The sequence below is a fragment of the Dama dama genome, chromosome 23 (assembly GCF_033118175.1).
Source record: "Dama dama isolate Ldn47 chromosome 23, ASM3311817v1, whole genome shotgun sequence".
NCBI classification, from domain to species: Eukaryota; Metazoa; Chordata; class Mammalia; order Artiodactyla; family Cervidae; genus Dama; species Dama dama.
Window position 1 is genome coordinate 74,479,572 of NC_083703.1, and position 130,596 is coordinate 74,610,167.

The 130,596-nt window shown below is 50.5% G+C and overlaps 12 protein-coding genes and 1 pseudogene across 20 annotated transcripts; 7 read left to right on the forward strand and 6 right to left on the reverse strand.

The window, feature by feature from the left end:
* Window positions 1-4,168: 4,168 nt before the first annotated feature.
* WFDC3 (WAP four-disulfide core domain 3) lies at window positions 4,169-15,850 on the reverse strand. Its single transcript, XM_061127375.1, has 6 exons — window positions 15,736-15,850; window positions 15,297-15,379; window positions 13,600-13,834; window positions 5,887-6,018; window positions 4,973-5,159; window positions 4,169-4,374 (listed from the first exon to the last, which is right to left on the reverse strand). The coding sequence occupies exons 2-5, from the start codon at window positions 15,351-15,353 to the stop codon at window positions 4,990-4,992; spliced, it is 594 nt and encodes a 197-aa protein (XP_060983358.1). The 5' UTR covers window positions 15,354-15,379; window positions 15,736-15,850; the 3' UTR covers window positions 4,169-4,374; window positions 4,973-4,989.
* Window positions 15,851-15,881: 31 nt separating this feature from the next.
* On the forward strand, window positions 15,882-37,225 carry DNTTIP1 (deoxynucleotidyltransferase terminal interacting protein 1). 2 transcript variants are annotated; one of them, XM_061127373.1, is made up of 13 exons: window positions 15,882-16,061; window positions 16,613-16,683; window positions 17,723-17,819; window positions 23,712-23,810; window positions 25,443-25,511; window positions 25,778-25,834; window positions 26,096-26,154; window positions 27,395-27,443; window positions 30,260-30,318; window positions 30,419-30,479; window positions 34,567-34,638; window positions 36,698-36,753; window positions 36,850-37,225. In XM_061127373.1, the coding sequence occupies exons 1-13, from the start codon at window positions 15,957-15,959 to the stop codon at window positions 36,986-36,988; spliced, it is 993 nt and encodes a 330-aa protein (XP_060983356.1). In that variant the 5' UTR covers window positions 15,882-15,956; the 3' UTR covers window positions 36,989-37,225. The 2 variants fall into 2 exon arrangements, with proteins under 2 accessions (XP_060983356.1, XP_060983357.1); XM_061127374.1 differs by having other exon boundaries at window positions 27,398-27,443.
* On the forward strand, window positions 33,842-33,946 carry LOC133045384 (U5 spliceosomal RNA; annotated as a pseudogene).
* A 1,047-nt stretch (window positions 37,226-38,272) lies between the features above and the next one.
* Window positions 38,273-41,626, forward strand: UBE2C (ubiquitin conjugating enzyme E2 C). Its single transcript, XM_061127376.1, has 6 exons — window positions 38,273-38,453; window positions 38,998-39,025; window positions 39,973-40,059; window positions 40,479-40,683; window positions 40,789-40,848; window positions 41,368-41,626. Exons 1-6 carry the CDS (start codon window positions 38,353-38,355, stop codon window positions 41,424-41,426), a joined length of 540 nt encoding a protein of 179 aa, XP_060983359.1. The 5' UTR covers window positions 38,273-38,352; the 3' UTR covers window positions 41,427-41,626.
* Window positions 41,627-46,989: 5,363 nt separating this feature from the next.
* Window positions 46,990-49,748, reverse strand: TNNC2 (troponin C2, fast skeletal type). 2 transcript variants are annotated; one of them, XM_061125879.1, is made up of 6 exons: window positions 49,685-49,748; window positions 48,250-48,301; window positions 47,960-48,103; window positions 47,753-47,867; window positions 47,442-47,578; window positions 46,990-47,167 (listed from the first exon to the last, which is right to left on the reverse strand). In XM_061125879.1, the coding sequence occupies exons 1-6, from the start codon at window positions 49,685-49,687 to the stop codon at window positions 47,136-47,138; spliced, it is 483 nt and encodes a 160-aa protein (XP_060981862.1). In that variant the 5' UTR covers window positions 49,688-49,748; the 3' UTR covers window positions 46,990-47,135. The 2 variants fall into 2 exon arrangements, with proteins under 2 accessions (XP_060981862.1, XP_060981861.1); XM_061125878.1 differs by lacking the exon at window positions 49,685-49,748 and having other exon boundaries at window positions 48,250-48,600.
* Window positions 49,749-50,036: 288 nt separating this feature from the next.
* Window positions 50,037-58,768, forward strand: SNX21 (sorting nexin family member 21). Its single transcript, XM_061125716.1, has 5 exons — window positions 50,037-50,040; window positions 52,959-53,144; window positions 53,273-53,596; window positions 54,031-54,209; window positions 57,697-58,768. Exons 1-5 carry the CDS (start codon window positions 50,037-50,039, stop codon window positions 58,369-58,371), a joined length of 1,368 nt encoding a protein of 455 aa, XP_060981699.1. The 3' UTR covers window positions 58,372-58,768.
* On the reverse strand, window positions 58,769-72,607 carry ACOT8 (acyl-CoA thioesterase 8). The gene is made up of 6 exons (XM_061127377.1): window positions 72,362-72,607; window positions 70,245-70,381; window positions 64,850-65,075; window positions 61,206-61,363; window positions 60,496-60,690; window positions 58,769-59,010 (listed from the first exon to the last, which is right to left on the reverse strand). Exons 1-6 carry the CDS (start codon window positions 72,478-72,480, stop codon window positions 58,892-58,894), a joined length of 954 nt encoding a protein of 317 aa, XP_060983360.1. The 5' UTR covers window positions 72,481-72,607; the 3' UTR covers window positions 58,769-58,891.
* Window positions 72,608-72,735: 128 nt separating this feature from the next.
* ZSWIM3 (zinc finger SWIM-type containing 3) lies at window positions 72,736-87,992 on the forward strand. 4 transcript variants are annotated; one of them, XM_061125881.1, is made up of 3 exons: window positions 72,736-72,924; window positions 73,078-73,140; window positions 85,653-87,992. In XM_061125881.1, exon 3 carries the CDS (start codon window positions 85,720-85,722, stop codon window positions 87,574-87,576), a length of 1,857 nt encoding a protein of 618 aa, XP_060981864.1. In that variant the 5' UTR covers window positions 72,736-72,924; window positions 73,078-73,140; window positions 85,653-85,719; the 3' UTR covers window positions 87,577-87,992. The 4 variants fall into 4 exon arrangements, with proteins under 4 accessions (XP_060981864.1, XP_060981863.1, XP_060981867.1 ...); XM_061125880.1 differs by having other exon boundaries at window positions 72,736-73,140; XM_061125884.1 differs by lacking the exons at window positions 72,736-72,924; window positions 73,078-73,140 and adding an exon at window positions 83,790-83,874.
* Window positions 87,993-89,147: 1,155 nt separating this feature from the next.
* Window positions 89,148-94,364, forward strand: ZSWIM1 (zinc finger SWIM-type containing 1). Of its 3 annotated transcripts, none has more exons than XM_061127382.1 (3): window positions 89,148-89,189; window positions 90,132-91,537; window positions 94,106-94,364. In XM_061127382.1, exons 2-3 carry the CDS (start codon window positions 90,278-90,280, stop codon window positions 94,268-94,270), a joined length of 1,425 nt encoding a protein of 474 aa, XP_060983365.1. In that variant the 5' UTR covers window positions 89,148-89,189; window positions 90,132-90,277; the 3' UTR covers window positions 94,271-94,364. The 3 variants fall into 3 exon arrangements, with proteins under 3 accessions (XP_060983365.1, XP_060983366.1, XP_060983367.1); XM_061127383.1 differs by having other exon boundaries at window positions 89,160-89,453; XM_061127384.1 differs by lacking the exon at window positions 94,106-94,364 and having other exon boundaries at window positions 89,160-89,453; window positions 90,132-92,190.
* Window positions 92,927-94,097, reverse strand: SPATA25 (spermatogenesis associated 25). The gene is made up of 2 exons (XM_061127387.1): window positions 93,910-94,097; window positions 92,927-93,528 (listed from the first exon to the last, which is right to left on the reverse strand). The coding sequence occupies exons 1-2, from the start codon at window positions 93,962-93,964 to the stop codon at window positions 92,927-92,929; spliced, it is 657 nt and encodes a 218-aa protein (XP_060983370.1). The 5' UTR covers window positions 93,965-94,097.
* A 278-nt stretch (window positions 94,365-94,642) lies between the features above and the next one.
* Window positions 94,643-97,405, reverse strand: NEURL2 (neuralized E3 ubiquitin protein ligase 2). The gene is made up of 2 exons (XM_061127385.1): window positions 96,336-97,405; window positions 94,643-95,148 (listed from the first exon to the last, which is right to left on the reverse strand). Exons 1-2 carry the CDS (start codon window positions 97,075-97,077, stop codon window positions 95,033-95,035), a joined length of 858 nt encoding a protein of 285 aa, XP_060983368.1. The 5' UTR covers window positions 97,078-97,405; the 3' UTR covers window positions 94,643-95,032.
* Window positions 97,406-97,423: 18 nt separating this feature from the next.
* Window positions 97,424-104,079, forward strand: CTSA (cathepsin A). Its single transcript, XM_061127381.1, has 15 exons — window positions 97,424-97,529; window positions 97,736-97,926; window positions 98,272-98,383; window positions 98,678-98,728; window positions 98,822-98,908; window positions 99,139-99,294; window positions 99,731-99,822; window positions 100,219-100,303; window positions 101,100-101,191; window positions 101,274-101,352; window positions 101,445-101,584; window positions 102,241-102,316; window positions 103,017-103,106; window positions 103,278-103,382; window positions 103,628-104,079. Exons 2-15 carry the CDS (start codon window positions 97,736-97,738, stop codon window positions 103,709-103,711), a joined length of 1,440 nt encoding a protein of 479 aa, XP_060983364.1. The 5' UTR covers window positions 97,424-97,529; the 3' UTR covers window positions 103,712-104,079.
* Window positions 104,013-114,696, reverse strand: PLTP (phospholipid transfer protein). Of its 2 annotated transcripts, XM_061127380.1 has the most exons (16): window positions 114,539-114,696; window positions 113,803-113,913; window positions 113,600-113,699; window positions 112,793-112,921; window positions 112,361-112,516; window positions 111,292-111,355; window positions 111,129-111,192; window positions 109,962-110,053; window positions 108,625-108,801; window positions 108,493-108,552; window positions 106,702-106,866; window positions 106,539-106,606; window positions 105,139-105,181; window positions 104,968-105,031; window positions 104,803-104,879; window positions 104,013-104,329 (listed from the first exon to the last, which is right to left on the reverse strand). In XM_061127380.1, the coding sequence occupies exons 2-16, from the start codon at window positions 113,900-113,902 to the stop codon at window positions 104,198-104,200; spliced, it is 1,491 nt and encodes a 496-aa protein (XP_060983363.1). In that variant the 5' UTR covers window positions 113,903-113,913; window positions 114,539-114,696; the 3' UTR covers window positions 104,013-104,197. The 2 variants fall into 2 exon arrangements, with proteins under 2 accessions (XP_060983363.1, XP_060983362.1); XM_061127379.1 differs by lacking the exon at window positions 114,539-114,696 and having other exon boundaries at window positions 113,803-113,932.
* Window positions 114,697-130,596: the final 15,900 nt, after the last annotated feature.

Sequence of the window (130,596 nt, forward strand, 5' to 3'; positions counted from 1 at the left end):
TGGAGCTTCAGTTTCAGCAACAGCGCTTCCAATGAATACTCAGGATTGATTTCCTTTAGAATTGACTGGTTTGATCTCCTTGCAGTCCAAGGGATTTTCAAGAGTCTTCTCCAGCACCATAATTTGAAAGCATCAATTTTTCAGCGCTCAGCCTTCTTGATGGCCCAACTCTTACAACTGTACATGACCACTGGAAAAACCATAGCTTTGATTAGACGGACCTTTGTCAGCAAAATCAGGTCTCTGCTTCTTAATATGCTGTCTAGGTTTGTCATAGCTTTTCTTCCAAGAAGCAAACATCTTTTAATTTTGTGGCTGCAGTCATCACCACCCAGAGTGATTTTGGAGCCCAATAAAATAAAATTTTATTAAAAACCCCCCAAAATAAAACTTTCACTGCTTCCACTTTTTCCCCTTCTATTTGCCATGAAGTGATGGGACCAGATGCCATGATCTTAGTTTTTTTAATGCTGAGTTTCAAGCCAGCTTTTTCACTCTCCTCTTTCACCTTCATCAAGCAGCTCTTCAGTTGTTGGAAGAAAAAATTCAAGAGCTGTTACCTGAGAGTCTGATGGTCAGTGCATAAGAATGTGATGATAGAGCACAAATGAGGATGTATGAGAGGGAGAGTATGACGCAGTTACCCTTGCCTGTCCCTCTTTTTCTTACTTCCCAGACTATCACACTGGATCCCAAGCCACTAGCCTTTCTCTAGTTTATAATGAGAGAAATCAGAATACCAAAATTAGAAGAATTTTGAGGTCAAACAGACCGAGGTTTGAACTAGCCCTCCGACTTACTCTGGGACCTCTGGGCAAGTTGTCTAAACTTTCTGACCCTCCAGGAAGAGAAAAACATATACCAGATGATATCATGTATTTGGAATCTAAAAAATGACACAAATGAACACATCTATGAAACACAAACAGATTCACAGACAGAGGGAACAAACGTGTGGTTGCCAGCGGGTAAAAGGATGGAGGCGGGATGGATTGGGAGTTTGGGGTTAGCAGATGCAAACTATTACGTAGAGAATGGATAAACAGCAAGGTCCTACTGTAGAACCCAGAGAACTATATTCAATATCCTGTGATAAAACATAATGAAAAAGAGTTCAAAAAAGAAAGTATACATATGTGTACCTGAGTCACTTTGCTGTACAATAGAAACTAACACACTGTAAATCAATAGAACAAATTTTTTAAAAATTTAAAAAATTAACTTTCTGTTTCCTCATCTGAAAATCACAGGACTTCTCAGGCCACTGTGAGGATTCAGTGAGATGGTGCATGGGAAGTTCTTAGCTCAGCACCTGAATGGGATGAAGTCAGCACTCAAAGTGTTACCTGTTAACTCCTATGGTGGAGGCAGGTGGGTGGGGGGGCTCCTTCATTCTTCATTGATGCCAGTGAATCTAGATGAGGCTGTCCTCTGCACTGATCCACTTGTCAGAAGGGCCCCTTGCCCACGGGCATGGGTTCAGCCTCCTGCCCCTCTCATCCCATGTACCCCACTCACTGAAGACATTGCACCTTACAGGACAGCAGTGAAATCCAGAAGGATGACCAGGAGAGGATGCAGAGGTCCACGTGCTCTCGGGTCACCTGTGGAGCCACAGATTTCTAACACCTGATGGTCAGGAAACAGATGGAGAAGGAAGACTCACAGGACGCACTGGGTCTGGTCAAAGAACGGGTATTGCTTGATCCACACTGGAGGATTGGCAAGTGCCGAAGCCTCAGGAAATCCTGCTCAGCACGAGTTTTTAGGGGAGGTCACCGAAAGGATGTGACTGCTGATTGACACGTGCGTTGAACCCAGGCAATCGGAGGCTCCTCCAGCCCTCCCCTGTCTTTGGAATGGACCAGGTGCCCACTGTCCCCACAGCGGGAGTTCTAAAGATACAGCCTTAAGAGAGGGATGCTGTTAGGTGCATCTGCACTGTATATGCGGCTGAACCCAGCTATGACCTCCTGATAAACCTTTTCAGTTTCTGAAGGCTGGTGCAGAGATCTGCTGGCCTTGGGGCCACCCCAGACAAACATGTAAGTTGCCTTACATGTTAGAACTCCCACCTACCAATCCAAGTGGTCGCCTCTTTCTTTTCTCTCCCTCCCTCTGAGTGCCCTCCACGAGGGGTTGGTTTCAGATTTCACCTAGCAAGCACTCAAGGTGAACCAGGTGGAAGTTTGAGGGTTAGGGAGTGGGAGGTGTGTGTCTTTTCTACCTGGTCAGAAGCTAATTTCAGAATACAAGGTTACGGAATGGGACCAGGGTCCACAGAGGCCTTCAGCCCTCAGAAAGGAATGGTTCTGTTGACTTCTTTGGTTTTATAACATGGGAAATAAAGCCCACCGGCCCAAACCCAAGGAATGAACTTGGAGACACGAGGAGCAGTGAGAAGTGCAATATCTGGCGTCTGGTGGGCAGGCACACCCAGGTTCATCATAATGGGGTTTTTATTCTCTCTGCTCCCAAGTCCCTCCCCCAGTTCCTCCTTGGCTGAGTACTACGGGGTTAACAATCTTCCCGAGGAAGTCACCTGGGTTTATTACTCTCCCTTTGCCTGGATTTTCCCATAAGCATCCTAAGGGCTATTACACATTAGCAGGCTGTCACTAGGCTAGTTGTCCTTGAAAATGGACCAGTTTTAGTTTTTATTTCTTCCAACAATAGAAAAAGCTGCCTAGAAAGGTCTTGGGGGCAGGGACAGGCAGCTAGGGTGCAAGATGTGAAATTTGGCCTCAATTTCAAAAATGAAATTTGGTCTCAGTTGTTGACCACCAATGGTTGAGCCCCAACACAACCCCAGTTCAAATTCAGCCCTTCAGCCCTTTCCCCCTCTTCTCTCCCCTTCCTGTCTGCCTCTGCTTCCCCTTTCCCCCACCCCTTCCCCCGCCATTCCAGGCAGACAGGATGGGCTGGCCCAGATAAAGAGGACGGGAGGTCTGGAAGGACTCCTCTCCCAGTGCTCAGCCTGAGCTGCACCTGGAGCTCACACCTCCCTCTCCAGTCCTGCTCCCCACCTGGCAGAAAACCATCCTACAGTATTTTAAGATCCTCTTTTTTTTGACCACACTGAGCAGCATGCAGGATCTTTGCTTCCTAACCAGGGATCTAACCTGTGCCCCCTTAAGTGAAAGCATGGAGCCCTAACCACTGAACTACCAAGGAATTCTCTGCAAATATATTAACGTCCAACAAGGGATAACTGGTTAGTTATTTTTATGGAGCTCTATTAAAAGAATGTATTTGATGGCATAAAAAATCTCCAAGATACAGAATCTGATCCACAAAAAATAGAATTTTTTAAAAATTATCTTGGTCCGAAGAACCTAAAGAATGTCCAACAAGAGGTAATTGGTTAGTTATTTTAATGTGTGTGTGTGAGTCGCTCAGTCGTGTCCAACTCTTTGTGACCCCATGAACTGTAGCTAGCCAGGCTCCTCTGCCCATGGAATTCTCCAGGCAAGAATACTAAAGTGGGTGGCCATTCCTTTCTCCTGGGGATCTTTCTGACCCAGGGATTGAACCTGGGTCTCCAGGTACTGCGGGCAGATTCTTTACCATCTGAGCCACCAGGGAACCCCAGTTATTTTTATGGAGCTCTATTAGAAGAATGCATGTGATGGCATAAAAGATCTCCAAGATATAGAATCTGATCCATAAAATATATATATATATATATATAATTTTTTTTTTTTTTTTAATTATCTTGGTCCAAAGAGCCTAAAGACATCCCGTCCTATAGCAAAGTTTCCTGGAGGGGACAAAACACTTGTCTTGAAGCCAAGGGCTGGCACCCAAGCAAGGTGGACCATGGTGGCATCATCCAAGTGACTCAAAAAACTAGCCACTCACCCCAGTTCCACCCCAACCCTCATTCTCCAGCCAAAGAAAAGTCAGCAAGTCCAAAAAGAGGCCTGACTGTCCCTCTCCTGGAGCTGAGACACATGTCTATGGCAAGTCACCCTGGGTTTGGCATCCACCCATCTCCCCTTTGGCCGCACGCAAGCAGCATCCATTTTTTGGTGTTCTCAGAATAGATCGCTTATCCCTCCTAAAGAAGTCAATCCCAGAATCCCACAGGCACACTCAGACCCCTTTGCTCTCTTTCCTCAACTTAGCCCTCAAAAAGCACAGACAAGAAGGTCAGCACCAGCCTTTACTGGGGAAAAGAAGTGCCACACACCCACTGCCCAGGCCCAGGGTCGGGTTTCCCACAGTCAAGGCAGCCATCGGAACAGAAACAGTGGCGAGGGCTGTGACAGTGCCCAGGGGTGTCACAAGCCCCAGGACAAGAGCCTCTCCTGGCTGCCAGGACAAGCCCCCTTGATGTTCAGGACACATCAGATCAACGAGGGCACCGGGCCTCTGCAAGAAGAAACATCAGGTCATAATTGCACCCTCCTGGCTCCAGCTCCCCAGCATGTTTGTTTCCCCTTCTACACTGGAGAAGTTAGGCAAAGATTGCTCTCACAGGCCTTAAATGGCTACGTGCTTTTCAGGCAATCCGGGCTAAGCTGGCATGGAAGAGTCTTTATCACGCAGTGACCAACCTTATATCTCCCTTTGAAAAGACAGCCTGTCTGGTCCCTTACCCACTCTTGTATCACCCCCATCCCAGTTTCCCAAACGTGTCATATGCAATCCACCCTCTGTGTCTGTGGTCACCAGGCCACCCGCCCAGCTTGTTCTCTGTGCTCTCCTCGCTGCGTCACATCTAGCCTAGCCTTCAGGGCTCAGATCAAATCCTACTTCTAGAAGGACCCTCCCAAGGAACCACACTTACTCTGATCACCTGTATGCCCATACGGCCCATACAGGGTCCTGACCTGTGAAACAGAATCTAACTAGACTCTCCAGGGTGAATACTGCCTTGCCCTTCTGGAGTTCCCACCCAGCATCTAAGTCAGCGTTTTGTACATAGCAGGGAATACCGTTATTATTGACAACGAGGGACTGTACTCACCTAATTCAGAGTCAGACCTAATGGTCCAGGCGGGGTTCGGGGCCCGCTGGGGTGATGGGACTGGGTGGGACACAGAAGCGGCCACAGCCTGACTTGCAGCACTTTTCCCCAGGTTGGCAGTTCTCATCGACCATGCAGTTGACAATGCACAGGCCCACTAAGACTTTTGGACAGTCACCGCCCCACCCTGGGGGATAAACAGGCAAAGGTATACAGCCAGGACGGTTAAGTTCCAGTGACCCCACGTGGGATCCCATCTGGGACTTAGACACAGAGGCTCAGATGAATCCATCCCTGATTCTGACTAGATCTTAATCAAACATCTGGCTGGGACACCTTGAAGCTAGAGGATCTGAGCCCCCGCAGGGCCCTAAGAGAGCATCTGGATTAATGATTTCCAAATAGTGTCCCTATTTGTTGGGTTGGGAAAGCTCCCCTGGAGAAGGGAATGGATACCCACTCCAGCACTCTTGCCTAGAGATTTTCATGGATGGAGGAGCCTGATGGATGGAGGATACAGTCTGGGGTCGCAGAGTCAAATACGACTGAGCAACAAACACTCACTTTTTTCTTTTTTCACTTCAGGACTTGGTATCACTGTGGGTTTGGGGTGGGCCTGGGTGGGGTGCAGAAGCAGGGCTCCCACACCACTACCCTCTCCCCCAGTGCTTGGGCTTCCTACTCTCCACCCCCTGCCATGGCCTTCCTCTAGTTCCTTCAATGCCAACATGGGCCCCTTGATCCAGGAGAAGGGTTGCCTTGGCTTGGAGGGGGGCGGGGTATGAGGACTGGAAGGATAAGGATTCTGACTTCCTCCCACAAACAGAAAGAGAAGACCACAGATGGCTCCCTCCCTAACCAGCTCTGGGAGCCCAGGAGCACTCAAGGATTTCTTCCCCAAAGAGCTGACATACCTCCCTTAATGTCTCCGAAGCAGGCATGGCCACAACCGGTGCTGCAGCACTTATGTCCCTGGGGACAGGATGTGTCCCCGTCACACAGCTCTTCACACGGAAGGGGGTCAGCCGGACATTCACCGCCAGACTCTGCCACAGAAACAGAACACTGGGGCTCAGAGGTACCCCAGCCCAGTGTTGCCAGTTATTTTCATCGGGACTCCAGCACAAAATGTACAAACAAAAATGTAATGGAAAGCGACATATTTTCCATTGTGTCCTGTGTGTATTTCATAAATATTCATGCTTAAAGTGTGTATATTTATGTGCATTCATGTATATTCAATGCTGATACTTCTCATTCTATTTCTTCTTTTTTTTAATGCTGGCCACAAAATACGAAGCTGATACCCAGATTCAGTTTGAAAAGCACGGCTGAGGTCTAACACATTGTGACAAACTCACCAGTTGCCACCCCCATATTCGTCCTCCCTCCGTGCTTACTGTGGTTGACACCAGCACTGCTGGCTGCTGAACTCATGCCCACGGGTAGCCCCCTTCCCATTGTCTCTGGGCTTGGCTGGGTGACGCTTTGACCGACAAGACACCAGCAAGTAGGACGCAAGCAGCGCGTGTGCATGCATGCATGCTCAGCTGCTTCAGTCATGTCTGACTCTTTGGGACCCCATGGACTGCAGCCCGCTGGGCTCCTCTGTCCATGGGATTCTCTAGGCAAGAATACTGGAGTGGTTGCCATGCCCTTCAAGGGACATGTTCATAGCCCCTAGACAGACAATGAAACTCCAAGAAGAGAAGCTGTTGGCCCAGAACCGCAGAGTGAGTCAGCAGCAAAGCAGGACGAAACTCAGCCTCTCAGTCTGTAGTGAAGCACTCTTTCTACTACACCATCCCTAAGACAGGTGGGCAACGGGCCAGGTCCACAGGGCAGGCACACCCAAGAAGTCACATCCAAACCACACCCACTTACCGTGACTCACTCCTCTCGGTGTTCAAGTTTTTTAAATGGAGGGGAAATACAGGCCATTCAAGGCTTTGTAGAAAACCAAGACAGGACTGGCCCAGTGCCTCTGAGAAAGAACATATACATACGATTGGACACAGCTGGCTCCGGGAAGCCTGACATGATGGAAAAAGCACATGCTGGACTCCGAGAGAATGCGTGCAGCTAAACATGTGCACAGGCTCAGTCGCTCAGTCGTGTCTGACTCTTTGCAACCCTATGGACCGCAGCCCTCCAGGCTTCTCTGTCCATGATATTCTCCAGGCAAGAATACTGGAGCAGGTTGCCATTTCCTCCTCCAGGGGATCTTCCCCAGCCAGAGATCAAACTCCAGTCTGCTGCATCTCCTGCATTAGCAGGCAGATTCTTTGCCACTGAGCCATCTGGGAAACCTCGTACAGCTGAACAATCCAAGGTATAGTAACCTAATATCCTTAGATGTTCTAAATAGCCCCTACTTCATGCCATTTCAGTCCGTATTACAACTATGTGTCTTGATTTTTTTATTCAGAAAATATGATCACTGTTCATCACCACATGTCTCTCCCCACACCTCCCCACCTGTTTGACAAACACCAAAATCCTTCTGACAAGGAACAAAGCCTTTTATCCCCAAGGCTGAGAAGACTGAGCATAAAAACAATCTCCCCAAAAGAGAAAAAAAACAGCAACATAAACGTCTCACCAAATTATACCTTGTACCCTAGAGAGTGGAAGCCTAGAGTCTCAAATTTCCCAGATTTCACCATTTTGCTGGGCCTGACTCTGAAGTAGCTTCCCAGGTGGCCCAGGGGTAAAGAACCTGCCTGCCAATGCAGGAGACAGAGGAGATGCGGGTTCGATCCCTGGGCCAGGAAGATCCCTGGAGGAGGAAATGGCAACCCACTCCAGTATTCTTGCCTGGAGAATCCCACGGACAGAGGAGCCTGGGAGGCTACAGTCCATGGGGTCACAAATAGTCGGACATGACTTAGCAACTGAGCGCACACTCATGACTCTGAAGTAACCAACGCCAGGAGCACCGGGCTACCACTGCTTTCGTCCGCAGGACCAGGCATAGACACCAAAGCTCTACTGTCTCCCAGGCCAGACTTCCTTGAGTTCCCTGGGGATTTATCAACTATCAGAAGCAACAAAGGGACGCTTAGAGGATAGGCTGAAGCCCTGAGGCTCAGAATATATCCCTTCGGACCAGTGCCCAGTAGGGCCACCCAGTCCAACACCCTATCTGATGCCTGAATCCCTGCCAAACAATCCCCCATCCTCAGCTTGAAGAGCTGGAATTAAGGGAGCCTTACTACCTCCAAGCCCGACTACAGCCAGCCATCTTTATATTTAAGCTAGACAGCCTTAAAGATAAGAAAGTCTTTCTTTACACTCAACTGAAGTCTGTTTCTCTCCATTGGCCCTTTACCTATCCCCAGACACCTGGTAAGGTCACAGCTTGTGTCACCTCTGTAGACATCCTCTGCCTTTCACTGTCTCAGCTTTGCCAGGCTAGCTGAGCTCAGTTCCTCCTATCACACGGTTTCCAGTCACCTCAGTTATCTTAGCAGGAATCAGGGTGAGAAATACAAATGACAGCCAGAACAGGGATGGTCAATCTAGCTTCTGGATACGCCCAATCCCAAGATCCCAAGCTATCACCAGAAAGGCAGAATAGAAAGCTGAAGCCCAGAAACACTCACTCACTGAATCTCCACTGCTGCCCTAGCTCCAACCTTCCACTAGGGAAAGATGCCAGCTGCTGGCAGGAAAGTGACATGTCAAAACTTCTTAAGCCAAAAAGGGCCCTGAGTCCTCAAACCTACTCCTTTCTTCTCATGTAAATAGACAGACAGACTTCCAGAAGGGGGAGAGACCGGCCTTAAGTCAATGGTCCCAGAACTGGGCCCCAAACCCCCAGCTTTGACACTCGGTCCAGTGCCCTTTAACCCACATCATTACAATCCCCTACACTCCGCAAGGATCACCTAAAAACAAATCAACGAGCACTAGGACTCAGCTCAGTTCTGCCAAAAGACCAAGCAGTAGACAGCTTTAGGGGTTAGGAAAACTTACAAATAAACTAGCGTGTGCCTGGAGCCCCCGAGACCAGTCCTAGTTTTGGTGATTCACCGGGACTCAGCATACAGGTGTACACACGGCCATGATTTACAACAGCACAAAAATACAAAGCAAAACCACCAACGGGAAGAGGCGCACGACGCAAAGTCCAGAGCAAGCCGGGGCAAGCTTCCAGGAGCCTCTCCAGGAGAGTCGCACAGGATGGGCTTCATTCCTCTGGCATGAAGCTGTGACAACGCCTGTGAAGTGGCGTTCTCCCAGGGAACCCACTGCAGACTCAAGTTTTCCTGGGGGCTGGTCACACGGCACTCTCTGCCGAGCCCATACCTCTCTTAACAGTTAGGGTGGCACGAACTCTCTCAAAAATCTAAATTCCCAGAAGTCAGCCAAGGCCAATCTTGTGAGCAGGCCTTTCTGGGAATGTTAACCTTGGACCTGCTGTGTTCTCTCTCTCAGCTGTACAAACAGCGTGGAGGTTTCAGGAAAGGGGGACCCAAACACCCATGGAGCCCACGCCCCTGATCCACACAAAAGGACGTGATGCATATATCCTAATAAGCAAAACAGGCTCAGGGGGGATCAGGAGGGGCCAACCTTCACGCAGTGGGAGGGGGGCAATAAGGGACCCAAAACAGACAGACAGACTGGCTCAGTCGTGTCCAAATCTTGGTGACCCCACATACTATAGTCCACCAGGCTCCTCTGTCCATGGAATTCTCCAGGCAAGAATATTGGAAAGGTCTGCCATTCTCTTTTCCAGGGGGTCTTCCCAACCCAGGCATTGAACCTGGGTCTCCCACATTGCAGGCAGATTCTTTACCCTCTGAGCTACCAGGGAAGCCTCTGGGACAACATTAAGGGAGCCAAAAAGGACAACATTAAGGCCATTATCTGGATCTTCACTCTAAAACCTTCTCCTCCCAAAGTTGTCCCCTTCTCAGTAAAGAGTACGGCCATCACCCCAAGGCACCAGCCAGACACTCAGCATCCTTCTTGACACTTCCTCTTCCTCATCACCCACATCTGCTAACCAGGCCTGTCAGCTCCATCTTCAGGAGTATTTCAAGGACCTCCCTGGTGGTCCAGGGGAATCTGCCTGCCAATACAGTGGACCCGGGTTCAATCCCTGGTCCAGGAAGATCTCACATGCCCTGGGGCAACTAAGCCCATGAGCCGCAACTGCTGGGCCCCTCTGCTGCAACTACTGAAGCCTGCTTGCCATGAGCTGGTGCTCCACAACAAAAGAAGCCCGAGCGCCAAAACTAGAGAGTGGTTCCCCCTTGCCGCAGCTAGAGAAAGCCCATACGCAGCAACGAAGACCCAGCACAGCCAAAAAGAGTAAATAAAATTTTTTCCCCCAAAAAAGTACTTCGAGTCTGCCACTTTTCCAGGTCTGCACTGTCACTTTTCCATGGTCTGAGCCATGGTCACCCCCTGCCCAGCCTGCCACAGTGGCCTCTCAACTGGCCTACCACCTTCTACATTTTCCTCAGCCATTCTTCACACACCAGCAGAAAGGTCTTTTTAAAATGAAAACCCAACCAGGTCTCTCCTGCTTTAAAGGCCTCCTGTTGCACTTACAATAAAGCCTTAGACAGAGGCCCTGGAGGTTCCCGGAAAGCCTAGACCCGAACTGGAACCACCCTCCTTCCCCATCCCTCCTCTCCAACCACACTGACCTTTCACCTCCTGAAAAAAGCAAGCCCAGCCCCACCCCACAGGCCTTGCCCCGGCAGTTCCCTCTTCCTAGCATTGCACCCAACAGCCAGCTGCTGCTTCTCGTTCTCCAACTTAAAATGATACCTCCTCTTCCCCTCGCTTTTCTTTCCTTTCATAGCACTCACCGTGACTGGTGCTTATTATTGTCCACTTATAACTATTTCCTGTGTCTCACATCAGGGGCTGAGCTCCACAAGACCAAGGGCCGTGAATGCCCTGCTCACCCCTGGATGCCCAAATGCCAGATAGTATAGACCGACTCAATGTGTACTGAATCTATTTATAAGCAAACAAGTGACATCTGCCAGACATCAGAGAGGTGGGAGGGAATCTGATCACCAAGGTGCTGGGCATAACACTATAAGCTGCTGGGCATTATTTGGCAGGTTTTGTACAAGCTTTTTATATACATTTCTTCTCAACTACATGATTGGAGAAGGCAATGGCAACCCACTCCAGTACTCTTGCCTGGAAAATCCCATGGATGGAAGAGCCTGGTAGGCTGCAGTCCATGGGGTCACGAAGAGTCAGACACGACTGAGCAACTTCACTTTCACTTTTCACTTTCATGCATTAGAGAAGAAAATGGCAACCTCCTCCACTGTTCTTGCCTGAAGAATCCCAGGGACGGGGGAGCCTGGTGGGCTGCCGTCTACAGGGTCGCACAGAGTTGGACACGACTGAAGCAACTTGGCATCAGCATCAACTACATGGGATAGACTGAATACTTGTACTCTCCGAAAATTCTTATGTTGAAACCAAATACCCAAAGTGAGAGTATTTGGAAGTGGGGTCTTTGGGAAGTGATTAGGTCAAGAGACTGGAGCCCTCATAAGGGCAAGTAGCCCTTGTTGGCCTTCTGTCACATACGGTCACAGCAAAAAGAGAGCAGTCTACAAACCAGGAAGCAAGCCCTCACCAGACACTCAGTCTTCTGGCACCTTGATCTCGGATGTCCCCATTTCCAGAATTGTGAGAAATAAACGTCTGTAGTTTATAAGCCACCCAGTCTGCGGTATTCTGTTACAGCAGTGAGAAAGGACACTGCCTTATCACTCTATGAAATAAATGTCCTTGCATGCATGTGTTTAGTCGATGGTTCATTTCCGAGTCGTTGCAACTCTTTGGAGCCCCCCAGGCCCCTCTTTCTATGGGTTTCTCCAGAGAAGAATACTGCAGCAGGTTGCCATTTCCTTCTCCATGGGATCTTCCTGACCCAAGGATCAAACCCAGGGATCTCCTGTGTCTCCTGCTTTGCAGACAGATTCTTACCTGCTGAGCCATCAGGGAAGCCCTGATAAGAGATAAATACGCTTACCTCCATTTTAAGGATGATAAAAAGAGGCCACAGAGGAGCCAGGCTTCTTACCCATGTTCAAACCCTAACTGCCTCAGGAGAGCAGGTCCAGGGTTCAGCCTGGACCCTCAGGCACCCTGATGTGCCCCTACCTTACCAAACAGATAGCCCAGGAAGCCTCTGGCGAATCAGGACTTAATGAAAGCAGAAGTTGTTCACAGCCCAGAAAGAGCTCCCAGTGCCGGTCATTGGGTGTAGCAACGAGTCCCACTGGGTGAGTGGGCCAGCCCTGCTCCAGGACTAGAACTGTAGAAAAGCAGTTAACTAATAACCCCGAGGCCAATATCACTTCCCACCAGACGAGGAACCCCACACAGCCAGTGGGCTCCGGGAGATCCGCAGAGAGATCACTGTTCTCCTGAGCTCCCAGGAGAAAAGCAGCCCCAACTGGGCTGGCCAGGGCCCAGAGCAGCTCACAGAGGTGCCCGGCTGGACTGCCAGCCTCACCCTCAGCTCCTACAATTCAGTCATCACCTTCAAACATGGGCAAGACTGTACCAGGCCCGACAAGCTGCCAGGGAGTGACCCGTGGGAGACAGACGCCCAGCCCTGGTTCCAGACAGGGGCCTCAAGAGTCCTGGCAAGGAGTACAACCCTCTATTCTCTTTTATGGGCACGCTGCCCAAGGGAGCTGCCAAAGCCAGGTGCAGACGATCCCACGGGGCACAGGGAAAGGGCCTGCTACATGGGGAGATTTGGCTGGCAGGTCAGCCTTCACAAGAACCCTAAGTTCAAAGTAAAAGAAGCACAAATAATCAACGGTCTATTCTTTCCTGACAGAAAGCAAAGAACTGGGGCCTCTAGTGATTAAAGGAGAAGAGACAGCTCCCCCACCAAAAAAAAAGGGGTGACGGCAGGGAAGAGGTGCTCTAGGTAAGCTAGATTCCAAGAGCCAACCTTGAAGACAGGAAGCTGGTTGGGTCTATGTAGCCCAGAGGCAAGATCAGAAAGGAGACATGGATTTTGCCTCTCGAGACATCCTTAGGGATGCCTCCTCAGGGGAGCCAACCACAGCATGCACCGCGGCGCATCTGCCCAGCCAGACAGAATTCATTCCCCTGGCATGGCTCTTGGCACAGGTTCTTATCGGAAGGCTATTTTCCTTCTTTCACTGCAAAAGGTATCACCTGAGTTGGGGGTAACTGATAAGGCCTCAATAAATGGGGAATGGAAGCCAAATGCACTTCAGGGACTTTTAGCCTTTCCCAAATTCTTATCTAAAATATTTCTACAGCCACTTTCCCTTCCTCCCACACCCCCACCATCCACTAACATGCACCCAGCACCACTCAAGGACCAGCCATTCTGCAGAGAGAGAGAAAGGTTGGGCAAACCCAGAACCTCTAGTAAGCCAGACTGGAAGTACTATCTCCTTGTCCAGAGAGGACAGAGAAAGCCAGGAAGACCTATCCTGGCTGCTGCCAGAATCAATCCATCCAGGTCCGTTGTACAGAGGAGACCATCATCTCCCCAAATGAGGACCCTCACTCTTGGGGGAGGCCAGGGGTGATTTCTCCTCTAGTCATTTTCAGTTACTCTTAGTCAGGGGTCCCAAAGGGTAACTCACCGCGCTCTCCTACAGTCACCCTGGATGCCTCGGACCCAAGAGCCACTACTGTCTTCAGGAGGAAGAGGCAGCCCAACATGACAATGATGCTGAGAGCTGAGATGAAAACTCCAATCCGGCCAGACATGTACATCTTGCCCAGAACATCAACCGAGGGAAGGGCAAGGCAAGGGGACTGGCCTAAGCCCAGCCCCAGATCCTTCCTTTTCGCAATAATTCCCAAGGATGTCTTCTCCTGACAAGAAGAAAAGTGATTGGTTGCTTGTGTGTGGGAACATTCCTGGAGCTACCAAAAGACACATGTGATCAGAATGATCAAACTCTGTACAATGGACAATGATGAGGAATCTAGGGGGAGCTGGGAAAACAGAGGGATAGTCACTGGATCAAAGAGAGCCCTAGAGGGTTTTTCAGGGACATGGCTACAGCTGAAATGAGAGAGGAAAGGACTAAAGACACTACTAAAGAAAAGAACCAAAGCTAATAAAATGCACTGTGGCTCCTGTCCATCATTGCAACCTAGAAAGCAGAGACTAGAACCAACTGCGTACAAACATTAAAAAACTATAGAAAAGCAGTGTTTGAATTTCTTCAGAACTAACATAAATGCACCAAAAACCTACATCTTGGTCCATCTGGCCTATATAGGACATTTTTGGACTATATGAAGGCTGGTTGACAAAACCCAAAAGAACAGTTGCTGACTCAAGTAATAACGTAGGTCATATAGATTCCCTTTATCTCTTCTTCCTATATTTCTTTTTATTTTTCTTTATCTGTCCCTTTGATCAACCATGATACCTAATAGTGTCCACTGGCATTGCTTAGTCTAATAAGGTTAAAGGGCAGGAGACATTCACGGTGCAAGGTAAAAAACCTCAATAGGGCCTAGGAGTTTGTTGCCAGAAAGTCACCTTATTATTTTAAGGCTGATAAATGAACATTTGTTGATCTAACATGTGCTTTACATATTTTATTTCTCACAATTGACTTGCAAAAGTAAGAAAACTAATTCTTTTTTTAAAGGGAAAACTGCCCAAGGTCATTAAGCTAGTAAGTGGTGGCTGCTGGAATTTAACAACAGTAATGACAGATAGCATTGTTTGAAGGTTTACTGCTGCCAAGGGTCTAAGTACTTTACATAAGTTAACTCACTTAATTCTCTCTGCAACCCTATGAGTTAAGTACTATTATCCCCATTCTACAGATGGGGAAACTGAATCACAGAAAGAAATGTGGGTCACAGCTAATAAGTGGTAGAATAAAGGTGCACGCGTGCATGCTTAGTTGCTCCAGTCAAGTCTGACTTTTTGCAGTGTCCGAGTCCTTGCAACTCTATGGACTGTAGCCCACCAGGCTCCTCTTTCCATGGGATTCGCCAGGCAAGAATACCAGGAGTAGGTTGCCATTCCCTTCTCCAGGGAATCTTCCGACACAGGGATCGAACGGATGTCTCCTGCATCTCCTGTGTTGCAGGAGGATTCTTAACCACTGAGCCACTTGGGAAGCCCAGAACAAAGGTAAGCAGTCCAATTCCATAGTCAGTGTTCTTTTATCATCATATCATAATGAATCTGAACTCAGATCTTTCTAATTGCAAAACTCATGCACCTTCTACTACCCCGTATTATGACCTCGTAAAAGTAACTTTTGCTACTACATATAAGTAGATCCAATTCTATTCAGGGATGTCTTACCTCTAATGCAGAGCAAAAGGGGATCTGGGGAACGCTACAGCTGTGAAACCCCTGCATCCTCAACCTATCCCAGAATCAACCATCTGGGGAGAGAAGCCCAGGATCTTCATTAGATGCCTTCCGACGCCAAGAGGCAACCCCTGGGGTAAAGGCCTGGAGGGACCGCTGAGTGAGTGTTTACAATGCCAAGGGCCAGACCCCCTCCCCCTCTTGTTGGGTTTTGGGGTCCTCGCATGAGGCCCATCCAATTTTGGCAGCTGAGTGCCGAGCATATTAAAATCTAGTTTTTCAAAGAACCGCAGACGCCCCTGTACCAAACGCTCCCCTCCGCTCGCCAGCTCCAGCCCCGGGAAATCTGCTCCCTTCCTCCCGCCCCACACTTCTCCACGGGCCCTGGCCCGGCCAGAGAACGACCCTGACTGAATACCCCCAGTCACACCCGAAGCGAGACCGCCCCCGAAAGGGAGCCTGGCCACCCGACACGCAACGCCTCTACGCAGCAGCAACCGGACGGGAACCAGCGGTTCGGTTTCCCTGGCAACCCCGCCGCTCGCCTCGTCGCGCTTCCGGAGCCTGCGGGCGGCGCGCTCCAATGACGTCACGGGGCCACTTTCCGGCCGGTGGCAGAGTCGGGCTGAAGTTGTGGGGGCCCGGGGCGCCATGGGGGCCACTGGCGACGTTGAGCAGCCGCGGGGACCCGGCGGGGCAGAGCGGGGTGGCCCCGAGCTAGGAGACGCGGGCGCAGCGGGGCAGCTGGTTCTCACGGTGAGGGCGCCCCCGGGGAGGCCCCGGCCGGGCCTGGGCTCGGGCCGGGCAGGGCCTCGGGCTCCCGGGACCCTGGCCCGCGGGGGAGAGAACGCCGCGGCTGATCTACCGAGGGGGTTGGCGTTGTCGCAGTCCGACGATCTGGCTTCAAATTCTGTGCCGCCCTCCTCGCTAGGTGACGTGGGCCGGCCCTGTCAAGCCCCTGAGCCCCAGTTTTATCTTCGGGAAGATGAAGATGCTTAGCCCCTGCCTCGTAAAGTTGTCGGGGGGAGGGATAATAAATGCGGGTAAAGCGCCCAGCGCATCATCTGGCAGAGTAGACCCTCGGTAAACACTGGTCCCCTTCCTCCACCCTGTCCTGAAAAGTAGGGTTGGGACTTTGGAGGCAGGAAACTTTCCCTCGGTTCCTCTTCCCCCGCCCCACCCTACCCCAGGGTGGCAGATTCGGTGAAAGCACCCGAGAAGCAGGGATGTCTGAGGTGTAACTTAACGCTCCACCTCCACGCCAGTGTCACGGACCTCGGTGACATCTGCTCCCTTGGTCCCCACAGAACCCTTGGAACATAATGATCAAGCACCGGCAGGTGCAGCGGAGGGGCCGCCGCTCACAGATGACCACAAGGTAAGGCTAGCCCTGGATGGGACGTCTCTCCCAGGCACTGGCGTGGAAGGCAGCTTTGCGGTCCCCACTGCACAGGGCTAAGAAAGAGTTCATCAGCCAGTAGAAAGAGGAGATTCAGATTCTGTAACTCTCTGTGTGACCTTGAGCAAGTCATTTCCCCTCTGAACTCAAAACGAGGGGGAGGCGTGTTGATTAGACAATGCCCAAGGTCCCTAACATTCATTGGCTCTTGTGTTTGAAGCTGCCAAAGAGGCAGAACCACATGGAGGTTATGAGAAACATGGGCCTGATAGTCTCCATCTCAGGGGAGGGAAGGAGCACAAGATGTGTCTTGGGATGCTGGCTGTATATGTTTCTTGACCTGTATGTGTGTATGTATATGCTAATTCACCTCAGTGGTGTCCAGGTCTTTGCAACCCTATGGACTGTAGCCCACCATGGGATTCTCCAGCCAAGAATACTGGAGTGGGTAGCCATGCCCTCCTCCAGGGGGATCTTCAGACCCAGGGATCAAACCCTCATCTCCTGCATCTTAGGCGCATTCTTTACATCTAGCACTACCTGGGAAGTCTTGACCTGAGTAGTGACTAAATGGGTGTTCACTAAAACTGTTACAGTGTATATATACTTTTACTGTATTAAGTATTATACTTCTAAAACACTTTAAAAAATAATGCCCACTTCATAGAGTTATGAGTATGAAATAAAGTCCTACGTCTGTGGGTTTGCACAGAACTTGGACACATAGCTAGTTTTCAGTAAAAGTCATCTGATTGTTTGTTCGGGGGTGGTTTGTTTTTTTCTTTTTCTAGCCACACTACATGGCATGCAGGATCTTAGTTCCCTGACCGGGGATCAAACCCGTGCTTCCTATAGTGGAAGCATAGAGTTTTAACCACTGGACTGCCAGGGAAGTCCCAAAGCCATCTGTTATTGTTGTTAAAGGATCTTATGTCAGTAATTGGCTGGGCAGACTGGGAAAGAAAATGTTTGGGACATGCCTCCTGACTGTGGCTTCTTCCCCTCCCTCCCTCTGCAGTTTCACAGATCCTGCCATCTCCATGGACCTCCTCCGAGCTGTCCTGCAGCCCAGCATCAACGAGGAGATCCAGACAGTCTTCAACAAGTACATGAAGGTGAGAAGGATGCAAAGACAAAAAAAAAAAAAATAGGAATTAAGACTCATGGGTGATCCTTCCCTGCATCACAGTCTCCCTAGCTCTTTCTAGTACCTACACATGCCTAAAGTTTTCCAATTTGGAATCCCCACTCCAAGAATGTTTTTTCTCTTTGGGGGTAATTTGAATACCTCTTACTGTTACCAAAGCAAGTTTGGGTCTGCTCACACATGTGTGTGCTAAGTCGCTTCAGTCGTGTCCAACTCTTTGTGACCCTATGGATTGTAGCCCGCCAGGCTCCTCTGTCCATGGGATTCTCCAGGCAAGAAGACTGGAGTGGGTTGCCATGTCCTTCTCCAAAGGATCTTCCTAACCCAAGGATCAAACCTGCATCTCTTAAGTCTCCTGCATTGGCAAGTGGGTTCTTTACCTCTAGCGCCACCTGGGAAGCCCAAGCAAGTTTGGGTCTGCTCGCCCACATGCAGTAAAACCAATCTACTGACACAGATAGTGGTGAAGGAAAGTGTGCATTTACTGCTGGGCAGCACCAAGCAAGAAGGCTGGGGGCTAGTTTGTTTCTGTTATTGTTATTTAGTCACTAAGTCATGTCCAACTCTTTGCAACCCCATGGACTGTAGCCCACCAGGCTCCTGTGTCCATGGAATTTCCCAAGCAAGACTACTGGAGTGGGTTGCTATTTCCTTCTCTACGGGATCTTCAAACCCTCATCTCCTGTATTGGCAGGTGGGTTCTTTACCACTGAGCCACCAGGGAAGCCCTCTGGGGACTAGACTAGTGCTTGAAACACCCAAACTCCCTAATGAGTTTCAGCAAAGCATTTTTAAAGACAGAGTGAGCGAGGGGCATCCCAGGGTATGTGCTCAGCTCGTGCACAGTTCTCTGGTTGGTTGGTGGTGAGGTGGCCATGTAGTATCACAGGGATTAACATTATTAACCCTTAGGCTCTGCTCATGTTCATCAAGTAGTTCATTTCTTCCACTTGGTGGTGGTTTTAACGTCTATTAGACAACTCAGGAAATGTGCATCGGATGCTGTTATTGAGGAGCTTTAAAGCAGAGGATATGGGAGAGGAGTCTGCTCCCTGTCCTCCAAGGCCCCGTAGGGTCAGCTCCATTAGTTTTGCCAAGCTGTTGTGAGGATGAAATGACTTAAGTGTAATGTACTCAGTCTGTGCTTGGAATGCAAGTGTTTTTATTACTTGTTTAATAGATAACCATTGTTACTGTTTAAAATTCATTTCAATATCTATTAATAATCTTCTACACGGCTCTACCTGAATTCCCCACAGATGCCTCAGTCCCAGCATATTAAGGACTGACCTCTTTTGTTTTTCTTCCTAAATCTCCTCTTGTATTTATTCTTTCACTCGAGAAATATTTACTAAGCACTTACCATAATTCAGGCACTGTTCTAGGCACTTAAGGATGTAACAGGGAACAGAATGGGCAGCGTCCTTGCCCTCTTTAAATAAATGTGTCCTTTGTCAGGGAGTGCCAGAGAGAAGGGGAAAGACAGTGGCCTGTAGGGACCAGAGGTGCTCTTTCATAGATTGTGTCTAGACAAGACATTTGAGCAGAGACCCAAAAGAGTGAGGAAGGAACAAGTCATGCATATACCTGGAGGGAAAGCAATCCAGGCACAGGGAACAAGGGCAAAGGCCCTGAGCCAGGAGCATGCTTGGCACGTTCAAAGCACCAGAGTGGCCAATGTGGTAGGAGCCAACCAAACCAGGAAAGAAGTAGGAGAGATGACCAGACAGGTAACAGACTCAGCTCAGGCAGAACTGTGAAGCCGGGGTGAGAACTGTGAATGAAAAATATTACCTGCCACATCAGAAAACAAAGGATGGTGCAGCCATCAAGCCATCTCTTTAGAGCCACCCTGCCTGGAGCCCCTAGGGAACTCAGGATAGAAACAGGATGCCCGCCATCTAGCGGTCAACTGCTGCAACCACCACCGACAGTGCACCCCGAGGGGACTCAGGACTGAGAATAACACAGGATTCTGGCCCCAGGAAGCTAAGGCGCACATCAAAAGAATGGTTTCAGTGAGCCCAGACTCCTGCATCTTTCCATACATAGGAAAGCACTAAATTCCTCAACTGGAGATACCTGGTTTTCTTTATTTAACAGTAATCTTTTGATGTTCCAACTACCTGCTCTTTGTTACAAAAACTCCTGTGTCGATATCCTGTCTCCTCACCTTGCCTTCTTGGAGCAGTCTCTCAAAGCTGTCCTAGATGCTGTGTTCCAGACTTAAGTCCTCAGTTTTGTCCACCAAATAGAACATAACTCTCAACTTTTAGGTTGTGCTTTTTTTTTTTTTTCCAGTTGACAGAACTTTGGGTTTTATTACAAGTAAAATAGAGGCTCTTGGAGAGTTTTGAGCAGAGTTCATGATCTGAACATTTTTAAAGAGTCTCTCTGGTGGTCATAGAGTCGACTTCAGGAGGAGCAGTTAGGAGGCCTGAGATGATAGTGGCTTGGGTATTAGCAGTAAGGGTGCCAGGAAAGAGTCGGATTCTATATGTCTTCAAGGTAGCAAACAGGATTTGCCAGTAATTCAGAAGTGCCGGGTAAAAGAAAAAGAGAAGTAAATAACTCCCAAGTTATTTGCCAGAGGCAGCTGTAAAGGTAGAATCACCACTGACTTAGTATGAAGAAGATGGAAACAAGCAGAGGAATCAGGAGCTCAGTTATGAACAAGTTTAAATGAGATCATCATTCACTTAAAAACCAAAGTCCAGTGGGCCCTGCCTTCCTCCACCTTCCATATTCAGTCCTGGGGTCCTGTGCTTTCCACCCCACACTCTGACCGGCCTGCCCTTCTGCCTTGCCTCTGCCTTGGTTCAGGCCTTCATTGTTTCTCCCACTGTAATCCTTAACTGCCTCTGTTCTTTCCCTCTTTCAGCCCACCCTCCATAAGTCCGGTGATCTCTAAAATGTAAATCCCTTAAAATCCCTCCACAACTTTCCATTTTTTCTGGGTGAAATCCGAATTCCTTCACGTGGCATATATGGCCCCCTGAGATCAGACCACAGCCACCCCGTGCTGTATACCTAGTTATTCCTGCCCCTGACTTCTGCACTTCCCAGGATGCCCCAAGTATTCTTATACCTCTGCACCTTTACATATGTAGAAATAAAGAGGTTAAGCCACTAGGAAAAGGCTAGACCAGGGTTGTCTACCTCTAAAGCACTTTACTGTTGCTTGTTCTAATGGTGGATACCATGATTCAGGAACTTTCTTTCCTGGACAAATGCTGAATAAACACAATTTGTGGCTTCACATTGTCTGCAAAGATACCTCCTTGCCACGCTTGTTTTTAGAACAAGGTACAAATGACTTGATTACATCACAGCTTCGGATTAAGTCCAGACTCTTGATCAGCCTCATCAGATCACTTTGTTTAATGGTGTTCCCAAATCTCAGCTACCCATTTTCTTAAGAATGTTTAGAATAATAACTTCTATAAATGGCTGATCTTGTCCAAGAAATGTTTAATTTTATCAGTTTATTCTTGTTATTACTAAATGCACACCCCTTGAAAAAATATTCTAATAAAAAAAAATTCTAACAATATAGCTTAGAAAATGGAGAGATGGATGGATAAATGGGATGGGTAGATGGCTTTGTGATAGCAAATATAGCAAAAGGTTAGTTGTAGACTAGGTGGAAGGTATTAGTATTCACTGATTGAATAAAATTAACAACCAAAAGTCACTAAAACTTACCTTATAGAATACCAGACTGTTAATAATGACGATGTAGTCTCCTGTATTTATTTGTGTGTGTGCGTGTGTATGTATGTTTAAAAAATACAGGATCATTTTACACAGTTCTGCGATTTGTTTTTTTCATTTAACAATATATTTTGGTCATGTTTCTAGGTCAGTACGTAATAGCTCACACTGATTGTTTTGTAATAGTTGCAGAGTAATCTAGTGTGTGGATGTACTGCAGTTTAGCTAGCTAGTTCCTAGAACACTTGGATTATTTACATTTTTCTCTATTACAAACATTTCTACATTGAACACTTTGAATGTATATCTTTGTTCACCTGTGAGAGTATTTCTGAAGGATAAAGTTGTAACAATGGAATTGGTGGGTAAAGGAGGAAACATTTTTCCCTCAAGAAGATTTCTCTCCAGAAATGTTGTGCCATTTTGCATTTCTACCAACAGTGCTTGAGAATTCCTTATTTATTCTCATCCAAAGATGGCTTACATTTAGCCTACTTATTCCTTCTACTGCCCGCCTCACAGGGTAGTTGTAAAGTATCCACGTCATTTCATTTAGCTTTCACTTAGTCATTAGTCCGCATTGAACGCCAGTATTCATCTCCAGGTTTTAGTTTTTTGTTGTGAAGTCAAACTCATCTGATCATTTCACTTAATTTTGCCTGCAGAATTTTCCTCCTGAGCTCTTGAGCTCTCTAATCCAGTGCTTTCACACTCTTCTCTTTGGTTTGATGTAAACAACAAAGACATATATATATAAAATGCTAAATATAGGAGACCTCCCTGGTAGTCTAGTGGCTAAAACTCTGAGCTCCCAATGTAGGGGGCCACGGTTCGACCCCTGGACAGGGAACTAGATCCCACATGCCACAACTAAAACCCGGCACAGCCAAATAAATAATTTTTTTTTTTAATGCTCAATATAAAGTGATTGTACTTCCTCATGGTTGTCTCCCTCGGGAGGTGCATGGGTTTTAAGTTTCAGAATTGTTCTATTTACTGAAGAGAACCGATACTTGATTCTAGAGACATGGACTCTCTTTTTGATGTATTCCCAGTGTCTCAGTTTGGACCTCACATCACCTTGTCCCTTGATGTTTTCAAGCTCAAGCTCTCCCTCGTACCTGGTGGAGGAACCTTCTGCCTTTCCTTTCCCCAGCCAGCTGGGGCTGTTGATATCCGGGGACCTGGCCAAGTCTTACCCCTCCCAGCCTACAGATGTTTCTTTCAGATTGGGTAAAGTCAGGATTCAAGTAGGCTTTTCTGCCCACTGGGTCTTTTCTGGCTTCCCTGACCTGTTCATCTCAGGCACTGGCCTTTTTTTTTTTTTTTTCTTCTATGGAAGTAAAACATGTACATTATAGAAATAGAGAAGATTTATAGTTAAACAAAAAAAAAAAAGAAAACAATCATGATATCACCACTTTAATATAGTGTATTCTCACAGTTCTTTTGTCTGTGTTTGCTTTTTGCTATTTTAGGCTCACGCTATCCCAAACTGTTTAATAACTTCCTTTCTTCACTCTTCACTTGACTATATATCATGAATACCTTTTTGTGTCAAAAATATATTCTCCTGTACCTTCCTTACTGTGATTTTTGATACTTGTCTATTTCTTCATGGTATAGATAGTCCATAGTTTACTTCAGTTGTACTTGGACATTTAGGTTATCCTTTGATTTTGTACTGTCTACACGTTACTGCTGTGAAGACCCTCCTTTGAGTACCTCCATGATGGTTCTCCTCTGTAAGAGAGGATAAAGAGGGGAAGTACAGGCAGGGACCTGAATCTAAGTCTGGCTGATCCCAAGGCATGGTCATGATTGCATTTCCCTTCTTTATGCATGCGTGTGTACTTAGTCACTCAGTTACGTCTGACTCTTTGCAACTCCATGGACACCAGGCTCCTCTGTCCATGGAATTTTCCAGGCAAGAATACTTGAATGGGTTGCCATTTCCTACTGCAGAGGGTCTTCCTTGAACCTGTGTCTTGTGTGGCTCCTGCGTTGGCAGGCAGATTCTTTACCACTGCGCCACCTGGGAAGCCCCTTCTCTTCTTTATAAGGGTGGATTTTATGTACCATTCCCTTCACGTTGATGCAAATCAGCAGGACTACTGGCCCTGTCTTCTACTGTACTTCTCCCTAGTTCTTCCAGAAGGCAGCACTGAACGTACGAGACAACGTTGGGGAAGAAGTGGATGCTGAGCAGCTGATCCAGGAGGCCTGTCGGAGCTGCCTGGAGCAGGTGAGATCAAAGGGGAAGAGAGATGTAGGCACAGGGGTTAGCCCTCTGGGCTCGGCAAAGACATACGGTCTCATCATCAGTGGTATATGGAAGGAAACCCGGTGAGCTTAGACAGGGCTTGGAGCTTTGCAGACAGAGGGAAGGGAGGTAGCTACTAGATCCAAGTACTATGGTAGACGCTTTCATCTGCATGAGTTCATTTCCATCTCAGAAGAAACCTGTACAGAAGGCACATTTCAATTCCTAGTTTACAGATGAAGAAATTGTGGCTTAGAACAAGCAGGAGGTGGAAGAGCTAAGATCTGGCTCACCTCTGTAAGTGCGTGGTGACTTGCCCCTTCGTGTAGTCACAGCCCCTTTTGGTGTCACGAGCACTCCCACCCTTTCTGCCTCCTTGCCTCCCAAGGTGTGGTCAGGAGGCATGACGTCATGCCTAGAAATGGCTGTGTGCTCAAGATAGTCGTGAACCTGTTTGCATGTGTCAGCTGCTGTTATTAATAGGAACTGTCAACATCACCCAGATTCTGTGCTTGACTGTGAAACCATTAGCTGTCAGAGATGGAATTTGCTTCATGATGATAGCCACAAGGGCAGGCTGGAGTTCAGTCCTTTGGGGTTGATTATCATGTTGTTCAGTCGCTAAGTCGTGTCTGACTTGGTGACCCCACGGACTACAGCACGCCAGGCTTCCCCTGTCCCTCACCATCATGAGTTGAGAGAATAATGTCTTCTGGGAGGTTGGCTGGCAAGCTGCTCAGGCCCAGCCTCAGAAAAGAGCAAGACCAGGGCCTCAAATCTGAGGTTGTTGCCATTCCCCCTGAGATACACATCTCATCTGTCTGAGGACCTGTTTATCCAGAGCACAGAGTGCCTCTTTTTCGTCTAGAGTTCCTCTCGGGGTGCAGTCTGCTTGCAGTGGGTTACAGCTTAACCCTCGTAGAGCTGAGCAATGCTCTTTGTTTTGTTTTGTTCACAAATCCCATCTCATCTCGGGCTCCCTGTCCTTCCAGGTGATTTTATCTACTCCTATGGCTTTGAAGCCAGTGTAGCTGTTGATGATTCTAAACATAAAGCTCAGCCCTGAGCTACTTCCCCATTTGCCTTCCTCCACTCTGTCCTCACAGCAGCCAGCCCCAGGTTTTTAAAGATGAATCGGATTGTGTCTGATCATGGTCCCAAATCCTCTTTTCTATGTGTTTGTTTATTTGCTTACCATCCAGATCCAGCACTTACATACTAGGCACTCAATATTTATTTAAAAAAAAAAACAGCAGCTTACTGAGGAACATGTTTAACATCAGTGCATTTACTTAGAGAAAAATATTTAGCATATGTTTACATGGAAAAAGTGAGGAAGAGTCTTACATTGAAATGCTAATAGTATTCTGTGGGAATTGAGGTTTCAGATTTTTTTTTTTAATTTTGCTTATTTACATTTTTGTAATTTTTTAGTAATGATCCTTCATTATTCAGGGTTTTCAAAAAAGGTGTTTATTTGTATGACTATTTCAGGATCCCTTTGTACTGACCGTGAAAAAGTTTTAACAGAGTTTGAAGCTGTATCTAATGGAGGTAGATAGGTTTACTCACCAAAAGAGTGACTGATAAACTTTTTTTGTCTTTTCCCTTCAGGCTAAACTACTGTTTTCAGATGGAGAAAAAGTTATACCCAGATTGACTCATGAGCTTCCAGGGATAAAGGTCAGAGTCCCTGTGTGCTGGTGTTTTGCAGGCAGGACTGATCAGCCTGGGAGGCTGGAGAGCTCTGTGGCCCTGAGGAGGCCGCACGGACGACCCCCTGCTTGTGGGACCAGGTCTGAATGGCATCGTGCCAGGAGGGCTGCTGAGTCCTGCCTCAGGGAGGTGCCAGAGGCTGTGGTCCAGGGCTTCTGTCTTCTGCTGCCCTGGGGACCTGCAGCTCCCGGGCAGCGGCCTCCCTCTGACTCCCTTCCCTTCCCCACCCCCAGCGTGGCCGGCAGGCAGAAGAGGAGTTTGCCCTCCGAGGAAGCCCCATTCCCAAAAAGGTGAACCATCTCCTCATTTTCTGGCTGGGTAAAGGCCCTGCAGCTCCAGAAGAGGGTGGGCTTCCTCAGCGCCCCTTTGGGTCTTTGTAGCATGAGAGGCAGGCGTCGAGGCACAGGGTGGGCTTCCCCGTGCGCCCCCGAGCGTCATCTGGCCTCGCAGGGAAACCACCTCCTTCAAGCAGGATCTCCCTGGTCCTGCCAGCGGGCTGGGGGCTCCCCCCAGGGCCAGGCCTCTGACGGCCGTTCTGTTCTCTATGGCAGCGGAAGGGGCGGCCTCCGGGACACATCCTGTCAAACGACCGGGCCACCGCGGGCATGGTGTGAGTAGAGGCCCGCAGAGCCGCGGGGAGGAGCGGGCGGGGGGCGGGCCTGGAGGACAGGAAGCTGGAGTTCGCCGCCAGCAGCCTGGCAGACGCAGACTCATCTGTGCAAGAACCCAGGGAGGAGAGTTCTCTAGTCTGAGGGCTGGGGGAAGAAGGCAGCGAGGAGGAGGGTGTCGTATCCTGCTTTTACCCCAGAACAGTTCAGCCCAGCTTCATTGAACACCAGAGTTTTTCTTTAAATACCAGAATTTTGTTTTATTAGTATGTACTGAATGTTTCTGGGGCTTCCCCAGTGGCTCTGCGGCAAAGAAACCTCCTGCAATGCAAGAGGCACAGGAGATGCAGGTTTGATGCATGGGTCAAGAAGATCCCCTGGAGGAGGGCGTGGCAACCCACTCCAGTCTTCTTGCCTGGAGAATTCCATGGACAGAGGAGCCTGGCATGGGCTACACAGAGTCAGGCACGACTGAAGTGACTTAGCACACACACATGAATGCTTGTAGTGTGCCATCACTGGTCTAAACACCTAATACATACTTTTCCTTTTAATCCTTCCAACCACCCTCTGACAAAGGTATAATTAATTCTACAAATAAGGAAACAGACTCACAATTACTTGCCCAAAGTCAGACAGCTAATAAAAGGCAAAACTGTACCACATTGCCTCCAGGATGGTCATTTTCAAAGACTATTGAAGGAACAGAATCTTTTTCAAACAGCTTTACGTGGAAGCCTAATACTGATATGTAAAAAAGATAAAGCCTCCCTGGTCAGGGAACTGAGATCCTGCAAGCTGCAGGGCATGGCTGAGGTTTGGGGGTAGGGTGAGGAGGAGGCACACTGATCTGGTTAAGAGAGATGAGATAGTTTGAAACCACCAGCTTAGGAGATGGATTAGTGTAATCCTCACACCTTAGACTTGTCTCCTGCCTTAAGCAAATTCATTCCTCACTTACACAAGACTGGAAGTTGCTACTGTTATCTCTTCTGACAGATGAGAAACTGCAGCCCAGAGAGGTTCCCGGATTTGCCCACGTGGCTAGATAGTGTCAGATCGAGTCCTAGAGTGGACTAGGACCCATTCTTTTTCCCTTTGCACCCCCTCTCATGGGCACCAGGCAGCAGTCCCCTTGAGGGTGGAGTGAGCGTGTTTGAGGAGCTCCCACCAGTAGCAGAAAGCTTTCTTGCAGTCCTAGGCCCTGTCTCGGAGAATTCACCTTTCCTCTTTCCCTCCAAGCAGATGGAAACCAAAATCCTGTGAACCAATTCGCCGGGAAGGCCCTAAGGTATGATGCTGTGAGCATGGCAGTGACCGCTGTCCCAGGGAGACCCCCGTCCAAGCTCTGGGCTCCCCCTTGAGGGAAAGGGGCTGGGGTTGGTGAAGGATGTGTGCACCAGAGCCATTTTACGCGCCCACCTACATCCCAACTCTGGCTTCCAGAAGGATCCCAAGTAAGGATTGAAATTAGGGGCAAAACAAAGAGTGGACTTGGTCTTTGCCGCACCCTTCTCCCTGTAAAAGCTTGATGTCACCAAGACTTATCCAGTACTTATATGTCATAGGTATGGATTGCCTCATTTAATCTTTATCACAACCTGTTGAGAGAGATTCTGTTACCTTTCTGTGGTTCATGAGCTTCCTTTCCTACCTCATAGCAGAAATTATTTTATCTGTTATCCTACACATTTGATACGCTTGAGGATACTAAGGACTACAGAGTTGCCCAAAGTCACATACCGAGTAAGTGGCAGAGCTGTGTCAAACCCAAGGTCCAGGGACATCAGTCCAGGTTCTTAAAACTGTTAGGTTCTGTTGCCTCCAGAACAGTTGTTTGCAGACTTTTTTTTTTTTAACTTTAATATTTTTAACACCAAAAACATTTTGTTTTGGGGTATGCCAATTAGCAATGTTGTGATAGTTTTAGGTGAACAGTGAAGGAACGCAGCCACACACATGCATGTATCCATTCTCCCCCAAACCCCCCTCCCATCCAGGCTGCCGCATAACACTGAGCAGACTTCCATATGCTGTACATTAGGTGTTTGTTTGTTCTCCATTTTAAATAGAGCAGAGTGTGCATGATATTCCCAAAGTCCTTAACTGTCCCTTCCCTTCTCTTCCCACCTCCACCCCCCACCACTCCACTGGCAACCATGAGTTCATTTTCTAAGTCTGGGAGTCTCTGTTTTGTAAGTTCATTTGTATCTTTCTTTTTAGATTCCACATAAAAGCGATGTCATATGATATTTCTCCTTCTCTCTGACTTACTTCTCTCAGTGTGACACTCTCTAGGTCTATCCATGTTGCTGCAGATGACCTTATTTCATTCTTATTAATGGCTGAATAATATTCCATTGTGTATATGCACCACAGATTCTTTATCCACGCCTCTGTTGATGGACACTTAGGTTGTTTCTATGTCTTGGCCATTGTAAGCAGTGCTGCAGTGAACACTGAGATGCATGTATCTTTTGGGATCAATTTTTTTCTCTGGATATATGCCCAGGAGTGGGATTGCGGGATCATATGGTAGCTCTGTTTTTAAAGGAGCCTCCATACTGTTCTCCGTAGTGGCTGTTGCAGTTTATGTTGTCACCAACAATTCAGGAAGGTTCCTTTCTCTCCACACCCTCTCCAGCATTTGTTGTTTATGGATTTTTTGATGATGGCCATTCTGACGGATGTAAGAATAGAATCTTTTCTTCAACTGAAATCATACATGCAAGGTCACCATCCAGTCATACATGATAGGTGAAAGCTCCACCATCCAGATTGAGGCTGTGTCCAGTGGAAATGGTCCCCCCGTTGTTGTACTGGCCCGCTGCCTCCACCAGGGCCCACGCCTGCCTTCTTCACCTCTGCTCCCCTCGAGCGGGTGATCCCACAGCCTCCTAGAGCTCTGTCTTCTTTTCCAAACACCTCTTCTCTCTCTCCAGTGAGTCCTTCCTCCGCAGTGGCCTGTATAAGTGGGCATTCCCCAGAATTCTCTCCATTGCCCACTTCTCCACCTCAGCTTTCTCTCCGGATGACCTAAAGCATCTACGCTTATTAGATCTTGGGGACTAGTACTTGCTGAAGTTGCCTTACGTCTTTGTTTGTACCCCACCTTTCCCTCTAGTTTAAAACCTGTATATCCTACTGTCTGCTGGAGCTCTCAGCCTGGAATCTCCGTAGAATTTCAAACTCAGCGTATCCAGAGTTAAAATCAGAATCTTTCTCCCACCCACTTCGACCTTCTCTACTTGAGTCATCTTTGCCTCTTCCTTCCCTTTCCCTCCCTACATCCAGTCCCGGCTGATTCTGCCTCCCAAATACATTCCCTAAAGAGGTCCCTATTCCCTCTGCTTCCTTCATCCTATTACTGCGGCCCTCATCTTCCCTTTTTTTGGCCAAACTGGCATGCAGGATCTTAAGTTCCCCAACCGGGATCGAACCCATCCCCCCTGCAGTGGAAGCACAGAGTCCTAACCACTGGACCGCCAGGAAATTCCCCTTCATTTTCCAAACTGCTCTGTTACAACTGCCTCTAAACCATCCACCCCTCCTTTAGTCGAGCCACTTCACGCCCGTTAGCCGAGTTACAGAAGAGCAAGCGATCGTGAGCGCAGATCCAGCTCTCCCTGGCTAGAGGCCTTCAGTGGCTCTCCATCACCCCCAGGATAAACATAAAAAGCCGTCCACATAGTGAACGGGCACCCCCAGCCCCGCCCGCTGCCACTCTCCGAATGTTCACTCTTTGAGCCGCGCAGGGCTGCTGTGGTTTCTGCAACGAGCCCCCCACCTGTCACCTGCCTGTTTGCGCCACCCCTCCTGCCTCGCCTCTCGCCGGTGTCACCGCCCCCCTTGTAATCATTATCCACACGTGTCTGTGACCCTGTAGAGAGCAGAGACTGTCCCTGATTCATCCCCTTACCCCCCAGCCCCCCAGGCCCCCCACGGCAGTTTATAGCACAGTGCCCAGTATATTAAAAGTATTCAGTTTCTTAAATCAGCTGTTGTTCAGTAATGGCCAAGGATGAGGGTAGGAGAGGGAGAGAGAGAGTTTCTGTCCTGCCCACCAGATAAACCTCCACCTCACCAGCCTCTCTGTCTTTTGCACAGTGGGACCCAGCTCGGCTGAACGAATCTACCACCTTCGTGCTGGGATCTCGAGCCAACAAGTAAGTCTGTAAGGAGTTGGTGCAGAGGGAGTGGGCCCTGAGGGGTCCCCCTGAGCACCACGCCTGCTGGGATCCTCACCACTCGTCTGTTGCCTTGCAGGGCCCTGGGCATGGGGGGCACCCGAGGGAGAATCTACATCAAGCACCCACACCTCTTTAAGGTAGGTGAGTGCCAGGAGTCGGGCTGAACCTAGCTGTGGAGTAGGCAGCACTGGGAACTCTCCATGGCCCAGAGGAACCTGGAGTAAACCCTGACCCAGGAGCCGGGGCAGCGGGGTTCTAGTGGCCCCTCTGCCCTTAACCGCTGTGTCTCATAACCTGGCTCCAGTCCTCGTCTATTTGCTGTGTGTCAAACGTGGTTTTAAGTGCTACACTTAACACTACCTCTTGGACGTGAGTCAGGATTCTGTCTTCTGCAAATCCTGAGCTCTTAACCACTGCTGTATTCAATTGTCTGCGAAATAAAGAGATTGCAGCGGAGCAGCAGTTCTGACATTTTCCAAAGAGGGGACTCCTCACCTGAGCTATGCTTTGATCTCCACTATTCAAGAAAATAATGAAGTGGGGAGGGCATGAATTCACGCTCTTAAATAAGTTTGCATTTTATCAGTCACAGAAGCATCCAAATATATTAGAAAAAAGGTAACACGCATGGGTTCAGGTTAATGGTTTTTGCACCTATGTGCAAGACTCGGTGCCCCTTGTCAGAACAGCTCCTTGGGGTCTCAGAATCATGGGCTCTGGCCTCTACATTCGGTGCAAGTTCAAGTTCTTTAAAGGGCAAACCTACTTGTATCTTATCAGTCTTAAGTTTTGGGATTTTCAACCTATGTTTTGGCCCACGTGCTACTACTTCATTTTCTTCCCTTAGTGTCTTCAATCCTGCTGTTCCCTTTGATGACCTTCCCCCGCCCCACCCCCCGACCCTTTTGTCTGCCTGACTGTTCTGTGGGATCCACCTTATCCAAGACCCTTGCTGGCATCATTGCCAAATGGATATGCTCTTGGACCTACTTCCAGTTCCTTTTGTGCAACGGTTAAGAGTATCATCTCAGTCCCGATTCCGCTAGCATGTGACCTTGGGCAAGTGGCTCCACATTTCTGAGCCTGTTTTGTCCTCTGTAAAACGAGAAGGATGCAAACTAGCCTTTTGTGGTTGGTAGAATTAAGAGAGAATGCAGTAAAATACAGCCTTTTTTTGTAGTAACTTTTCTTTTTAGTACTTATTTGGCTGCATTGGGTCTTAGTTGCGACTCAGGCTTAGTTCCCGGACCAGGGATCAAACCTGCATCCCCTGCATTGGAAGGCAGATTCTTAACCATTGGACCACCAGGGAAGTCAGTAGTAATAACTTTAAAAGGAGTATAGTCTATAAAAACACTGAATCATTGTGTTGTACACCTGAACTTAATATAATATCATGAATCAGCTATACTTCAAAAAAAACAGACCTCCTCTATTAAAAGACAGAGAGAGAGAGAGAGAAAGCACAGTAAAACCCCAGACGATACCAGCATAGCAAGGGCTCGGTAAATCGTCAGCGTTACCAGCATACTTCCTCAGTTCTTAGACCCATCATTGGTAACAAACTCGTGGCCAGTGGATACTCTCTCTTACTTTAATCTTTTCAGAATAATAAATGGAGGGGAAAAAGTTTTTGGTTTTTTTTACTTTTAATTCTTTACTAGTGATGATAAGCATCTTTCCATCCATTTAGAGTTTTTGTGTTTCTTCTGTAAACTGCCCATTATACCTTTTGCCCATTCTTCTGTCCCTCTAAAGGCATTTTGCAAATTTCCTTTTTGTTTTTAACTTTTTTAAATTATAGAAATAATATATAAACCCATTCTTGTAAAAAGATTCAAACAATACACTGAAGCTAACAGGGAGCAAGGCACCAAACTCCGCTTCACCCTCGACTCTGACTCTTCTCTGCTAGAGGTTACCCCCAGCAACACGGTAGCATTTTTCAGTCCTGTGTGTGTGTGTGTGTCCTTGTCCTTTAATGATGTTTTGTTTATGTTATTAGTCTTGTACTATATATATTGCTCTGATTTTTTTCACCCCAAAATTCATTCATTCATTCAAATATCTATTGAGTACTGAGCAGTCTCAGACTGCAGAGATACAGCAGTGGGCAAAAGAGACACACACAACTCCTTGCCCTCACAGAGCTTACAGTCTAATGTAGAGCAAGCTGTATAGCCTGGAGCCAAATCCAACCTGTAGCCTGTTTTTGTCCAATGCAGAGTGATGACATTTTAAAGGGTAATTTAAAAAGAAAGAAAAAATAAAGATTATGTGACCAGCAAAGCCTAAAGTATTTACAGAAAAAGTATGCTGACCACTATAAATCTAGGGAATAATACCTTAAGAGATTTGCCCATGTTATTAAGTCCCCCTCATTTTACTTTTTTTTTTTTTTTAAGATTTATTTTTGACTGTGCTGGGTCTTTGTTGCTGCACAGGCTTTTCTCTTTTTTCGGAGAGCAGGGTCTACTCTCTAGTTGCGATGCGCTAACTTCTCATTCCATTGGCTTCTCTTGTTGCAGAGCTCAGGCTCTAGGACACACGGCTTCAGTAGTTGAGGCTCCCAGGCTTTAGAACACAAGCTCAATAGTTGTGGTGCATGGGCCTAGTCGCTCCTCGGCATGTGAGGTCTCCCCAGATCAGGGACGGAACCTGAATCCCTTGCATTGACAGGCAGACTCTTCACCACAGAGCCACCAGGGAAGCCCTTCTTTTTTTTTTTTTTTTTATTTGTTTATTTTAGGCTCCGCTGGGTCTGTGTCCACCCTTCTCTAGTTGCGGCAAGCAGGGTCTTCTCTAGCTGTGGTGCACGGGTTGCTCATCACAGTGGCCCCCTTGTTGCGGGGCACAGGCTCTAGGTGCCCGGTCTTCAGTAGTTGCTGAATGTGGGCTCAGTAGTTGTGGCACACAGGTTTAGTTTCTCCCCGGCATGTAGGATCTTCACCGACCAGGACTGAAGCCACATCCTCTGCACTGGCAGGCAGATTCTGATCCACTGGACCACTAGGGATGTGCTGACTCCTTTAATTTTAACAACAATCCTATAAGTGTTAATGCTCTCTGTTTTACAAATGAAGAAACTGAGTCTCAAAGAAATCATTGCCTCAATTTACACCACCTAATAAGTAGAAGAAACCAAGATTTATGAACCAAGTTTTTTTCTTTTCTTTCTTGTTGTTTTAACCTGCCGCCCCCTGGAAGCCCACCAGGCCAAACTAGCCACCTCATATGCTCATCTCCAGCTCTCCCCGCCACATGCGCTCCCTGTGGGCTGAGCTCTGAACCCCACAGTTAACTTCTTACCCATGATGCTCTTCTGCCTCCAGGGCATGAAGTGTCCTGACTTTTGTTTTAGAAAATTTGGTCACTTTAATAGCCACATATGTTGTAAGCCATCTCCAATCACTTCTTCAAAGAGGAGTACAGCTCTCAGACATAGTTATCAGTCTGACCAGTTGCCAGAGGTGCTGTGTTTTAAGGAAGGAAAGGGAGGATACTCTGGTTTCTCTTGAAATCGAATAAATCTTTTGCCATTTACTAAAGATTTCCGTAGAGAGAAACAACTCTGAGTGTTAAACTCTGTGCCCTGGGCAGGGCTCATCTTTAATGTTATGGTGGTGGTTTAGTCGCTAAATCATGTCCAACTCTTGGCAAACCCCCACTGTAGCCTGCCAGGCTCCTCTGTCCATGGGATTTCCCAGACAAGAATATGGGAGTAGGTTGCCATTTCCTTCTCCAGGGGATCTTTCCCACTCAAGGATTAAACCTGGGTCTCCTGCATTGCAGGCGGATTCTTTACCAGGGAAGCCCCTTGATGTTATAATAAAAGATAAAAAAGTAAAAGAAAGCAAAGGGGGGAGTTCCTTGGTGGTCTAGTGGTTAGGACTCCATTCTTTCACTGCCATGCCCCAGGTTCAGTCCCTAGCTGGGGAACTGAGATCCCACAAGCCTCGAGTCTTGGCCAAAAAAAAAAAAAGGAAAAAAAAATTTTTTTAAGGGAAAGGAACTAGAAGTATATTAAATCTATGGGAATTGGGCCCCCTTCCCTGGCCTCCTGGGCTCAGCCCTGTTTGCTCTGAAGAGGTCAGTGAGCCCTCTCCAGCCACCAGAGGTCTTGTTGGTAAGAAGGCCTCAAAGGCTAAGTGTATGTTCTGAACCAAATGAAAAATGCCCATCACACCAGGCTAATGTCTCCCCCTGTGGCTTCATCCCTCACAGTATGCAGCTGACCCCCAGGACAAGCACTGGCTGGCCGAGCAGCATCATATGCGGGCAACAGGGGGAAAGATGGTAAGCACTGTTCACACGTGCCACTGCCAGGGACCCACCCAGCCCAGAGACCAGGGCTGTTGGTGACAGCTTACCTCCAAACCTAAGAGACTCCACGCCCAACAAATGAGAAAGGAGACTTGTAGGAGTAGAGAGGGCCCATTCCTTCATGCTGAAGACCTGCCTGTAAACGCTGCCTTTGCTCTCCTGTGCCCGGGTCTCCCACACACTGCCCCCCCACTCCGTGGCCCCCTCATATGTAGTTCATAGTAGCTGATGTAAGAGTGGCAAGTACAAGACACACCTAACACTCTGCCATCAGAACTGCCTATTGATAAATCTCACCCTCCGTCACAACTCTGCCACCAGACACAGCTACGGGATCTCTTCTCAGCACTGCCCCAGGCAGCACCCCTTGTCAGAGAAAATTAGCACATGCAGTGAAACTTGCTTGCCACACCTGGCAGCCCCTCCCAGAATCTCTTCTACTTGAAGAGTTCTCAGCACAAATCAAGCAACATCCTTAAGGAAAATCATCGTCACGTGTATTCTAAAACTGTCATGGAGGGATGTGTCCATCACATGCACTGTCTCTCACCTGAAGATGCACTTAGTCCCACTGCTGGGACTGCTACCGTTAGGATTTAGTGGCCTTGCAAGCCACTACACCATCCCCTACCTGGCTACCTTTTGTTTTCTACTATATTTATGCTACACTCGCTTTCAAAAAGGATTTTAGGAAGCTTACTGTGAACACATAACATAAATAAGAAATAGAGAGGAAGAAAGGAAAGGCAGAATCGAAAATTAAGGCAGGAGCAAGACTAGTTATAAAAAAGGATTGTTGTGTGTTTTTTTGTGTGTGTGTGTTTTTTTAAAAAAAGGGCAGGGGAATTTTAAGTTACCAGCCTGGGAGACCAGTGCATGTCTATAGGTTTTCACAAATTCAGTTCCTGTGCCCCTAAGATGAAGACAGTCAAATGACTCAAGGGACACACAGTTATTTCTGACCCTAAGACTGGAAAGAAATGCCTCCCACAGAAGACTCTCATGTGATGAACATCATCACCCACGTGGTAAGTTCACAAGAGGGCTCTCCCAAGGCAGATCGTGGCATTGTGCCAAAGCAGTTCTACAGGCCCCGGACCACACAGCCCAGCTCCTGGACAGCAGTGCAGTTTATCGTGTTTGCCCTTTTGCCTCAGAGCTCAAAACCAGCTTATCTTAGTTCTGGGGTTCACACATGGCTTCCTTCTGATTTCCTGTTTCCATGTGTACTTTGCTGGCTCTCTGGCTCTTTCATTTTTTTATATTTATTTTTGATTGAAGGATAATTACAGTATTGTGTTGGTTTCTGCCATATATCAGCATGGATCACCCATGGGTACATGTGTCCCCTCCCTCTTGAGCCTCCTTCCCACTTCCTACCCCGTCCTATCCCACTAGGTTGTCCCAGAGCCCCAGTTTGAGTTCTGTGAGTCATACAGTAAATTCTCATATCTGTTTTACATGTTAATGTATATGTTTCCGTGCCTCTCTCTTCATTTGTCCCACCATCTCCTCCTTACCCTGCCCCCTCCATGTCAATAAGTCTGTTCTCTATGTCTGCACCTCCATTACTGCCCAGCAAATAGGATCATTAGTACCATCTTTCTAGATTCCATATATATGGGTTAATATACAGTGTTTATTTATCTCTTTCCAACTGACTTCACTCTGTATGATAGGCTCTAGGTTCATCCACCTCATTAGCACTGACTCAGGTGTGTTCCTTTTTATTGGCCCTTTCATTTTAAAACACCTCAGGGTCCCTTTTTACAAGAGATGGCAGCTATAGATAAATTAGTCACCACTGCCCACTCTCCGACCCAGAAAGTTTCAACTTAAGTGAAAGATGTCTCAAGGAACTGTTCCCCAGACAGACAGTCTCTCCCTACTCTCTCCATTGCTAAATTATAAACTGTGACTACTGGCCCCTCCCTTCCAGCCCTTACTTTAAGCAGACATTTAATAAAGTGTTAATCGAGTTGGACTGAAATGAACCAGAGGCAATGATGACTCTCCTTTGCTCCTACCCTAGGCCTACCTCCTCATTGAGGAGGACATCCGGGACCTCGCTGCCAGCGATGACTACAGGTAAAACCATTAGTCTCTGCTCTCCACTCCCCACTGGGATGAGCTTGGACCTACATCCTCCCTTGCTTCAACCCTCCTCCTCAATGTCTGTTCTAGAGGATGCCTGGACCTGAAGTTAGAGGAGCTGAAATCCTTTGTCCTGCCCTCCTGGATGGTTGAGAAGATGCGGAAGTACATGGAGACACTCCGGACAGAGAATGAGCATCGTGCTGCCGAAGCGCCGCCACAGACCTGAAACCGGGTCCCCTGGTTACACTTGGCAGCCCTCCTCCAAGGCCCTTGTACCCACATGGCTGAGGCCACTGCTGGGACTGCTCCTAGATGGATCTCAGCGGCATTAAGCTATGCCTGGGCTAGTTTGTAGTGACTCACTGCAGAGCACCCCCAGACTGGCATGTGGTTCTATATTTGTAAAGTTATTGGGATAAGAAGCAATTAAACAGTTTGTAATAAACACAGATGGTGAGCCTGCTGTGAGGTCTGCCAGTGGGGGCTGACAAAATATCAAGGGCTCTAGAAGAAGTGGGTGTAGGAAAAAAGGACCAGGCACCCTCACCACAGCAAGCCCAGTGCCCTCCTCGAGTATCTGCTTTGTGAGATGAAGCTGGGGACACCAAGGATTTCGCCAGTCTTCCTGTCCCTCTGTTTCTGTTTCCTCACCCAGCTAAAGCGTGGAATAGCAGAATGTGATGGCTGGCACCATGGGAGTTGATGACAAATCAGAAGAAAAATATAAGGTGGCTTTTATTACCCCCATTTTATAGGTTAAAACTCTAAATTTTGTGCCCAGGGTAACGCAGCAAACTGTTGGAGAGGCAGCCAATGAAGCTGTTTTCCAATAAGGACTCTCTCTAACCATCAGCTTCTAGTTTTTTCCCTCACCTGTGTGTTCAGACACCTAAGGCCCCAACCAAAGTACCTAGGACATTAATAACAGGTGGAGGAGCTGGGGTTTCCGGTTTTAGGGACGAGTGTGGCTTCCCAGGTGGCATTCAGGTAAAGAATCCGCCTGCCAATGCAGTAGACAGCAAGAGACACTGGTTTGATCCCTGAAATGGGAAAATCCCCAGGAGTAGGAAATGGAAACATACTCCAGTATTGCCTGGAAAGTTCCATGGACAGAGGAGCCTGGCAGGCTACAGTCCGTGGGGTCGCAGAGTTAGGACTGAGTGCACACACACACATCACAAGATTGGAAACCCTCGGTAAGGGAGTGCAGGGTGTTGCCGACTGTAGCCAAGTGTTTGACCTAAAAGGATTCATCCCACGTGGACGTCTTCTAGGCCCTTTAATGGTCGGAGTTTTCCAAAGGCGGCCAATCCATTACAGGTTCGTTTTCAATGACAGCCTCTTCTGCCAATCGCCGGTGAGAAGCCCGATTCTGTCGCCCAATAGTAATACGCTGGTAGGTGGGTCTAGCGGTTGCGCGGTGACATAGCACTCTGGAGTGCCCCATTGGCTGGATCAAACCCAAGCGAGTCACTGATTGGTTAGCGCTGCCGGAGGGTTACAATTCAAACGCGGGCGGGCGGGCCCGCAGCCCTGCAGTTGCAACTGTGAGCTCCGCGTACTGCTTATCTCCGTCTCATCGCCGCCCGGATGGCTTCCCAGAATCGCGACCCAGCCGCAGCCAGCGTCGCCGCCGCCCGTAAAGGAGCCGAGCCCAGCGGGGGTGCCGCCCGGGGCCCCGTGGGCAAGAGGTGAGTGGTGTGGAGGTAACACCCGCCGGGCCTGGCACCCCCTGGGCATTTGGGGCCTTGAGGGAAGACTTCCGGGACCCCCCCCTCCTCCTGGAACGGGTAAGATACGGGAGTTAGAGAGACACTCCAGAAGCTCTCCTGCTCTTAAGAGACACTCCCGAAAGAGGACGGAAGGGGTAGGATCGCTGCCAGGATCCTCTGTCAGTGAGCCGAGATGAAGATACTCCGGCGATCCTCGGTGGCTAGGCCGGAGGGCGGCGGGGGAGCGGGGTCGGGGAGGAAGAAGGGGAGAAATTGAGATCCGGAGAGAGACGCCAGAGAAGCAGATGGGGTTAAGAGTAAGCCAGATCCTCGAATTAGAGAGGGTGAGGGCTCACTAGTACCCTCCTATGGAAATGGAGGTGACTGTTCCCCCAGGTGAGTCCGACCTCAGGGTAGAGGAAAGCCTCCGTGACAGCTGCCCCAGAAAGACTGGGATGGGAGGAGATCCCTGGAGTCCTGGCCCATCCAGACTCCCAGGTGACTCCAAGTATTATTTTTGCAGGCTACAACAGGAGCTGATGACTCTCATGGTGAGTGACCGGTGCCCAGATCCCCAACCAACTGGTCTACCCTCCCACCTCCTGGTCACTTATCAGTGGCTTCCTTTCCTACATCAGGCTCTTTGGTAGTCGTGGGGGTAAAAAGATGAGTCCACCTTTCTCCCTTCTGGAAAGAAATTAATCCACCCCACCTACACACCTTTTCTCCCGCAATCTCTACTCCCCAGTACCATCCCCCCCACAGTGAAGTTGTACCTAAAATACAGCTCTTGTACAAGGCCCTCTCCCTGTCCTGCCTGGCCCTACTTCCCTGCCCTAAGGTTTGAAAAAAGTGAAAGTGTCAGTAGCTCAGTGGTGTCCCGCTCTTTGCAACCCCATGAACTGTAGCCTGGTAGTCTCCTCTGTCCAGGGAATTCTCCAGGCAAGAATACTGGAGTGGAGCCATTCCCTTCTCCAGGGGATCTTCCCGCATTGTGGGCAGATTCTTTATCCCCTGAGCCACATTAACCCTAGATACTCAACTCACATCCTTCAATGACCATATTGTTCCTCTTCCCAGTCTGTGAATAGCTTCTGGGCTTCATATATAACCAGCACTCAATAGCATGCTGAGGGAATTCCCTGGTGGCCCAGTGGTTATGACTCAACACTTTCACTGCCTTGGGCCAGGTTCCATCCCTGGTCAGGGAACGAAGATCCCACAAGCCAAAGAACAGCCAAATAAAAGAGCATGTTGAACTGAATTCCCACAGCATTGAAAGGTACAGAGCTGCCTTCTGCTTCCCTACATAACATCTCCTTTCTTAGCCTGGCAATGAAACTACACAATCCCAGTACTCCCCTCAGGAAAGCATATCAGTTTGGCCAGGTTGCTTTTATTTTGGATCAAAATGTGAGGTTAAGAGAAAGGGATTCACTGACTGGCCCCCCCAGGAGCGAACTCTTCCAGCCCAGCATGTGTTGTGTTTGCTCCCCAGATGTCTGGCGATAAAGGAATTTCTGCCTTCCCTGAGTCGGACAACCTCTTCAAATGGGTGGGGACCATCCATGGAGCCGCTGGCACAGTAAGTGCAGGGTTGGGGGAGGTGAGTGTGACTCAGCTGAGTCTGGGGAGAGGTGGGAGGTGAAATCCAAGTGCCAGGTCTGCTTCACCTTTTGCCCGGCAGGACACTCCCCTGTGTCTGCTGGGGTGCCCCAAGCCTGTGGCCCTGGTCTCCAGGACTACAGTGAGAGGCTGGGTGTAAGGCAGCACTCTCCATCTGAGATGCTTACAGAGGACCAGACAGCAAAGACAATTGAGCACTTAGGCTGGTGGGCCTTAGACCAAAGGATCACTGAGGACCCCGCCAGATACCATTTTCATGCTTCGTCTTCTGTCGAGTCTCAGATGAACTCAGGGGTCCCGGCAAGTCCCTTATGTGGGGCTTGGGCTGGGAACTGGGGCTCGGGGCGGGAGGGTTACCCCGCGAATCTCTTTCTCCAGGTATATGAAGACCTGAGGTATAAACTGTCCCTGGAGTTCCCCAGTGGCTACCCTTACAACGCGCCCACGGTGAAGTTCCTCACACCCTGCTACCACCCCAATGTGGACACCCAGGGTAACATCTGCCTGGACATCCTGAAAGACAAGTGGTCCGCCCTGTATGACGTCAGGACCATCCTGCTCTCCATCCAGAGTCTGCTCGGAGGTGACTGCCCGGCCCGGCCCATCCCCCAGAACCTGGGGACCTGTCAGGACTCCCCCCGGGCTGCCTCTCCTAGCCACACCTGACCCTCTTTTCCTCCACCCACAGAGCCCAACATTGATAGCCCTTTGAACACACATGCCGCCGAGCTCTGGAAAAACCCCACAGGTGGGTCCTTCATCCTGAGGGCACCAGACATCCCTCCCCAACCTTCAGAAGCTCCTTCAAACAACAGGAGGATTCCAGTGACTTGAGAATGTGTCCTGATGGCTTAAGGGGGCTGGGCAGGGAGTGGCAGGGTTGGGGGCGGGCTTAAGGGGGCCAGGGAGGGGTTAACCCACTTCCACCTCTTCCTTGACGTGTCTGGTTCTCCTGTTTGCTATAAAATCAGAAAAACCAATCCGTTCCACATAAATGGAGCTTGGGGAGATTTTAAGTAGAAGGCAAAGCTTTGTGCAAATGTCTCTCGGGGCCCCTAGTCGCCTCCCCTGTCCCTGGGAGCAGAGCTACCCCCTAGAAGAAGAGCCCATTCAGGAGACCTGTTGGGTGACCAGCAGAGGGTCAAACTGTTGTGCTGGGAAACCCCTCCCAGCTCCCCAAACTCCTCCCACGTGTATATTCTTGCTGCTGGCTTGCCCACCTTACCCCTGCGCCCATCACTCACGAGACCTGCCTGTTCTCTTCCAGCCTTTAAGAAGTACCTGCAAGAAACCTACTCAAAGCAAGTCTCCAGCCAAGACCCCTGACCTGGGATGTCCAGCTCTCCTTGTGTTGTCTTTTTTTTTCTTTTTTTTCCTTAGGCGGTCTGTCCATGCCTCGATTTCTGTACAGGACTCTGTCTTATCTGTGGTGTCATTTTTGTTTTGTTTCTGTTTTTTAAATTAAGTGTGGTTAAACCCTTGTGATGAATATATTAAATAAATACATTTTGGGGTTTTTATAGCAAGTTGCTGTTTTGTCATTACCCAAGGGTTGGAAGTGCCCAGGGTTAGCAGAGATCAGGTTTAGGGTTTGGGTTCTCTGCTCCACAGCCCAGGGAGTAGAAACAGCTGATAGGCTGTAGGGCTGAGCAAGGGAGTGACAGGATTCCCTCCCTTGCAACCTGAGTTATTTTATGATTCTGCATCTGTTTCCTCATCTATAAAACAGGTGTCACAAAATGCTAGTCTCTGGGAGTTCCCTGGCGGTCTAGTGGTGAGGAGTCAACACTTTCACTGCTGCAGCCTGGGTCCAATGCCTGGGAACAGATCCCAGAGGCCACACAGCGTGGCAATAAATAAATACTAATTTAAAAAAGAAAAGCAAAATGCTGATCCTATGGAGTGGTGACACAGACCAGGAATATAGGTGTTGTCCCAGTTGTGTTGCAGATGAAGCTGAGCCAGATCTTAAGACTGAAACAGAGTGATTACAGTGTGTATGTGTGTGTTGGAGGGGGTTGGAAAGAGGACCAGACACCCACTTTATGACAGTAGATTTTTTTGACCCTGAAGAAGGAGCAAGAGGACATTCAGGCGACCCTATAGCTGACCCAGGCTCTGAGGAGGCAGCCAGGGGAAGTTTTCTGGATCGAGATTGCAAGTCACCCCCTGCCCCAGGTCCTCCATTGATGGCTCCATCTCCACTGGGGCACATTCACCTGCTCCATCTCCCAGCATTTCCTCTGTTTGCTGTACCACTGGTCCAGACTCCCAGGCCCTTAGGCCATCTTTCCACTGACCCACCACAGGCCTTTGGGCCCCTAGGAGGAAACCCCTGTGTTGACCAGCTGGGTCGCAGCAGGCTGAGGTGCTGGGCCCCGCCCAGGTCCTGCAGGAAGATCTCCGTGAGAAGCTCAGGTGCGCTCCAACAAGGCCCGAGTGTTGCCCTACTCACCCAGCCTGGTCAACTGTGTCTGCAGCTGCTTGTGCAGGCCTGGGGTAGGGTAAGAGGAGGAGACAGCAGGAGACAATCAGACCACCTTTTCCTCTTAATCCAGCTAGCCCACATCCCTGTGCCCTGACCAAGCTGTCACATGTGGAAAGAAATGTGGTTGGAACTTAGATGTCCTCTGATCAATTTCTTCATCTCAGATTGTGCTGTTGGCTCTCTCCTTGGAGCTTAAACTCCTGTTGCTCAATCTACCATGCTTGCAAACTTGCCCAGGATTTTATTCAAATACAAATTTTGATTCAGTCGGTCTGGGTGGGGCCTGAGGCTCTGCAGTTCCAATCAGCTCCCAGGGGGTATCATTGCCGTTTAGTTAAAGGTACAGAGCAGTCTTCTCACGGTGTGGTCCTTCCACTTGTCACCTGGATCTGGCTAGAAATGCAAGTTCTTGGCCCCAGTAATCTGTCCAGATGATTCTGACACTCTCAAATTGAAAATCACCAAAAAAATAAAAAGAAAATCGCCAGACCAGGCTTCCCTGGTGGTCCAGTGGTTCAGAATCTGTCTGCCAATGCAGCGGACACAGGTTCGACCCCTGGTCCAGGAAGATCCCATATGCTACAAGGCAACTGAGCTCGTACGCCACAACTACTGAGCCTACATTCTATAGAGTCCGCCAGTCACAACCCCGGAGCCCACGCATGCCCTAGAGGCCATGATCTGCAACAAGAGAAGTCACTGCAATAAGAACTCCACACACTGCAACCAAGAGTAGCCCCGCTTGCTGCAACTAGAGAAAGCCCGTGTGCAGCAACAAAGACCCACTGCAGCCAGAAATAAATTAAAAAAAAAAAAAAAATCACCAGGCCGGGAGACATCTAAGAAGAGCAGAGCTCAGAATCTGACACTGGTTCTTAAGTGCTGGCCAAGGTGGATGCGTCTTTGCCTGCCTCAGGAAGCCTCTTTATGTGCTTTCGTAGATCATGGTGTCTGATCCACCCCCCACCCCAGATGGTCACGTGGCCTACAAGTGTCAGTCACAGAGACCCAACTCTACATTGTCATTCAGAACTAATCCCTCCAAGAAAGTAAAATTGCTTTCTTGAACACTACTAGGGCTGCTAAAAGAGGAGGGAGTCAGTCTGGGCTGCTGGTGGAGACAGCTGCAGATGGAAGAATGCCAAGCGGAGACAAATAGCTGAGCGATGACACTGAAACGCTGGCCTCCACTTCACGCCTTGGCATCCCAGTGTCACAAGTCAACAAATCTCTTTTTGGTGTAAGTCAGTTTGACTTCGGCTTCTGACACTAGTGCAGGAAGTATGAGAAGGTGGTCATGGTTGCTAAGTCGCTAAGTCACGCCTGACTCTTGTGAACCCATGGACTGTAGCCTGCTAGGCTCCTGTGATAATCGTCATTCACATTCATTCAGTACAGCGGTTGAGTGCCTACAAGGTAAAGGCCCCAGGTTGGGGGCTGGGGATAAGGCAGGGAAGAGGGCATAGTGCTATCCTCAAGGAGAATGAAATTTAGGGAGCAGACAGACATATCAATGGGGCTTCCCAGGTGGCTCAGTGGTAAAGCCTCCACCTGCCAATCCCTGGATTGGGAAGATCCCCTGGAGAAGGAAACAGCAACCCACTCTGGTATTCTTGCTGGGAAATCACATGGACAGAGGAGCCTGGCAGGCTACAGTCCATGAGGTCACAAAAAGGCAAACACGACTGAGTGACTGAGCCCGTACACAAGCAAAGGCATGTCAGTAGCAGGAATAAGTGGTGGTTAAAGTAGAACTGTGTTAGAATTCCTGATCCACTCCCATATTACTCGTACACACTTGGGAACTTAGAGCAAACCTCTCTGTAAAATGGAAATATTAGTAGCTACCTCATAGGATAGAACAGTGCCTCAGAATAGTGCCTGACACACAAAAAGCTCTAAATAAAACCTGGATGTGGGAGATCCCTGGCAGTCTAGTGGTTAGGATTCCAGGCTTCCACTGACATGGCTTGGGTTCAGTCCCCAGTTAGGGAACTGAGATAAGCCACGTGGTGTAGCAAAAAACAAAAACTGAGTGCTAGGCTCACATGTTGCTATGAGAACTCAGAGGTGAGTGAGGCACCTAACGAAGACGAGGAGGGTCAAAGAAGGCTCTCTGGAGAAGGAAACTGGGCCTTGCGGGAGGTAATACGCAGTTCATGAAGCCTTGAGCAGGGCAGTGACATTATCTGATTTGGTTTTGGAAAGATCCTTCCGACCACCACCTGTCTAGGGAGTGAATGGCTAGAAGGAAGTTCGCTACCGTTATCATTAGCCTGGTAAGCAATAGTGGTTATGATGCCCTGAGTTATGATGCCCAGTGGGCTTGGAGAGGAGGGACAAAGTGGTAAGGAGACAAAGTGGCAGGGTCCAGTAAGTAAATTAGAGGTGGGAAACGAGCTCCAGAATTTCTGACTTGGGTCTCATCCCTGAGATAGGCACCACAGGGCAAGATGGGGGAGGGAGATTTATCAGTTTACAGCAGAGCCAGTCTGAAGCACTCAGGACGCCCGGGAAGAACTGTCAGCAGGTAGTCTTGCTCCTGTTTCCACCCCACAACCACATCGTCTAGGTCAGCGGTGCCCAGCCTTTGGGCACCAGGGACCAATTTCATGGCAGACAGTTTTCCACCGACCGGAGTGGTGGAGGGGGGGGGATGGTTTCAGGATGATTCAAGCACACTACAGTTCTATTATTATTACACTGTGATATATAATTATATAACTCACCATAAGGCAGAATCAGATCATCAGGCATTAGATTCTTGTGCAACCTAGATCCCTCTCATGCACAGTTCACAGAAGGGTTTGCGTTCCTTTGAGAATCTAATACTGCCACTGATCTTACCAGAGATGAAGCTCAGGCAGTAATGTGAGCAACGGGGAATGGCTATGAATACAGATGAAGCTTCAATCCTCACTCGCTAACTCATCTCTCACCTCCTACTGTGTGGCCCAGTTCCTAATAGGCCACAGACTGGTACCGTACCCGGTACTGGGGATTGGGGACCTCTGATCTAAGTTATCATCTATATGTCTGGGTGAGATGGTTGGATGGCATCACCAACTCGATGGACATGAATCTGAGCAAGCTCTGGGAGTTGGTGATGGACATGGAAGCCTGGCATGCTGCAGTCCATGGGGTCGCAAAGAGTCGGACACGACTGAGCAACTGAACTGAACTGATATGTCTGGGTACGTCATTCCTCAGCTGTAAAATGGAAATAAGGGCATCTGTCCCTGGGATTGTGTGGATAAATGAGACAGTGAGCAGCACACAGTAGGCACTCATAGGGATGATTACTAAACTCCAGCACAGCTCCTGGCTGGAAATACCATCCAGGAAACATGAATGAGTCAGAAAGGGGAAAAGAAAACACGGAGCTGGAGAAAGAGGGCTAGAGTGATGAATAAGAGTTCAATGTTTCAAGATAACAACATTACTAAAAGGATTTACTGTATGCTGACTCTGTGCCAGGCTCTATTCTAAGCACTTGGTACACATTAACTAGTCCTTCCAAACCTGTGCAAGTCACTCAGTCCTGTCTGACTCTTTCGGACCCCATGGACTGTACAATCCATAGAATTCTCCAGGCCAGAATACTGGAGTGGGTAGCCTTCTCCTTCTCCAGGGCATCTTCCCAACCCAGGGATCAAACCCAGATCTCCAACATTGCAGGCGGATTCTTTACCAGCTGAGCCACCAGGTAAGCCCAAAGATAAGTACTGTCATTGTCCCCATTTTACAGATTAGGATAGGGAGCAGAGAGTGGTTTGTCACCAGCAATGAGGATTCAGACTCAGCCTGACCAAAGCCAAACTACCACTGCACTTAGTTAGCTTCGACCAGACTCTCACTATCCTTGAGTTGTTTCCAAAAGAGCTCTGGACGCCAGAGTGCAGCCAGTCACCGCACGGATCAAGGAAGGACGTGATGGTATCTGAGCTGGGTCTTGGTATCTTGGAGATGGCATCTGAGCTGGGTTGAGGATTTGCCAAGGCAGAGGAAGAAGGGCAGTCCAAGGAGAGAGAACAACGTGTGCATAGGCCCGAGGGCTTAAAAGTGCACCCCACCTCCCGAGCAAAAGAGAGAGGCCGGAGCCTCTCGATGGGAGGGGCAACAGTGAGAGGAGGGGATTGAGTCTGGATTTGATTCTAGAAGCAGAGGGGACCCTGGAAGCGCCAGGCGCCGCACAGCCCCTCGGCTAAGCTGTCACGCACGCTCAGTCGCGAAACTTCTGAGGGCACGGAACGCCACCTCGGGTTCCCGAGTCCCGCTGCGCTCGGACCCGAGGACGCTCAGGCGGCTCCAGCCTTGCGGGCGCCCTGGACGGAGGCCCAACCAGGCGGCCCGGGACACTCGATCCGGCCCCGTCCTCCCCTCTACTCAGGCCACGCGCTCTGCAACATTTCCTTTTATTCCTTCCAGACACATCCCCAGACGGGGCCGCGCCTCCCTCCCGGGGCGGGGGGACGCGAGCGGCCCGGGGCGCAGTGCCGCCCACGCCCGAGGGCCGCGCGGTGTCGGTGGCTGCAAGGGCCGACTTCTTACTGCACGCCCTCCATCATCTTCAGGAACTCTGCGGGAAAGGAGACAGAGGAGCGCTCACGAGTCTCCCCGCGGCGGACAAGGCCGGGCCGCTCCGGCCTCTTCGGCCTCTTAGACGCGGCGCCCAGCTATTAGCGGATGCACTGCACAAACTGGCCCGCGGGAGGCGGGGAGGAACCTGGCCCCGCCCCGCCCGGCCCCGCCCGGCCCCGCCCGGCCCCGCCCGGCCCCGCCCTCAAGGCGGAGGACGCCCGCCTGGGCGCGAAGCTCCGGGGGCTCCGGTCCCCGCGCGCCCCAACCCTCACCGTCGAAGTCAATGCGGCCGTCGTTGTTCTTGTCCCCGTCCTTCATCAGGGATTCGAGCTCCTCGTCTGTCACGTGCTCCCCGGAGGCCCGGAAAATCTCCGCCAGCTCCTCGGCGTCGATGTAGCCGTCCGCGTTCCTGCGGGCGCGTAGGGCCGGGGCGGGGGGCGCTCAGGGCCCGCAGGGGCGAGCCGCTCGCGCCACGCCCCCCGCCCCCTCCTGCACCCCTCCCCCGCCCCCCCAGAACCTTCGGGCCCTGCGGGCCAGATTCAGACTGCTCGGCCCTTGGCTGCTCCCAGGGCTCCCGACGCACCTGTCGAAGATGCGGAAACACTCAGCCAACTCCTCCTCGCTCTTGCCCTTGGCGTCCTCTTTCATCTGGCGCACCATCATGACCAAGAACTCCTCGAAGTCGATGGTACCGCTGCCTGAGGGGAGCGGGTGGTGAGCGGGCCAAGCCCTCGCTGCCACCCTCTCCCCGCCGCCCATCCTCCCACCCCCCCAAGGGCCACCCGCTCACCATCCTCATCCACCTCCTCGATGATGGCGTCCAGCTCCTCTTTGGTGGGTGTCTGGCCCAGCATCCTCATCACGGTGCCCAGCTCCTTGACGCTGATGTCCCCGCCGCCATCCGCGTCGAACATGTCGAAGGCGGCCTTGAACTCTGCCAGGGCGAGGAGGGCAGAGGGCCACGGTGAGCCTGGCGAGACTGTCAGCCTCACATCCACACACTCTCTCCCTGCCTGCCCAGACACCCCAGGTTCGCCGGCACCCCGCTTCCCAGCAGCCAGCCCGCCCACCCCCACTCACCAGCGATCATCTCCTCGCTGAGGTAGGACCGGGCCTCAGCCTGCTGGTCCGTCTGCAGAAGACACGGGCCATCAAAGAGCCGAAGGGGCAGCCCGGAGTACATTCCTGCCTTCACCCCGTTCTCCTGCACCCCAATTTCTGTACATGCCCCCTAAGTTCCTGCAGAGCAACAGCTCCCAGTTGCCCCACTCTGGGCATGCCCCCACAGCACCCAGCCCCACTTTTGAAGAACTGGGGATTATGTCTCGCTTGTCAATCAGAGATCAAGTTAGGACCGCCCCGCCCCCCCCTTCCTCGAATCATTAAATGTGGCCTCATCTCTTCTCAGCAGCTTTTCGGGGATCAGCTGGAATCAGCCGAGTGAGAAGGCTTTGTAAAGTGCCAGCACGATTCCAGCATGGTTTTCCAGTTTCCCCTACCTGCTCATCACGCCTGGTACTTTAATAGGTGCTCAATAAATGTTTGTGGTCACACAAATAATAATGTGACGGAAAGTTACTGAGTACTGACCAAGGGTCAGGCCATAGACCTGGTACCACCAAGGAGTCAGACACATTCCCTGCCTCTGAGAACTTGCAGAGACAGAGGGTGTAAGCTTCCTTCTGAAGCCTCAGTCATCGGAGTAAATACCACTCGGTGCTGGGCAGAGTGGGATGTTGGCCTTGCGGGGGTGACAGATGGCTCTGGAGAGTTCCAGTCACATCCAAGTCCAGCCACCCAGCCAGGGCTCTGGACTGAGGCTGGCCGTGAGGGAAGGCTGAAGCATCCTAGGAGTCCTTTAGCTGGCTGGCAGGGCCTGTCCTCCTGTCTCCCTCCTCCCCTCCCCCTCCCCAGTCCTGAGCCAGAAGGGCAGACTATTTTTAGTCAGGCATGGGCAACAGCAGCTGCCCTCCGGGTCTAGTTACTCCTTGAAGAGAAGCGGGGAGGGCTCTGGGAGGAGAAGCACAGCCTCAAATCCCAGCCCCTCTCAGGGAGGCTGACATCTCTCTAATCCTGCTGTATCATCTTTGGCCCCTTGGAGCTCTGGGGTTCTGCTCCTGAGCAGGCCTCCTGTCTTCCAGAGGGGGGCTTTAGCAAGGCTTCCAGCCCATCCCTCTACCACCACTCACTGCCTTGCTGGATTACCCCCTCTCCACCATTAGCGAGACAAGCTGAGGCCCCTCATAATCCTCTGATCCACACTGCTAGAAGCCTCAAAAGATCTCAGGGAACCAGGATGCCTGGAGGATGGACCCCTGGAATGTCCTCCCTAGCCCTCCCCTTCTAAGACAAGTCCAAGGCCGTCTTCCAGCCTTCCTCCCAGACACCGGGGTTCCAGGAGCCTTCAGATTCCATCTTCACACATCCAAGTGACTGCCCCACCAAGCACCCAGATCTGAAAGATGCCCAGAAGAGCTCCAGTGAGGGCAGAAAGGAAGTCCCTTCTGGTCCTTACCATTTTGCGTGCCAACCTGGACTCCACCACTGCAGGTTACCTCCGTACACCAACACCCAAAGATGCCCTGGCCCTCTCTAGCCCCTCGGATTTGTAGGGGCATCCTCTCCTCCCACCTCCCTGCTCCCCAGGACCGATGCCCTGGCCAATCAGATCCTGGGGTCAGCGAGCCACCCCCTCCCAGAGTCCTAGCCCATTACCTAATTTAGCCAAGGGCCCTTGCAGAGAAATTTAAGCCTCCGAGCAGGTGGCAGGCCTTGACGTCCTAGATTCTTGTGAGGAGAACCCGCCCTGCTCTGCCGCTCCTAGTGAGCCCCCCCACCCTGCCCCCAAGAAGCACACTGGCTCCAAGATGGGTGAGGAAGATCAGGGTAGAGGGAAGTGAGGCAGCATAGTAGCATGGAAGAGCACAGGCCTTGACGTTCAAAACCCAAGATCCAAGTCCTGTCCCTACAAGCTGTGCATACGTGGGCAGGTGGCAATGCCACTCTGAGCTTCAGTGTCCTTGTGTGTGAGATAGGGACAGTCATAACCTCCCTCCCAGAGAAACCGTGGTAAACAGGAGCCTGGGTTTAAGTCATCGGGCTTGTGCCAGCTACTTAAAGTCAGTGCTTTGCAAGTGGAGTGTTTTGTCTTTGAATCAGAGACCAGAGGGGGACGGGACAGGAGGAGGGGAAATTGACAGCCTCTGCGACGTGCTGCACATGTGCTAAGCGTTTTAATCATCTGATCTCACCCAATACTCATCCTGTGAGGTAGCAACTATGGTTATTCCCCTTTTTACCGGGGAGCTTTGTAAATCATAAAGCTCTATAGTCACGTTGGGGATTCTTATTCATCCTGACTGAGGGGAAGTTGGGGCAGACGGTCCTCCAGGGACCTGTCTGGAAGGAAAAATGAATAGAGGGGTCCAGGAAATGGGGTATGCACTTGAAAGAGAAAGAAACATTGAAAGTAGAGTCTTACGTCAAGCTTACCTTGTCCAGGAAAGGAGGTTTGGGGACTCACTTTTTTAAGGGGGAAGGGGAACCAGGGGAGGTTTCCCTAAGTAAATGCAGGTATAGCTGGCCCTTTGCTGGAGCTCAGGGAAGAAGTTTGGAGGAGCTCAGCTGGCCTTCTGGAGAGTGAAGGGGTGGGTGGATCAAGTCAAATACGAAGGGAGACCACCCTGAGAATCCACGGGTCCACCAGGGTGTTGGGATGGGCAACATTCATGGACTCTCATCAAGTAACAGAAAGAGCACGATGATGACTAAACACAGGGTCTGGGGCCAGGGAAAGGGGGCTGGACACCAAGGAAGGTAGACGGACAGTGGCAGCTGGGCTCTCTTCTTGCCCTACATAGATATTCCCAAGGAAAGCTCAGTGGAGCCAGGCCAGGCTAAATAAGGCCTCCCCCAGCCAGGCCCAGGGCCAAGGAGCGATACTCTCCAGGGGGTGCCTATTTGGACACAAACATTGGAATCACTTGATCCTTTAGGAACAGAGTATAGAGAGTATAGAACTCCCAGGAGTCCTTTGTTCATTAGTTTGTTCTTTAATTTATTCATGGAAATAGATAAGGTCCAAACTCAGTGTGGCCAAGCAAGGTCCCACTGACCCTTCCATTCTCATTCCCCACCTTGCATGTGGTTCTGCTCTGGTTCAAGCTAAAATGCAGCTCCAAACACCACCCTTTATAGCCCTCCAAGCCCTTGCACATGTAGGTTTGTTGGTTTGGTTTTTTTTTTTTTTTTTAATATTTACTTATTTGGCTGTGCCGGGTCTTAGTTGAGGCATGTGGTATGTTCGATCTTCATTGCGGCATGCAGGATCTTTAGTTGTGGCCTGTGAACTCTTGGTTGCAGCATGTGGGATCCAGTTCCCTGACCAGGGATTGAACTTGGGGCCCCCGCACTGGGAGCGCAGAGTCTTAGCCCCTGGACCAGGAGTGAAGTCCCTCGTTTTCTTCGTCTTAAAAATGGACCATTCTTGTCCACTAACAGCCTGTTCCCCAGGAGGTTGTAAGGGTTAGATATGACCCCTTTTCAAGTGCCTAGAACCAGGTGGAGGATACCGTGGAACATCGGGAAATGAGAGCCCTGCCTCTTCTGCACCAAGGGATGGCAGGGAGTGTGTGTTCCATTCAAAGCCATCCCCCGACCCCTCTCTCCTGCACCATTTAAAAAGGGCAGGAGTGGACTTCCCTGGTGACGTGGAGGATAAGAGTCTGCCTGCCAATGCAGGGAATGTGGGTTCAAAACCTGGTCTGGGAAGATTCCACATGCTGCAGAGCAACTAAGCCCATGCTCCACAACTACTGAGCCCTCGCTCCAGAGCCCGCGAGCTGCAACTTCCAAGCCCAAGTGCTGCAGCTACTGAAGCCCAGGTGCCTGGAGCCTGTGCTCTGCAACAAGAGAAGCCACTGCAATGAAACGAAGAGTAGCCCCTACTCGCCACAACTAGAGAAGGCCAGGCGCAGCCAAAAGTTAAATTAAAAAAATTTTTTTCCATAAATTAAAAAAAAAAATTTAAAGGAGGAGCTACCATCCGAGATTTTATTTGATCATATGATATAACTAGCACTATCTGCCCTGCTAGGGACTGATAGCTAGGCCTTCTGACAGGAAGGGACAATAAATTCTTGACCTACAGCTGCCTTCTGGATAAAAGATAAAAACACAGCTCGTTAGAGGAATTGCTGAGATTGCAACTGACATCGTGAGATAAAAAAACAGGATGTGGAACTCAGGACACCTGGGCTGCAAGGCCCCACTCTCAGAAACCTCTGGCAAGCTGTGTGACTTCAGACAAGTAACTCAGTCTCTCTGGGTCTGTTTCCTCATTTGTCTATGTGCTATGTGTGAGGCAAGCTCAAATGAGATTGTAAGAGCGTGTGAACACTGGAGAAACAATAATCATTGTGTAACTGATGAAACTGATGATCCTCTTAACCCCTGCTCTGAGCTAAGCCCTGGACTAGGGTCCTTTCCGAGAGCTGCAAAATTCGTGCTTCAGGTCTTATTGTTCTTGTTTTACGTATGAGAAAACCTAGGCCACTCGAGGTTAGATTCCATCTCAGATCACATGGCTTCTCTTGGCCTCGGCTTCCTCCCAGGAGAGATGGGTTTCTGACTGCCGCGCAGTGACTTTGGAAAGTTAAAGAGTGCTGGGTGGAAATGAGGGGACAGTCTGCGGCCAGCCTGGGTCTCCGGGGGGGGCGGGTGGCGGATTCAAGGAGGGCGTAGGCCCCTCCGGATTGGGGACGATCCCGGAGGAGGCCTGGCCTACCCAGGATTCCCACAGCCCTCCTGGAGCAAAGGGCCCGGGATTCCCGGGCGGCTCCGGGAGCGGGCGGGGCGGGAGGCGGGCCAGCGGCAGGAAGGGGCCGGAGCGGCGCTCGGAGCGAACTGGGCCGGGTCGGTGGAACCCGGTCGGCCCCGGCCAGCCTCTGGGAGCTGTACCCGGGAGCGGGGCGCCGGTAGTGCGCCGCAAGGGAGCAGGAGGCAGAGCCGCGGGGAGAGCCCCCGGTCCCCGCAACGGGCAGGGGCGGGGCCTCCACAGCGCCCCGCCCTCCCCGGCCCCGGGCCCCGCCCCCTCCCGGCGCAGGGCCGGGGTCCGCCTCCCGCCCCGGCCCGCGACCCGGCGTCGCGCGCTCCCCCCGGGGTGCCATGGCCTCGCGGCTCCTGCACCGGCTGCGGCACGCCCTGACCGGCGACGGCCCCGGGGAGGCGGCGGCCGGCCCCGAGGCTGAGCAGTTCCCGGAGAGCTCGGAACTGGAGGACGACGATGCCGAGGGCCTGTCGTCCCGCCTCAGCGGCACCCTGAGCTTCACCAGCGCCGAGGACGACGACGAGGAGGACGGCGAGGACGACGACGACGCTGACCCCGACCCGCTGTCCGCTGGCGACCGGGTGGCGGGAGAAGACGCAGGCGAGTGCGGGAGGATGGAGGCGGGAACCCTGGGCTCGATTAGGCCTCCACCCCGGCCGCGTTCCCGAGTTGATCCAGCCGAAACTCAAGACACTTCTTTTAAGTGTGTCCAGTTGCCTCTTGGCTGTGTGACCTTGAGAGAGTTACAACACCTCTCTGGGCCACGTTCCCTTGTGTCAAATCACTCCCACCTCAGGGTTGTTTGGGGCATGAAATATACAGTCTGGGATACAAACGGTAGTACTGTGCTAGGGATGTTTTGGGGGTGGAAATGTTTCTTTAACGCCTCCTGTCTGCCCGGCAGGTGTTTGGCTCCGGGTCCTTCTCTGGCCCTCCGTTTCCATTTATGTCAGTTAGGGATAAAGCCTTTGTCATTCATTGGGAGGAGTATGAATGAGGTCAGGGCACCTAATTTACATCATACGTGGCCCCAGGCCCATCCTGTGCTCAAGCAGAACGGAGTCCCCCACCTGATGGGCAGCGGGGCAGTCAGCTCCTGACCCGGCAGTTGCAAGATTTCTGGAAGAAGTCCAGGAACACCCTGGTACCCCAGCGGCTGCTCTTTGAGGTGACCAACGCCACCGTGGTTAAGGATCCGCCCTCCAAGTACGTGGTGAGTGAGGGTCCAGGACCCTGAGCTATGAATCTTAGAAGACCCTGGCTTAGAGAAAGTAGGGGAAACTTCAGCATCCTGGGTGATCTGGCTGTGTAGTTATAAATGGCTGCCCCATTTGACAAATGGGGAAACTGAGGCCAGAAAAGGGCTGTAACTTGAACAGATCCTCAGGCAAATGAACTTATCCTATCCTGGTTTTGAGACTAAGAACTACTGTGCATGTCCTCTGCCCCCTGGACTTTTGCAAACTGTCAGAAGATGCAAGATACATGGGGAAGAATATTATCTGAGTCAGACTTGAGACCAAGTTGGCATTGGTTGGAAAAATGGGTTTGGGATCCAGATCTTGATTCAGATCCCAGTTATTACCAGTTGTTTGACTTCAGGTGAGTTGTGAAACCTTGACTAACCCGTTTTCTCACCTGAACAATGGGAATAATGCAGGAGTTAAATGAGACAGTACACAGAAAGCCCTTAGCATTGTGCCTGGCATCTTGAAGTGCTCGATAAATGATAGTTCTGTTATTACTATTTTACTTTGGGTTGAAAATGTCAGGCATCTAGGGCCTGTTGTGGCCTCTTTGCAACCAAGAAGAGTCAGTTCTCCAGCACCCACGCCTGTACAGAATAAGCTTGTCCGAAGGACTGGATTTAGGGGATTGGTATGTGTGTGTATGTTCAGTCGTGTCCGACTCTTTGCAGCCCCATGGACCGTAGCCCACCAGGCTCCTCTGTCCATAGGATTTTCCAGGCAAGGATACTGGAGTGGGTTGCCATTTCCTTCACCAGGGGATTGGTGGATTGGGGTAAAGATCAATCAGTGTTGGGGGCTGGGGGGGTGCGGGCTGATTTCCTGACTGTGGAAAGGAGAAACACATGGAGGATGCGGTTGGCCTGGTCCTGAAACCCAGCCTAACCTGGCTGGTCGTGGCGGCAGCAGCTCCCTGCCTCTCACTTCCCTCCTCTTCCCCACCCTCCTCCATTTCTGACTCAGCAGGAAGGGGGCCTGGAGCCCTGTCCCACATCTGGACTTCTCCACCCCTCTCTGAGGCTCTCAGTGAAAAACGGGCCACGCCCACGGGGCAGCTGCTCCAGTTTCAGTGGGGATTGACTCTGATGATGGAGTCTTGAGTGGCAGAAGTCCTGGTTGGGGGTCATGCCCAGGAAGGGGGCGCAAGGAGCAGCTGAGAGACAGGGAAGTTGGGGCAGCTCTGGGAAGAGAATGACAAGATAGAGCTAAGCCTGGCCTGGGCCGGGCCTGGGAGAATCCCACAGGAATCAGGAGCCTCTTGGGCTACAGTCCATGGGGTCGCAGAGTCAGACACGACTGAGTGACTAGGCAACAAATCCTGCTTCAACATCTCCTGGAGGTTAAGAGCACAGGCTTTGGAATTGGGTCGGCCTGGGTTTGAGTCCCAGCTGGGTCATTTACCAGCTGCGTGACTTGGAGGAGGTCTTTAAGCCCTTGGCCTTCTCTGGGAGCCTGCCTCCTGAGCTGACAAGAGATACGGACACCTTCCTCGCAGTGAGGTTGTGATGGTGAAATAGTGGCTGTGAAGAACTTGGCAGGGTAGTGCTCAGTTAATGATCCTCATTATTACCTGTCAATAGGACAACAGAAGGATCAGATAATGGATCCAAAATGGATTTTTGTCCAAAAACTACAAATGAAAATAAAAGCTAGATGAGCATAAGGGGTCACTATAGATGAGAGCTTCCTGAAATGTGTTCTGCAGAAAATTGGTTCCCTGGAATATTAATAACTGTCCCTTTAAAGAAAAAACAAAAGCTTTACAGTCAATATTTAATGTTTTGGGAATGCAGTTGAACTAGAGTAAAATAAGTTTCTTTATTGTTAAACTTTCTAATCCTGAATACTAATGTAGACTGAATCTTCCAGAGTGAGCAGGCAAACCTGACTGAGCAGGGGTGGCTACGATATTGGCAATTTCACAGAACAAATTTGAGAGTAAAATCTGGGTTTGGTGTTAGTACACTTTTAACGTGTGTGTGTGTGTGTGTGTGTGTGTGTGTGTGTGTGCGCGCGCGCGCATGCTCAGTTGCGACTGATTCTTTTTAACATCCAATGCTTGCTAATCCCCTTTTTAGACCTGTTAGCTCAGCACTGTTATAGATTAAGCCATATTTGGGTTCTCAGACCTGGTGGGAAGCTTAATGGTCATCTTGTTCAGCGTTTCGCAAACCTCCATCACCCTCACAATTTTTGTCCTATCTAAATGCTACTTTGACCATTTGGTGCTTATCATTTTTCTTCAAATCAACCTATTTTTTAAAAATAACTTTAAAAGACAACTTTACAACACAACTGTATATGGGAAGCCTGACTCACTCACCATAAAGAGAAGATAACTATAAAAATGAAAGCAGTGAAAGTGTCATTAAAGTCTGGCTGGATGCTGCTGCCTGGAGGTGGCACTGACAGATTCTTTCTGGCTCTTTTCTAAAAATGGAGCTGAGAAGGGCTTTTGTGAACCAAACTGAGAGCTTCTCAATTTGTAGTCAGAAAGATTCAGAGAGAATGAGAGGGGGTATCACCTTCTGCCTCTATTCAAGTGTTATCCACTCCAGTGCTTACCACCTAAACATCCCGGGGACCGACGTTTATGCCCGTCCCACACCTGAGTAAACAGTGAGCTGGGCCAGCACTCCATTCACTAGAGTGGAAGTGGACCCAAGAAGGGGACCACCCTGCCTGACTCCCATAGTGAGGGAGCATCTGACCCAAGGGTAGAACTTGGGTCCCAGTCCAGTGTGCTTTTCACACTGGTCCCTACTGGGGCTGTCTGAAGACCTGTGTTGAGGGTCTGGATTGGAATAACCCGGCCATGTGGAGCCATGTGTCCAGAATGGAACAAAGCTACAAGCTGGTCCCAAAGGTTGGCCTGGAGATGGGTCTGGGTTTCAACGCACCGCTGGTTTTCCAGAGGGGCTGTCAGAAGAGCTCACTTTCCAATGGGAGGGGCTTCCCAGGTGGCACTAGTGGTAAAGAACCCTTCCGCCCAGGTAGGAGACATAAGAGACCTGGGTTCGATCCCTGGGTGGGTAAGATCCCTTGGAGGAGGGCATGGCAACCCACTCCAGTATTCTTGCCTGGAGAATCCCATGGACAGTGGAGCCTGGTGGGCTACAGTCCATAGGGTCACACAGAGTCCGACAGGACTGAAGCAACTCAGCATGCACTCCCTGAAAGGGGGTGAGGGGGGCAGCCGTCCAGGCACTGAAGCTCATCTCTGTCTTTTTCTCTCTGTGCTGCCTTGGGCCTGGGTCATTTCAGACGAGCCTCAGGTAAGATGAGACTGGGCACCCCGGCTGCAGCCCCGGCAGCTCCCACCCTCCGGGCTGGCTCGATCTCCAGGGTGAAGGGAAGGGGTGGGGGAAGAGAGTTGAAAGTGGGGGTGGGGGGTAGGAAGAGAAGGGGCCCGGGGACACCATGCCTCTGCCCTGACCCCTGCCCTCCCTGCAGCTCTACACCCTCGCCGTGATGGGCCCGGGGCCACCGGATAGCCCGCCGGCCCAGATCTCCCGCCGCTACTCGGACTTTGAGCGGTTGCACCGAAACCTGCAGCGGCAGTTCCGCGGTCCGATGGCTGGCGTCTCCTTCCCCCGCAAGCGCCTGCGCCGGAACTTTACCGCCGAGACCATCGCCCGCCGCAGCCGGGCCTTCGAGCAGTTTCTGGGCCACCTCCAGGCTGTGCCCGAGCTGCGGCAGGCCGCGGACCTGCAGGACTTCTTCGTGCTGCCCGAGCTGCGGCGGGCGCAGAGCCTCACCTGCACCGGCCTCTACCGCGAGGCCCTGGCGCTCTGGGCCAACGCCTGGCAGCTACAGGCCCAGCTGGGCATCCCCTGTGGCCCAGACCGACGTCTGCTGACCTTGGCGGGGCTGGCCGTGTGCCACCAGGAGCTGGAGGACGCTGGGGAGGCCCGGGCATGCTGTGAGAAGGCCCTGCAGCTGCTGGGGGCCAAGAACCCGCACCCTCTGCTGGCCCCCTTTCTGGAGGCCCACGTGCGGCTCTCCTGGCGCCTGGGCCTGGACAAACGCCATTCTGAGGCCCAGCTCCAGGCCCTGCAGGAGGCAGGCCTGACCCCCACACCACCCCCCAGTCTTAAAGAGTTACTCATCAAGGAGGTGCTGGACTAGCGTCACCTAGACTTAAGGCCACTGTGGGAGAGGCGCTGCCCCTGGATGGGGGGTGCATTGGGGGGTGGATGAGAACACAGACAGCTGCTGAGAAGGCTCCCTGGGGTGCTGGGAACCCCGAGAAGGTCCACAGAGAATTTGCAGCACACCAAGGAAATGCGCTGCTTCTGTTGAGCTGCGCTCAGGACAAGCTGGGATGGTGCAGGGAGAAAGTCTGATGCTGCCTCTCCAGCTTATGAATACCTGGGGGCCGTGACCCAGGTCAGGGTCGATGGTCTGTCTTCCCGCAGGCCGGCCTGGCTGAAGGGCTAGGAATTCTGGCCCTGGAGTCCTGGGGTTGATGGCTGGAGGGAGGGCTGCGATCCTGGCCCAGGGGGATTAAAGGGCAGCAGCTCCAGTGGTTCGAGTCTCTTTATTTGGATGTCCCGGACAGAAGGCCCAGCCCTGGATGGTAATCCTGTCTCAGGAGTAGGGGGAGAACAGAGATCCTTGAAGCCCCAGGCCCAGCTGGCACCTCTGGCTACAGATTGCTCTTTGGGTCCTGGGGCTTAACTCGGATCACGCCCTCCTGGGCACAGGACACAGCCAGGACCCCATCCTGACGCCACAGCCGCCCGTGAACCAGGCCCCGGGAGCCACCTGCAGATGAAGAGAAGAGTCTCAATGGCCTTCTGTCTCCTGCTGCCCAGCCAAATGCGCTCCTTGCAAGAGGTGCAACTCGGGTTGGGCCACCCCATGCCAGAGCCATGCTTGATGGTGTGGTCACTCCCAATCTCCAAGCACCCCTTTTGAAGCCTATTATGGTTGCTCAAGGGTGTAACTCCTCCCAAGGGAGCCCCACTTGATGGTTTAAAAGCACTTTCATGTATCTGCTGACTTCCTCAAGAAAAAAAATCCCAAGGGTAGAAGTTCTGTGAACAGTCTGGTTCAGTAGTTCAGCTAGGCGGATCTGTCCAACCTCTGGCCACTTGTGTAAGGAAACCCATCAGTTCCCTTTCTAATAAACCTGGCCCTCCCGGCCAGTCATTCATGTTAAAAAAAAAAAAAAAAAAATCTTCCACAATCACGGGGACAAAGGTGCTCAGGGGAAAGGATATGAAGCCATGAGGAGCCTAGGCAATCCCCTCCACACGTGGAGATTCTCCCTTGCTACCTAGGGCCGACGTCTAATGTTTAGGAAGGGAACTGCTGGTTTCTTTTAAACACAGTACAGCCCACTTAGTTCTCACGGTAGCCAAGTAAAGCAGGCCTTGTCCTGTGTTCTAGATGATGACACTCAAACCCAGAGAGGCTTGGGAACTTGGCCTTAAGGATCAGGTCAAAGCCGAACCCAAGAGACCTACCATCAAGGTGTCTGTTCTGTGCTGTGATGCTGTTGATTCTTGAGAGTCCCTCTTCCCTGAGTATAAAGAGTCCCTTAAGTTTTGTCCCTGTTTCACAAAACAAGGCTTCTCTTCATTTGAAATGCACTTCCTTGGAAAGGAACCCAGGGCTCTGAGACCAGGTACTGATGAACAAGTCTGGGTTTCTTGCTTCACAATATAAGGAGGGTCCAAGCAGTGGGGCCCCTACATGGCCGAGGGCCCCAACCCCCAGCCAGGCTAACTATCAGAATCAGGGAATCTTCGTAAAAATACTTTCTTGGACCTCATCCAAGCCTTGCAGTCAGAATCTTGGGGATCAAATCTGGGAATGTTTTGAAAAAACTCTCCCGAGAGGTGGAAGAATAGGCCCTCAGCTTTGGATCCGTCTGCTCTGGTGCAACTCTATGTGTGTAGACGAGAAAACAGCCTCAGAGCGGAGGTGGGACGTGCCCAGCATCACACAGAGCATCTGAGGTGGTGGGACTAGCTAGTGGGACGAGCACTGAGCCTCAGATAAAGTGACTCATGTCCCCCGCATGTCACAGAAATGAAGAGCTGAGCAGGTGTCCTGCCCTCAGGCCACACCCTGTCATTTTGAAGACAAGGATGATGCAGCCTGCGGAAGCAGGAAAGGAAGTGATCCGTGCGGCACTCCACAGAAAGAGGGTGGGGCAGCATCACTCAAGAAAGCAGGCTCCCTGCCCTCCCCACCAAAGGCGCCAAGGTCAGCACGCGCGTTCCGCTTGACCCCAATACTCACCGGCCCAGGGGCTCTCACACTCATAGAGCATCCAGTGGTCAGCTCGGAAAGGGGCGTGGAACCACATGGAGTGGTCCACGGAGACCATGAAGTTGACCTTGTACTGCCAGTGGTGGGGCAGCATTGCTGTGCCCAGGAAGGCATAGTCCGAGATATAGGCCGCCACGCAGCAGTGCATCTTCATGTCGCCTTCACCTGCAACAGGTTCCGGTCCCATCAGTCCTGGGCTCCTGGGCTTTACAGCTCAGGACCTGCAGGGACGTAGGGAGAAAGGGGCTGCCGTGCACAGATGTGCAGACTCTTCACAAGGGCACCTGGCCCAAGGGTGTGTGTATGTGATGGAGGCCAAGGGAGACAGAGACTGGAGGAGGGCAGGGGATGGGTGAGGACTGAAATCCTCCCCCCGTCTCCCACCCTGAACCTTCAAAGTGTCTTCTTCCAGCTTTGCACAAAGGCACCTTATGCTTAGCAGGGGACCTGAAGAAGAATCTTGGCCAGATGCCTTGCCTTGCCCAGGAAGGGCCCACGTGAGGATTCCCGTCACCTCCCCATTCTCCCCCTGCAAAAGGCTGAGCTCACTTCTCTGTCACTCAGATAAGGAAACAGGCCCACAGTGTGGGAGGACCATGCCCAAGGCCACCCAGGGCAGAGGAGGTGCAGGTCTAGACCCCCGAAGAGAGTTTCCTTTCAGTCCATGGGGTCCCGCTTACCAATATAGCCCTGGGCTCGCACCCAGAACATCTGTCTGGGTTCCGTTTTCTTCAGCTGGGCTGGAGTGGGTGGGTTTACCACCTTGATCTCAATGGGCACCTCCTGGGCAGCAATTTGGTTCAGCCCCACTCTGTACTTCTCCTGGAGCTTTGGGTCCCTGAAAGTAAAGGGGTGCGGAGACCCCAGAAGATAGGGAGCCTGTCTGAGCTGCCTCTTCTGACCCCACTCATTCCTCCACAGGAACTCCTGACATCCCCAGACCTCCTCTCCCCTCCCCTCCAGCAGACAGGATAGGACAGTATCTGCATCCCTTCTTTGCCACTGAGGAGCCCGTGGCCTGCTGCAAGTTAGTCATCATCAGCCTTTTTTTCCCATCTGCAAAATGTGGATGATGACATTCACCTACCTCACAGTTAACACTGGGGAGGAGACAAGATAATGCATGTAAAGCCAACACATCAAGCCATGGGGCTACCCTGTAATGGGCCCAGCTCCAGGCAATTCACACCCAGGAACTCAGATGCTATCATCCCTGCCCTCTGAGAAGTGGAGTAAACACAGAGGGTGCAGATAGCCAGCTCAGGAAGTTCATGGGGGCGGGAGTTAGACCCAGGCAGTTCTGGCTCCTCCTCGGTTCCCATTCTTAACCGCTTCTCTATTCTAACCCTCAGGAAACAGGCTGCCCTACTTGGACTGACTTACCCAACCTGAGCCACTGGGGACATTGTCTTCGGGGCAAGGAGCCCAGTTCCAGGGAAGCCCCTTTGCCGCAGGGACCACCACCCCTCGTGCCCCTAGCGCTATTCCCCAGTATTTCATTTCCTTCCCTTTCCCCTGGAGTCCTGTCTGATGGTACCTTCTGTGATGATGGAACATTCTGGTCCACTGTGGTGGCCACTAGCCACATGGGGCTGCTGAGGGCTTGACATGTGGCCAGTGCGACCAAGGTACAGATCTGAATTAATTCTGTTTAATGTTAATAAACTCAAAACAGCCCCCTGTGGTTAGTGGTTTCCTTATGGGAGACATGGTTCTAGATTCAGGGACCTTTAAGAACAATGTCCTCCTTTCATTCTCAAAGTTTTTTATTTAATTTATTTTTGTCCACGGCATGTGGGATCTTAATTCCCCTAACAGGGACTGAACCCAAGTCCCCTGTCGTGAAAGTTAACCCCTGAGCCTCCAGGGAGAAAAGAAGAGAAAGTGAAAGTCGCTCAGTCATGTCTAACTCTTTGCGACCCCATGGACTACACAGTCCATGGAATTCTCCAGGCCAGAATACTGGAGTGGGTAGCCGTTCCCTTCTCCAGGGGATCTTCCTGACCCAGGGATTGAACCCAGGTCTCCTTCTCAAATATTTTGGAGCTCTGACCACACACCAGGCTCCATGTTTATACCTCTCTGTCAAGAGTGGCGTAACTACAATTTACTGAGCACTCACTGAGCGCCTTGTTATCACTTATCTCTGTCATCCTCACAGCAGCCTTACGAGGGATTTTATAGGGATTTCGATGGATTTTATAACTGATCACAAGCTCAGAGTGGGAAAGCAACTTGCCAGACTCACACAGCAGGCAGTGACAGAGTCCAGATCTGAGCCCAGGCCTTTCCCAGGTTCGGACGCACACCTGCTCCGTCACACTGGGCTGACTCCCCTGCACGGGGCACTAGGCGGTGGAGGTCTCCTTACTACTCAGCTGTGAAGCAGGCGGGGCAGAAACAACGACCCCCATTTTTCCTATGAAGAAGCGGGCTCTGAGAGGCTGGAGACTTGGGCAAAGCTACACAGCAGGGGGACACCAAGAGAGGTGGAGCCCTGGCAGGAACCTGTAACCGAGCAGGAACCTGTGGGCACCTCTGTCAAGTTTATGATTAACCTCCATATCTGAACCTTTATTCCTTTTCTTGTTCAAAACGTGTTCTCCTCAAGACTGAAGAGTGTCAAAAGAAAGGTGGGAACTGTAATTGAGCAGGACCCTGTGGGGCCTTCCGGGGACAGGTCTTCTTCCACTTCCTTGGCTTTCACTCCTCTCTGAGGTACCCAGGTAACCAGCATTTGATTCACATTTCCTGAGTTGTTTTTACAGCTGTGCAAAGTCCTCAGGAAATGGAAGATGTTAACTACTAATGATTGTGAGCACACAGCCCCAGGAACCTAGGGACTGATGAGGTTCACCCCTGAGACACTGCCCTGTTACATCACCATCAGCCAATCAGAGAACTGCGCAGGAGCTGATCACGTGCCCTGCAGCCTGCCCCCACCACACCAGTCTAGCTTTTTTCTTCTTTTAATATATACCTATTTATTTTTATTTGGCTGTGCTGTGTCTTAGTTGTGATGGGGGGGTTCTTCCATCTTCTTTGCGGTACTCGGGATCTTTTTGTTGTGGTATGGGGGATCTAGTCCCCCAAGCGGGGATTGAACCCAGGCTCCCTGCACTGGCAGCACGAAGTCTTAGCCACTGAACCACCAGGGAAGCCCCGAGCTTTTTTTTTTTTAATTGGAGGATAACTGCTCTACAGTCATGTTAGTTTCTGCCGTACAACAACGTGTGTCTGATAGGGACAGAGTTAAGGGACAAAACAGGTGATTCCATAGTGAATCCCACTAGGGGACTGTGGGCTTCCCTGCTAGCTCAACTGGTAAAGCATCCGCCTGCAATGCAGGAGACCCTGGTTCGATTCCTGGGTCGAGAAGATCCCCTGGAGAAGGGATAGGCCACCCACTCCAGTATTCATGGGCTTCCTTGGTGGCTTAGCTAGTAAAGAATCCACCTGCAATGCAGAAGACTAGGGGTCGATACCTGAGTTGGGAAGATCCCCTGTAGGAGGGCATGGCAACCCACTCCAGTATTCTTGCCTGGAGAATTCCCATGGACAGAGGAGCCTGGCGGGCTACAGTCCATGAGGCTGCAAAGAGTCAGACATGACTGAGCCCCTGCAACTAAGCACTAAGGGATTGTTAAGTAGAATAAGTATGGGAAATCCTGATAAGTTAATGATTACTCAAGAAAGCAGGTTTGCTTAGCAACAAAGCATTGCAACAGAAGCACGAGACCTGCCCCCAAAACAATGAGACCCATACCCTGCCCAGTGAGCTCAGTAAGTTAATGAGCCCTGGGACACACTCTGTGCACACACGAAAAACAATCATTTGTGGATCTAGCTTGACCACGCAGGGACAAGAAAACTTCCCTGCTCAAGCTGGAGGAGGAGCTGATGTTGGAAGCATGACATCTACTCAAGAAAGACAAAGACGTTCTTCTCTTCCTTCCCACTTTTCCTTCGATTATAAAACTGTAGCCCAGTAAGTTCTCAGGGTGCAGCATCTCTCCCGCCCACTTATAAGCCTCACAAGTGTCCTCTTCTAATAAATCACTTATCAATCACTTTGCCTCTTGCTGAATTATTTTCTGTGCTGAGTCATAAAGGACTATGGTACCGAAGCGCTTCAGAGCCCCTGAAATGACACCAAACGGTTTCAAATCAGCTGCAAGTATACCTATATTCCCTCCCTTCCACTCCCCCAAGTCCCAGTCCTGCTTTTTAAAATGCTAGTTGGGATCCACTGAAGGACCCTGTGACCCGCCAATGGGTGGCAACTGCGGTTTGAACACTGTCCTGGGGCCTCCAGGTCTCTCACCTTAAATACTGGTCAATGAGGGCCTCGTGGCTGAGCAGCTCCTCCGGCGGGGGCACAGCAGGCATGGAGAACTGGTGCTGCATGGGGCTGGGCTGGGCCTTCTGGAAGGAAGCCTGGCAGATGAAGATGGGCCTGCCATGCTGCACGGCCTTCACGAAGCGCACAGAGAAGCTCGCCCCTGTCCGCGTCCGCTCCACCTGGTAGAGCACCGGCACCTTCGGGTCCCCTGCAGCGGGCACGAAGCTCACAGTGAGCCCCAGCGGGCCCCGCAGGCCCACCCACCTGATGGCTCTCCATTTCTTTTCTGCTAGAGAGCCACTGGCTGTGGCCCGCTGGGTCCCAGCTACTGGGGATACAGAGAGGAACCCTAGACCCTGTCATCAGGATGCTCCTGGTACAGGCAGAGCTCCTGTCCACCAATAGCACAGGACAGAAGGGACGCTGACAGAGTCCGTACATTCAAAGCCTGGCTCCGCCACTCACCAGCTGCAGCTGTGTGACCTTGGGGAAATCACTTAACCTCTCTGAGCAGTTAACCCATCTGTGAAATAGGAACATCATAGTGTTCATACCTCTCAGGGTTTCAATGAGGGTGAATTAGTTCAGAGTTGTAAGGTGTTCAGAATAATATCTGGCACACAGTAAGTTCTCTGTGTTTACATAAAATACTCTCAGCCTTTGTCTTGTTCCACCTGTGACTGGGATCTTGTCATGAGCACAGTACCATTCTTCTAGATCAGGGGTCAGAAAATCTGGTCTGCTACCTGTTTTCTTTCTTTAAAATAATTTTATTTATTTATTTTTGGCTGCACTGGGTCTTCGTTGCTTTGTGAGGGCTTTCTCTAACTGCCACGAGCAGTGGCTGCTCTCTAGTTATGGTGCTCGGGCTTCTCACTGCGGTGACCTTTCTCGTTACCAAGCATGGGATCTAGGCACTGGGCTTCCTTAGTTGCAGCACTCAGGCTCAGTGGTTGCAGCGTGTGGTCTCAGTTGCTCCTCGGAACGTCGGATCTTCCCAGAGCAGGAACCGAACCCATGCCCCCATGCAATGGCAGGTGGATTATTATCCATTGCACCACCAGGGAAGTCCCTGCTGCCTGTTTTCTTTTTGTTTTTCTTTTCTACCTTCCGTTTTTTTTTTTTTTGAGAACAAGCAAAGGTTATTTATTCAGAATTTAGTATATCAAGGGAATCAGCCACAGTTACTTCTGTTTGGCAGAGACTCAAAGGCAGACAGAGTGGGAAAGCTTTATAGTGGGGGGAAGAAAAAGGCTTCCGGTGTGCCCTGCTTGGACACCGCTGGCAAGGGGAAGCTACAGGTAGGCTAACCAGAGGTGGGATAGCCCATGTAACTGATGCAGGGCGCATGTTTGGCTTTCCCTGGTTAGTCCTAGGTTGGAAACAGGGGTAAAAAGTAGGGAAGCTCTCGGTTATTCACCAACTCCTGGCAATTAGGGGCTGATCCTTACAGGGACTATGGTTTGGCTTCCTAGACTGACTGCTAGACATGGTGGTCTGACTTCCTCAGCCTGACTTGTAGATAGTAGGCTGGCTTCCTGTGCTAGTTGCTACCAGTTGTGGCTCAGAGTAATTTTTTTATATGCAGTTTGGCCATTGTCTGATAGTCATTCTCCCAGGAAAGGCCTGCTGTTAAGTCAGTTCCTTCATTCTTAATGCAAATGGAAGTCACTTGGTCCTTCTTCGCTATCCGCTCTCTCAGTGCAGGAGGGGAAACACTGGCCCCAGAGTAAGGACTACTAACCCTCAACAAACAGGCTGGGAAGGGTTTTTAGAAGGAGAGAGTCTTCCTGGTGTCCCTGAAGTCCTTTGGTCTGAGTCAGATGACCTTGGAGAACCCTAACTTCTAGGTGGAAAAACGCCTTGGGGATGATTTTCAACTTTGAGATGAAAGAAGCAGATCTAGAGAAGTGTTGTTTCCTCCACCTTGTCCAGGTGGGAAGCCTCCGCCAAGCACCAGGGCTCATTCAACAGCCATAAACATGCCTCTAACACCTTGAAGCCCAGCAGGTTTGCTCAGGTCTGCTAGCCGGCAATGCTAAAGGGCATTTTTATCAGAATGGGGGCTCCTCAAGGCCTTAGTGGAGTGAGAAGTGGCAACCCACTCTGGTATTCTTGCCTAGAGAATCCCATGGACAGAGGAGCCTGGTGAGCTACAGTACATGGGGTCACAAAGAGTCAGACACAGTTGAGCAACAGAGCACACACACAAGGCCAAAAGCCTTTGAGAAGGGTTTCCCAAGAGTCCAGAAACTGTAGATAGCTACGTGAGCAGCCTGATTTCAGGGGATGGGAAAGAGGCCTCCCTTCCCTACCAAAAAAACGTTTTTCATCCAGTCCTTGGGCTGCAGCTAAAATGCAGTATTTTCCATTACTAGTGATTTACCTTTCAGTATGAATGAGTTCTAGACCTGTTCTTTAAAATTTGTATTGGAACAGAGCAGGTAGGCTCTGCTGTATATTGAAGGAAGAGAGATAATGAGTTATGGAGTTGAGTGCATTTGTTACATTAACCTGAAACAGATGGCCAGATATTTTGCCAGCGAAGATATGTTTCTTCAGAATCAGCAGAGAATTGCAATTCGAGGTCTGCAGCCATGGCGAGCCAGGTACAAGTTTCCCGCTCAGCAAAGGAAGGAGACCGCTTTTATAGAGGGGGATAGGAGGGGCTACAGTACAGTGTAATTGGGAGGGTCCTAGTAAACAAGGAGCCTGTGGTTTTCCATTGGCTGATGCCTTGCCAGAAAGGAGTCTTTCTTCCTCTTTGGCTCCGTTGTCACAGGGCACGAGAGCACCCTTTTCTCTTCCAACTCTCCTGAATGGAGGTTTCCGTTTAATTTTTTACAGTTAAACTAGGGTATCTTCTCATGTTGGTTTCACATTAACTATGCCAAGTAGGTCTTATCCCGATTGTATAGATGGGGAAATTGATGCCAAAAATAACAGTTTTGGAGAATACAGCCAAGACCATTTGTTTATGTGTTTCGACTATTGTTCTGCCCATAAAATCGAAAATATTTATGATCTGACTTTATAGAATGTTTTTTGACTCCTGCTGTAGAATCTTCAAGCTCTAAAGAGTTGGACACGACTTAGTGACTAAACAACACCCTGGTAGTGGGTCACATCAGAAACTAAGAGCTTCCCCTTCTGCCTTGCTGCCAGGAAGCTTGGAGCTAACTTTTGTATAAAACTGTGATGATATGCCTTAGCCTAGTATTCTGACACAATCGTTCCCCCCCAAATCCCAGTCTCCTGGCCCTTCAATTTATTACTTTTAAAACTTTTGCCCCAAATGTTTTATTTTTTTCCCCACACTTTATTTTCTTGCAGATTATATTCCATTACAGGTTATTAAAAGATACTGAATTCTCTATGCCTCACAGTAAATCCTTGTTGCAGATCTATTTTACGTATTATAGTTTGTATCTGTTAACCCCATACTCCTAATCTGCCTCAACTTTTATTTTATTTTTTAAATTAAAGAATTTATTTTTGGCCACATCACACGGTTTGCAGGATCTTAGTTTCCTGACCAGGGATCAAACCTAGGCCCTCCACAGTGAAACCATGGAGTCTTAACCACTGGGCCATTAGGGAATTCTGACTTTTAACAGCCAATTATTTTAAGCTGTCTTCTTTCAAGAAGTAGAAAGGGGATACAAATAACTGGTGATTATTAGGATATAGCGGTGTTGGCACCATTCATTTCATGCTGCTTCTGGATGGAGAATTTCCAAGGAAGTGGATGCCTCCCGCAGAACCTGAGATGGGCTCTACCATGGTTCTGGAATTATTTCCCAAGAGTGAAAGAGCACAGAAGGAGAACAAAGCACAGAGCCTGGAGTCACCCAGCCTCAGGTTCAAATCCTGGCCTTGCCTCTCTGAGCATTATGGAAGCTGCTTACATAACCTCTTTGGGTCCAAGGTTCCTTACACGCAGAATAAACACCCCTCGGCTTTACTGAAGAGGATCAAACAAGATAATGTAAATAGTTGTGCACTGTAACATGCAAATTGTAACCACTCCCATAAATTCATCATCAAAAAATAGTGGTAAGTACTATTTATGGAAGACTCACAATTTGCCAGGCCCTGCACTATATACTTCACCTACAAAGATTAAGAATTGTTTTCAGAAACTGGATAATGAAAACTGGTTCAAAGGGATCAGGTAATGCCCCCACTTCCACAAAGTGAAACAAAACTGTCTCACTGAGCTAGGAGGATTACAGTTATCAAAAGGCCAGTATTTCTGGAGTTTACAAGCAAGCTGAGGGAACCAAGGGCACACGGGCATGTCTGCTTCCAACCGGCATAAAGGTTAAGGGCAGGGCTCACCCCAAAATAAGCATTCAAATACTTTATAGCAATGACTGTCAGGAAAGGCCAGGAAATAAAGGGGTGGGGAGTGACGGACAGGGGAATATAGTATGAAAAGGTATATTTACTATTAAAATATTCTATATTTGTATATATGCTGGGAAAGACTGAAGGCAAAAGGAGAAGTGGGTGACAGAGGATGAGATGGTTAGATAGCATCACTGACTCAATGGACATGAATTTGAGCAAACTCTGGAAGATAGTGAAGGACAGGGAAGCCTGGCAGGCTGCAGTCCTTGCGGACACGACTTACTGAGTGAACAACAATTCTATGTTTGTAAAATGAAGGGGGGAAACCCACTGTCTTTTTTAAAACAGGTCACATTTCATAAAGTTGCATAAATTCTTCTCAGTTGATGGGACCACGCAGTAGGCAGAGACTCTTAAAATTGGGAGCATCTGCTTAGGAGTGAGATTTTTATGTTTCTCAAAAGAGCATGGGTTTTAAAAGATTATGCTCTTTCTTTGATTTGATCCCAGAGTTGTTAGCTAGAACAATCTTGCTTGGCCCAGGCCCTCCTGCATTTTTCAGCTGGGAAGAAGGAGGGGGTGAGGAAGAGTGCTCGCTCACCCAGCACCCAGCACTCAAGGGCACCCAGCAAATCAGTGACAAAGCTCCACCTAGACTAGAGGTCTCTTGATTCCCAGGCTGGTCTCTTTTCCAAACTCCCAGCAGAGATTCCAGGACTTCTCTGAGGAACCAGCACCAGGACTGGCACCAGACGGTGTGTAAAGGATAAAGGGCAAAAGACCCACTGGGAACCATTAAGCACCAACAAGTACCTAGTATGTCAACAGCTACTGGGTCTAAGGTTCTTCCCCGTCCCTGCCCTTCTTCCTCTAGGTTCCCCTGAGGGTGATCAACTAACCTCACCATGCCTCTCCCCTCCCCTTCTCTCCCCCTTTCTCCTCAGTCACCACCCCCATCCCTCAAGGCCAGAATTCTTCTGCTGGGCCGCCTGGGCTGGGGTGGGGTAGGGAGGAGTTGGTTTACCTTTCCGTACAAAGTAGCAATGCAGGGAATGCACATGGACATCTTCACTCACAGACTTGGCTGCAGCCACCAGGGCCTGGCCCACGATCTGACCCCCAAACAGACGCTGGGTTGAGGGTACCCAGTAATGCCTTCCTCTGTGGGGAGAGGGGGACAAGAGGAAAGACTTGGGGGCTGAGCCAAATCCTACGACCTTTAATGAGCCTCCAGTGCAGGATTTCTTAACCTGATTGGGGTTTGTGATGCTTTGAGAATCCGGCGAAAGCTTTTCCCTAGACAAATATCCTAACATCACTCTACCTACAACTCCAAGGCCTTATCTGTGGACTTCGGTTAAGGGTCATGAACCAATCCTCATATTTTACACTAGGAGAACAGGGATCAGAGAGGGACACTGACTTGAGCAAGGTCACAAAGTTCAAAAATTGCCATCCTGAGCAATATCTGGGTCTTTTGATCCCAAGTCCAATATGTCTTCCATTGCCCATACATGGGTAAGACATAAGCTTGTCTCAAGACCTTGAGTAGACCAAGATGAACCCCACAACCTGCAGGTGGACTGCATTAGGTCTGCCACTTACACTCCTCAACTTTGCTAGACCAGTTCTTAAAAGAAATAAATTTAGAGCTTGGAGGCCCTCAGACCTCACGTCTAACCCATTCAGTGCACAGATGAGGAAACGCAGCCCCTAGAGGTGAAAAGTCTCCCCAGTGAAAGATTAAGAATTAAGATTAAGTCTCAAGCTTCCCACTGCCCGGCCCAGCATTTTTCATATCAGTTCAGTTCAGTTCAGTCACTCAGTCGTGTCTGACTCTTTGCGACCCCAAGAATCGCAGCACGCCAGGCCTCCCTGTCCATCACATACTCCTGGAGTTTACTCAAACTCATGCCCATCGAGTCGGTGATGCCATCCAGCCACCTCATCCTCTGTCGTCCCATTCTCCTCTTGCCCCCAATCCCTCCCAGCATCAGGGTCTTTTCCAGCGAGTCAACTCTTCACATGAGGTGGCCAAAGTATTGGAGTTTCAGCTTCAACATCAGTCCTTCCAATGAACACCCAGGACTGATCTCCTTTAGGAAGGACTGGTTGAATCTCCTTGCAGTCCAAGGGACTCTCAAGAGTCTTCTCCAACACCATAGTTCAAAAGCATCAATTTTTTGGCACTCAGCTTTCTTCACAGTCCAACTTTCACATCCATACATGACTACAGGAAAAACCATAGCCTTGACTAGACGGACCTTTGTTGGCAAAGTAATGTCTCTGCTTTTTAATATGCTATTTAGGTTGGTCATAACTTTCCTTCCAAGGAGTAAGCGTCTTTTAATTTTATGGCTGCAGTCACCATCTGCAGTGATTTTGGAGCCCAAAAAAATAAAGTCAGCCACTGTTTCCACTGTCTCCCCATCTATTTCCCATGAGGTAATGGGACCAGATGCCATGATCTTAGTTTTCTGAATGTTAAGCTTTAAGCCAACTTTTTCACTCTCCTCATATAAGGCACTGCAAAATTCCAGGCAGTTATTTGCAGTTGGTTAAACGAGGGTGCGGGGTGGGGGGGTGGGGGGATTAAGTCAGTGCCTAAAACAGCTTCCAATAAGCCAGGAGGAGCCTTGGAAGCTTGAACTGTTACATCCCCAGTTACAGTCAAGAAATTTAAGTGACATCAGGAAGGAAACTGGCTCAGGACTCAGAAGGAATAAGGAGCTACTAGACCCCACCTAGTGATGGTGGGGATGGAGTATGTAAAAGATAGTGACTATGCAATGAGCTGCGGATAAGTTTGTCCCCTCGGACAAATCACTGCCCTTTCTGAGCTGGCTCTCCCAGGGACCTGACCCTTCCTGGGGAGGCTGCTGAGAAGTATACCTCGGATCACCACTTTATCTGACCAGACTGCCAGGACCTCCCGGGGATGAGGCTGCATAGAGCCCCGCGCCGAGGAGGAAGCCGGGGCAGCTTCTTCAGGCACAAGTTCACTCCCAATTACGGCAGACGCATCGCGCACAGAGCCCTCCCTCCTCCCGAGGGGTACGAGCAGGGGTAGTGGGGTTGCAGCAATCAAGATCAGGAGACTCTGACCCGATGCGGGGGTGCGGGCCAGATGCGGCCGGCTACCTGTAGAGATCCTCATCCAGCGGCTCGAGGTTGAGCACGCTGGTGACCAGGACGCTGCGGAGGTCCCCGGGTGGATCGCCGCCGCCCTGTTCGTCTTCCAGGTCCCGAGGGGGCGACATGTAGTTCACCAGCTGCCGGCCCGGGTCTTTGCGCTGGCGGGGCACACGCGGACACCTGAACAGAACGCGCAGCCTCGAGAGGACTCTTAAGTGACCGGAAGTCTCCCTCAGGCCCTAAGAAAGAAGGAAAGCCTGAATCCTGTTTATGATTGGTCGGTGCTTCGGTCATTCTTCGGATGGAGAGCCCATCTGCTCTCTAGCAATTGGGGGAAATGAGTGCCAGTCCGGTGAACCCATGCGTGATTTGATATGACGGTGAGGGGGCGGAGCCTAGAGACGATAATTAGGGTTCAGTGTCATTTCCCCTCTTGTCAGAGAGCAAACCCACCTAACCAATGGTGACCCCCTCAGGCCGAGGGATTCTCCTGAGCTCCGTAACAAGGCACCCAATAGAGGCCCTCTCTTAAGGCATCCTGGAGACCGCCAGCCTGTAGACCTTCCTAGGTGACCTCTGATCCCCGGTGTTGATCTTAGTGCAGCCCCTGGGTGGGCCGAGGGGGCGGCCATGGAGCTAGGGAGCTGCTTCAAGACCTACGAGGACTTCAAGGAGTGCTTCAGCGCCTACAAAAAGGAGAATAAGTGTTCCTTCATTCTCAGGGACTGCGTCTCCGTCCGGTACCACAACCTCAACCATGGCACCTGTATCCGCGAGGACATCCTGTAAGGGCGTGGCGGGGGCGGGTCAGGACGGTGGGGAGGAGGCCGGACAGTCCCAGAAAGGAGGGCGGCCTGGAGGAGGGAGTGCACCTGGGCGCCCCCCCACCCCGCCCTGTCTCTGAACAAGTCCACATTAAGCACCTGCTAGGTGCCTGGGAAAAGCGCAAAACCTCCACAGGCATCGCCTTTTGACCACCCACGTCACCTCCACTCATTCACTCCTTCATTCCCAGCTTTTCTGGAATTCATGACGACTGCAGTTTATCCCATTTTTTGAGCACCTGCCATATCCCAGACACAAAGTATGGCCTTCACAATGGATAAAAATGCCTTGGCGAGAATTTTAATCATGTCTTCTCTTTACAAAGCAGTAACACTGGTCAGTTATTGGTTGTTAAATTGGTCATTCATTCTTTCATTCTTTCCTTAGTTCTGTAAATCGTTCTCGAGCTCTGGAGATTAACAAACCGGTTTTCAAACACTTCCCATGCCCCAGGAGCGTCCTCTATTCTAGGTACGCTTTCACCCACAGGGGTTTATTGAAAACCACAGGCAAATGTTATTTTTCCCATTTGGCAGGTGAGAAAAGAGGCTTGGAGGCTAAGTTAAGGGTTGAAAAACTCAACTGCCTTCCGGACTCAGGTGAAACAGCCCCGTGTAAGAAAACTGAACTTTTAATTTAACTATATGAAAAGGAATGATGAAATAATCAACACCAGGTCTTTGTGCTAGGGAGAATAGATGTGGAGAATAGTCGTGTGAACTGGGAAAAATGGAGAGCAGGCCAATTAACTCCAGCTGATGGCCTCCATGTGAAAGTGAAGATCCAGTGTTCCCGGATATGGGGCAAATGGAGTTAGCAGTCCAGGCTTTATGTGAATGTGTCCACTTATTAAAAATTGGAAATCAATTCACATGTGAACATGCACTCTATGGGCCAACTCTGAGAGTCAAACTGTATCTGAGTTTGAGACCTCCAGATTGAGACATTTGGCCAAAGCTCACTCTCTGGCCAGGCAGGCGGTGTTTTTTTCCCTGCTCTGAAGTCCAGTGCTGTGCTGGGTACAGATAAATATGAATAAGTAACTAAACTTGCCCTCAAAGAGCTTGAGATGGCATAGTACACGGACTAGTGTGTGGTAAATGCTTTATTAGATATGCGCAGAGGAAGAAGTGACAAGTGTCTGGGAAGACAGGAAGGGCTTCACACTGGAAGTAATGGTTTCTGCTGGGCTGTGAATGAAAGCAGAAGGCTAGTGCAGAAGTACAGTGGTTAACATCAAGTATCACGGAGGGGTTTGACCAAAAGGAGCCGTAGAGTGAAGACACAAATATATGAAAGAATGTGGCGTGTTTGAGAAACAGTATAGGATACCGTACCTGTCAGGCGGTCATGTCAGTCGCAATTCACCCATCAATCAAAGCTTCCCTGGTGGCTTCACTGTAAACAATCCGCCTGCAACGTGGGAGACCTGGGTTCGATCCCTGGGTTGGGAAGATCCCCTGGAGAAGGGAAAGGCTACCCACTCCAGTATTCTGGCCTGGAGAATTCCATGGACTGTATAGTCCTTGTGGTTGCAAAGAGTTGGACACAACCGAGAGACTTTCATCAATAAAAGGTCTTCGAGCTTCCCTGGTGGCTCAGATGGTAAAGAATCTGCCTGCAGTGCAGGAGAGTGGGGTTCGATCCCTGGAGAAGGCCATGGCTACCCAATCCAGTACTTTATGGAGAATCCCATAAAGTATGACTGTGAGGTGTTTGGACTTTGATCTATGCCTGTAGCATCTTTCTAAGCAGTGAAAGAATGCAAAAAAAAAAAAAAAAAAAGGCCCTGCTTCAAACTGCTTAACAGTATATGCCAGATAAAGTGCAGTAGCCTTCCTGTTGCCCTCTTGATTAAGTCCAGGACTATTATTAACCTGGCTCGCCAGACCATCTAACCCTTTTGACCTCCCCATCTTGCACTGCGTGCTCCATCCTCACCGACTCTTACTCCATCCATGATCAGCCCCTGTCCCAAGCCCATAGCTTCCTAGTCCTTGCACTTAACCACTTCTACTGGTTAGAATAACCTTGTCCATCACTTATCTTAGCGCTCTCTTCCTTAAACGTCAATTGTGTTGTATACTATCCTCTCTGTACTGTATATCCTGAACTAAGATACCTAACATTTTTCTTTAAATTGTTCTAATAGTCAAAGAAACTTTAGAACCGATGTAATAGTATATAAGAAGTAACAGTATGGTGGCCAAAAAATAGTGTATCTTTTAAAAGTAGCTACTAAACATTCTTGTGTTATCTGCAGTCATTTTGGACCACTTGTGGAAAACTCTGTCTTAGCTAGTTGTTACTTTTCCTTCAGATACTAGCGTAATTTCCAAAAACCCTTTCTTAACTCCCTGAAGTTAGGTTCAGTGCTCCTACTCTGTGTTCTGACAGCGCTTGTTATAGCTCTTTGCACATCCTTTTGGATTATAGTTTACAGAAGTTTCCCTGGTTTGCTGAGCTCTTTGAGGGAGGGACTCTGGTTTACTATTTTTTGCATTCTCACTGATTAACACCATGCTGCTTGCTTAGAATCAAGTCCAAACATCTCATAAATGCACCTAGACACCCTTCAGGTGGATCACCTCCAGGGTCTAGCACCGGGATTGTCTCACAGAAGGCCTTAAGTAACCATTGAATGAATGAGTCATCGAGTGTTAAATGTATAACTCGTCGAAACTGGTGCTGCAGGGGCTCAGAGAAAAGTCACAGTGGGCTAGGGAAGTAAGAGAGAAGGAGGCTTGAGCTAGGCCCTCAGAGACAGGGAGGTGTCAGGAGGTGTATTTTCTGTCTGCTGCTGTAACGAATTACCACAAACAGTGATGAAAGCAACATAAATTTAGAAGCTTACCGTTCTGTAGGTTAGAAGTCAGGCACAGATCTGACTGGGCTAAAACCAAGGCATCAGCAGAGTTGTATTTCTTTCTGGAGTCCCTGTGCATGCGTGCTAAGTCACTTCAGTTGTGTCTGACTCTTCACAACTCAATGGACTGTAGCCCTCCAGGCAAGAATACTGGAGTGGGTTGTCATGTCCTACAGGGGATCTTCCTGACCCTGGGATCTAACCCAAGTCTCCTGAGGCTCCCGTGTTGCAATTAGCTTCTTTACCTCTGAGCCACTGGGGGAGCCCCTGGAGTCCCTGTAAGAGAGTCCATTTTCAACTCTTCCAGCTTCTAGAAGCTATCCACATTCCTTGACTCATGGTCCCCTTCCTCCATCTTCAAACCAGTAATGGCTGATGTAGTCCTTGCATCATATCACTCTGACCCTGCTTTGTTCCATCTCCTTCTCTGATGCCCTTTCTGCCTCCCTCTTCCATTTTTTAGGATCCTGTGATTATATTAGGCCTGCTCAGATAATCTAGGATAATTTTCCTTTAAAAAAAATCAGGTAATTAGTAACTGTGATTCCATCTGCAATCTTAATTCCCCTTTGCCATGTTATCCAACATACTGACAAATTTTAGAGATGAGGCAGTTGGCATCTTCAGGGGCCCATCTGCCTATCACAAGAGGGTTAATATCCTGGAGGGAGAAGTGGTGTGTGAGCTAGTGCATATGTTAACATGTTGTCCTTGGCAGGCAGTGAGGAGACATACTTGACTAGAAGGAAGATTTATGCTGGAGCAGTACCAAAAAGAATGGCGGGGACTTAGCTAACAGAGGTGCAGATTGGTTTTATTTATTTTTGCAGGTTGAACAGTTTTTAAAATGAATTTGTTTTCGAGTGGTCAATATAGTCATTTAATTTTTTAAAAATTTCAAATTACATCAAAGTTTGCAAAAGGCAGTATGTTATCTAGAGACAACCATTCTTATCTTCCTGACATACTCTGAGCTTGAAAAAATATATCTTGTGTGTACATATGCACCTTTAAAAAAAAAACCACAGGTGACTGACTCTTTTTTTTTTTTTTGGCGGCAATGCACCACATGTGGGATCTTAGTTCCCTAACCAGGGATCGAACTCAGGCCCCCTGCATTGGAGTCTTAACCGCTGGACCATTGGGGAAGTCCCTTGCATACTACTTTTACATATCATTCTGCACCTTGCTTTTCTCACTTATCAATGTATTTTTGGAGATTACGCCACATCACTCCATTGTATGAACCATTTAATTCATTGATTTTGGAGATTGTTAACTGAAAACTTACTCCATGCTAGTGTCTGGAAACAGTGTTGAAAAACATAAGTTGAGTCCCTGCCTTCATAGAGCTTGCCCTCAGTCAGGGAGACAAATATTAAACTCTAATTGCAGAAATAACGATTTCCTTAAAATAGTAATAAGACGGAATTCCCTGGCAGTCCAGTGGTTAGGACTCTGCAATTTCACTGCCAAGGGCCCAGGTTCCATCTCTGATCAGCCTCAAAGCCAGTCAGTCAATCAATCAGTAAAATAGTAGTAAGAGTCTAGGAAAGACAGGTAGTAAGAACCAAAGGAAAGTCTAAGGTGCCAGGTGGGGAATGACAAGGAACTTTAATCTTGTACATAGTGTGGGTGTTAGCTGACACTTGATACCAGTGCAGGCTCTTGGGGAGGAAAAAACAGCCATCCCTGATATTTTGTGGAGATAAGTTTACAAAGCACATTCACCTCCTTACCTGACTTGGCCCTCTGAATCTCCTTGTCAGGAGTAGGTTTCACTCCCATTAAATGAGTTAATACATGTAAAGTGTTTACCACAAGGCCCACTACACAGAAAATATTCCATAAATATTATTGCCTTTATAATAATGTTATTGTGCAGGTGGGGGAAACGGCCAGGAGAAGTTGAGTGTTAAGAGGACTGAAAGTTCTACCTCTCTGCTTTACATTAAGGCTCCTAGTTTCATTAGGTAACTCTTTGAAAGCGGTTACCCCCTAGCTCCTGTGTTCTTAGGCAAAAGGGAGGAGAGAAGGTAGAGAGAGTCAAGGCAGGCAAGGAGCAGAGGCCCAGGTAGTCAAGACTTGGAAGAGGCAAATAAGAGAACCTGTAACAAAAACCATCCTCAGCCCCAAAATCACCTGGTGGGAGCCAGGGAAGTCTGAATTTGGGGTACAGTTACAGTCAAGGAAAATAAGAATGTGCAGAAAGGAGTGAGCAAGTCGGAGCAGGGAGTGGGGTAAGATTTCTTTCTTTTTTCTTTTTTGGCCACACCACACAGCATGTGGGATCTTAGTTCCCCTGCATTCGAAGCGCAGAGTCTTAACTACTGGATTGCCAGAGAAGTCACAAGATTTCCAGAAGTTGTAAGAAAGCATCAAGGTGTTAGCTGAAGATCAGACCCATCCTGTTTATTGCCACAGCTTGACGTTCCCTCCTCAACCACTGGGTTGTAACAGCATCCTGGTGTTGATTCATTCAACACATTTCTAGTGAGAGGTAAAAAGGTTTACCCCTCCAGGCTTGAGCTAGGGTTAAAAAGATTGAGTGAATTGTGGCCTCTACCCTTGAGGATAATCATATGCCAGAGCTAGTTTGGGAGGAAGTGAATTCTGAGCAGCTCAGGCTTTCAGCAGAGAGGGAGTGTCTGCTTGTTGGGGTATTGTAAAGGGTGTTCTTGGAGCTTGTGTTGGATACTGGATCTGTGCCAGAGTGCACTGTGTTGGGCTTTTGAGTGATGTATGGATGTGTGGGATGAGCACTTCTCTTGTGCAACTGGAGGGCAGGTGGGGGAGATGTTTTCAGGGAGTAATTTAGCAGAGCAGTGTTTCCTGCAACCAGACAGACATACTACTGGTGGTCAGGCGAGATGATTTTCAGTGTTTATGTTAATATCTAAACATAAAGATCCTTATTAAATAAAGTGAGCTGACTCAAAGAAAACCCATTTGAAAATACTAATACAAAGGTTATAGGAATGGCTATGGCAGATGGAAAGAGGGTTGGTGCTTCCTTGAAGTTCAGGAAAAACTGGCATATCTGTTAAAAGTGAGAGCTCTGAAGTCAGAAAGACAGGCTTTAACTCTGACCAGGAGCAAGACTTAATTTCCATGACACCGTTTCATCCTCTGCAAAATGAGGAGGATGTGGTGAAGATTACATAAAATTCATGTAGTGGTTTAAGCACAGTAATATTTGCCAAAGTCGTAGCTGTAGTACATGACAGAAAATGGTAAGTATTTTTAAAAGAGTCAGAGAATTGTGTTGTGGGAGTTACTACTAAATGACCCAAAATCCCAATCAACTGGGAGAGTCTGTGATTTTTATGCTCAGTTTCCCTTCCCATATTTTTATGTATGGCTGTTACGTGTGTTTTTCTTTTTGTTATGTCTTTGGGGGATTTGATAGTCTTCAAACAGTCCGTGAAGTATTCTGTTGTCTCTCTCCATTACTGTTCAGTCTGGAACACGTTCCCAAAAAAAGTGTTCAAAAAAGGTAGCTATTAGACTGAAGACTGTCGACCTCAACATGAATCTGTCATAGGTATACATATACATATATCCCCTCCCTTTTGAACCTCCCTCCTCTGCTAAGGATTTTACAGACATCTTTTATTTAATCCTCATCACACCCTTTGAACTAAGCCTTTGTTATCTGAGTTTTCATTTTCCACATATCCCTGATGGCTCAGACAGTAAAACATCTGCCTATAATGCGGGAGACCCAGGTTCCATCCCTGGGTCAGGAAGTTCCCCTGGAGAAGGAAATGGCAACCCACTCCAGTACTGTTTCCTGGAAAATTCCATGGGCAGAGGAGCCTGGTAGGCTACAGTCCATGGGATCGCAAAGAGTCAGACATGAATGAGCAGCTTCACTTTCTTTCTTTTCTAGTCACTAGGCTGTGTAGGAAAGCAAAAATGATACTAACAAACTAGCCACTTTTGAAATTAGTTACTACTTAGTCATTCCTTCTTGCTTGTCTCCACCAATTCCGTCAACATCTTTGGTAGTCAGTTTCTGGCTAATGAGTAGATGGGGTAAACCTCAGGATAATACAGTGCAAATAAAATTGATTGCAGACTGAAATAGCACATCTTCCAAGAGCTGTGGTACTTCGTGAAGTCCCTGAGAGTCATGATAGAGATATCCTTACATTCCCCACAGCCTTATGCCAGCTGACAGATGGAGAAGGGAAATCAAGGACAGTGATGTGATACAGACTTGAAAAGCAAAGGATTTGCAGAGAAAAAAACTAAATTAGGCCCTTAGGAAACGTGATAAAGCACAGGAATATTTTGGTAAAACTGACCTTTACATATTGCAAAAGTGAGCCAGGAAATAAAGTATAAGAATGTTTGGGGGAAATACATCAGGAAAAAAAAGTTGACTCTTCAAGTGGTTCTTTGATTATTTTAAGAATTGGCAGACAGCCACCGTTATAGCTTGTTGTTCAGTTGCCACGTTGTGTCCAACTCTTTGCAACCCCATGGACTATAGCACATCAGGCTTCCCTGTCCTTCACTATCTCCCAGAGTTTGCTCAAATTCATGTCCATTGAGTTGGTGATGCTATCAAACCATCTCATCTTCTGCCACCCTCTTCTCCTTTTGCCTTCAATATTTCCCAGCATCAGGTCTTTTCCAATAAGTCAGCTCTTCGCATCAGGTGGCCAAAGTATTAGAGCTTCAACTTCAGCATCAGTTCTTCCAATGAGTGTTCAGGGTGATTTCCTTTAGGATTGACTGGTTGGATCTCCTTGAAGTCCAAGGGACTCTCAAGAGTCTTCTCCACCACCACAATTTGAAAGCATCAGTTCTTCAGTGCTCAGCCTTCTTTATAGTCCAGCTCTCACATCTCTACATGACTTATATTTCATTACATATAATATTTTCATAATTTTCATCTCATTGTTTTAAAGATCTGCTCAAATCTTTTTTTCTACTATTTTCTATAAAACATGGATTCTGAAAATGCCTTTTGGGCTGCAATTAACTGAAAATCCTGACTCAAAATGCCTTATTTCTTAGCCCAAAGAAGGTGATTGTTTCAGCGGCTCAGGCTTTTCCTTTCTTTCCACTCTGCCATCTTCAGGTCTCAGCTTTGTCCTCAGGTTGTCTCACCACATGGCACATATGTAGGAGTCACATTCAGAAGAAAAAGCCTGCCTTGGTTTCCTACAGACTTCCTATCACGTTTCTTTGCAGAATTGGGCCAGTATCCATGGCCATTCTTAATGAGATTTCCTTAACTGGCTTAGACCATCCCTGAAGCACTTAGCTGTGTGGGAAGGAATGACAACCTGAATGAAACTGGCTTGAAGGAGGGAAGGAGGGGGATGGGGGATGTTGGATTAATTACCAACCGATCCTGCCTTTTTTTTTTTTTTTAATTGAAGAATAGTTGAGGAACTCCCTGGTGGTCCAGTTGCTAAGATGGTTAGGACATGGGCTTTTATCACCATGGACCCGGGATTGATCCCTAGTCAGAGAACTAAGATCCCACGAGCCTCAAGACGTGGCAAAAAAAAAAAAGAAAGAAAGAAAAAAATAGTCATTGTACAATATTACCTGTTACAGGTGTACAGTATAGTGATTCACAATTTTCAAAGATTTCACCCCATTTTTATTATAAAATATTGGCTATATTTCCCATGTTGTACAGCATATCCTTATAGCTTATTTTATACCTAATAGTTTGTACCTCTTAGTCCCCTCCCCCCTTGCCTCTTCCCACTGTTAACCATTAGCTCGTTCCCTGTATCTGTGAGTCCACTTCTTTTTTGTTATATTCTCTAGTTTGTTATATTTTTTAGATCCGACATATAGGTGATATCATATTGTAAATCATCTTTCTCTGCCACAGCCTTTTAAACAAATTCACTTTTGTGCATGCTAAGTCACTTCAGTCGTGTCCGACTCTGTGTGACCCTATGGCTTATGTAGCCCACCAGGCTCCTCTGTCCATGGGATTCTCCAGGCAAGAATACTGGAGTGGGTTGCCATGCCCTCCTCCAGGGGATCTTCCCAACCCAGGGATCAAACTTGAGTCTCTGACATCTCCTGCATTGGCAGGTGGGTTCTTTACCACTAGCGCCACTTGGAAGCCTGAATTCACTTTTAGTCGTGGCAACTATTCTTGGATCAGGTACTGATTATTCAGAAACCAGTGCTCTGTTATTTCTGTATTTATAGATAAGATTTGGAGGCTGAGAGGAAATGAAGTGATTTGTTCACTTTCACACAGCTAAGTGGTAAAGCTGGAAATTAAACTCAAATCTTGAGTCTTGTTCCTAACTCAGATTATATTGTCTAAAATGGCTTGACTTCACCTGTAAAAATTCTGTTCATTGCTTGAGGTGCAGTTTACGTGCAGCAAGGATACAAATTTCATGTGAAATTAATCAAAAGCTTTAGATCTGTTCCAAACCCCATAGTCAAGGGGAATTACTCTTTATTCAGTTATAAGTGTATTGCTTGTATCTGTTTAACCTTTCACTTAGTTCTGACTTTACTAATCATCTGTGTACTAATCTCCCTGCTCAGCAGACTTTGACAGTAAAGCCTAATTTGTCTCCATTACCTTCTGAGCAACTAGTATAGTGTTTGGTACATAATAGACTTAGTAAATGTTTGAAAATAAAAAAAGGACTTGTCCAAAGTTACAGTTAATAATAGTGCTGGGATAGAAGCCAAGTCCCCTGGCAGAACTCTCCTGGTGATCTTCCTAACGTGCTGTAAGGATCATCATACTATAAGATGAATTTTCTGTCATGCAATCACTCATTTAACGTGTGTATTCTGAGCACCTACTCTGTGCCAGGGGCAGTACTGGGCACTGGGAGTACACTGGGGGCACATTCCAGTTAGAGTAGATCTAACGACCTACAGAGTAGATTGGCTGACTTCCTTCCTTCAGGTCCTGGCTGAGCATGCTGGGCTACAAGCACTAAGGGGGATTCAGAAGTATAAAACCCTATCCCTGTCTTGAAGAGAGTCTGTGCCTTTGCTTGGGAGATAGAAATAAATATAGATTAAAATGACTACAGTGCTCCAAGAATTCTTCCAAAAGACTTGTGTATTTCACTGTGTGTAAGTTACAGCTCAGTACCAAAGATTAAGGGAAGCAGGAGAAAATGACAGAGGCTTTAACCTAGTGCCCCTGAAGTTTGAAGTGCTTGATGCCAACAAACACAGTATGTTTGGAGATCTTTAAGGACACTATTGAACCTGAACAAAGTATTGAGGGTCAAGTTGAGGAAGATAAAAATGAGAATTTAGAAGGAGAAATATTTTGGAAGAAGACAGGTAACATAATGGTTAACTACATAGACGGTAGCCAAGCAGGCTCAGTTCAAATCCCAGATCCTCCAGTTTTAGCCAGGGGATTAAATCCCAGATTCTCATGCTCGAGAACCTCTTTTTTTTTTTTTTTCCCCCGAGAACCTTTTTAAGGCTGTTGTCCCGTCTGTAAAATGTGGTTGGTAGAATCCTTTTATTAGTATGAAATGATGCATGTAAGGGGTTTACATGGAGCCTGGTATATAGTAATCCTTAATATATGCAAAAGTGGGAGAAATGAATTTAAAAGACTTAACATATTGGATGGAGAAGGAGGAATTAAAAGAATGCTGATGTCTCCACCCTGAGAGGTGGAGTCGTTAATGAACCCGGAAAAGGGGGATGATCTTTTGATTGGCACTCACCAGTGTCTTTTTTTTTCTTTTTTTTTTTTTTTTTGACTAGGTTAACAAGCATGGATTATGAGCACATAAAGTCAATACAGTGTGATGAGCTAAGATCTATGCCAAGATGTTGAGCCAGCGGAAGGGTAGGGCCCATCCTGAGGGCTTGGGGGAGGCCTCCTAGGAAAGAAGGTAGTTGCACATAGTCCTGAGGATGAGTAAGCTCTGAGATGAGGACAGGTGGGTAGGGCGTTCCAGACAGAGAGACAACATGAGCAAAGGCACAGAGATGAGACACAGTGTAGGGAACCCGGGGAGCAGTTGGTCTTTCTAGGGTACAATAAAACAAGATGGTGGGGGCAGTGGAAAACAGGTGGGAGAGTCAGAAGGAGGCTGTCCCATGGTCACACCTTGCTGGCCTTGCCATACCACCTGGCCGCTCCCTCAGCCAGGGATGACGTGGCTGCCCCCTGCGGTGCACACAGCAGGTGCAGGCATTTTCAGCCGCAGGCCCCTCCGCCCTGTTATTTCAGGCCAGACATACTATTTCTTTAAGCTTGCCCCCACAGGGTGAGCAAACAGGTCCAGCTGGATTAGAGTGTTTGAGAAGGGTTGTTGAGATACCAAGGTTGTGTCATGTCATGCCAGGGGCTGAGATTTTTTTTCCCCTCCACTAATCTTTGGGTTGGGACCTGTCTGAAAAGGCAGGGGTGTGACCTGTCCCACCCACCTGTGATTCCTGAGTCACTCAGCCAGCCCATCTTTGACAAGCATCTGCTGAAAGAATAGCATTTGTGCTAGGTGCTTAGAATATGCTGAGGACTGATTTACTCTTGCCACTTGAAAACAGCCCCATCCAATTGGAAAAGTACTGCGTAAATGCCCAAGAATAGGTCGCAAGGCTTAGGAGCTGTAATAACAGTAGATGACTCCTATTTAGAATAAATAAAAGGCTGAACCAGGCCCTGGGCTAAATATTATATCTGTGGCTCATTTAAATCTCGTAACAACCCTATTTAGTTTTATTTTATGATGTTAAGGAAACTGCATACAGAGAGGTGAAGTAACTTGCCCAAGGTCAAACAGCTTCTGAGTGGTAGAGCCTGTATTCAAATCCAGAGAGTCAGCCTCCAGCCTCCCCACTGTGTAACCACTACTGCTACCCAGAAAATCTACTAAGCCTTTTGTTTCAAATAAATGCTATGAATCTTAAGTAAGGAGCAATTACTGTGGCTTGAGGGCATCCATAAAGGTTTCCTGGAGAAGGTAGGACCTGATTTGGGCCTCGAAGATAGAAAGGGGGGAGAGAACAGATATTCAGTTTAACTACTGTTCTCCTTTGAGTAGGCACGTTCAGCCTAGAACGGCAAAGCTCCAGAATCCCAGGGATCATCTAGCCTCAGGGTTCTCACTCTCAGGATGTAGACGTTTTTCTTTAAGTCAAAGACGAACCCAGATCTTTCCTTTTAGAGAGGAAGCCCAGATTCACCCTAACCGGAGACCTCTTTTATTTTTGCTGCCTGGAGGAGAAGGCAGAGAAAGCAATGGCTCCCTGAAGGCAGGAATGAAAGGACACTTTAGACAGCAGGTAACCAGTTCTGCTGTTGCGGCTTATCTATTTCCCCTTGTATGGTTGCCTCAGATTGACAGCTACAGATGGGAAAAAGAGAGTAAATAAAAGGAGTTGGAGCTTATAACTTCTGTAGATGCAAATGAAGGGTGTTTTAATTGGATGGGGTCTTGAAGAAAGACTTGAATACTTTGGGACTGGAGAGTGAAACGTAAATCTTTCTCTCCCACATCCTATACCACACTGTGGTCTCCAGGAAATTTATCAGGCACTGTGAGTCCCTACAGGGCCTTGACTTGTAAGAGAAAAATGGGTGGTCAGCACCTGTTTCATTGTTGCTTCTGCCTTCCCTAGATATGTGCAGGTGAAATTTGTCTGTATTCGGACCCAGTCAAACAGGAAGAGAGCAACAGAGGCAGACATGTGCCCGGCATACTTGCTCCTGCGGTATAATGAGAAACTGGATAGACTACTCGTCAGTGAACTCAACACACAGCACATACACATTGACTCCAAAGCCATGGGTCCTAGAGGAGACGCCACTGGCAAATCTCAGAAGAAACTCCAGTCTGCACAGCCCGCGATCAACAAAGACCTCGGCACAGCTGCGAAGTCCCCGAGTGAACCATCGTTTTGCTTAGACAAGGTCCAAATACCCACCAAGCCAGAGCAGGAGGGCATCACTCCTTCTGACCTGGCCAAGATAGCCAAAGTGATGAAGAACTTTCTTAAGGTGGACGTGGGTTCCATGGCCTCCTTCAGCGTGGGCAGCAGCCAAGACCTGGACCGGCTCAGCTTCCAGAGCAGCAAGATGAGTGATCTGTTTGTCCGCTTCCCAGAGAATCTCTTGCTGCACCGGGTGGAGAACGTCCAGGGCCACATCCTCTACACTTTCCTGGTGGAGAGCAAGGAACGAGAGGGACGGGTGGTGCACTTCGCGGTGCTCAAGGCTGAGACAGCCACCTCCGTGGCCAAGATGCTGAGCATCTTTACAGAGTTCAACTCAGATTGGCCCAAGGTCAAGGTGGTCTTCGTGGACCCGTCCTTCCCTCACCGAGCCGTCCTACAGGAGGTCTTCCCTGGTGCCCGCACCCTCCTCTCCATCTATCACACGACCCGGCTCTTGGAGAAGAAGCTGCATCGTAGTTCCGCAGATCCATCCTTTAAACGGCTCATGAAGGAAGCCCTGCGGGAGGCCGTGTTTGTCACCTCTGAGACCAGCCTGCAAAATCTCTGCCAGATGTCTCGGGCCCTGCTCGATGAGCAGCTCTTCAGCTTCCTGCAGGCCCACTGGTTCTCCTGTGAACTGCTGTGGTACATGCACGTCAGGAAGGGTCTGCATGCCTGCAGCACCTACATGGACAGCCTGGACATCGTCACCAGCAAGGTGTCGAGCCTCTTCCGGGAGCAGCAGTCCCTGCTGGACTGCATCCTCCGCTTCGTGGATTACATAGACTTCTTTAACACCAAAGGCGTGAAGAACTTGCCCACCGCTCCCCCCAAGTTAAAGAGAGCCCGGTCAGCAAGCACGGCCCCCAAGTCCAAGAAGCCTTCCGGCCTCTGCAGAGGGAGCCTCAGCAGGCCCCCCGTGCAGGAGGCCAAGCCAGAGCAGGTGCAGGGGCCGCCGCAGCAGCCTCCCCCGGGGCAGCCCTCGCAGGGCGGCATGCTGGCTTCCTTACGCCACAGCAGCTCTGACCTGGCCTACAAGCTGTGCCACAATGAGTGGGCGGTGGTGCAGAGCTCCACGCACCTGGTGGACGTGGCCGGCTACGCCGTGGACGTGCAGCTGCTCGAGGACTCCCACCAGGTGAGCAAAGACGGCCGCAGCTGCAGCTGCTCCTTCCAGCAGCGGTACCACCTGCCGTGCCGGCACATCCTGGCGCTGCTACACACCAGCCAGAGGCCGGTGAGTGAAGCCATGGTGTGCCGCCGGTGGCAGAAGAGGTACCAGCACCTCCTTGGGCCCAGCGGGGAGCTCCGGGACCCCATTCTGATCCTGGCGGATGCAGGCCAGCCAGGGGAGCCGGGACGGAACGACATGATTCAGGAACTAAGCAGGGAACTTGCAAACCTGCTGATGCAGAGTGAGGGACCAGAGCTGGAGGAGCGCTGCTCCACGCTGCGCAAGATCGTGGACATCTGGGCGGCCCCGCGCCAGCCTCCTGAGCCCAGTCACCAGCCGGGGGACTTCAGGGATGTGGGCCGCCTCCCTTTCCTCTGGGGAAAGCAGGAGGAAGGGGAGGGACTGGATCCCGCCGGTACCACCATCCATGGTTGAAGCACTTGCACTGGCACACTAGGCCGCCAGCCCCTCTCCCTAGCAGTCTGAGAGCTCAAAGCAGGCAGGACATGCTCGGGATCAGCGTTTTAACCAGCGTCTTTCTAGGTAGGGTTAGGAAAATGGTTCCAAGAGAAAGAAGAGGAACCCTACTGGGTGACAGTCCTTTGAATCTGCCCCATTTCTGCCCTGGCTTTGGTTTTCCTAGAGAACCTCATTCATTGTTCAAGGCCAAAGTTATCTCCATGCAGAAAGGTCATTCCTCTTTCTCCCTCAACCCCTGAGATCAGATCTTATTCACTTTACAGAGATGAAACCCAGCCCCAGGATAGGGGGAGATAAAACGGACCAGGTTTCAGGGACTAAAGGGAAGGAGGGTGCTACTTGGCTGTTGCTGCTCTTTACAAAGAATTTATTTGTACTTATTTTTATTCATATTAAAGTTTTGTTTTGTTTCTGTTCTTTAAATAAAAGCAAATAAGCAAGAGAAATGTGTTCTGCCTGAACAGGGAAGGAATCTGATGGGGGTTGTGCAGCCAAATAGAGTCCGATGCCTCAAATTCAATGATGAGCGATCCACCCCTTGCTTCATCCTCTTCCTGCAACCAAGTCTTCAACATGAACTTCAGGCTGCCTCATATTCTAGCCCAAAGAAGCCAAATAGATTGGGAGGGAAGAAACCTGGGTCCAAGACTTGACTGCCCTCAACTTGCTGGGGGACTGTGGGCAAGTCCTTAATTTCTTTGACCCCAGTTTCCTCATCTGCAAAAACTAATCCGTTGGCCTGTTCTAATTCCAGTTTCCCTTCTAGATTCAATGGAGGTTTAAGCACCAACACAGACTTTTGTTGTTGCTAGTTTGTAATCTTAGTCACCTAAAGCCTGGTAGCTTCCCAGCTTTCCAAGAACCATCTTCAACGGAACCGAGGTCAAAAGATGGTAGTCAGTCCTGCTTCTTGCAGTAGTTCACCATGACCTTAACAGTCACAACACTATTCTGGATCTTGCCTGTAAAATACTGGAGGGGTTGGGCTGAGCAACACCCAAGTTCAGCTCTCTCAAGAAGATCTCGATCTCCTCAACTCCGAGAGTTGGGCCCCTCGACCCTTGTTGGAGAAGCAAAATTTGAGACCCAGGCCTCAGCTTCCCCATAAGACAGAAGACAGTACAATCACACAGGCACTACTTCCTACCCTCCTGGGGCTTTGGAATTGGACCAGAAAAGAAAAAAAAAAAAAAATCTTGAAACACTGCTATTTATTTTCTTTTTGCTTTCTGGCCTCTGAGGGAGTTTCCATAGCAACCCGCCCCTCCAGCCCTCTTCCCAGACGTGTGCTTCTGCAGTTTCAGCTCCAGGGCTCAGACTCCAAAGGATGCTGGTGTCTTCAGGCTTTCATTGGTTGCTGCCAGCCGAGCCCCTCGTAACCCTGGTAACAGCGCCCGCCCACAAATCGCCGGGCTATGATTGGTCGTTGCCACAAAGTCCGAAAGCGAATTTCTCAGGCCATTGGCCCGAGTCACGGGAAGCTGGCGCCGCGGTTGGTGAGCCTAGAGGTCAGTCAGAGTCAGAGGCAGGGTCAAATAGGGAGAAATGGCGACCGAGCCAAGCTGTGGGTGAGTAATTCCTTAAGGGGTGGAGGTGTGAGGCAGCTGGTGACCGCAGTCACCATGACACAGCCCCCAAAAGGTTGGGAGGTTGACGTCTCTTCTGGCTCTGGCCAGACTCCGAATGCGAACATCAGACATCCACATCCTGCCACCTGGGTTAGAGGTGAGAGGTCAGAGGCCGCATCCCCTCTCTGTCTCTGGTTTTTTACTGTGGCAAGCAGTCAGAATCCCGAGCCAAAGACTCAGCTTCCAGCTACTTACTGAGTGATGGTAGGCAAGTCACTTAACTTCTTTGAACCTCAGTTTCTCATCTGTAAAATGGGGACAGTAACCCGGTTTGAGGGGCTAAATAAAGGAAACATTTGAACAAAGTATTACAGTTAATAGAGGGATTTACGTAGAGGGAGGAAAGACTTATGAACACTTGTTAACCCCGTTTTCGGTTGAAGGGATTGAGGCTAAGAGGGAATCACTGGCTTGCCCAAGATCACACAGTAAGTCTGGGGCAATTGCAGTTCTCTTGTATATACCAGGACCAATGAAAGAATGGAGGCCAAGAAGTAAATACAACGTGCTGTACAAATATTTTAAATATTTAAGGAAAAAAAAGGCAGCTCCGCCCTTCACACTCACTTCAATCTCTGGCACCAAATCTTTCCATGCTGACTTCTTATCAGTTATGTCTCAGTTCCAAGTCATCTTCCCACCACCCAGAGACAGCTTCCTTGGCTGCCTTGGCTAAGGCATTCCTCCCTCCTCCAGCCTACCCTTACCCCGTTTTAGGGTTATTGTAAATTTCATTATCTGATACATCCTTGTTTGTTTACATGTTTATTGCATATCCCTCAGAACAGTGCTGATACATAGTTAAGGAATAAAATATTGTCTGGATGAATAATTGAAGAGCCAAGCCCTACTGGCTTCTTATATCTCTTTTTTTCTCCATAGGCCCATCTTTGGATTAAGATCTGGGGTCTGCAGCCCAGCCTCAAGCCTTGACTTAGTTGGAGCTTTAGAGAGTGGGAGCTTTCTGTTTGGCAGCCACACAGAGCAAATATTTTGACCTTGGCATCGAGACATTTCCCATCTCCCCCATGGCGCTGACAGTGCTGAATGAGCTCCTGATTGAGGACCCAAGCCCACCTCTGCTGTTCTACCAGCTTAACAAGACTGCCCAGTTAGAGACCCTCAACTATCAGAGCTGCTTTATGCAGAGGGTCTTTACCCATTTTCCTGAGATCTTATTTATCCACCGGACCTATAACCCGAGGGGCGAGGTGTTATACACCTTCCTGGTGGATGGACCCCGGGTGCCGCTGGAGGGTCATCTTTCCCGGGCAGTCTACTTCACCATTCTTGCCAAGGAGGATGCTGAAGCCTTGGCCCAGATGTGCCAGGTGTTCAAGAAGTTTAACCCAGCATGGGAGAGAGTCTGTACCATTCTGGTGGATCCCTACTTCCTCCTGCTGCCCACGCTTGCTATGGAGTTCCCCGCAGCTGAGGTCCTGCTCTCGGCCTTCCACATCTGTAAGTTCCTCCAGGGCAAGTTCTGTCAGCTGGCCCTCGCGCAGCCGGTGGAGAGGCTGCTCCTGAGCGCCCTGCGGAGCACGATGTGCTCGGCCACAGCCGGGAACCTGCAGAAGCTGTACACGCTGCTGAACACCTGCGTCCCGCCGGCCCGGCTGCCCGCGCTCCACTCACACTGGCTGCTCAATGACCGCATCTGGTTGGCCCACCGCGGGAGGAGCCGAGCCGAGAGCAGCCGCTATTTCCAGGGCCTGGAGGTCACCACTCGCCTCCTCAGCCAGTTCTTTGGAAGCACCCCAGTGGTGGAAAAAGGCATGAGCGCCCTGCTCCGGTACCTTCGGCAGAACTCGGGAGACAAGGTGAGTTTCAACCTGGGCCCGAGTCCCCCGAACCATTACACCCCGTTGGAGGGCAGTCCCGAAAGCCCCAAAGTGGAGCAGTTGGTGGAAGCCCGCATCCAGCACTCACTTAATGCCATCTGCACGGGGCCGGCCGCCCAGCTCTGCCTGGGCGAGCTTGCTGTGGTCCAGAAATCCATGCACCTCATTGGCTCGGGTTCCGAAAAGGTGAACATACAGATCCTGGAGGACACCCACAGGGTGCAGCCCCAGCCCCCGGCCAGCTGCAGCTGCTACTTCAACCAGGCCTTCCGCCTGCCCTGCCGCCACATCCTGGCCATGCTCAGCGCCCACCGCCAGGAGCTCCAGCCCGACATGCTGCCTGCTGAGTGGACGGCGGGCTGTGCCCCCAGTCTCGGTGACATCCTGGGCAGCACGTGGAGCGAGACCCTGGAGAAGCGCTTGGCCGTAGCTCTCCTCACGGAGGAGGTGAGTCAGCTCCTGCAGCATTGCAGCCAGGAGGAGTTTGAACGGCGGTACAGCACCCTGCGGGAGCTGGCCGACAGCTGGATCGGCCCTTATGAGCAGGTCCAACTCTGATTACCTGTGGTGCTCATCCTCTGTATCACTCACATCCCCCTCCCACACCCTCCCCCCAACACTCACACTACTGTCCTGCCTCGGACCCTCCTTCCAGGGAAGAAGCACGAGGGTCTCCTCTTCTGCAGCCTGCTACCCACAATGTGTCTGGATTCCTAAAACAGGAGGCAGCGAAGCTGTCCCGTAAAGGGCCCGATAGTCAGTATCCTGGACTTTGCTGGGCACTTACAGCCTGTTGTATATTCCTGGTTCCTTGTCTTTGTTGTGTGGGTTGTTTTTGTTGTTTTTTTCCCTCAACAACCTTTTCAAAAAGTAAAACCCATTCTTAGCTCAAGGGCCTTAACAGGTAATACCTGCTCTAGGATAAGAGATAAGACAGTGAAGATCAAGACTGGGACTTGGTAAGAGCTTCCACAGTCATGAGATGACACCCTACCCACAGAGGAAAAGGCCCCCCCAGAGGCTGAGAGCCAGGCTGTCAGCCTCGCCACCCGCCACGCTCCCCGATCCTGAGGTTATTAAAGTGAATGTTGTCTATTTTAGCACTTGTCTAGTTTCTTGTCTCATAGAAGGAAGTTTAGGAAATACTGGGTTCGCCAAAATGTTTGAGTTTTTCTGTAAGATGTTAGGAAAAACCCGAACGACCTTTTTGGCCACCCCAATACTATAGAACGACTAGACTTTATAGAGTCTGACATTACATTGCAAACCCTGGTTTCTTCCCTGTCTGCTTTCTGAGGCCGGGTGCTGCCTTTTACTTGCTCTGGGACTTGAGGCAAGCCTCAATTCATTCACCTATAAAAATGGAACTTTCCCGGAGCACTGGTAGGATGAGAGGAGACTGGGCATGTGATGGGCTGACGCCCAGTGGGTGCTCAGAGTTAGTGTTAATAAGAGTTAGTGTTCCTTCCTTGTCTGTGGTCTCATCACCTGCCCTCAGCAGAGAGAGACAAAAGGCAGGAGAAAAGTGCACATTGCCTAGGGCTTTGCGCAAGAATTCTGATGGGAGTACCAGGACGGTACGAAAGAAGCCTCCACTCTCCAGGCAGGGCCACCTACCTCGGTAATTCTCATTGTCACTACTCTGACCAAAGACCCATCTCCCAGCTTAATGGTTTTTGGGAACTTCCTGGGGTCTGGGCCCTGAATGGGCCGGTGTTTGTCAGAGTGGCTCAGACCACCACCTTATTCCAGTCCCTGCCATAGGTACCACCAACCCTGCCTGCCCAAAAACCATACGGAGAAGCCACCCTATGAGTCTGGTGCTATTTCATCCAGCTACAAGTAGGAGCCAGGAGGCTGGCCCCTCCGGGATCTTGCTAAGGCCATTGGCCCAGAGGCTTTGTGGGCCTGCGCCTGCGCCCACTGGGCCCTCTCCACAGCCCCCTCCGGCTCCGGATGGGCCATCATGAAAGCTTGAGCCGCCCGAATCAGGTCCTCCTCCCGCAGGCCCGGGACGGGCACGGTGGGGATGCCAGCGATCATCATGGCCAAGGTCAGGATGCAGATGTTGGGCTGGGAGCTGGCCTCCTTCCCCCCTGCTTCAGCGGGCATCGGCGGAGCCCCAGGTGACGGCCCACACAGCAGCAGGGGCACGGGCCTGCTGGGGCCGCCCAGCTGGGGGGCTCTGCTTCTGGAGTAGCCATCCTCCCGGCCCAGGCTCTCCGGCTGCCTCGCGGCAGGGAATTTGTGGCAGTACCAGTTGTACTCCTGCCTCGGTGGCTCCCAGCCAGCGCCCCCAGGGGCCGGGCCCCAGGCCTGGGCAACAGGTGTCACCTGCTCAGCTTTCTGGCTCAGTGGGCCTTGTCCGCCAGAGGCCACCACCCCTGGCTCTATAGGACTATAGAGGCCAAGAGATGAGCCCGGAGAAGCGGCCCCACCTGCAGAGACAGGAATGGGATGGAGTGTTATTCTTGGTCTCGGAGGAGGAGGCCCTGAGGGGCAGGGCACAGGAGCAGAGCCCTGGGATCGGGAGCAATTAAGAGCAGCCCAAGAGGGCGGTCTGGTGGTTGGGAACTGGGTTTTGCTCATATCCACACCCCAAATCAATCCCTAATGCAGGTAGGTGACGGAGCCATGCTTATTGAATGAATGAATGAACAAATGGGTGGCTCTTGGCAAGGACTTTGGGAATGGCTTTCTTCAAAGAGAACTGACTCCAGGGCAAGCCCAACAATGCCCAGCAGAACCGCCACCTCCCCAGAGCCAGGACTCAGGTTCTCAGGAAGTTGTACACCCTCCAGTTCTGTGGGCCCCCTCACCTTGGCCAGAAGACGGAAGACCTGGCTGAGTCTGTGGAGACATGAAATAGGACATGGCTGCCCCAAAGCCCCTATTTGTGAGGGAACAGTCATCTGCCTCCTGTCCTACCTTCTCCTTCCCTTCTAGAATGTCACCTCATAGTCCTTCCCTTTTACACCTGGAACCCACCTCACAGGATTGACCTGTTCATTCTAGAACCTGCATATGACAATGGATGGCGCTAAAAGAGTGCTGGACCAGGAACGGGGCATTCTAGGTTCTTGCCTTTACCTTGGACAAGTCACCTGGACAGTCCGTTCCTCGATATCTCTATCTGTAAGATGGGGAAATGACTGCCCACTACTTCACCAGAAGTTATGAAGGATCAAATGAGATCATTTGTATGAAAGAAATGATCAGAGATACAAATAAAGGAATTGGGTGCTTTGTGCCCTGCAGTGTGTGCAGAGGAAACACCCTGTATTCATTCATTTGCTGTGTGTCCTTGGACAAATACATTCCCATCTCTGGGCTTCCACTTCCCATCTGTGAAATGATGTAGTTGGTCTAGGGCATTGGTTCTCACCCCAGGCTGCACGGTAGATTCTCTTGGAAGCTTTTAGAAATCCTGATGCTCAGCCTTATCCCAGGGTTAACTAAATCAGAATACCAGGGTGAGACCCAGTTAGTAGTATTTTTCAAAGTTTCTCAAGTGGTTACACCATGTGCCAAAGTTGAGACCTCTGCTTGAGGGAAATGCTTCTCAACCCTGGCTATTCCTTAGTATCTCGAGGGGAACTTTTGCAAAAACAATGTCCTTTGACAAATCAAATGAGAATCTCTGGTATCAGGGCCCAGAGCGCTGGCAGTCTGTCTTAGATCACGAGTAGTCAGGCTAGGAGTCACTGGTCTAGGTGATGTCGAAATGCTCCCTTTCTCTCACCTGCCCTGCTGACCCCCAGTGATTCTAAAAGAAATGCCCCTCACAGACTTCAGGGGCAAGAAGACCCTCCAAGGATCGGTGGCAACATCAGCTGTGTTTATTTCCATCCTGGCTGGCAGCAGTGTGGCCAGCTTCAGGGCAGGCACGCCTCTGGAGCCAGGATGCACTCGCGTGGCCCTGCTCCAGGGTGGTGCAGGCCTTCACTCATACTTGCAGAAATCCTTAAGTCCTTTGGGCAGATGGAGCCCATCAATGGCCAACCGGTGCACCACGCTCCTCTGGATCACCAGGCGGCACAGGGTCTGCAGGGACGGCACTGTGGAGAGAAGGCTATCTAAGGCAAAAGCAACGATGGGGGGTGGGGGTGCCGAGACCCAGATCTAGGTCTTGGTCCCTTCACTCTCAGGCCCAGGCTGGCTGGGGCCGTTTACATGATTGAGATAAGCACCTCTTGCGCAGCACTTTCCCAACGGCTCTGTCTCCTTGATAGCATCACCCTGCTCCCTTTCCCTCCCTTAGCAGCTTCTGAGGGCAGGGGTAGTATCTGATAAACCTGCGCAACCCAGCCTCCAGCACAGACCTGGCACAGAGAGGGTTCTCGTCTACTGAATTCATAAAATGTGAATTCAGATATATGGCTTCCCAGGCGGTTCAGTGGTAAAGAATCCACTTGCCAACGCAGGAGCTGCAGCATCTGTGGGTTCGATCTCTGGGTCAGGAAGATCCCCTAGAGGAGGGCATGGCAACCCACTCCAGTATTCTTGCCTGGAAAATCCCATGGACAGAGAAGCCTGGTGGGCTGTGGTCCATAGGGTCGCAAAGAGTCAGAGGCAAATGAGTGACTGAGCCCACACGCACGCTCAGATGTATAAATAAAGGGTTTAATGGTGCTATCATGAACCAGACCTCAGGATTCAGAAGCTCTCACCTGGGGTTTAGAGGTGATGCCTTTAAACTCTGTACACTCAAATCGATGAGTATTTGTCTAACAGACATAATTCTCAGAGGACCAAAATCTAAAATTGGTTTCGAATTCATGCCCTAGGTTAATACAGAAAATATTGGCAAAGCCAGAAAGGGGATTTAGAGGACATCCTAATCGATCACAGCCAAGGTGGATAAATCGAGGCCCAAAGCCAGGGGAACTGACTTGTCCAAGGCCCCAGGCAGAGGCAGAATCTGAAGTCAGATTCCCCCCTCCACCTTTTTTTTTTTTTTTTAAATATCTATGTATTTATTTGGCTGTGCCAGCTCTTAGTTGCAGCATGCAAACTCCTAGCTGTGGCATGTGGGATCCAGTTCCCTGACCAGGGATGGAACGCCAGGTCCCCGCATTGGGCGCACAGAGTCCTAGCCACCGGTCCACCAGGGAGTCCCAGGTTCCCCAACTTCTAAAACAACGCTGGGCAGACCAAGGCCTTGCCAGCTGGTTCAGAAGTCCTAGCAGGTTCCTGCCCCCCTGGGGGCCAGGAGGGGTCGCTGCCCAGGGGGTGGGGTACCTACAGCCATACTCCAGCTGGACCAAGCGCACGCTCTTGGTGGAGGCGAAGACGTCCACCACCGCGTAGAGGGGCTGGGCGGCTGGCAGCCCCCGGGCGCTGGGGCCCATGTCCTCGCCGTTGATGACGATGTGCATGTCAGCTGTGCCGTCCGGGCGCGGGCAGAAGAGAACGCCCAGGCGGCTGCGGCGCGCGGTCGGAGGCAGCACATTCAGCTCATAGAGCTGATCCAAGAGGTGGCTGTACAAACCCGGCCGGCTGCGGCCGACCAGGCGGTCGCGGGGAATGCGAAACTGCTCGATGCAGAGATACGGTTCCACCAGGAGGGCTGGGGGACGACTGGGGGCCAGGGCCTCTGCCTCCGGGCGGCCCTCCCGGGGCACGCGGTTGTGATGGCGCGTGATGGCGAAGACCCAGGTGTGCCCGAGGCTGACCAGGTCGGGTAGCGAAAACTCGGGCACGGCGGCCAGACTGGCGGGGTCCAGCGCGGTCAGGCCGAGGCGCAGGTGCCCGCACCAGCCCAGCTCTTTCTCCTCGATCTCAACCAGGAACACCTGGCCGGGGGCCAGCGGCTCGCGACTGAAGCACACGCCGTGGGCGAAGCTCTCCACGCGTGTGGCCCGCGTCCCGGAGAGGTCCACGCGGATGTTGGCACCATGCACTGGGTGGAAGCGGGTGGGAGGGGGCTCGGGGCGCGCCGGTCCCCACGGCGCACCCAGCCCCACGGGGTCGGAGACAGCAGCCATCTCCCGGCCATGGGGCAGACCTGCGGGCGCCGGGGGCTATTTTGGGCAGCGGACTCAGATGGTGACCACGGGAGGGGGGCGGGTGCACCATGTAAGGTATTGCCCCCCGCCCACCGACTCCCTTCCCCGAGGCTCTGCCCAGGGGTCCTAGCGCCGCTGGCTCGGCCATCCCGCCTCGAAGCGGGTCCCGGGATGCTCGGGGGTCCCGGCCGTCCACGCTTGGGTCTTCTGACCGCCGGCGCCCGGAATGCGACCTGCCGAACCCGCTGACCTTCGCCCGGGTAGAACCTCCGCCGCCCTCGTCCTGCCCACCCTCCCCAGGTCCCTAGAGGCCAGAAGTGGGCAGGAGGCGGCCCGTCACGTGACGCCGGAGCACACGTGACTCGCAGTACACATGACTTCCCGTCGCCGGGCCGGCACCTCCAGAAGAGCAAGGACGCGAGGGAGCGGAGGTGAGAGGGATCCCGGGGCTGGAGGGGATCCCGGAGGCTGGAAGCGATCCGGGAGCGCCCCGGGCGGGACGCGACGGAAGAGGCACGGCGGGTGGGAGCTGGGGCAGGGCAGGGGCTTCCCTGGAGGGTGCGCCGCCAGCTCCCCGCCAGGGGCGGCCGAGCAGCGAGCGGGCGAGGCAACAGCCGGCACCCGCTTCCTGCCGCAGATGTTCAGAGCCGCGCTGTGGCCGCCGGTCCTCCTCCTGCTGCAGCTGCTGCTGCTCGCCTGTGCGCCCGGGGGCGAGGCGGCCCCCGACCAGGACGAGATCCGCTTCCTGCCCGGACTGGCCAAGCAGCCTTCTTTCCGCCAGTACTCCGGCTACCTCAAAGGCTCCGGCTCGAAGCGCCTGCACTACTGGTCTGCAGCCCTGTCTCCCAGGACGGGGTTGGGAGGGGGGCACTGCAATGCCCACCGTGGGGGGAGATGATGGGGGAGGGGGAGGGTGTCCTTAAGACCCCTGAGGGATCGGACTTCCCTGGGGGTCTGGTGGTTAAGGCTTCAGTGCTTCCAGCTGCAGGGGACCAGGTTTCCATCCCTGGTTGGGGGACTAAGAGCTCGCATGCTCTGCCGTCAAACTGAGATTAAGAAGAAGGAAAAAAAAAAAAAAGATCCCTGAGGAAATCCAGGAGTAGGGAAGGCTGGAAGACTGAGCCGCACGCAGTCCCCCGCACCAGCACCCACCCTAGCCTGACTCGCCCCCAGGTTTGTGGAGTCCCAGAAGGATCCCAAGAGCAGACCTGTGGTTCTGTGGCTCAATGGAGGGCCAGGCTGTAGCTCCCTTGACGGCCTCCTGACAGAGCACGGCCCTTTCCTGGTGAGTGGAGAGCAGTGGGGTCACCCCCTGGTCAGGGGCAGGGAGGGGACAGTTCCCAAAGGAAAAGGCCCAGGAAGAAGGAGAAAAGGACTTTATGGTCTTCCAAAAAACGTGTCCCTTTCCTGAGCCTCGGTGTCTTCATCCATACCTCTGACTTGACAGTTTCATATCTCTTGGGGGTTTTGCCTGGTTGTGCAATACCCAGCAGGGTGACCTTCCCCCCCCCCCCCCCCCCCCCCCCCCCCCCGCCCACCCAGCTGACTCTTGGAATGTAGCCGTCTCTCTCCTCCACAGATCCAGCCAGATGGTGTCACCCTGGAGTACAACCCCTACTCCTGGAACCTGGTATTGCCGCCCTTTTGGGTCCTGGGCGGGTGTCTGGGCAGTTGGATGGGGAAGGGAACAGCCCCCCTCAGCCCATTTCCACTTCCCCTCTAGATTGCCAACATGTTATACCTCGAGTCTCCAGCTGGAGTGGGCTTCTCCTACTCCGATGACAAGTCTTATGCCACCAATGACACGGAGGTGAGTCCAGTGTCTGCCCACGTGTCCCAGTCTCCCTGGTTGGCATGATGCAAGGAGAAAAAGAGCATGGTCTTGGAGTCCATTTGTGGCTCTGTCGCCAGCTTTGTGGTGTGGCCTGTGACAAGTCACAGGCTCTTGCACAAACAGGGTGGGTGGGTGTTATTATCTCTGAGATTGTTTGTAGCTCAAGCACCACCACTTTCTGATTCTCTCTATCCTGCCATCTCCAGGTCGCCCAGAGCAATTTTGAAGCCCTTAAAGATTTCTTCTGCCTGTTCCCGGAATACAAGGGCAATGAGCTTTTCCTGACGGGCGAGAGCTATGCCGGCATCTACATCCCAACCCTGGCAGTGCTGGTCATGCAGGACCCCAGCATGAACCTTCAGGTGCAAGGAGGCTGCAGGAGGGGAGGGAGGCCTAGCCTTGTGGTTAGCAAGGTCAAACAGGTCCACTCCTCCATCCACCTCTTGGGCAATCCCCTGTGGCAGGTCTTGGGACCTCAGGTCTGTCCTCCAGGCATGTGATATCCCAGGTCCTAACTCCCCTGCTCTACGAGCAGAGGGTCAACTCCTCCATCCAACTCTTTCTTCATGACACCCCTTGCCACTCTCTGGCCCCTCTGGGCTGCGTGCCTCCCCTGACCGGAAGCTCACTCATCAAGCTACCAGCTCCATTCTTTACACTGAGTGGCTTCCCCCGCCCAACCACTCCCACAAACCACCCTGGATTTCAGCTTCCAGACTGCTGAAGATTTGGGTGGAGGTCAAAGGAGGCTCTTTTGCCTCACGTCCAGATGAGCTGAATGCCCTGGGTGTTTCACAGGGGCTGGCGGTGGGCAATGGACTCTCTTCCTATGAGCAGAATGACAACTCCCTGGTCTATTTCGCCTACTATCATGGCCTTCTGGGGAACAGGTATGGGCGAGGACCCCTGGGCAATCCCTGGGGCATGGCGGGTCACAGGGTCTCAGGTCTGTCCTCCAGGCACATGCTATCTCAGGTCCTGCCCTGGTTTATGAGCAGAAGTTGGGGGGCGGGGGGGTGAATGGAGCTGGGGTTGCTAGAAGGGTTTTGGTGTGGAAAGATGAAAGGATCTTTCATGTAAAGATCAGAATGTAAAGGAATGAAGGAGGGCTGGCAGGATGGCCCCAGGGCAGCCAGGTTTGGGAGCTACATACCATGTCTTCTAATGTCTTTGTCCCCAAGAAACAGGTCCCTTGGGTCCAGGCCCTGACGGGAGGTTGAGAAGGTAGGGTACTTGCCTTCTTTGGCCCACCATGGGCCTAAGCAATTATCATTCATTTCTTACAGGCTCTGGTCTTCCCTGCAGAAGCACTGCTGCTCTCAAAACAAGTGTAACTTCCATGACAACAAACAGCCAGAATGCGTGACCAATGTGCGGTTCTGCCCCTGCCCTGCATCACCCCCAACAGCCCCCGTCCCCCAGCCCCCTTTGTTTTATATCCTGCTTGGTGGTGTTTAGTCAGTTGTGTCCGACTCTTTGTGACCCCGTGGACAGTAGCCCACCAGGCTCCTCTGTCCATGGGATTCTCCAGGCAAGAATACTGGGGTGGGGTGCCATTTCCTTCTCCAGGAGATCTTCCCAACTAAGGGGTTAACCCGTTTCTCCTGCATTGGCAGGCGGATGCTTTGGAGTGCGGGTGCGGTCCCACACCACTGCCTGTGACCTCCCTATGAGGGGAAAGGGCGTCTCCCTCGTCAGCGTCTGATGTGCCATGGCTGTGCTCAGCAATGGCGAGGCAGATTGTTTCTCCTCCAAGAGTCCCTCTCGAGGGAGATCGTATTATCCACATTTTCCAGATAAGGATACTGAGGCCAAGCATGTGGAAGTCACAGTGCTAGGAAGTAGAGGCACAAGGATTTGGACCCAGGACTGGCAGATTCCTTCCCCTGAGGCTCAGTTTCCCTGGCATGGGGGAAGGATAATGACCAGGCCAAGTAGAAGAGCAGTAAATCCTGGGATGTGGTACTTCCCTGGTGGTCCAATGGTTAAGACTCCTTACTCCCAAGACAGGGCATGCGGGTTTGATCCTTGGTCCATCAGGGAATTTAAGATCTCATGTGTCACATGATAGGGCCAAAGAAAGAAAAAAAAGTCTTGGGGCGCTGTTGGGGAAGTGGTGGGAGGCCAGGATTCTGTAAAGCATGGCGGCTTGGGGGTGTCATTGCAGCTTCAGGAAGTGTCCCACATCGTGTCCAGCTCCGGCCTCAACATCTACAACCTCTACGCTCCATGTGCTGGGGGGGTGCCCAGCCAAGTAAGGTAGGCCCTGCCAGGTGTCCCGCGTGCCAACCCCAGCCCCATCTGGGGGCCCAGGCACCCATTCCCCCCACTGCACTTGCAGGTATGAGCAGGACACTGTCATGGTCCAGGATCTGGGCAACATCTTCACCCGCCTGCCACTCAAGCGGGTGTGGCATCAGGTGTGCAAGGGCCGGGCTTCCTCCCAGCAGGGACGGGGAGGGACGGCAGGGCAGGGAAGCCAAGATCCTGACCCTCTGTGCCCCCCTCCCAGATGCTGCTGCGTTCTGGGGAGAAAGTGCGCCTGGACCCCCCCTGCACCAATGCCACAGCCCCCTCCAACTACCTCAACGACCCTCAAGTGCGGAAGGCGCTCCACATCCCCGAGCAGCTGCCCCGCTGGGACTTGTGCAAGTGGGTTTCTGTGGGCGCTCGTGGCCCGAGAGGTGGCGGACTTGTGGGCATCAGAGAGGTCCCCAGGCATCCTGTGCCTAGGGTTTCTCATTGAGGACACCATGGGTGTTCGGGTTGTGACCGTGAATTGTTCCAAGAGTTGTTCAAGGTCCCTGACCCTCGGATTGACTGATATTCAGGCACTTAACTCTTAAACAGCCACACTGGTTATTAAAATGTCAGTTGCTTACACTGATCTTCAGTAGACACTCCCATCTCCTGCCCCTCCCTGACTTCAGTACCACCCCAGCTGCCCGCAGCTGTCTCCTGTGACACCTACAAGAAGGTGACCACAGCGGGGGCCACTCAGGTCCGTTCTGATTGGTGAGCACGAGCCCTTACGCCTTAATGCCAGAGGCACCCCAGCCATGGTAACAAAGCGTCCCTGTATGTTTCTAAATGGGGTTGAGTTGGGGTCCTCTGGATTCCAGCCCCACCTCCCCTCATCTAGGTGAGTCCCAGAGAGGTTACATGCCCAAGGAGGGGCTGGATCTCAGCCGTCTGTCTCTCTTGGGCTGGAGCTTGGGAACAGGAGCGGGTAGGGGATGAGGTCTGATCTGTGGTCTCTTTTTCTTCCCCACCCTGGACCTGGCCTTCTTGCCCATGTGGCCCTGCAGCTTCCTGGTGAATATCCAGTACCAACGTCTCTACCAAAGCATGTGTTCCCAGTACCTGAAGCTGCTCACTGCACAGGTGAGTGGGCGGCAGCCACAGCTGGGTCCATCAGCAGCCTCAGGACCCTGGAGCAGCGTGGCAAGGCGGGGGCTTCCTTAGGGCGCCGCTCGGGGCAGGGGAAGCTGAAACTCCCCAAAAAAGTAACGTCACTTGCCCGAGAGCCTGTGGTCAGCAGGGTCAGGATTTGAACCTGGCTCTGTCCCCACCTGATGCTGCTCTGTGGGACGAGTCTGAGGGGTCTCCATCAGTCAAGGAGCCTTTAAGGTGAGAAGAGCTAGTCAGATCTTGTTACAGAAGGGCAAACAGAGGTCTGATCTGGGAGAGGACCTTGTCCAAGGTCACCTAGAAGATACAGTAGGTTACCTAGGAGATACTGGCTGAGCCAGGACAGGACCAAGTTCTGCAGAGCACAGTGGGTAGAGTGTGGGCTCTGGGAGCACTAGCCAGGTGACCCTGGGCAAGTTTCTCACATATCTGAGGCTTGATTTTCCCATCTGTAAAATGGGGTTACTAATGGTATCGTGGTAAAATGCTTCATAGGTAAAGCATTCAGTAGGGCTCTTGCCATGTAGGAAGTGGTCAGAAAACACAAGGGTTTCCTGGTTTATGCAATTTAGCTGGATTCTTTGAATTTCCCAGTGGGTAGGGCTTGAACCAGGGGAGGGCTGGGGTCTGGGCTTATTCCAAACCCCTCATTTTCCCCCTTGTGCTGCTTCAGAAATACCGGATTCTGCTGTACAATGGCGATGTGGACATGGCCTGCAATTTCATGGGAGATGAGTGGTTTGTGGATTCCCTCAACCAGAAGGTGAGGCAGGGGTCCTAGCCCCAGAGTCAAGTGGGTGCGGGGGAGGGCAGACTGGCTGGGACAGACAGAGAGCAAACCTGGAGGCGTTCCCGGCCCCTGAGGCCTGGCCAGTGGCTGCGAGCAGAGGCAAGGGGGCAGCTGCAGGCCGCTAAGTCTTTCCTGGCGGGGCAGATGGAAGTCCAGCGCCGGCCCTGGTTGGTGGACTACGGGGAGAGCGGGGAGCAGATTGCTGGCTTCGTGAAGGAGTTCTCCCACATCGCCTTCCTTACCATCAAGGTAGGAACTTGATGAGGACCAGGGGGCAGGGAGAGGGTGCAGCAGGACCTCCTTGTCCTTTTCTTCCGACCTTTTATGCTGGGTTACCACGTGGCCCCTGGAAGGGCAAGTTCTGGGCAGGGATGGGATAAAGGGAGGGATCAGAGGAGGAAGGTCACGGGCTAGAGGGATCCCGTAGGATGAAGGAAGCACCCAGGGGCAGGGGTCGTCCAGGGAGGGCAATCTCACAAAGCTTTGCCCTGCAGGGCGCCGGACACATGGTCCCCACCGACAAGCCCCAGGCTGCCCTGACCATGTTCTCCCGTTTCCTGAATAAGCAGCCATACTGAGAACCACGGGGACCCGCCCCCGCTGCCTGATCTAGCCCTTCCCAGCCTCTCCTGCCAGAAGAGAGGGCCGTTTTTATGCAGAATGCCCCTGTGGGGCAGATCCCTGCTTCCAGAATGGCTCCCACCCCCCTCCATTGCCCTGTGCATCCCAGACCTGGCCCCAGCGCCTCACTTAGACAGTCTGGAGGGAGCTTGCACTTTATAACTCACCGAGGTGGGGTCTAACCCCCTCCCTGCTGAAAGAATTGCCCTCATTGCACTGATCACATCCCACAATCAAAGCTCAGAACAGCCCCACAGGGAGAGTGGACGGACTATAATTGATGGATTGACTGTGATTATGGAATTAAATTTGGTACAGCTTAAAACCCCGTCTTCTCTGTGGCACTGGGGGTTATAGAGGACACTAGAGGCTGTGATGGGGTGAGGGAGGGGATGAGAGGTGGTGGAGTCCTGAATGCAGCTGCCAGGGTAGGGGCTGAGGGCTCAGACAGCTGCCGTGGAGGGTGGCGGGGCACTGGATGTTCGGGGGTCCCTGGTGTCAGCAGGCCGGTTCTTCTCAATCACCTCTCGCAGCCCTTTGGCAAAGTGGAGGTCAGCCCCGATGGTGAGGAAGCCCTGTGTGGGGGGTGGGCAGAGAAAGGGGTCTCTATTCCATTCCTGAGAATAGAGTTTAGAGACACAGACAAGAATCCCTGGCCTCAATCTAGTGGGAGAGGCAGAGCACCAAAGTGGTTCTTACAACTCTCTGTGATGGGTGCTGAAATAGAGGCTGCAGGCGCACAGCCGGTGGAGGTCCAGGAGGACTTCCTGGAGGAGGCAAGCTCTTAGTTAACACCTGAAAGATTAGTAGGCATTGGGGATGGAATCAGGGAACAGTGTTCCAAGGTGAGGATGCAGCCTGTGCAAAGGGCTGGAGGAATCTGATGTAAGGTTGAGATGAGAAGAGACCATTGAAAAAAAATAATTAATTGATTTTTAAAAAGATGCCGTTGATAAGGGAGAAACTGGGATGAGGTCATGGAGGGCAGAGGAGAGCTGTGGAGGGAGGGGAAGGCTCTGCCCTCCTTCCCCACGGTGCCCCTACTCACCGCATGGTTTGTCACCACCTCACGCACAAAGTCAATTCCCTCGGGGAGTGGGATCTGCACTCCACGCCAGGTCCGCTCTGCGGGCGGAACAGTCAGCTCAGTCCAAACCCACCCAGCTCCTCCCCTAACCTCTCCCCCACCCTCCTCACAGCCCCCCGACCCTACCATTGAGCATTGGCATCACTGCAATCTGCAGCAGGGTCTTCAGAGGGGTCTGCAGTGGTATCAGCTGGGAGTGGGGAGACAGGAAGTCAGGGCAGTGAGGAGGGATGGGCTGGCCTTCACTGCTCTCCCCAGACCCCAGCCTTGTGCCCACGCCCCCCCTTCCCAACTCACTGCCAGTGACTCCAGTGCAGATTGGTTTGAGTAGATTCGGAACCTATGGGAGAGAAAGAAGGGTCCCGTGGGCAGGGGCCCTTCCCCAGGCCATCCAGGCCTACCTACCCAAAGCCCTTGAGCTTCCGTCTTGGATGTTCCACCCACACACCTTTCCAGGGGCTTCTAGAACTTTCCAGGTGTGCATCCTTGGGTGAGTCGTTGCTCCCTCTTTGGGTCTCCTTTCTCCGAGTCTGCTACCTTTTTGTTTTGTTTTGAATCTCAAGTCTGCTACTTTTTATTTGTAGAGCACCTCCTATAGCCAGACTTTCGCTGATGGCTTTCCATGTGTTGGGGTTTCCCTGGTAGATCAGACGGTAAAGTGTCTGCCTACAATGCGGGAGACCCGGGTTCGATCCCTGGGTTGGGAAGATCCCCTGGAGAAGGAAGTGGCAACCCACTCCAGTATTCATGCCTGGAAAATCCCATGGACCGAGGAGCCTGGTAGGCTACAGTCCATGGGGTCTCGAAGAGTCGGACACGACTGAGCAACTTCACTTTCACTTCCGTGTGTTGTTTACTTTTATTTAGCAAAACTGTCAGTGCTTGCTTCCTGCCAGATACCAGGCATGTTAAAAAGCTAAATACTGAACTATTTTTAAATGCCACATGACTTAATCCTCATAATAACCCTAAGGAATAGGCACTATTAAACTTTGCACTTATAGAGGCAGCACATGAGGCCCAGAGAGACTGAGTGATTTGCATAAGGTCACACACCTGGCAAATTCCAGAACCTGCCTCTAGAATCTAGGCTCTTAAGCACTACCCTGCGGTATCTCACTGGAGCCCCTAGAACAACGCTAGTCCAATAGAACTTTCTGTAAAGTGTTCTACACCAGCCACACAGTAGCTACTAGCTACCGTGGTTATAGAAATGAGCAAGTGAGGAACTGTTTCATTATAATTAAATGTATACAGCCACCAGTGGCTAGCGCCTGCTACACTGAACAGCACAGCCTTAGAGAGTAGATGCTACTGTTTTCTAGATTTAATACATGAAGAAAACGAAGCTCAGAAAGATAAAAGGACTTGTTTCAAGACCACAAAGCTAAGTTGTGCCAAAATCTATGTTCTTACGCGCTTTGCTGTGTGACAGTGGGTGTGTCATTTAACCTTGCTGGGCCAGCTGGATCATCTCTCATCATACCTGCTCTGCCTGTTTCTGGGTGGTTGAGGATGCAGAGAAATTACACTGAAATGAAACACTTGATGCATTAACAAGACCCTGGCTCTCAGGTGGCTGATAGCTATGACTGAACTTTAGCTCCCCAGCATCACTGGGCAGGTATGCCTATCCTGAAGGCACTGATGCTCAGAGAGGTTACGGGCTCACCCAAGACGCTCAGACACCTGCCCACCTGCGCAGGTCCAGCTGGGTGCGCAGCGCCTTCCCCCAGAGGGCCATCTTGGCGCTGAGTCGGGCATCCTGGGCGGGAAAGCGGGGAAGGTGGTGTTACTGCCCGAAAGGGGGCAGCGGCCCCCCTCCCTGGCCCTCTGCATCCCCTGCCCTGGTGTCCACACCATGATCATGCTGGACAGCTGGACCTCGGGCTGGTTGGGTGGCAACAGAGCGATGGTGACACTGGCGGTGACAGAGACGGTAGTGCCCGAGGGCTTGATGGTGCAGCGAGGGGGCTCCATGACCCGCAGCTCCAGCTTCAGCGGAGAGTCGATCACCGCCGGGCTCTGGGGACACAGCAGGGAGGGCTGGTCAAGTCCTCCCTGATGAGTCCCTGGGCAGGAGTGGGTAGTTTCTACCCTCTGGGAGCACACAGATACAAATGGGAAGACAGTGATGGCTTCCGGAACCCTCCAGGACTGTGTCCAGCCTCTGCTCAGACAAGGGAATGTCTTGTTCCAGGAATGCCTCCTTCCGTCTCTTCCTGTTTTCCCATGTTCTCAATATTCAGGACCCGATCCAGACTCCTCCAGAACAGTCTCTTTGCATTAAATACCCCAGGGAATTCCCTAGTGGTCCAGTGGTTAGGATCTGCCTCCAAGCAGGAGGCGCAGGTTCAATCCCTGGGTCGGGAAGATCCCCTGGGTAAGGAAATGGCAGCCCACTCCAGTATTCTTGCCTGGAGAATCCCATGGACAGAGGAGCCTGGCGGGCTGCAGTCCCTGGGGTCGCAAAGAGTCGGACACAACTTAGCGACTAAACCACCACCACCAGCAGTGGTTAGGACTCCGTGCTTTCACTGCCATGGGCCTGGGTACAATCCCTGCTCAGGGAACTAAGATCCCACAAGCCACATGACTTGACAAAATTAATAAATAAACAAAACTCAGCCCCCTGCCGTAACTCTTTTCTTGAAACTTACAGAGCTATTTCTTCTGCAGGCAGTGTAGCGACCAACTGCTTACTTTTCACCAAACACTTCACATGTGCTCGCTCATTTAAACCTCACAGTAACTGTGAAGCAGGTATTAACTTATACCCACTTTTGAGATGGGAAAATTGAAGCACAGGGAGGTTAAGTAGCCTGTCCAGGTTGTGTTACTCAGTTGAAGAACTGGGACTGAGACCCAGGCAATCATGGCAACAGAGTCCATGCTCTTAACAGTGCTTGGCCACGGCGATGATGCCAGTGATGACGACAAGGATAGCATTCATAGCAGCTGGTGTTGTAATTTTAAGTATTAACACATTCAATCCTCATGACAACTCTGGGAGGTGGCGTAGTATAGAGAAGTAGGGTAAACTTGAATCACTGAGATTCATACCCAGGTTCAAATCCCAGCTCCGTCATTTTATAAGCTAGAACCAAGTCCTTTAATGATCACTGAAGTAATGGACATGGGTTTGGGTGGACTCCAGGAGTTAGTGATGGACAGGGAGGCCTGGTATGCTGTAGTCCATGGGGTCTCAAAGAGTGGGACACAACTGAGCGACTGAACTGAACTGAAGTATTTCTTTAAAAATTTTAACTCTCCATTAAACAAGGGAAAAGAAGCAAAAAGGATAATACCCGGGTCTCCCACATTGCAGGCAGATTACCATCTGAGCCAGCAGGGAGGCCCAGATTAATATTTCAGTTGCTGTTAAAGCCCCTACACTGATCTGCCTTGGGTTCTCAGCCCACCTTCATCCTGGTTTCATGAAAGAGACAAAGCAAGAGTAGACCTTCCTTGCAGACCTGGGACCCTTCATAGACTCTGGCCACGTGGCTATGGCCACCGGCAGGAGGCCGGGCCTTCTGTCTACTCGGTGGCTGCCGCTGGGGGCCCTGCTCGCCTCGCCAGTCGCCTCGTGGGTGTACACTTGGTGTGCCCACCCGCCTGGCCAGGCTCCCACCTCCCACCCACACTCACCATCAGGACGATGCTCCCGAAGTAGGAGGCCCTCAACACCATATCCAGGTCATGAGGCACCTGCGCAGGGGAATCGGAGGTAAGGCAGAGCCCCAACACAGGCCCCCACCCCACAAACAGATCCCGGCTTACCTTGTCCCCCACCAGCGAGAGCTTCAGAGCTCCTGCCCGGAAGTAGCTCTCCAAGGCAGAGTCGAAGAAGAACTCGGAGAAGGCCACGTACACCATCCGCTCTTCCTCCTGCAGCTGGGGCTCCACCGCCCGGTTGGGCAGACTCCAGTTGGCCTCAGTCAGGGGATAGAAGGCCCCCTGGGGTTGGAGGATCAGGGTCAGGGCCAGGCAGGCTGGTCTAGCACCCAGGTGTCTCCAGCCCTGAGGGCATGGTGGAGGATTGGACCTTGTTGTTGACCTTGAGGGGACTCAACAGGTACTTTTATTAAAAAGCATGGAAGGGAGGATAGCTGGAGTGCTCCAAGGGCACAGTCCCATCCGACTGAAGGAGGGACCCAAGAAAGGGTTCAAGGGGGAGGTGGCCCCTGAGTGGGCCTTGAAAACTAGACGGTAATAATGATGGCAACTACTGCCTACATGTATGGAGTACTTCTGTGCCGCTTACCTGGACCAACTCCTTTAATCCACGTGACATCCCATGAGATTATGTTTTCTTACTGTATTATTTCTATTTCCATTTGAGGAAACGGGCACAGAAACGTTAAGCCACTGGCTTAAGATCACACAGCTAGTAAGTGGCAGAGCCGAGAGCCGACCTTCAGGCATTCTAACTGGACTCTCTGCTCTGAAACTCTGCAACACTCCACTAGGAAAAGCAATGGCCGTGGCCACAGCCTCGTTGGGTGGCCCTGGACAAGGGACATGGCCTCCCTGAGCAAGTCTCCACATCCCTAAAATGAATGAAACATCAGGACCTGACTTACAGGGTTGTGAGAGGAGGGAATGAGACTGTGAATGTTAAAGCTGAATGTTCAGTTTCTTCTGGGAGAAATGGGGGAAGACAGTACATGAGCAAAGGCCCTGAGATAGGAAGCGAAGGGCATCCTTGGGAAAGAGTAGCAGTTTCCCAGGTGGCGCTTGTGGTAAAGAACTCGCCTGCAATGCTAGAGATGTAAGAGACATGGGTTCAATCCCTGGGTCGGGAAGATCCCCTGGAGGAGGGCATGGCAACCCACTCCATTATTCTTGCCTGGAGAATCCCATAGACAGAGAAGCCTGGAGGGCTACAGTCCACAGGGTCGCAAAGAGTCAGACATGACTGAAGCGACTTAGCACACACACAGCTGCAAAGGTTGACGTTGGAAAGGTGGGACCAGACAAGATTAACAAGGCTCAGTGTCAGACCCAGGAGTTGAGCCTGAGGCCATAGCATCTCCACCAGCGGAGTGGCCACATCAGAGCTGTGCTTTAGGGGAGAAGGAGGGGGTCCAGTTACACACACCAGCTGGGCAACTCACCCGGAATTCCATGTCCAGGTTGCTGGTGGAGGCCACGGGATCCTTCAGGAGGGAGTAGTCGATGCCAACCAGCTCGTCCACAGCACTGCGCACTGTGGGGAGGGGCTGAGTCATGCAAAGCTGTGTGGTGCTGGGCTGGGTGCTTAGGCTCCCTGGGCCTCAGCTGCTTCCTCATAGAAGGGGGATTAGAATACTTCCCTCATAGGGTGCTTATGAAGCTCAAATCAGTTTGACTATAAGTGGGAAGTATTTAGTGCCTGGCGTGCAGTGGTCAACAGTGTTAGCTATTATTATTGTCATCTTTGTTGTTCTATTGGTTTGTTTTTGGCTGCACTCTCAGCTTGCTGCATTTTAGTTCCCCAACCAGGAATTGAACCTGGGGCCATGGCAGTGAAAGTGCTGGGTTCTAACCACTGGACCACCAGAGACCTGCCCCCCCCCCCAATTATTGTTATTGTTGTTGTTGTTTGTTGCTACTACTACATAGGTTTCATCAAGTCACTAAATAATATGGCAAGGGAGAGACTTCCCTGGTGGTCCAGTGGCTAACACTCTGTGCTCCCAATGCAGGGGCCCGGGTTCGATCCCTGGTCAGGGAACTAAGATCCCACATGCCGCAATTAAGAGTTTGCATGCTGCAACTAAAGATCCCGCATCCCACAATTAAGACCCAGCACAGCCACATAAATAAATAAAAAGAAATTTAAGAAATACTCTAAGATGGCAAAGGATTCCCTTCTCTCATTGGTTTGGTTCCCCTACCCTCTCCTTCCCATCCTGTGCCTCATGCATGTGACATGATGATCTCATCGCTTAGGGAAAGGGAAGTTATGTTAATTGAGCTCCTATTAAGTGCCAGTGTTGGATACAAATGAGGCCCCCACAGCAGACATGTATTAAAGATCATGACAACCATGCCCTCAGTCAACCCTCCCAGCAAGCCCTGAGGAAGTGTCGTCAGCCAAGCAAGGGAACCGAGGAGGGAGAGAAGTGAGTACTGACCACAGGAAGTCAGTGGCAGAAGCCACCTTTGAACCCAGTGCTGTTCTGTCACAGGGCGGGGAAGGGGCCTCCTCGCATGCTACCAGACAGCTGCCCACCCAGCCTGCTCCCCACCCCAGCGCCAGGGCGGGGCCCAGAGCTCCCCACCCATCTGCACCAGCTCACCAGGCACGGTGTCCAGCAGCGAGTTGAGAAGCACAGTCCCTGCGTGGTAGAGCACGGGGCAGATCTGGGAGGTGGTGGCCAGAGTCAAGATCTTGGCAAGAGAGGGCACGCCCCCCACCCGTTGTCCCCCCAACACGCCCCCTCCATCTGCCACTGCCCGCACCTGCTGGTTGAGGAGGAAGCGCATCCCTGAGGTGATGAACGTGGAGAGGAATTCATACACCTTCCTGTGAGGAGAGGAGAGGCCAAGTGAGTCCAGAGTCTGCCCTCACCCCAACCCAGTTCTGGGAGAAATCACAGTGATCAGAGAATGTGGGTGGGGGGGGGGGGTGGGTGGGCAGAATACCTCTACTTCAACTTAATTTACCACCTCTTTAGTGGAGTTTTCATTAAAGATATGGGCTCAAATTCCTTCTCCAGACTTGTTCTCAAGACCTCTTCTCTCACCCCATCCCCCCACCAATCAAATGAATGGACCCAGAGTTCTTCAAACCTCTGAGCATCCGCAGCTCCATATCCTTACTCCTGTCTTCCCTTACACCCTCAATGCTCCCACCCTGTATTTTCCTGTTTGGGCACAGATGCTTCCTCTTCCAGGCAGTCCTCCTAGATTGTTCTTCTCTGAAATCCTCCTCCCAGAATACTTTCTTGGCCCCTCTCTCAAGGCCCCGATGACAAATGTTTCGTCCCTCCAGCCAGGCTCTGTGTCCTTTCTGAATCCTCAGGGCCTGGCCTACACTTCATTTGTTGAATGAATAAAAAAATTGTGTACCAACACCAGATAATAAATCCACCATTTTCTCTCCCCCTCCTTCTTTCAGAACCAGCACAAATTCCCCTTCTCAACCCCAACCGTGGAACTATGTTATTATTTTTGTTACTAGTAGTAAGAGCTACTGATTGTTGAGAACCCAGTACATGCCCACTGTATACACTAGGTCCTCACAGTGGTTCTTACCTAAGTGGTGAGCCCATATTATACGTGAGGTACTGTTATAAATATTTTTACATAGATTAAGATGGAATAGTCCTCACATCTCATAGAATAGGTCCTATTACCATCCCCATCTTAGAAAGCTTCAGCAACTTGCTCAGGTTCATAGCCAGGAAGTGGTGGGGCTGAGATCTGGACCCAGTTGATCTGATTCCCAAGCCAGTGCATCGTGCATTGCACTAGGCAAATGGGCTGTGGGGCTGAAACGGGGGGCACTAGGATTGGGGACAGGGCTTACTTGAAGGTTCCCCCAAAGGCTGCATGCATTCTGGAGACAGAGGCCTGGCAGGAGACATTGGACACTTTGATCCGGCCAGTGGGATCCCGGGAGAGTTGCAGAGCAGTGTGGATGGATACGCCCTCGGCGGAGGCATTGATATAGCCCCCATCATAGCTGTGGCGGGGGTGGGAGCGTTAATGGTCACTCCAGCTTGGAGCTTAACCAAGTCTTTACTGCCCTCCTCCTCAACCCCCGCCACCACCATGACCGCTCTTAATAAGGCTTATGTACTTCTGCACAGCTCATCTGACTGTGAAATGGGTATGATTGCCGCTTTCGTACAGATGGAGAGACTGAGGCTCAGAAACGCTAAGGGAGTGCCCACAGCTCCACAGCTCCCCCAGGCTTCCCAGTCCACTCTCCACTCCCCCAGGGGCGCCAGGTCCTCACAAGAACCAGTAGAGGAGCTGTCTCCGGAAGCGCAGCCCCCAGGAGGCGTTGTTGATTTGTAGCGCCAGCTCCTGGTCTGGCTGGAAATTGAGCTCAGAGAATGTCAGCTGCAGCTCTGTGACCTTCACCCTGTGTGGGAGGCCTCAGGGTCAGATTCGGGACCAAGAAAAGGGCATCCCATCCAACCGTAGTGAATTCATTTGCTCCTCTTCTGTTCCAGGTCGGGGGAAGCTGGGGTGAGTGGAATGAGTTCTCCCATTGCCCGTCACGTGCCCAACCTGGACCTGGGTGGCTAAAACTTGGACTTGAGTGGTTCAGAGACTAGCTACTCCCAATAAGTGCACTTCGCCCTATCTAAGAGAAGTCCTGGTGCACTTCCCTCCCCCACCCTGGGATCGCTAGACCCTGTCCCCACCATCCCAGACCATGGGCCTTTATCTCCTGTTCTTCTGACCTCTCCTATTAGCTCCACCCGGGTACCCTATACCCTACTCACATCCATGGCCAAGTTTCTTGACTCCGCCTCTAGGGCCAGCCTCAATTCCACAGGTTTGGCTTCGCTTTTCTTGGTCCCGCCTACTTCTAGGCCACGCCCACCGGCTTGGTCCCGCCTCCGTAGGCGGGCTAGGCCTTTATCTTTTCCGGCCTCATCCTGTTTCTTAAGTCCTGCCTCGGAGATCGGGCCACGCCCCCAACCCCCCCCCCCCCGCCCCCCAATCCACTCAGCCCTCGAGTCTCCAGAGACTCCGTAGGTATTTCCTAAGCCTCCGCCCCTGCCCAGGCCCCGCCCCCTTGACCCCCACTTACTCAGAGATGTTGTAGAAGAAGTGGCCCTCTCGGCCCCGCAGGTCCGGGATGGTCACGGTCTCCAGCTCTTGTTCCAGAAAGCGCAGCCCCTCCTGCTTCACTGAAGCCGCAGTGAGGTCCTTAGCTCCTGCACACACACACACACACACACACGCACACACACACCTCCCCTCCTCCCCCCACCCCGCACCCCCGCGCCTTACCCAGATCCAGCGCCTTGGAGGTGATGCGGATCTTGCAGCCGGGGAACTCGGCGTGAGCGCCGGCCAGCAGCGCTAGGATCAGAGCCCCGAAGAGGGCCATGGCGAGCGGGCCTGGGGATGGGGTGGGGATCGCAGGAGTCATCCAGGCCGCTAAAACCCACTCCTCGGATGGCCAACCAGAGGAGGGGGATGGCCCGGCCCGTTAAGCTTGAGATTGCTCTTCGGGGAACTTGCAACCAGTAACACTGCCTCCATTTGACAGATGCGGAAACTGAGGCTTAGGCGACGTGCTCTCTGACGCTCGGAGGATTTGGGGCAGCGGGTGAGAGCAAGGGCACCTTCTCGGTTCCCTCGTGCAACCGCCGCGTGACGGGTCTGGATCTCCCGGGGATCAAGCCCCCAGCCCCCACAGCAACCTCCCCTTTTCCTCGGCGGAGGGGGCGTGCGGCTTGCACGTTACCGTGGGAACGGCTGCACGCGCATTCCTGCGGGGTGGCTTGCGGTCTCCTAGGCCGCGAGTCGGAGGAGCCGAGGGAGCAAGCGGCCGACCCGACCTCCGGCTCCCGGGGCTCCCGGCTCCTCCAGGTCCTAAATCCCTGTCGTCCGGCTTCTGCCAAATGCCCCCCACCCCAATCTCAGCGCTCTCCTTCGGAGGACCTCTTCCCCAGCCCGGGTTCAGTAGATCAGGGGGCTAGGCGTGGGTCTGAGGGCGGATGGGGGCGCGCCCCCAACTCACTCGCGGTGGAGCTGATGGTCGGCGCGGTCACGTGGGGCGGCGGGCAGCGCAGGGGATCCGGGCGGCGGGGTCTGGCGGGCAGCGGCTGGTCCAGCCGCCTTTATAAAGACTAGCCTTCCCGAGCCCCCCTCCTCTCTCCCACTCTCCCCTCCTCCCTCGGGGATTGGGAGGGGATGGGGCGGGACGCTGGCAACCGGGAGGGTGGAGAGGGCTGTACGGAGCCCCGTGACAAGCCTGGCCCTGTCGAGACAAGTGGGGACCCAAACGGGGCAAGAGGGAGGGAAGTGCAGAAGTCAGTCCGCCCAGCGCCAGCAGCCCCTGCTTTGCTGGGACCTTGGTTCCGTCCCCCGGCCCATCTCTTCCTGTGCGATCCTAGGCAAGTCCCTTCCCTTGGCTGCCTGAGCCTCAATGTCCTCATCCAGTAAAATGTGTGTGATAATAGGAACCACCTCTTGGGTCCCGGTAAGCCTCAAAGTCAATGCCCAAGGCGCGTACTTCCCTTTCCTTCCACCGAGCATCATCTCAAGACCTCTCCTTGCCAGGCTTCACTGTGGGGAGCCCCCGCCGCCACCCCACCCCAATTGTCTCTGTGTCACCAACCTGTGGATCTTCAGGGCCCAGAGACCTCTCCGACTGGGGTTCAAGCAAACACTGCCAGTCCAGGAGGACACACACAAGCTGCTGGAATCACCCTCAGGGAGGCTGGCATTTCCCCAAGGGCTGTGGGTTTCTGGTGAGCCTCCGAAGCTAGGTTCTCTGCACGTGTACTGCCTACAGATGTCCCCAGCTCCCAGGACAGGCTCAGGGCATGCAACCTTTTTGTTGTCAAATGTGTGAAAGTGGGAAAGAGAAATAATGATGGTTCATGTCCACTGAACATGTATTTAAGCACAAAACACTAGTCCAGACATGATGACCAACTCCTCCTAATTTCCCCAGAACTTTCCCAGATTTTGAAACTCCAAGTCTCCCTGCCTGGGACCCCCACCCCCCCCACCCCCACCCCACAGTCCCAGGGAAACCAGAATGGTCTTTCACCCTGGATCTAGATTAACTTGTTTAATCTTCTGACAACCTGTGAGGTTGGCATTATTATGAACCCTCTTTAGCAGGAAACTAGAGGTAAAGACAATTCTTGGCTGCTCTGGGAGCCCATAAACTGTTCATGGCAAGGTGGGAGGTCGGAGGTAGGTGCCTACAGCCCAGTAATTGTGTCCAGATTCTGTGTCTAACAGATCAGGGTTAAAATTCTAGACTTGCAGCAACATGGATGAATCTAGAGAGTGTCATACTGAGTGAAGTGAGTCAGACAGAGAAGGAGAAATATCGTATGACAGCCCTTATATGAGGAATCTAAAAAGAAATGATACGCAGGGACTTCCCTGGTGGTCCAGTGGTACGACTCTGCGCTCCCAATGCAGGGCCTCTGGGTTCGATCCCTGGTCAGGGAACTAGATCCCATATGCCGCAATTGAGACTTTGGAAAAAAAGAAGAGTTTGCATGCCAAGACCTAAGAACCCACATGCCAAAACTGAGAGCCAATGCAGCCAGATAAATACATATTTTTTAAAAATAAAATGATACAAATAAACTTACATACAAAATAGAAACAGACTCAGACTTCAAAAACGAGATTATGGTTGCCAGGGGAAGAAAGATCGGGGGAAGGGAGAATTAGGGAGTTTGGGATGGACATGTACACACTGTTATATTTCAATGGATTAAACAACAAGGATCTACTGCATAGCAAGTGGGACTCTGCTCAATGTTATGTGGCAGCCTGGATGGAAGGGGAGTTTGGGGGAGACAGGATACATGAATATGTATGGCTGAGTCCCTTCTGTGTTCACCTGAAACTATCATCACATTGTTAATTAGCTATACCCCAACAAAATAAAAGATTTAAAAAAAATCCTAGGCTATCAGTTCTTAGGTGTATGACCTTGGACCCCTTACTTTAGCAACTCTCAGCCTCAGTTTCTAAAATGGAGACAATCAGATTATTGCAAGAATAAATTAAATAGGCATAGTGCATGTGCTGGGCATGATACATGACACACCATTAATGCCAAACAAATGCTAACTATTGTGATTAGGGTCACAGATTACAAACAAGACAGAAGGGCTGTAGGAGGGGAACAGAGAAAGTGCTAAGGATATCCAGAGGAGGAAGTGACTGAACGCCTTTAAACTCTAGAAACCCTGGCTCTTCCCGGAGTCTGGCTGGAGAGAAAAACCTGATGGATGTTAATTTTTCTTTCCTCACACTTTCTTAACTGGAATGCAAATGTCTTTTGTATCATTGTTATCTTTTACAGGGTTGAGCATGCCTGCTAAGTCACTTCAGTCGAGTCTGACCCTCTGCGACCCCAGGGATTGTAGCCTGCCAGGCTCCTCTGTCCATGGGGATTCTGCAGGCAAGAACACAGGAGTGGGTTTGCCATGCCCTCCTCAAGGGGTTCTTCCTAAGCCAGGGATTGAACCCATGTCTCTTATGTCTCCTACATTGGCAGGTGGGTTCTTTACCACTAGCACCACCTGGGAAGCCCCTTACAGGGTCTTGCCACTATAATTCACTGTCCCCAGAGAACCCCAGTGAACTTTACATTTTTAAAATTAGTTATTTATGTATTATTTAGGGCTGTGTGGGTCTTCATTGCTGCACACGAGTGTCTCATTGCGGTGGCTTCTCTTGTAGAGTATGGGCTCTAGAGTACGTGGGTTTCAATAGTTGCAGATTGTGGGTTCAGTAATTGTGGCCCTGCAGCGTGTGGAATCTTCCCAGATCAGGGATCAAATCCGTGTCCCCTGTGTTGGCAGGTGGATTATTAACCACTGGACCGCCAGGGAAGTCCCTGGCTGGGGCCCCAGTGAACTTTAAATGTAGCAGTGTGACCCTGGGCCAGTGGTTTAATCTCTCTGTGCCTTTGTTTCCTCATCTATAAAATGAGGACAAAGCACCTCCTTCTTAGGGTTGCTTGTGAGGATTAAATGAGTTAATGAATAAAAAGGACTTAATAAGCACCTGGCATTTAGTAAGGGCTCAAAAACTAGCTACAATTATTAGCGTCATTCAGTTCAGTTCAGTTCAGTCGCTCGGTCGTGTCCGACTCTTTGCGACCCCATGAATCGCAGCAGCCAGGCCTCCCTGTCCATCACCAACTCCCGGAGTTTATTCAAACTCATGTCCATCGAGTCGGTGATGCCATCCAGCCATCTCATCCTCTGTCTTCCCCTTCTCCTCCCGCCTTCAATCTTTCCCAGCATCAGGGTCTTTTCCAACGAGTCAGTCTGCATCTCCGGCATTGGCAGGCTCCATTGCCAATTGGCAGGCACCTGAGCCACCTGGGAAGCCCACAGGTTAGGCACTGAGTGGGTACTTGCTGAGTAACTGGGCTGGTTTGGGAGCGCTTGAGTATCCCTGGGGAGCAGGCGATACCTGTGCTGTCAGTCTAACTGACTCTAAACACAGCCTTGACCTGGGCTGGGGGACATGAAGGTCACCTCTGACCTTGATTCCAGGGACTTGCCTACTCAGCCTGACCCTCTCCATCACGTGGGTTTCCCCTTTCTCCCACAATTTGTGCCCCCAACCTTCTCACTGGAGAATGAAGTTGGCAAACATCCAGCCAAAATGGAGTTCTTTTTACGTTTCTGTTTTTTTAATTAATTTGGCTACACTGTATCTTAGTTGCGGCATGCGGGATCTAGTTCCCTGACCAGGGATCAAACCCGGGGCCCCCTGCCCTGATAGCACAGAGTCTTAGCCACTAGATCACCAGGGAAGTCCCCCACGCGGAGTTTTGGCAGCCTCCCCAAGTCCTCACCACTTGGCTTGAGAGATGGAGCGATCAGAATGCCCAATCCCTTTCTTCTTTCACTTCTGTCTTTGAGATGATAAGAAAAGCCTTCCCAGCATTCAAAGTGATAGGAAAGAAATGCTTTTCTAGACTTTATTTTACAAACAGCACACTGATAGGGCAAAAAACCAGTGCTTTGGATCCAGGCCAATCTGGTTCAAATCCTGCTTCTGCCACTTTCTAAAGCAGAGGTCAGCAAGCCTTTCCTGTAAAGGACCAGACAGTACATATTTCAGACTTTGTAGGCCCTTTAATCTCTGTCATAGCTCCACTCTGCTACTGTAGCATGAGAGGAGCCTACACAGTCCTTTAAGGAAGAGGCTGCTTGTTGGACTGGGCCCACGGGCTGTAGTTTGCCTACTCCTGTTCTAGAGTAAAAATTAAAAGTAAATCTCTTGGGACTTTCCTGGTGGTCCAGTGGTTGAGACTTTGTTTTCCAATACTGGGGTTATGGGTTTGATCCCGGGTTGGGGAACTAAGATCTCACATGCCTCGTGGCCATAAAAACCCAAAACACGAAACAGAAGCCCTATTGCAACAAATTTAATAGACTTTTAAGAAATGGTTCATATTTTAAAAAATCTTCAAAGAAAAAAATTAAGCTTTTCTCATGCCTCAGTTTCCACATCTGTAAAATGGGGATGATTTAGTACCTGCCTCCCCACCCTGCCGAGTGGCAGTGAAATTTTAATATCATAAAGTATATCAAGTGCTAAATCTAGTACTTGACCTACCAAAGGGCTGAATAAATGTCTCTGGTTATTAGTATTAAGCAGTTGTTTAACAAACAAAAAGTGCTTTGCAAATAGGAACTCAGTTGAACCTTAAAACATCCTACAGAAGAGCTATCATCATACCCCCTTAACAGAAGTGGAAACGGAGGTCTAGAGAGGTGAAATAATTAGCTCAAGTCAGTTTGGCTCCAGAGCCCACGCTCTTCACCCCTTCAGTCTGTCATCTTTCTTTATTTTTTTAAATATTTATTTATTTGGCTGCTCTGGGTCTTAGTTGCGGCACGCAGGCTCTTTAATTTCAGCACGAAAACTCCTAGTTGTGGTACGTGGGGTCTAACTTCCTGACCAGGGATCAGACCCTGGGCCCCTTGCATTGGGAGAGTGGCGTCCTAGCTCCTGGACCACCAGGGAAGCCCCTGCCCTCTTTCTTTTTGAATGATCCCCTTTAATCCTCACAGCCACCCCTCGAGTTAGCCACTGTCCCTGTTTAGCAGACTGAGATACTGAGGTACAGCAGGAGGAAGTAACTGGTTTCAGTCAATAAACACAGGCTCCACTGACCACAGGATACCAAGTTGGATTTCTGCCCAAGAAGTCAACAGGAGGGTAGCCGGGCTCCCCCCTCCCTCTCCCTGTCTCCAGCTGTGTTTTCTTTGGATCCTTGTGTGGCTTGGAGAAGCTGCAGTCAGCCCATCTCCCTTTCTGACCTTTCCCCTACTCCCCAACGCTCACCCAAGTGACCCCCCAGGCAATCATCCGCCTCTCTCTCATGAACCCTGCAGGCTCTGTGCCCCCGCTGCTCCACGAGGCTGTGTCTGGGACCGTGTGATGGGGGCCAGTTGGAATGAGGGGAGGGGTGCGTGGTGGCCGGTGGGGGGGTCACAGATGTCAAATCAGGAAACCCTGATTACATCTCTCCAAACCACCTGTTTCCAGAATGTAGCTGGATGGAACTGCCCCCATGGGGACCAGACATTTACCAAATGGAGAGAGAGACAGGATGGACCCGGGCTTTCAGGGTTCAGCCAGGGTGGAGCTGTTGACTGCTTCCGTGGCTTCTAAAGTTGGAAGACCTGGTCTTTCGATTTCTCCTTTTCTGTCCCATTTCCTCCTTTTTCGGGTTAAGGAGCCAGCTACGTGGTCCTCGAAGGCCCTTTCAGGTTTGAAACTCAAGAATTCTAAGGCTTCTCGCAGGGTGCTGCAGCCTGGCTCCTGGGTCCTCTGCAGGAGGACCGGGGTTTGATCTCGGTCAGGGAACTAAGATCCTGCAAGCTGTGCGGTGCAGCCAAAATACATATAAGCATCATCCATGCCCTCACGTTTCTCCTGATACCTCTCCAGCTCAGCTCCAACGTTGACCTCTGGCAGTTCACTCATTCCCTCTGATTTCTTCTTTGTTTTCTTCATGCTCTACCCTCCTTTCCAGGTTCTATGCCTCTTGCAGCCTGTGAACTGACTGACTCACAGGGCCTCTCTCTGACAGTCCTCTAAGCCTCCTGCCCTTGCTTGTGCTAGTCACCTAGCATGGGCTTTCCAGCTTCTAGGTGATTTGAGGACAGGGTGGAGGGTTTGCAGCAGTGTAATTTAGATGCTTGGAGTTTGTAAGCCAGTAATAAAATTTCAAAGTACCTGAAATTCAGTTCAGTTCAGTCGCTCAGTCGTGTCCAGCTCTTTGCAACCCCATGGACTGCAGCACGCCAGGCTTCCCTGTCCATCACCAACTCCCGGAGCTTGCTCAAACTCATGTCCATCGAGTTGTTGATGGCATCCAACCATCTCATCTGTCATCCCCTTCCCCTCATGCCTTCAATCTTTCCCAGCATCAGGGTCTTTTCCAATGAGTCAGCTCTTCACATCAGGTGGCCAAAGTATTGGAGTTTCAGCTTCAGCATCAGTCCTTCCAATGAATATTCACTGTTGAGTTCCTCTAGGATTTACTAGTTTGATCTCCTTGCAGTCCAAGGGACTCTCAAGAGTCTTCTCCAACACCACAGTTCAAAAGCATCAATTCTTCAGTGCTCAGCTTTCTTTATAGTCCAACTCTCACATCCATACATGACTACTGGAAAAACCATAGCTTTGACTAGATGTACCTTTGTTGGCAAAGTAATGTCTCTACTTTTCAATATGCTGTCTAGGTTGGTCATAACTTTCCTTCCAAGGAGCAAGCGTCTTTTAATTTCATGGCTGTAGTCACCATCTGCAGTGATTTTGGAGCCCCCGAAAAATAAAGTCTGTCACTGTTTCCACTGTTTCCCCATCTATTTGCCATGAGGTGATGGGACCAGATGCCATGATCTTAGTTTTCTGAATGTTGAGTTGTAAGCCTACTTTTTCACTCTCCTCTTTCACTTTCATCAAGAGGCTCTTTAGTTCTTCTTCACTTTCTGCCATAAGGGTGGTGTCATCTGCATATCTGAGGTTATTGATATTTCTCCCAGCAATCTTGATTCCAGCTGTGCTTCATCCAGCCCAGCATTTTGCATGATGTACTCTGCATATAAGTTAAATAAGCAGGGTGACAATATACAGCCTTGACATACTCCTTTCCCAATTTGGAACCAGTCTGTTGTTCCATGTCCAGTTCCAACTGTTGCTTCCTGACCTGCATACAGGTTTCTCAAGAGGTAGGTCAGGTGGTCTGGTATTCCCATCTCTTTGAGAATTTTCCACAACAGTCTCTTGTGATCCACACAATCAAAGGCTTTGGTGTAGTCAATAAACAGAAGTAGACGTACCTGAAGAGAGGGGACAAAAAAAGATAGTGACTTTTCATTTTGATAATAAAGATGGGCCACCTCTTTGGCTAAACTTGTCTCTAATACTTCAGGGACCTCCTAAAGGTTGCAAGAAACATCCTGAATATTCCAGCATCTTAAAATTTTCCGAGATGCTCTAATACTCCGGTCTCAGGGGCCCACCCCTGGCGGCTCAGGTGGTAAAGAATCCACCTGTGGTACAGGAGACCCAGGTTCAATCCCTGGGTCAGGAAGATCCCCTGGAGAATGGAATGGCAACCCACTCCAGTATTCTTGCCTGTGAAATCCAGTGGACAGAGGAGCCTGATGGGTTAGAGTCCCTGGGGTCACAAAAGAGTCAGACATGACTTAGTGAATAAACCACCACAAGGACCCAACATACACAGGCTTCGATCTGACGAGGACAGCCAGCTCCTTAGCTGGGAATCACAAGGACATCACAGTCCCTGGCCTCCCTCCTCTCTTCCACTGAGCTAGATCTCTTTTAGTATCCCCACCTCTGGTTCCAATTCTGCTCCTCTCCCAGTGTTCTCCATCTCATTTCACAGCACCATCCTGCACCCAGATGCTCAAGTCAGAAACACAGGCCTCAGGATTTCCCGGCCAGCACAGTGATGAGGATGCTGTACTTCCACTGCCAGGAGCCAGGGTTCAATCTCTGGTCAGGGAACTTAAGAGGGCTTCCCCTGGTGGCTCAGTGGAAAGGAATCCACTTGCCATGAAGGAGCTTTAGGAGACTCGGGTTCAGTCCCTGGGTCGGGAAGATCCCCTGGAGGAAAGCATGGCAACCCACTCCACTGTTCTTTCCTGGAGAATCCCATGGACAGAGGAGCCTGGCGAGCCAGTCTGTAGTGTGGCAAAGAGTCAGACACAACTTAGCACGCACACACACTGGGAACTAAGATCCTGCAAGCTGCGCAGTGCATCAAAAAAAAAAAAAAAAAAAGGCATCATCCTTGCCCCCCTTTTCTCCCCTCCTACTTCATGTCAGCAAATCCTGGTGTCTCTCACTCCAGAATACGACCCATATCTACACACATCTCTCCATTTGCACCAACACCGGTCCAAGCCATTTTCCTCATCTATCTGGACAACTTGATTCATCTCCCTTCATCACTCTTGGCCCTTTCAGTCTAGTTTCCCTGTACCAACCAAAATGATCTTTAAAAAGGAGAAATCCTATCATGCTACTACACTGCCCCCATCCCTTCAACTGCTCCCCATTGCTCCCAACATAAAACCTGGACTCTGGTCATGACTCCTGGGAGACGCTAGGTGATCTAGCCCTTGTCTACCTTCCTCTCCATCTCCACCATTCACCACTCTCAGGAACACACCAAACCCACTCAATCTCAAGCTTTCCGCAAACTCTTCTCTCTACCTGAAACATCTTTACACACAGATCTTTGCATAATCGACTTCCTTCACTGACTCAGATCTCTACTCACATGCCTCCCCCACTGAGAGGCCCCCTCCCCATCATTACCTGTAATTCTGTTTAATTCTTTATTGTCTGTTTCTTCCAGTAAACTGTCAGCTCCATGGGAGTAAGGAGTCTGACACTTAGTCATGGCTGTAACTGCCATGCCCAGGGTCTGGGACATGGAAAGTGGGCGGTGGTTATCATCTGCAGACCCTCCAAGAGGAGGAGATCTTATCACGGACTGTGTGGCTCTGGCCTAATTCCTTCCCAAGCCTCTAAGCTCCCTTACTCTTCCTGCTGGCACCACCTAGCTCCTTCATTTCCCCAGAGTTATCTGGAGCTGGTCTGCAGCCAGGAATGTCATACTTTCCTAATCTTTTGAGAGGCCTGAACAATCCCTAAAGTTGTGAGAGGTGCCCCCTGCCTTGAGATCTCAACAGGTTGTGCAGAAATCAGGACCCCTGAACCCAACCCACTCCCTGGTCCCTTTACCTCACCTTCCAACAAGCCCATCTGCTGTGAGATTGCATGCACCTTTTGGGGAAGTTTCTCGTTTCTTGTCCCCAAGCCCATGTGTCTTCTGGGAGAGGCTGTCGGCCAACTTAAGCTCCCCCTTGGTGAAGTTGGACAGAACTTCAAGCTGAAAGTTAGATCACTGGTTCTCAACCCATCTGCATGTTAATAATGGCTTTTTAAGCAGGGAGGTTTCTGCTTTGCTTTGTTATGTTTTGAATACCTATGCTTGGGCCCCCACTCCCAAGAGTCTGATTTAACTGGTTTGAGATGGAGCCCGGGCAACTTTAGGTGTTTTTAAAAAGTTCCTCAGCAGGATATAACATAAAAGACGGACAATAATAAGTAATCACAAGGACACAGAGAAACCAGAACCCTCATACTTTGCTGCTACGAATGTAAAATGGTGCAGCTGCTTGGGAAAACATTTTGGCGGTTTCTTAGACAGTTAAACACAAATGTACTCTATATACAACAATCCCCCTTCTAGCTGTCCACTTAACAAGGAGGAAAACATATGTTCACACAACATTGTACATGAATGTTCATAGACGCCAATTTGTAATAGCCAAAAAGTGGAAACAATCCAAACGTCCATCAGCTGGTGAACAGATAAACAAAATGTGGTCTATCTATAGAAGAGAATACTGCTCAGGGATAAACAAGAATGAGCTACTGATCAATGCTAAAACCTGGATGAACCTCAGAAATATTCTGCAAGACATCCCTGGTGGTCCAGTGGTTAAGAATCAACCTGCCACTGCAAGGGGCATGAGTTCGATCCCTGGTCTGGGAAGATTCCCCATGCTGAGAAGCAACTAAACCTGTGCACCACAACTACTGAAGCCTCCGTGCCTAGAGCCTGTGCTCCGCAACAAGAGAAGGGACCACAATGCACCCCAACAAAGAGTAGCTCTGGCTCGCCTCAGCCTCAGAAAGTCCACAGGGAGCAACAAAGACCTAGTCATGTTGTTATGTGTTAAGTCACTTCAGTCGTTTCCAGCTCTGTGCAACCCTATGAACTGTAGCTCACCAGGCTCCCCTGTCCATGGGATTCTCCAGGAAAGAATACTGGAGTGGATTGCCATTCCCTTCTCCAGGGGATCTTCCTGACCCAGGGATCAAACCAGCATCTCTTACGCCTAACCTGCATTAGCAGGTAGGTTCTTTACCACCAGTGCCACCTGGGAAGCCCAAAGACCCAGTGCAGCCCAAAAAAAAAAAAAAAAAAAAAAAAATTCTGCAAAGCAAAAGAACCAAGATATAAAGACTACAATTTTTTTTTTCTTTTTAAAGACTACATTTTGTATGATTTTTTTTTTTTTCTGCCATGCCACACAGCCACGTGGAGATCTTAGTTCCCAGACCAGGGATGGAACCCGTCTCCCCGGCAGTGGAGGCTCGGAGTCCCAACCACTGGACCATCAGGGAAGCCCCTGTATGATTTCATATGAAAGGGCCAGAGAAGACAAGTCCATAGTGACAGAAAACAGATGAGCAGTAACCGGGAACTGGGGCATTTGAAGAGGGGTTGACTGCAAATAGGAACAAGAGATCTTTTGGGGGAGAAATGTTCTAAAGACTGAGCTGTGACGGTTGCACAATTGTGTAAATTTACCAAAAATCACCGAATTGCTATTTGAAACCAGTAAATCTCATGTTACGTAAATTATACCCAAGTAAAGGGTTGTGATCTCTGGATGAGAAGGCAAGTGTTCTAGAAACCCCTCAGCTGGGGCCAAGGATCCCTCGGAGTCCTTCCCCTCCTCTGTCTAGGTCAGTGTTTCCTCTGATCTCAGACTTTCAGGAAACTGCCAGCTGACGCTCTGGCTTCTTTTTTGGAGAAGTCTGGGGTTTAATTCTGCAGACTCAGCTCACAAGGGTGTAAACATCTGGCTCCTGGCTATGCTGCCTGAAGGAGAAAAATGGGTATCGGAGGGGATAGGTTGGATGGTGCAGGAGACCACCGCAGGTGCCCCCCACCCTCTCCTGAGATGACTCTAACACCACCTGGGGATGCTGGGCCCTAAACCAGAACTGGGATTGGATTTGGGTTCCAAGGCCCTGGTACCCATTCCCTGGCAGCACTCAAGCTGGACTAATTCTCCAAACATAACACATCTTTTTATACCCCCAGGCCTGGCCGTACCCTCCCCTACCTGAAAAATTCTGTTCTTCCCACCAAACCCATCTCATTGTTCTCTCTTCTGAAGGCTTCTCCTTTGCAGCCCATTCCCCTGATCGTCCCAAAAGAACCCTTATCTTCCTACAGTAGAGGGTTTATTCATGTGTCTGCCTCCCCCACTGTTCCATGGGCTCCTGAAGACAAAGAGCCTGTCTTACTTATCGCTGGTGCTCGTTTCTGGGGCAGGCCTCAACATGTATCAGGTAGTGGAGAAATGGAAGGGCGCCTCACACCACATCAGACACTCGCTGGGCCACGGAGACCAGAGGAGACGCCCCACTGCCCTCATCTATTCTTGGCCTAAATGGCTTCTCTCATCTGGCCCAGAATGGCCGGAGAGCCACTCCCTGGAAAACCACAGCTCAGGGTGGCAGCCTCTTCTGCAGCTTTCCTACTGCCAGGCCCACTCGCCTTGGAAACTGCCTTAGTGTTTTGGGGGTTTTATTTTTTAATTAATTAATTTCACTGTGCTGAGTCTGAGTGGCAGCATGTGATATCTTTGCTCTTCACTGCGGCATGTGAGATCCAGTGCCCTGGCCAGCGATCGAAACCAGGCCCCCTGCATTGGGAGCTCGGAGTCTTAGCTACTGGATTACCAGGGAAGTCCAAAACTGCCTTATTGTTACTTCAACTGCAGAATAAGGTCTTGGGGTCGCTATGGCTTGGCCTTGGTGGGGAGAAAAGCAACCTGGAATAGGGTTGGAACCTCCCTTCCCCAACTGAACAGGAGGGAAGGCGGGAAAGTACAGCCTTTAGAAAAATGACGTAGCCATAGAACGGGTGACGTGAACTGGTTACAACCAAGTCCAAGATGGCGGACCAGACTTCCACTAGACCTTGAGCCTCACTGACCTTGAGTATCTGTTCATTGTCACACATCTGCATACTAAATAACACACCCACAGGCGCCAGGACAGTTTCAAGGCAGACCATAAAAGGTCAACAAGGGGCGGTGGCCCAATTCCTGGAAATCCTCATCCCCTTCCCCAAAATAGCTGGACTACTTGTCCTACTCATTAGCCTATGAAATTCAGTTCAGTTCAGTCTCTCAGTCGTGTCCAGCTCTTTGCGACCCCATGGATTGCAACATACCAGGCTTCCCTGCCCATCACCAACTCTCAGAGCTTGCTCAAACTCATGTCCATCGAATTGTTGATGGCATCCAACCGTCTCATCTTCTGTCATCCCCTTCTCCTCCTGCCTTCAATCTTTCCCAGCATCAGAGTCTTTTCTAAGGAGTCAGTTCTTTGTATCAGGTGGCCAAAGTATTGGAGTTTCAGCTTCAGCATCAGTCCTTCCAATGAACACCCAGGCCTGATCTCCTTTAGGATGGACTGGCTGGATCTCCTTGCAATCCAAGGGACTCTCAAGAGTCTTCTCCAACACCACAGTTCAAAAGCATCAATTTTTCAGCACTCAACCTTCTTTCCGGGCCAACTCTCACATCCATACGTGACTACTGGGAAGAACATAGCCTTGACTAGACAGACCTTTGTCAGCAAAATAATCTGACTTCACTGATTTTAGCTGCCCTCAAGTCTCTATATCAGCACACTCAAAGCCCCAACCAGGGATCAAATCCACGTCGCCTTCATTGCAAGATGAATTCTTAACCACTGGACCACCAGGGAAGTCCCTGCAATATTTTTTCTTGACTGCTCCTCCCTTGTCCCTGCATTGCCTGCCTTCCCTGATTAGAAACTGCTCAAAAGGGCTTCCACACCCAGGGTTCTGCTTGGTTTCCCAGCCAGGACTGGCTATTATCTGGAGGAGCTCTGCTTACCCCAACCATCTCTCATACCCCAGGCCTGCTGTCTATTGAGGCTTCTACAGAGAAGTTGTTGGAGTGCTTGAAAGTCCTATGATCTTTACTCACCCTGCCCCTCCCCATCTTGGGAGTAAAGGATTCCAGGCTGCTGGCAGGGACTCTGCCACATCGGGCAGCTCATGTTTTTCTTGGTGTCCCAGAGGGCGCTGCCTTGGTGTTCCCACCACAGAAACCAGAGCCTTGAATAGAGATGGGGACACCTGAAGAAGTCACCAAGACTTTAACTCGGTGTGGTCTGTTTGCGGTCAGCAAATATTCACAGGCTTGGGCACAGTGCTGGGCCTGGGGAACTGCAGGAGTGACGAGCCCTTGCCCTGCCCTTCAGCAGTCCACAGCCTCGTGGTCGGAGAAAATGAACAAACCCTGAGCACAGGCTGTTAGGGGAATACAGAAGAGGTGACCTTCTGTATTCTAGGTGCCTATGACCTAGGCACCTAGCCTAGTCTAGGTGCAAGCAAATTCAGGGAAGACTGCCTGGTGGGGGTGACATCTCAGTTAACATGAAGGCCAAATTAGGCAAAGAAGGGAGGAAAAGTGAAAGCAAACAGCATATGCAAAGAACCAGGGTCAAGAGAGAATTTGGCACAATTAGGTGAATCACGGAGATCCCTGGGACCAAATGCAGGACAGCTGGTTTGAAGGTCCAGGCTGTGAATAACACAAATACATGTGAAGTGCCTGGCTCAGCCCCTAGCAAATGCCCTGCCATAGTAGCTCTCCTTCTATCATCTTGGAAGCCAGGGTAGGAGTTTGAGAATTAATTGTGCAAGTCAATGGGGAGACATTCCAGGGTTTTAAGGCAAGGGTGACTTGGTCAGATTTGCCATATGACCAAGCTTAGATTCCTGAGACTGTCTGGTGGATTATGTACTACCAGAAGGACAGATGGATGATCAGACTAGTTTGGGAACTGATCTCCAAACCAACAGTAATTGAAAAAAGAGGTACAGGGTGGGGGAGCTTCAAATATACCCCAAGTGGAAGACAAAAATATACAGTGGAAGACAGGATGCAGCAATGAAAATTAACCATAGCTACACACAACAATTTAGATGGGTCTTACAAGTGCAATGTTGAACAAAAGAAGGAAACACATATATAATTCCATTTATACAAAGTTCAAAGAACAGGTGAAATAAAGGATACTCTTTAGGGATGTGTGCTTAGGTGGTAAAACTATAAAAGCAACAATGTGAATATCGCAAAAGTAGTGGCAACAGTGATTATCCTGTGCTTTACAGTATCTTGACCTGAGTGATATTTACCAGGTTCACTCAGTGACAAATCATTTCTCTTTCTGTTTTACCATGTAGTCCTCTGCAAGATTTTCCCAGGTGGTGGTGCAGTGGTAAAGAATGTGCCTGTCAACGCAGGAGACGAAAGAGATGAGGGTTCCGGTTTGAAGGTCCAAGTTGCGAATAACATGAATGTATGTAAAGTGCTTGTTGCAGCCCCTAGAAAACGCCAAATACACTAGAAAAAAGGTTTTAAACTGTTAACAAGAAAAAAGGTTTTAAACTGCTTTAGGTAGTAGAAATAAGGTTGGAGAGAAGGGATGAGGAACAAGTTTGGGGAGAGGAAAAGCAGTGTTTAACACTCTTGAGTTAGAGAACCCTCCAAGATATTGAAGTGGGAATGTCCAGGATCACTGTGTGAGCTCAGATAACCCACTTGTCCCAAGACCAAATTTCCCTCTCTATGAGAGAGAAGCAGTATGATTTTAAGGAATCAGCCTTAAAAAGTTTTAGTGTTGAGAACCCTGAGCTTAAAATCCCAGTTCTCTCACTTCATGGCTTTGAACCTAGACAATCACTTCACCCCCTGCCCCCACCCCTACCCCCAGCTTCAGTTTCCTCAGGTGTAGATTTGATATAATCATTTCCACTCTCAGGATGGAAAGCCATATTAATAACTATACCAGGACAACAGATATAAATCAACTGTCCCAGACAAAGCAGGGTACGTGGTTCCCTTGTGTCTGTCTGACATGAGGCCCTTGCCTGTCAAGCCTCCCAAGTGAACAGCAGGCACTGTGAGGGCAGGATCACTGCACCTACTGTGTCTACAAGGAGCCGGTTTATTTCCAGAGGGCTCAGATCTACTTCGGAGAAGGCAATGGCAACTCACTTCAGTACTCTTGCCTGGAAAATCCCATAGACGGAGGAGCCTGGTAGGCTGCAGTCCATGGGGTCGCAAAGAGTCGGACACGACTGAACTTCACTTTCATGCACTGGAGAAGGAAATGTCAACGCATTCCAATGTTCTTGCCTGGAGAATCTCAGGGACGGCGGAGCCTGGTGGGCAGCCATCTATGGGGTCGCACGGAGTCGGACACGACTGAAGCGGCTTAGCAGCAGCAGATCTACTTGGAGAATCCTCAAACCCCTTCAGGTGATAATAGCTAACATCTGTTAGTGCCTCCCTGTAGCTCAGCTGGTAAAGAATCCGCCTGCAATGCGGGAGGCCTGGGTTAGATCCCTGGGTTGGGAAAAGCCCCTGGAGGAGAGAATGGCAACCCACTCCAGTATTCTTGCCTGTAGAATCCCCAAGGACAGAGGAGCGTGATGGGCTACTGTCCATGGGATCACAAAGAGTTGGACACGACTGAGCGACTAAGCACAGCAGAGTTTGTGCCATATGCTGTACTGAGTACTTCCACAGGCACCATCCCAGTTAATTTTCACCAAATCTTGATGATGTAGACAGCCTTACTGTCATTAGAGAAAACTAAAGCTTAGAGAGGTTACGCTACTCC

Bases quoted from the DNA above. Each gene is read 5' to 3' on its own strand.
- CTSA (XM_061127381.1), top strand. From the start codon at position 97,736: ATGTTCAGAGCCGCGCTGTGGCCGCCGGTCCTCCTCCTGCTGCAGCTG. The intron at 101,192-101,273 runs GTAGGCCCTGCC...CTGCACTTGCAG, and splicing joins GGGGTGCCCAGCCAAGTAAG to GTATGAGCAGGACACTGTCA. The intron at 101,585-102,240 runs GTGGGTTTCTGT...GTGGCCCTGCAG, and splicing joins CCCCGCTGGGACTTGTGCAA to CTTCCTGGTGAATATCCAGT.
- ACOT8 (XM_061127377.1), bottom strand. From the start codon at position 72,480: ATGTCGCCCCCTCGGGACCTGGAAGACGAACAGGGCGGCGGCGATCCA. The intron at 65,076-70,244 runs GTAAACCAACTC...TGCCCGCTGCAG, and splicing joins TTGCTACTTTGTACGGAAAG to GGGACCCGAAGGTGCCGGTG. The intron at 61,364-64,849 runs GTGAGAGACCTG...CTTTACTTTCAG, and splicing joins CTCATTGACCAGTATTTAAG to GGACCCAAAGCTCCAGGAGA.
- DNTTIP1 (XM_061127373.1), top strand. From the start codon at position 15,957: ATGGGGGCCACTGGCGACGTTGAGCAGCCGCGGGGACCCGGCGGGGCA. The intron at 27,444-30,259 runs GTATGATGCTGT...TCTTTTGCACAG, and splicing joins TTCGCCGGGAAGGCCCTAAG to TGGGACCCAGCTCGGCTGAA. The intron at 30,319-30,418 runs GTAAGTCTGTAA...GTTGCCTTGCAG, and splicing joins CTGGGATCTCGAGCCAACAA to GGCCCTGGGCATGGGGGGCA.
- WFDC3 (XM_061127375.1), bottom strand. From the start codon at position 15,353: ATGCAGGGGTTTCACAGCTGTAGCGTTCCCCAGATCCCCTTTTGCTCT. The intron at 6,019-13,599 runs GTGAGTTACCCT...TTTCTGTGGCAG, and splicing joins GGTGACTGTAGGAGAGCGCG to AGTCTGGCGGTGAATGTCCG. The intron at 5,160-5,886 runs GTATGTCAGCTC...TTTATCCCCCAG, and splicing joins CTTCGGAGACATTAAGGGAG to GGTGGGGCGGTGACTGTCCA.
- UBE2C (XM_061127376.1), top strand. From the start codon at position 38,353: ATGGCTTCCCAGAATCGCGACCCAGCCGCAGCCAGCGTCGCCGCCGCC. The intron at 40,060-40,478 runs GTAAGTGCAGGG...CTCTTTCTCCAG, and splicing joins TCCATGGAGCCGCTGGCACA to GTATATGAAGACCTGAGGTA. The intron at 40,684-40,788 runs GTGACTGCCCGG...CTCCACCCACAG, and splicing joins CATCCAGAGTCTGCTCGGAG to AGCCCAACATTGATAGCCCT.
- ZSWIM1 (XM_061127382.1), top strand. From the start codon at position 90,278: ATGGCGCTGACAGTGCTGAATGAGCTCCTGATTGAGGACCCAAGCCCA. The intron at 91,538-94,105 runs GTGAGTCAGCTC...TGTTCATTCTAG, and splicing joins TAGCTCTCCTCACGGAGGAG to AACCTGCATATGACAATGGA.
- ZSWIM3 (XM_061125880.1), top strand. From the start codon at position 72,986: ATGGAGCTAGGGAGCTGCTTCAAGACCTACGAGGACTTCAAGGAGTGC. The intron at 73,141-85,652 runs GTAAGGGCGTGG...TGCCTTCCCTAG, and splicing joins TGTATCCGCGAGGACATCCT to ATATGTGCAGGTGAAATTTG.
- SNX21 (XM_061125716.1), top strand. The intron at 53,145-53,272 runs GTAGTGCGCCGC...CTCCCGGCGCAG, and splicing joins TACCCGGGAGCGGGGCGCCG to GGCCGGGGTCCGCCTCCCGC. The intron at 53,597-54,030 runs GCGAGTGCGGGA...ACGTGGCCCCAG, and splicing joins GGTGGCGGGAGAAGACGCAG to GCCCATCCTGTGCTCAAGCA.
- PLTP (XM_061127380.1), bottom strand. From the start codon at position 113,902: ATGGCCCTCTTCGGGGCTCTGATCCTAGCGCTGCTGGCCGGCGCTCAC. The intron at 111,356-112,360 runs GTAAGCCCTGTC...CTCTCCTCACAG, and splicing joins GCCTTTGGGGGAACCTTCAA to GAAGGTGTATGAATTCCTCT. The intron at 104,880-104,967 runs GTAGGGTCGGGG...TTCCGCCCGCAG, and splicing joins AGTGATGCCAATGCTCAATG to AGCGGACCTGGCGTGGAGTG.
- TNNC2 (XM_061125878.1), bottom strand. From the start codon at position 48,352: ATGTACTCCGGGCTGCCCCTTCGGCTCTTTGATGGCCCGTGTCTTCTG. The intron at 47,868-47,959 runs GTGAGCGGGTGG...CGCTCCCCTCAG, and splicing joins CGAGGAGGTGGATGAGGATG to GCAGCGGTACCATCGACTTC. The intron at 47,579-47,752 runs GTGCGTCGGGAG...ACGCGCCCGCAG, and splicing joins TGTTTCCGCATCTTCGACAG to GAACGCGGACGGCTACATCG.
- NEURL2 (XM_061127385.1), bottom strand. From the start codon at position 97,077: ATGGCTGCTGTCTCCGACCCCGTGGGGCTGGGTGCGCCGTGGGGACCG. The intron at 95,149-96,335 runs GTAGGTACCCCA...TTCTCTCCACAG, and splicing joins GGTCCAGCTGGAGTATGGCT to TGCCGTCCCTGCAGACCCTG.
- SPATA25 (XM_061127387.1), bottom strand. From the start codon at position 93,964: ATGTCCTATTTCATGTCTCCACAGACTCAGCCAGGTCTTCCGTCTTCT. The intron at 93,529-93,909 runs GTGAGGGGGCCC...CTGTCTCTGCAG, and splicing joins TCTTCCGTCTTCTGGCCAAG to GTGGGGCCGCTTCTCCGGGC.